The following is a 107,178-nucleotide window of genomic DNA, read 5'->3' as shown; positions in this document are numbered from 1 at the left end:
AGATGCAGCAGAAGATACATGGTCATTAGAAAGTGGAGCAGACACTGCCACTAATTCAGTAAAAGCCAGAACAAATGTTTTGACCAGCTTTTCTGCTACAATCGAAGACAACATAGATGGTAAAATGATATTGTTACAATATTCTGCACACAAGGATCAAAACTCGAGCCAGAATTGAACATCACCCCTACATTCTTCAATGTAACAAGTAAAGGTTTATTCCATGCTGAAAAGAAAAGAGACACAACGTTTCGGCTGTGGAGCCTTCTTCAGTTGTGTTGACACCTTTTCTTTTCAGCTTGGAATAAACCTTCACTTGTTCCTTTGCAGCCTACACAGGCTGACACAGCTTCCTACTTGAAAAGCTTCAATGTAGATTAAAATTCAAGCACAGTGCCCTCCACAGCTAGGGTGACTGAACTGGCCTTATCTACTGTAGGTGCCGAGTAACATGACCTCAGTCTGCTGCTCAGTTGTGTAGCTTTTTCTGTGTTCCCAAGAAGACAATGTAGGGAAGCAATTAAAAAGAAACAGAATGCTGGGATTACAGCAAGAAGAGGCGTGGTGCTAAAGTTCAGTCACCTAACTGCTAAAAACGAATTTGGGGCTTAAAAAGAGTCCAGAGATGAACAACACGTCTAGATAAAAGATATTTGAGAAATTTGAGTCAAGCATACAGGATTGGGCAAGTAGGGAATAGGGAAGGTGTCTTTGCACAAAGGGATGTGGGTGTCTGGCGCAGGTTGCGCAGATGGTTGGCCAGACTGGCCTTTTTCGGGAAATAGCCTTTTTGGATGACATTTTACAAACACTACCAAGCAAAAGGATGTGCTGAACGACCTGTCCTTTGTCACTTTTTTGTATTACGTTCTACAAAAATAACTTTCCAGCTGCTTTGGAACAATGTGCGCACAAGACACTAATAGCGTGACAGAACAGGCTACTCTACAGCAGCAGCTGAAGCAGGAAACGCACGCATCAGTCATGACGCTGTTTTGGCGCCCTCTAGTGGCAACACTATTGTGAGTTTAGAGTGCAGCGCCTTGATCGGGTCAGGTTGGGAGCTACTTCTGTTTTGCTATGGGATACACACCCATGCTATAGGGCGTCATAGTAGGAAAAGCATAGCAGTCGTATCGCAACAGGAACACTAGTCTTCTTATAAAAACCTAATGACACTTGTGTCTCATTATACGAGGGATGTATGATCTCCTAAACAAACGGCTGGATGAGATTCAGGGATCGATATTTATGATTACGAGACCTAATGAAAAGGAAGAGCCTTTCAGACGATCTGTTGCGGCTCAGGGGAATCAGCCTCGTGGACAGCCAGAAGCTCGTTATGGAGGAAGTACAATAGAACAGGTGGGAGTGGGAAACGGGGACAGTATTTGTTCAGGCGCTGCGATCCCGTTGTTGGCGCAGCGATAGACCCACAGCCGTGCTGCCCTGTCCCATTGCGGGCTGGCCTCTGACGAGGGCTGGGGGCCCACAGGGGGACAAACTCACAGGGGAGTGGGAATTAACCCACCCCCTTGAGAGGGAGCTGTGTTGAGTGTTTGACAGAGCATTGGTCTACAAATACCAAGAACTGCGCCCTGATTGTATCCTCATCATCACCATTCTCACCATCATGAATCATCACGTCAACTACTTGAAGTGGAAATGTTGTCCATCCCTCAGGTTTTGGGGAGAAGTGTTTTGACACTAGTCCAGGCTGGTTCAGACACCTGAACAAATCTGTGAGCTTTCCCCCCATACCCATGCTGCAGCTGTGGTTTTCTGTGGACCACCTGTGTCGTTCTCAGTAAAGATGTGGGAATGGGAAAGAGTGCACAATGTGAATGAACAATTAGATGAGGAGAGGAAGTCGAGATTCTGCTCTGAATAGCCTGGTTAGTCCTGGCTGTCCCACTGAAATCCTTATTCCTGTACACCCTCCTCTGAAAGCTGCTTGCTTGGTCACTGAGAGGACTCTGAACGCGTCACCTCACGACACCTCTAGTGAAAACGAAAAGACACCCAGTTTCCTGAACCCATCTGTATGTGAGGGGGCTTTCTGTCACCTTACCTGCTACTCCGAGCGGCTCATCGTGTCCTCATCGACCGCGATTGCGCTGGGCGTGTCTGAAACCGAAACAGTTGTGTGTCTTTTACCGCCTCAGACAATCAGAATTTTACAACATGACAGCGATCAATCAGTCAGACAACACTGTCCCAACAATTTGCTCGTCAACAGCTAAGCATGACACTGAGGAACCCTTTAAAATTAATACAGAGAGACCAAATTATTGGATTAACCCAATGTCCATAAATAAATTAGACAAAAAGTATATGAGTGAAGTAGATCTGTTCAAATTACAGATATGACTTTTATGATCATCTCAGTTTTTGAATCCATAAAGAATATTTTAAATGAACCAAAATAAATAGAGAGTACTCTCTCTACTGCTATATCTACTAATGATGATGATGATACTGACCTGATTTCTTCAGTGCTGTCCTCTGTGGCTCTCTCTTCGCAGTGGACTGACACCAGCCACGCAGAGCAAATTGAAACCAGAGTTTAGGGTTTCCTGGCTGTGACGCCAGGAACATATTCAAATAGCGCAGTTATTTGGACAGGGCTGTCACGATAACGGGAAGCAGGATGGCCAGGAAAACCGGAGGTTCTATGCCCTACGGAATGCCGGCCTAAAAGAGAGGGAGCAAGTTGGCCAGCGATCTGACCGAGGCTGGAAGGGGTTTGCTTCCAGTGACAGAAGATGCCGCACGAACCAGAGACTCAGTCCAGAGCAGGGCAGGTGGGGCAGGACTCTGGGGCCTGCAGGCCCTCTGAGGTCAGTCTGAGGTGTGCTCATGCTGGTGTACGACATTCGCATCAGCGTTTCTCTTCGCCAGTATTGGAATGGAAGTGCTGTGCAGAATGATGGCCAGATGCCTTTACATTTATTTTGCATTTCAAGAATCCATTTCTCTGATGGACAAAATGGATTTAATGCAATAACTGGAGAAAATAAATGAGAAACTACATACACCCACCCCTCGCTATATGAGAGCTCAATATTTATTAATTTTCATTACAACGCAGAGTGTATCTTAACACCTGCATTTCACTATACAAAGCTGTTGTCACCACAATGAAGGCTCTTTCCTTGGGATCTTGCCTACTTGGTGATTTCCATTATGGACCAGTACTCAGGTGTTTATTCAAGTGATGACAATGAGATAGTATTTCCCCCGCTGTAGAACATGTGACAAGTGACAGATGGCAGTGAAAAGGGTCTTCGACTTCTGAATTACTTTTAACTGTGCTGTGTGTGTTCAAGTTCACAGACCTTGTGAATGAGTTGTAGCTTTTACATGTGAAGTAGTGGGAACTTAATTTTCTTTATGCAAACTTTCTCCTAACAGTTTTTGATATTTACTTTCGCAAACCACGGATGTAAATGTGTTTCAATGTGCAAAGTTCAGGGTTGATTTGTGAGTCACAAGGGCTCCAGGATTAGTGATCTGACTGGTCTAACACAGCGCTCTGTGATGATAAGTTAGAAGCAGCTCAGATTTTGTTTAATATCTAGCAGTTTTTAAAGGGATATCAGGATCACATTGAGGTCAGCTCCTCTGAGCGGCCTGGAAACTGGATCAGTCAGTTTTTATGCTGTTAGGAATCTGTCAATCAGAGGTATAACCTAAGTATAAATTAATTAAGCACAAACTCAATTTGTGAATCATAAGCATTGATTGAAGAATTGATTAACCACAATCTCTGATTCAGAAGCTTTCGTTTAAGCATGAGTTCATTTAGCACGAACTGAATCCGTCACAAAATACCACACGCGTTCATTTTTGCAGCTACATCGACGGTAACGAGGTTCTGAATCGTTAAGAAAAAGTAGTTGAAAAACCAACAGAAAGCACAACTTCTATAACTACTGTCCTAGTTACATAACGATTGTAAGTATAAGGATAAACTACTGCAAGGAATCGGTCCACCTGAGCAAAAAAGATCGTAATAATGTTGACACCCAATTATGTAGACACTAAATGTGTCGTTCCTGGACGGATAGCCCTCCAGCACATCAAACAGTTCGATGGAGGAACTGTGAATTTGACTATTGACAAAGTACAGCTATTTTTTTAGGGCGCACCGCTGACGGAGCTAGGCGCTGTGGCCACTCATTTGCTTGAGAAACGCGCTCTGGATGCAAAACAGCCGCAGTTGCACAGGTTCTGGCTTCCTTCGGATTGAAGCTGCCGCCGAACCCGGGGTCCCTCGCAGGTTCGCGGACCCGCTGTGGTCCCGACAGCAGCCGTCAGCGACCTGTCCCCCGCGGTGGTCTGTCCTCACCCGCCATCCCCTGGCGGCCGGTGAATCTGTACGGCGACCACCGCCGTATTTAACCTCTGCCAACGTGGGAGCGGCAAAAGAAACTGAAAGGGATCTACAGTAGATCAAATTCACGAGTGGGCAAACGACGAATACTGAAGACAAGTGCAGAGAGATAGAGGCGGTTCGCCAAACTGAAAGGGGGATGAGATGGGAAGCGCTGAGCTCGGAGAGGCTGAGGGCGAGGAGTCGGGAAGGCGCGACTCAGCGAGTGTATGACCTCCGTCAAGGAACGGCTGGACGAGACGCTCAGATTAATACCGAAAACCTGAGCAACTAAGACGGGCCAAGCGGTCTCCTTTCGCCTTTGACTTTTCTTATGCTCTTAGCGAGCTTTCCCTGTTGTCTACCCGGCGAGTTCACCGTGTTCGCAGTAAAGTGTCCCCCTCCCCGGCGTGTTCCTGGCACGTCACGGGGACACCAGCTGACTTTTTTTTGGAAGTCAGAGGGTTTCAGTACATTACAGTCACCATGTACGGTACTAAATAGCACTGTATTGTGAGCAAAACCGTGACCATCTCTGCTCCCTTACTGATTCCAATGGCATTCCAAAACACACACACATATTTAAACTTGTTTCTGGGAATTACAGATAATTCTGAATGTTAAATACGCGATATTGAACGTATTTTAAGATGCAGAATGTAATTGCTGTATGGCTAACAGAATTAAGGCGTAAGATGAATCTGCGTGATAATTCTCCGTGACAGAGCGTCTTAAACGGTGCGAGAAATGTTTTGAACCTTACACGGACGAACATTGAGGTAATCGTGACTCATGACCATAGAAATGTTCTTCATAACAAAGATTATCTGATGAAAATAGTACAGTGACCTGATAAGTCCTATATCCTATCTCTCATCAAACCGCCCGCAGCTGCTGACGAAGAGGAACAAAGCGAGTCTCAGAGAACAAATGTGATATCAGCGTTCGTGACAAACTCAGCCTCGCGTCTCCTCTGCTCAGAGACAGAAACATTGCCCTCAGTGAACGAATTTCGGCTCGAGTTTGTGCGCCTTACAGTAGGCAAACCCGGCGCCACGGGGGGTAAAGGGAGGCGTCGCCCCCTCAACTGAACTGTCCCGCCCCCTCAGTTTTGGGCAAAGGATTTTTGAACACTTAATTAACTTAATCTCTTTCTCTGACTTCACCCGGCGTCGAAGTCTCAGCAATCGTGTTTTCAACCTCCTGAAACTCTGTATTTATATATTTTCTGCTAGTTTTAGAGGTTTAAATTAGACAAAGTAGCTACGAAATATTAAGAGATGCTAGTTAAAGCCTCTTTGGGAGAACATGCAGTTGCTCGCTAATGTTCGCCTTTTAAGGCTACATCGGCAACTCTTCTGATTAGGGTATAGCATTGGTGACAATTTTAATTTTCCTGTTCACACAAACGCACAGAAGATACTGGTATAAAAAGCAAAATCAACCGCCGCCCCGCACCCGGCCAAACAGAGGAACACAGTTGCAGAACTGTTACTCTCGCACCGGTAACAGACGCTTGAACCCGGCAGACGGGGTCACTGGAGGTCAAAGTCACCGTGCATGGTCACGTGATCACCCGAAAACCAAGGCGCTATATTTCGGGAACGAAAGCAGCTGGGAAGTTACTTTCAACGGCAAAAACCGGCACAAACGCAGCACGTGCGAATGAGGTGGGTTTCATCGTTTGTGCTGTCCGACTTCATGGACGTTCAAGCGCTTGTCGGTGAGTCTGTGGGCTGGTGCAGAGGCAGCGAATTAGAAGAGCTCAAGATTGTTCAACGCAACAGGGCTCTCAGACTCAGTTCCCAGAACGCCTGGTGTCCTCTGACCTTTTCCACCTCAGATCTTAATTACAGAATTGGTCTAATGATTTAATTGGCTCCGTAATTCTAACCTGGGTCCGAGATGTTTTCTGGATATCCGTTACTGTAATAAAGCAAATGTTTCAGTGAAACGCGATGCGAAAAAGACATTAAGGGGATTCCTACTTATTGTCTCATTTAGAAAGGTATTAGGTTAATTGTTTAATTGCCTACTGGGGTTGGAGAAAAAAACCCTGGACTACAGGTCACAGGAACGGAGTCAGAGACTGCTGGTTTTTCGGGACAAGAGCTGCCCTGATACTTGGATCAGTTAAAAACAACATGTTAAAGAAAGACGGAAATGTCAGTACTTTTCCGACGATATATATATTTACAAGACACTGTTTTGACTTTGAAGCGAAGGTTTTTTCCACCCGAAGAACTCCACAGCCGAAACGTCGTTTCTTTTCAGCTTGGAATGAACCTTTCCCTGTTCCTTTGCAGCCTACGCACGCTGACGCAGCTACCTGCTCGAACATGTTCTGGTAGACTGACTGTATTCTGGAATACTCTCGTGACTCCCCGCGTTCCTGTTCTTTTGATATGCTGTGTTTTAGCTGCGCCCATTTATATTTGTACCGAACTCCAGTGGTCCAGCACACTCCGGCTGTTGGGCACAGTGACGTGCTCCACTGAGCGTAGCTGGGCTGGGGGAGGTCTCCTTTAGCTCATGCGGCTGGTTCCCTGATGCATTACGCCGGAGACCTGGGTTCACGCCCCAGGTGTTACAGGACGAACAAGCAGGGTGGAGCCGCGAGGGCATGATCCTGTGCAGAACTGCGACAGTCACTATGACTGTATTAGTGTGTAAGTATAGTACTGTTGGCATATTAATGCATTTAGCTGTTGAGGCATTCCTGTGTTAATGCACTAGGGTTTGGTGTTTTCCTATGTTACTAATGTCTTGATACATGAATGTGTTAGCCTACGGGTGCATATACAGTATGTACCGGTGTATTGGTGTTTTGTACCTGGTTGCATTAGTTTCCAGGGCCTGTTGGTGGAATTTGGCCCTGCAACAGGCTGTGATATTCAGTGAAGTTCAGTAAAATGGGAATGCACCAAGTGACCTGGGGATCAGGAAAGGACTAGAGCCTTTACCCACCCCTGCCTTCACCACAGGCTCAGCCTCAAGCCTTACAGGGGGAAGAAATACCCTTGGGAAAGATTCCGAGCGTGTGAGGAAAACAGAAGGATCACAGGAAAAGAAGGGACCCCACTTACTTGCGTATTTGCTCACGGAGTCTAGGCCTGCAGGAAAAACAGGAGACAGGGATCAGAATACTTCCGCTATAGTAACACTGCCTCAGTTTACTTCCTGGGTCAAGGGTCTGGTACAATGCTCTCTACACACACACGCGAGCTGAGAGGCCCAGGAGGGTTCGAGTTGGCCTTTTCCGGCCAAGCAAGAGAGACACTAAAAACAAATCGCCCACCACCACAAGCACCAGTAAATCCTCTACTGTATATACCAGCTTAACCGCACCCATGTGAGAATGTGACATTCTAAACCTTTCATCAATTAACCAACCATGACATGAGACACAGCTAGTGTGGCTATTGGCAAGTGACTCAAGCTTGTATAGTGGCCTATACTGGCAGGTTGGCTGTAACTGCAGCCCTCTCTTTAGTTGGTCTGCCACAGTCTCCTGTTCCCATGACATCATTACCCAGTCTTCTCCGACCTGGCAGCCATCCTGAGATACAGAGATATGATACTTTGTCAAGTCCTACTAGCTTGTGAGCTGTGCTGGAATTCGGTGAAAAAACCTGAAGAACCTGCTCTGCTACATGTGAAATTTCATAGAACGTTTAAATAAGAACATGAAACTGCAACTGACCTTGTTGTCTTATATTGTCTAACCACATACTCAGGGCTTTGAAAGGACAGGGGACTGGGGCCAGTTTAGAAGAAAAAGCACAGCACGTTCCCTGTTTGTCTGAAAGAGTGCTGATCTCTGTCTGCAAACCCACAAAGCATCTGCTAATGTGAGAGTCTGAGATAAAGCAGATGTATCGACAGCTACTCATATCATGTTTAGGACTTGGTGGTCTTGAGATCAGGAGGTTCCCAGCACTACCTCTTGGTGCACCTCCCCGATCAGGACACTGCAGCTGAGGTCTGAGTGTGATCAGGTCCTATAAGACACTGAACATCCTTTCCTGTCCTGCAGAGCCCTACAGCTGAGGTCTGAGTGTGATCAGGTCCTACAAGACACTGAACATCCTGTCCTGTCCTGCAGTTGAGGTGAGAGTGTGATCAGGTCCTGTGGCCTGTGGCCATGGATGACAGAGTGAATGAAGAACTCATTGCCATTGAGAGGATGCACAGGGGAAACATGCTGTGGGAATATGAAGTATGACCAATGATAATCCCCCTGGTGCAGCAGTTTCTCTCTGCTGCCCTGATCTGTGTGCAGTGGGGCTGCTGTGTGTCACTTCACTGGGTGAAGTCCAGTACCCCAGATCGCCCACAACACCCCTAGTGAATGAATTCATTGGAATTGAATTTGAATTATTTTTTATTGCCCTTAAGGGAATTTGGATTGCACAACAAGAGCTCATAAACAAATATTATATCTAGGAGTCATGCAATATAACAACAGTACATTACTCAATCAGAACTCTTCCAGTAGCATAAGATTTAAAAAGGAGAGAACTATCTTATATTGAGGAGCAGCAGCTGCCCAACATTCTTTAGTCCTGGGGAGAAGACAAGTCCCCGGTCAGCAGCAGACTCCTTCCCTGAGCCTCGTCTCCACTCCCCGGTCAGCAGCAGACTCCTCCCCTGAGCCTCGTCTCCACTCCCCGGTCAGCAGCAGACTCTGCCCCTGAGTCTCGTCTCCACTCCCCGGTCAGCAGCAGACTCTGCCCCTGAGCCTTGTCTCCACTCCCCGGTCAGCAGCAGACTCTGCCCCTGAGTCTCGTCTCCACTCCCCGGTCAGCAGCAGACTCTGCCCCTGAGCCTTGTCTCCACTCCCCGGTCAGCAGCAGACTCTGCCCCTGAGTCTCGTCTCCACTCCCCGGTCAGCAGCAGACTCTGCCCCTGAGCCTCGTCTCCACTCCCTGGTCAGCAGAGGAGCAGCTGCCCATCATTCTTCAGTCCTGGGGAGAAGACGGGGTACAGCTCTTCGGAGAAGCTGTCTGTCAGCGTGCAGACGGGTGTCGCCCCTTGTTCAGCATCATAGAAGGAGAGGATGCCCCCATCCCAGTCCAAGAACACACCCACGGTCCGGGGCACGTGGGTGGAGAGGAGAGGGGCATCTCTCTTGCCTTTCACACTAAGGATGCCTCTGTCTCCCTCCAAGAGCCAGAATGCCTCGTCTGGAATCACCCCATTTCGGGGCGCGGAGCTGCGAAAGAGCCCCACCCTCCAGAGCTTCTTGGAGCCCACCTCCACCTCCCAGTAGTGGCGTCCCGAGGAGAAGGCCGTGCACCCCAGGACGAAGTACACCCGGTTGAAGCGCTGGGGGCCCTGGGGCAGGGGCTGGCGCCGGGTGCAGGCTTGCACCCCTCTCCGGTCTTTGGACACGATCAGGCAGGGGTGGGCGGTGTCGGGGTTCAGCTGGATACTGGCTGTAGGGAATTCAATTCAACTGCTTAGTCCTGAGAGTGGGGAGAGTACAGGAGAGGAACCCCAGACACAGGGAGGCCCCCCCAGACTCATGCAGCCTTAGTGCGGTAGCATATCAGCAGATCACTGCTGCATTAAAACAGCACGTTCACAATGACAATGTGTCCTGTAGTACATTAGTGCTTTAATCCACGGGGCATTACTGCATTACTGTATTACTGTGTAAGTATAGTAGTGGCATATTAATGCATTTGGCTGTTGATGCATTCCTGTGTTAATACACTAAGGTTTGGTGTTTTCCTATGTTACTAATGTCTTGATACATGAATGTGTTAGCCTATGGGTGCATATCTCACATCATGAAGACACTGGAGAGGCTGGTCTTATCCCACCTGAGAGCCCTGGTCAGCTCATCACTGGACACCCTACAGTTTGCCTACCAGCCCAGTGTTGGTGTGGAGGATGCGATCATCTACATGCTGCAAAGGGCCTACTCACACCTGGACAGGGCTGGCAACACTGTAAGGATCATGTTTTTCGACTTCTCCAGTGCCTTCAATACCATCCAGCCCTTACTTCTAAGGAGGAAGCTGGAGGAGATGCAAGTCGATGCCTCCACGACCTCGTGGATCACTGACTACCTGACAGGCAGACCACAGTCTGTGAGACTTCAGAACTGTGTGTCTGAACAGGTAGTGAGTAACACAGGGGCACCTCAAGGGACAGTTCTTTCTCCATTCCTCTTCACCCTCTATACTTCGGACTTTAAGTACAACTCAAAGTCATGCCACCTGCAGAAGTTCTCAGATGACTCTGCAATTGTGGGATGTATCAAGGGTGAACAGGAGGAGGAGTACAGAGGACTGGTCAGCAGCTTTGTGGAGTGGTGTGGGGTGAACCACTTGGAACTGAATGTTACAAAGACAAAGGAACTGGTGGTAGATTTCAGGAGGAAAAAGGTCAAACCTACTCCTGTCTACATCCATGGGAGTGGCGTGGAGATGGTGGACTCGTACAAGTACCTGGGAGTGCACATCGACGATAGACTGGAATGGTCTAAGAACATCGAGGCCATCTATAAGAAGGGACAGAGCCGACTCTACTTCTTGAGGAGGCTCAGGTCCTTCAATGTGTGTAGTAAGATGCTACACATGTTCTATCAGTCGGTGGTAGCGAGTGCCATTTTCTACGCAGTGGTGTGCTGGGGCTCGGGGATTAGAGCAGTAGATTCCAAAAGGCTGAACAAGCTCATCAGGAGAGCAAGCTCTGTCATTGGGTTTGACCTGGACTCCTTGGAGGTAGTGGCTGAGAGGAGAATGATGTCCAAACTAGAGGCCATCATGGACAACTTCTCCCATCCCCTCTATGACAGGCTTGCAGGAATGAAGAGCACGTTCAGCAATAGACTGATTCATCCACGGTGCGACAGGGAGCGCTACAGAAGGTCATTCTTGCCGTCTGCCATAAGACTGTACAACGCATCCACCTTGCGTCTTGGCAGAGGCAACATCGACAGTGACCTGTTTCTGGACTAAACACATCTACACATCTACTGCTACATCTGTTCTCTTTCTTTTTCCCGTTTACAACCACTTTTTGTGCAATATATGCCAGGGACCTGTGCAATACATTTATATTTATATCTATAGTTACATCTATATTTATATTCATATGTGTGATATGAGTGTGATACGATTTTCTGTGTACTGTTCTGTTCTAGTTTGTTCTTGTGCGTCCGGACTGTGAGTAACTCTTGTATTGTATTGTATGTATTGTACCATTATTATATAATTCGCTACACTGTGGCTGTGTTGTGTGTGTTAAGCTGCTGTTGCACTGCAATTTCCCTCACGGGATCAATAAAGTATCTATCTATCTATCTATCTATCTATCTATCTATCTATCTATCTATCTATCTATCTATCTATCTATCTATAGTATGTACCGGTGTATTGGTGTTTTGTACCTGGTTGCATTAGTTTCCAGGGCCTGTTGGTGGAATTTGGCCCTGCAACAGGCTGTGATATTCAGTGAAGTTCAGTAAAATGGGAATGCACCAAGTGACCTGGGGATCAGGAAAGGACTAGAGCCTTTACCCACCCCTGCCTTCACCACAGGCTCAGCCTCAAGCCTTACAGGGGGAAGAAATACCCTAGGGAAAGATTCCGAGCGTGTGAGGAAAACAGAAGGATCACAGGAAAAGAAGGGACCCCACTTACTTGCGTATTTGCTCACGGAGTCTAGGCCTGCAGGAAAAACAGGAGACAAGGATCAGAATACTTCCGCTATAGTAACACTGCCTCAGTTTACTTCCTGGGTCAAGGGTCAAGAACAATGCTCTCTACACACACGCGAGCTGAGAGGCCCAGGAGGGTTCGAGTTGGCCTTTTCCGGCCAAGCAAGAGAACACTAAAAACAAATCGCCCACCACCACAAGCACCAGTAAATCCTCTATATACCAGTTTAACTGCACCCATGTGAGAACCCAACCCAACCATGACATGAGACACACCTAGTGTGGCTATTGGCAAGTGACTCAAGCTTGTATAGTGGCTTATACTGGCAGGTTGGCTGTAACTGCAGCCCTCTCTTTAGTTGGTCTGCCACAGTCTCCTGTTCCCTTGACATCATTACCCAGTCTTCTCCGACCTGGCAGCCATCCTGAGATACAGAGATACGATACTTTGTCAAGTCCTACTAGCATGTGAACTGTGCTGGAATTCGGTGAAAAAACCTGAAGAACCTGCTCTGCTACATGTGAAAGTTCATAGAACGTTTATATAAGAACATGAAACTGCAACTGACCTTATTGACTTATATTGTCTAACCACATACTCAGGGCTTTGAAAGGACAGAGGACTGGGGCCAGTTTAGCAGAACAAGCACAGGATGTTCCCTGTTTGTCTGAAAGAGTGCTGATCTCTGTCTGCAAACCCACAAAGTATCTGCGAATGTGAGAGTCTGAGATAAAGCAGATGTATCGGCAGCTACTCATATCATGTTTAGGACTTGGTGGTCATGAGATCAGGAGGTTCCCAGCACTACCTCTTGGTGCACCTCCCCGATCAGGACACTGCAGCTGAGGTCTGAGTGTGATCAGGTCCTATAAGACACTGAACATTCTTTCCTGTCCTGCAGAGCCCTACAGCTGAGGTCTGAGTGTGATCAGGTCCTACAAGACACTGAACTTCTGGTCCTGCAGAGCCCTACAGCTGAGGTCTGTGTGATCAGGTCCTACAAGACACTGAACTTCTGGTCCTGCAGAGCCCTACAGCTGAGGTCTGAGTGGGATCAGGTCCTACAAGACACTGAACTTCCGGTCCTGCAGAACCCTACAGCTGAGGTCTGAGTGTGATCAGGTCCTACAGTATAAGACACCGAACATCCTGTCCTGTCCTGCAGTTGAGGTGTGAGTGTGATCAGGTCCTGTGGCCTGTGGCCATGGATGACAGAGTGAATGAAGAACTCATTGCCATTGAGAGGATGCACAGGGGAAACATGCTGTGGGAATATGAAGTATGACCAATGATAATCCCCCTGGTGCAGCAGTTTCTCTCTGCTGCCCTGATCTGTGTGCAGTGGGGCTGCTGTGTGTCACTTCACTGGGTGAAGTCCAGTACCCCAGATCGCCCACAACACCCCTAGTGAATGAATTCATTGGAATTGAATTTGAATTATTTTTTATTGCCCTTAAGGGAATTTGGATTGCACAACAAGAGCTCATAAACAAATATTATATCTAGGAGTCATGCAATATAACAACAGTACATTACTCAATCAGAACTCTTCCAGTAGCATAAGATTTAAAAAGGAGAGAACTATCTTATATTGAGGAGCAGCAGCTGCCCAACATTCTTTAGTCCTGGGGAGAAGACAAGTCCCCGGTCAGCAACAGACTCCTTCCCTGAGCCTCGTCTCCACTCCCCGGTCAGCAGCAGACTCTGCCCCTGAGTCTCGTCTCCACTCCCCGGTCAGCAGCAGACTCTGCCCCTGAGCCTCGTCTCCACTCCCCGGTCAGCAGCAGACTCTGCCCCTGAGCCTTGTCTCCACTCCCCGGTCAGCAGCAGACTCTGCCCCTGAGTCTCGTCTCCACTCCCCGGTCAGCAGCAGACTCTGCCCCTGAGCCTCGTCTCCACTCCCTGGTCAGCAGAGGAGCAGCTGCCCATCATTCTTCAGTCCTGGGGAGAAGACGGGGTACAGCTCTTCGGAGAAGCTGTCTGTCAGCGTGCAGACGGGTGTCGCCCCTTGTTCAGCATCATAGAAGGAGAGGATGCCCCCATCCCAGTCCAAGAACACACCCACGGTCCGGGGCACGTGGGTGGAGAGGAGAGGGGCATCTCTCTTGCCTTTCACACTAAGGATGCCTCTGTCTCCCTCCAAGAGCCAGAATGCCTCGTCTGGAATCACCCCATTTCGGGGCGCGGAGCTGCGGAAGAGCCCCACCCTCCAGAGCTTCTTGGAGCCCACCTCCACCTCCCAGTAGTGGCGTCCCGAGGAGAAGGCCGTGCACCCCAGGACGAAGTACACCCGGTTGAAGCGCTGGGGGCCCTGGGGCAGGGGCTGGCGCCGGGTGCAGGCTTGCACCCCTCTCCGGTCTTTGGACACGATCAGGCAGGGGTGGGCGGTGTCGGGGTCCAGCTGGATACTGGCTGTAGGGAATTCAATTCAACTGCTTAGTCCTGAGAGTGGGGAGAGTACAGGAGAGGAACCCCAGACACAGGGAGGCCCCCCCAGACTCATGCAGCCTGAGTGCGGTAGCATATCAGCAGATCACTGCTGCATTAAAACAGCACGTTCACAATGACAATGTGTCCTGTAGTACATTAGTGCTTTAATCCACGGGGCATTACTGCATTACTGTATTACTGTGTAAGTATAGTAGTGTTGGCATATTAATGCATTTGGCTGTTGATGCATTCCTGTGTTAATGCACTAAGGTTTGGTGTTTTCCTATGTTACTAATGTCTTGATACATGAATGTGTTAGCCTACGGGTGCATATACAGTATGTACCGGTGTATTGGTGTTTTGTACCTGGTTGCATTAGTTTCCAGGGCCTGTTGGTGGAATTTGGCCCTGCAACAGGCTGTGATATTCAGTGAAGTTCAGTAAAATGGGAATGCACCAAGTGACCTGGGGATCAGGAAAGGACTAGAGCCTTTACCCACCCCTGCCTTCACCACAGGCTCAGCCTCAAGCCTTACAGGGGGAAGAAATACCCTTGGGAAAGATTCCGAGCGTGTGAGGAAAACAGAAGGATCACAGGAAAAGAAGGGACCCCACTTACTTGCGTATTTGCTCACGGAGTCTAGGCCTGCAGGAAAAACAGGAGACAGGGATCAGAATATTTCCGCTATAGTAACACTGCCTCAGTTTACTTCCTGGGTCAAGGGTCTGGTACAATGCTCTCTACACACACGCGCGAGCTGAGAGGCCCAGGAGGGTTCGAGTTGGCCTTTTCCGGCCAAGCAAGAGAGACACTAAAAACAAATCGCCCACCACCACCAGCACCATGTAAATCCTCTATATACCAGTTTAACCGCACCCATGTGAGAATGTGACATTCTAAACCTTTCATCAATTAACCAACCATGACATGAGACACAGCTAGTGTGGCTATTGGCAAGTGACTCAAGCTTGTATAGTGGCTTATACTGGCAGGTTGGCTGTAACTGCAGCCCTCTCTTTAGTTGGTCTGCCACAGTCTCCTGTTCCCATGACATCATTACCCAGTCTTCTCCGACCTGGCAGCCATCCTGAGATACAGAGATATGATACTTTGTCAAGTCCTACTAGCTTGTGAGCTGTGCTGGAATTCGGTGAAAAAACCTGAAGAACCTGCTCTGCTACATGTGAAAGTTCATAGAACGTTTAAATAAGAACATGAAACTGCAACTGACCTTATTGACTTATATTGTCTAACCACATACTCAGGGCTTTGAAAGGACAGGGGACTGGGGCCAGTTTAGCAGAACAAGCACAGCACGTTCCCTGTTTGTCTGAAAGAGTGCTGATCTCTGTCTGCAAACCCACAAAGCATCTGCTAATATGAGAGTCTGAGATAAAGCAGATGTATCGACAGCTACTCATATCATGTTTAGGACTTAGCGGTCTTGAGATCAGGAGGTTCCCAGCACTACCTCTTGGTGCACCTCCCCGATCAAGACACTGCAGCTGAGGTCTGAGTGTGATCAGGTCCTACAAGACACTGAACATCCTGTCCTGTCCTACAGCTGAGGTCTGAGTGTGATCAGGTCCTACAAGACACTGAACATCCTGTCCTGTCCTGCAGCTGAGGTCTGAGTGTTATCAGGTCCTGTGGCCTGTGGCCATGGATGACAGAGAGAATGAAGAACTCATTGCCATTGAAAGGATGCACAGGGGAAACATGCTGTGGGAATATGAAGTAGAGATGACACACCCACCTTGGTGTTTGGTCTTCATTGGATTGAAGGTAAATACAGTCACTGAAAGAAACAGAAAGAAAGAAATGCCACGTGTATTAAGGGCTCAGCTGAGCAGAATGTCACATGTTGGGGGAGCAGTAATTCCCATAGGTCAGTTCCAGGTCTGTTGTGGGTCACTCAGGGGTCGCTCACAGGCAAAGGGCTGGAGTCCGTGACATAATCAGGCAGGTGCTGTGGAGCTTCCTCACAGACACAGCTGTCCGTGATCTTACCTGAGGGTGAGTGTGCAGGAGCAGGAGCGGCTAGTCTTTCAGCAAAGTTGCTTCTCCTGGGTCACTTACAAAATGAATTCACTAGCACTGCCAACAGGCAAGAATCAGGCGTATTGAGAGGTTACTTGGGTATCTTAATTTACAATAATTTGGCTCAACCCTCTTGGCTGAGGGCTGACCTCCTGACCACAGGATGAAGAGGACGAGGGGCTGGGACCCCCTGCAGATTGAGGAGTGTCCCAGGGGCAGCTGCAGAGGTGGAGCCGGGGGGCAGGAGGGATATACAAGAGGAATGTGAGGGAGACAAGGGGATCACGTTCAGTATAAATGATGTATAAGGAAGGAAATGACATCATGACTGATTGCAGATTGCAGGCAGCTGAGGCTGATTGAACTTGGCTGCTGTCATCCCTCCCGAACGTTAATGGTAAAACTACCCTGTGCAAAGAGCTCCAGTTCCCGCTGCTATGGGCTCAGTGCTGCTCAGCCCCCAGGAGAGTGATGGGCCACCTGCTCTCCACTCAGACCCACCTGGTCTCCAGGCCCTCTGCAGCTCCTGCGTGCACACCTCCTCCAGGCGTCTGTGTAGCGCGGTCAGCGCGGCCCTCAGGTCTCCGAACGACAGCGTGGTGAGATCGTACTGGCCGGGCTCGCTGGGCAGGGGCGCAGCGGGGGTCTGGGCCTCCTGGGGGGAAAGGAAGAAGCCCGAGAGGTGAGGACCGGCGCACAGGTGAGGCGAGAGACGCTCCTCCCCCATTCGTTTTGCTGGAATGGTGAAACACATTCACATGCACATCTGGGAAACAAAGCACAACCCTTTGTTTGTTTCAAATCAGGGAACCAGATTCTGGGGTAGTGCAGTCTGAGACATGTGGCAGAAAATATAAGATACAATCTGTTCAGAAAAGGGCAGCCAGAAGCACTCCTGGGCTCAGAGGAATGTCCCAAGACTGACAAGCTAATGAACCTGTTCAGCTCTGAACAGAGAGGCCTGCAAGGGCTCCTTATTTAAAGGGAAAAGACCAGGTAGTTACAGTAAGTGCCAGGAGTTTGAGAGACAAAACAGAACAAAGTTAAGAGCAAAATGTGAGAAACAAATGCTGCAGCTCTAGCAGGTGATCACATGTGAATAAAGGGATATGGCGTCTCATTGCAAGATTCCATGGGCTAGATATCAGAAGCCGAGACAGGCTTGGGAGACATTGTCAAGGACAAAAACGTCTTGCCTGGGAACCGGGAAGGAAGAGAGGGAGAGATCCAGAGAAAAAGACTGGGATGGCAATTTGGAACTTTGCCTGTGTTTGAAGCAGCCAGAGGACTGAAGGAGTTAAGTCGAAAGAGCTGACAGAGCTGAGCTGTGGTTCACTGTGTGCTGCTGTTTTCCTGTGCTGGAGATAAGAGCCCCTTGTGCCATGAGGCTCTGCTACACCGTGACAGATTAACTCAAATTACAGGCACTTCCCTCCTGCATTCAAATCAGGGAACCAGATTCTGGGGTAGTCAGTGAACCAGTCAGGCTTGCAGGCGATAGCAAAATAGGAGGATTAGCAAACACTGTAGGAGCTGCACATGAAACGTAAGAAGACCAAGATAAAATTCAAAGCTAGGCAAACACCTGGCAGATGGCATTTACTGTAGACTATTTTGGTCAGCACATTATAAAACAAGTATTGCAGCTTCTATACTGAACTGATTCAAGATGTGAATCTTTTTAGTCTTATATAGAGGAGATTATGAGGGGACCTGATTCAAGAGCCCACTCCCACTCACCAGCGCCTCTTCCCCAGTGCTCTCTCTCAGTGCCAGCTGGCTCCAGGTGCTCTCCCTCTCCCTCAGCTCGGACAGCTCTCTCTCCAGGTGCTGGCGGATCTCCGCCGAGCGGCTCATGCTCTCCTCTTCCGCCCTGCGGAAGAGCTCGGCTGCCTGCCCGCTCAGCTGCGCCAGGCTCTCGGCAAGCTGCGCCAGGGTCTGCTCACACTCCCTCCGCTCCTGGGCCAGAGATGCCTGTCGGGGAGCAAAACGGTGAGGGATGGAGTGTGATTTTCACGCCTCAAACCCCGTAACCGCACACGGGGAAGAACAAGGACAGTTCACACAGGCTCGTCTGCCCCACCCACCTCCCAGCCACTCGTCCTTTGACACATCACAGGCGGAGATCAGCACAGAGCAGTGTCCCTCTCTGACAGCTCCACACGCCTGCAAGTACCCAGGAGGCCACAGGGGGCGCTGTATTTCTGTAGCTAGTAAACCAGCTAAAGCCTGGCCAACTAATCCCAACTTCCCCTCAGCTGCACCTAGCCAACTGTGCACTGCCACATGGGGAGATCTCAGTCACAGATAGTGACATGACCCAGGCTCGAACCCGCGGTCACAGATCTGTCTTGATCATGGGCGAGCGCCTCCAAAAGGTGTGCTACTCAGAAACCAGCAGAACAGAATTTTGGGTTTATTTTTCGTTAAAATGTGAGAGTTTTAAATATCCATTGCAGGAGTAAATATGAATTAGCTGTGACTATACTTTTACTCTTAAAGTTGTTCCTTGTAAAATGTGTCTGTTTCACTGGTCACAACCAGCTATGCCCTGCTGATCAACCCTAACAGCGGGAAACAGCTGTCTCTGCCTGCTAACGTTGACTCTGTTTATGTGAAACAGAAATAAGGTCATTAAAAGTAGACGCTTGCAGCATTATGAAAAAGTGAGATATGTTTACTATTCATAGTAATTCTCCTTGAAAACCCCACGTTCCTTATCTATTTCTGCTGCTACTTGTCCGACAATCCGACAGTCCGTGTTTAAAGATTCCCAGTCTTTCGCTCTACTCACCCTCAGGCTCTCGGTGGCAGCGTCCAGGCGTTCGATCCCACTCTGCCTCTCCAGAATTCCCTCCTTTGTGGCCTTCAGTGCCTCCTGCAGCTGCTCCAGGGACAGAGAGTGCATGTGATGAACAGGATGACAGCTGGGCAAACATATCTCCCTACCTCCGAAGAGGAAAACCCCCTTTGGACACAGCTGGTCTCTGGGAGGACTGTTCTACCAAAGACATTGACAGTTCCAACTCAGAGAACTGCAGAATCAACAGGGAAACACCACCCAGTGGACAGAGGTGGAAACTAAAGGGAAGTGCATTTAACACTTTCAACTTCTTTACGCAAAGGGAGGTGGGAGTGTGGAACAATCAATCCTGTCACGTTGTTGAAGCCGATACTCTGGCTTCTGTCAAGGAACAGTTGAATGAAAATGCTCATGTAAACCGAAAAACAGGAAATAAGGCTTCACTTCAAGGGCAGTGGGAGCATGGGACAAGCTAGCCTGCCAAGCTGTAGAAGCCGATACCCTGGCTTCCTTCTAGAAACATGTGAATAAGATTCCTGGATCGAATAGAATATAAGAGCATGAGGCCACAAACGAGGCAAGGACACTCAGTCCGTCTAGCTTATCTAGTAGGTAGTAGGTAATTGATCACAGGATCCAGCCTTTTTGCGTTTTAAGGTCATAGTGAAACGCACTGCATTTCAAAAAATGTTCAAGGATGTTCAATATGTTGCTATACCGGTTATGCTTTGCACATAGCCAAAGGACAAATGATGTGCATTTAATACATTACATGCTAATGACTAAACCCACAATTTGTCTGAAGCCAAGAGAAAGCTGTAGCACTGGAGTCACCTTCTCTGAAAAGAAATGAGACCAGGAAATAAGATGATTTATGTATTGTGTAATGTAAATATAATAACTGATGTGTGAGGCTTGTTGTAAATTAAACAGAGTCCCTCCCTCCTTTCTTGAATTTCTCTGTTAGTCTGGCAATTCTGCATGTTGAGTCATGTGGAATGTCCTGGTGTTATTGCAGCAGGAGAGACTGGGCTGGGAAACAGTAATTCCAGCACAATCCCAGCTGAATCCTCTCTCCCAGTGCGGTTATCCCACACAAACACAAGTAACGGAGCACACAGCCTGACTGGTGAAGGAGCTGGGAGGAGATCTCAGTGATGTTGGCGTCTGTGTGCAGGAGGACACAGCCTGACTGGTGAAGGAGCTGGGAGGAGATCTCAGTGATGCTGGCGTCTGTGTGCAGGAGGACACAGCCTGACTGGTGAAGGAGCTGGGAGGAGATCTCAGTGATGCTGGCGTCTGTGTGCAGGAGGACACAGCCTGACTGGTGAAGGAGCTGGGAGGAGATCTCAGTGATGTTGGAGTCTGTGTGCAGGAGGACACAGCCTGACTGGTGAAGGAGCTGGGAGGAGATCTCAGTGATGCTGGCGTCTGTGTGCAGGAGGACACAGCCTGACTGGTGAAGGAGCTGGGAGGAGATCTCAGTGATGCTGGCGTCTGTGTGCAGGAGGACACAGCCTGACTGGTGAAGGAGCTGGGAGGAGATCTCAGTGATGCTACTGTCTCAGTGGTAACTGATGTGTTCAGTACCTGATTGGGGCTTCGGTTCTGGTCCGGCTTGGCCTTTCTTGTCTGGGGTGACCCCTGGCTGGGGTTGGTGGTCGGCAACAGGCGGTGGCCTCGGAAGGCGGGGTTGTCGAGGTGGCGGCGGGCGTGGTCCTCGCAGAGTGCCAACAGGCAGAGGGTGCAGGAGAGGGCAGCCGGGGGCCTGGCAGGCGTGGCGGGGCAGGCGTCACAGAGCGGGACACTTGCCCTGGCCCTGGCCCGCAGCTGCTCCGCCACCTCGGCCAGGCTCAGGTTGCGGCGCAGCGCCAGGGGGTCCGAGATGGGCTGGCGGCACTGCGGGCAGCGGTGGTCTCCCGAGGACTTCCAGTGGCGCTGGATGCAGGCCTGGCAGAAGCTGTGCCCGCAGGGCAGGGAGACGGGCTCCTGGAAGAGGTCCAGGCACACAGCACACACGAGCGCGTCCTCCAGTGCCGACGCCATGGAACTGGATGACTGAGACACTGGCCACAGGACACAGAGGGACAACTCTGTGACACTAGACACTGGAGACAGAGGGACAACTCTGTGACACTGGACACTGGAGACAGAGGGACAACTCTGTGACACTGGACACTGGAGACAGAGGGATGGCTCTGTGACACTGGACACTAGAGACAGAGGGACAACTCTGTGACACTGGACACTGGAGACAGAGGGACAACTCTGTGACACTGGACACTGGAGACAGAGGGATGGCTCTGTGACACTGGACACTAGAGACAGAGGGACAACTCTGTGACACTGGACACTGGAGACAGAGGGACAACTCTGTGACACTAGACACTAGAGACAGAGGGACAACTCTGTGACACTGGACACTGGAGACACACGGCACACACAAGCACATCCTTCAACATGGACACCATGACACTGGATCGAAATCACTGCGACCCAGACACAGAGGTGCAGTCTGACCCAAAACAACTAACTCCGAACACAAGACAGGTCACATTATTTCTGCTGCTAATAAATCAGCAGAATTATAAAAGGGTTGAGATCAAATTTAAAAGTGGGCAAATACCTGGCAGATGGCACTTAATGTAGAGAAGGGAAGAACTTTACAAGCAGGTAGCAAGCACATAAACTTAATACAAACTGGGAAACTCTCTTCTAGAACAGGAGTTTTTGTTGAAAATTGTTTACATCTTCTAGACCAGTGGTTCTCAACCGGGGGGCCTCAGTTAACTTCCAAGGGGGCCGCAAGATGACTCAAAATAGTTGAAAAATATCAACAAGATGCTTAAATCCCTAAAAATCACAGCAACTAATGGACGAAGCAAAAAAAAATCATGTATAAGTTCATATCTGCAAGTATAATAAAACTTTTTTAGACAACATGTAGCCTCACATCATATTTCTCACTCTGATGAGAAATTAGGAACATCACGTGCCTCGCGGAGCTCTCACTCGGACCAAATTGTTCACTGCGGCGCGTAACCTTGGCAACCTTTCTGTCAGACGAAACGGACACATTTTTAATTCGGCCGCTAAAACAACTTTCAGCCGAGCAACCAAAAACTCTCCCTGGCACTTCCATCACTGATGGAAACACTCCAGGGCCGGATCCAGAGTTTGACGAAACACCCACAGCTCGCTACAAAAGGCAGAAGTGCTCGGCTAATGCAGGACCGACAACACGTAGAAAACCTGACGCTAGTTACCTTAACTGTGGCTTTGTTTTGTTTTCCAAAAGCCAAGGTTTGCCTCTGCCACAATGTGTAGTCTGTTCCCGAGTACTATCCAACGAGTGAACGAGACCTTCCGAGTTGATCAGACATTTACAGACAAAACATGACGAGGACAAAGACAAGCCCAGGTCATTTTGTGACCGAAAGGCAAAAGAACTGACATGACGCAGAAGCTGAAATGAAGGTAACTACTGGGGTGGATAGGAAACGCCTGAACATATCATACACCGTATTTTAAGAATTTCTTTTGATTTTTTTTCTTCAGAAATACTCATTCTTTGTTTCCTTGAAAAAGTAATAGTTAAGCCGAGTTAGTCAGTAGCTTTTGTTGTGAAGTTATGAAAAATGTCTGCAGTGACAAATTCTGTATTTTGGAAATTACTTATTATTATTATTTATGCCTCAGAAATGCCTACGCATCTTATGTTATGATTAAGTATTTTAGGCACTAGCAAAAAACTTGTATTTAATAAACATACCGGCTCTTTTCGAAATGCCTATTAATTTTGTGTCATGTTGGAAACAACACATAGGCAGTGTAATAGCACCAGCGACAAATACGTTTTGGTTAATTAACATGATGCTGAAAACGAGTGCTTTTGTCATCATTGCAGCAAAAGTACAAGAGGGAAAATGTCACGGCCTGTGTAGGGGGCCGCTCGAATATTCTCTCGGACACTTGGGGGACCTTGGAGGAATAAAGGTCGAGAACCACTGCTCTGGACAACGAAGGGAAGCAAATAAAAAGGAAAAAATCAGATACTGAAGTATTTATAAAATCCTGAAAGGCACCGACAAAGTTAGCCCAGATGACCTCTTCAGAACAAACAGGGAAGCTAGTGTAAACTACAGGAATGGCTTTTAAAACCGAGAACAGGAGTCACTCCTTTGCACAAAGGGTGGTGGGAGTGTGGCACAGGCTACGCAGTCGTGCTGTTGAAGGCAATACGCTGGTGTCTTTCAAGACACAGCTAGGTGAGATTTTGGACCAATTAGCGATTAACGACCAAATGGGACCCTTTTGTTTATAACCTGCCTTGTGTTGTTACAATGCAAAAGAAAGCGAATGCAGTAACATAACATAACATGACTTTATTAGCCCTATACAATTTCTTGCATTAGGAATTCACCTTTCGCATACCCCAGCTTGCTCTCCATGAGACAGACAGGGAGAGAAGCTTGGGGTCAGAGCACAGGGTCAGCTATTGTACAGTGCCCCTGGAGCAGTTGGGGTTAAGAGCCTTGCTCGGGGGCCCAACGGAGTAGGATTCATCTGCCAGCTGCGGGATTTGAACCCACAAGGTATGAAGCAGCTGCTCATGCTCAGTTCCAAACCTGCTATGGTAAGTGTTTGCAGACCGAAAAGCGATGCAAACTCAGTTGCAGCTGCTGCCTGCAAGTCGAAAGAGACTCTTCTAGAAATTTGGAAGACTTTCAATATATTCAACGAAAGTCTTCCCAAGAGTGAGGCAGTGAAGGAGCGACAGACTCACCACAGCGTGAAGGCAGCTCGTCGTGATGGGAGCAGCTCTCGTCCAGATCTCTGCCTGTCTCGCGCTCGCAGCAAAGACAGAGACGTGCTGCCTAGCCTGACCAGGTCTTCAACCCACCCACGCCCTTTTCCTGACTGTGGGCGGCACTGCTGGGATTGTGCCCAGGTTCGTTCCTGTCGGCACATGTCAGGAGACAAAGAACAACACCACCTATTCAGGGAAAGAGGAACCTGAATCTGCATGAGACAAAAGCAAAGCTTTTGAACTGGTTGCACAGACGGAGCCGGATGCACATCCTGGTGTGCTGTATGTGATGGCAGCTGCAAGGAACATCCCTAAGGTCATCACGATTTAGACAGATGTTCGAAAAGATATCAAGATCTCTTATTAAAGGATTTCTCAAGACTGAACTTTACCCAGCAACCGAAAGCTCCACTATGCAGAGAAACGCAGCTTAGAGACAAGTCTGGGTTTGACAGCAGCTCAGTCCCAGGTTAAAAACTGATCGATTTCCATGAGTATATACTGTACTGTAAACTCTAATCCCTGCCTCTGGCTCTCCTTAGTTTCCAGGAAAATACTCCATTTCAGCCCAGGCAGAGTCAGTAACCTACACAAGACAGTGAACAACAAACCAATAGGACAAAAGACAAGACAATAAGAGGCTACCTCATTAGCAGGCACTGAAGATATTGCAATATCATAGCAATCGCAGAGACCTGGCTGTCCGACAGTGACAGAAAAGAGTGTGACACTGGCAGATACACTCGGATACAGATGGCAGATACAGAGAGACAGGAAAGCCAGAAGAGGAACAAGTTTAGATCTGTATATCAAAAAAAGTGTGCAGGTTCAGGAGCCTGAGACTGGAGATAAGATCCAAGTAAGGGTACAATGACTTGCAAGCACAGGGTATAAAGGATATTAGAGAGGTCTCGAGAGAGAGAAATATTGCATTGGAGGCAAAAATAAATAGGTTTTATCAATATGACAATGGCAAAAGAAACATTAAGGAAGCAGTAAAGTGTGTCTGAGACAATAATGTGAAACCTGTAGGTTGTTAAAGAGAAATGACTGAAGACAATTACTTCACTCAGGTCTTCAGTGAGGAAGAAGTCAACAACAGGCAGGCCCCAGGCAGAGGAAGGACAAGAGTCTGTAGCAGAGAGCATCACCATAGAAGAGGAAGAAGAGTTTTGGGTACTAGAATCTCGCAAGGTTAATAAATGCCCGGGGCTGATGGTATCTGACAAATTGTACTGAATGAAACAAGAGCCATAATTGGAATCCAATGACATAAGTCTTTCGGCAATCTCTCAGGTCAGGACTCGTACCCAGGACCTGGAGAACTGCTAATGTAAGAAACAGTGACAAAACTGACCCAGGTACATATAGGCTAGGACAACTGACATCTATTACACACTCTATAAGGTAAGCAAAAAGCAGAAGAAGCCTGCTGGGTTGAGTTTGTCAGTGCTTTTGAGGATTTTTAATACTTATATTACTTGTATCAGGGCACCACTTAGTCTTCTTTGGGGAAGACTTAAAAGACTCAGTTTGTTCAGTCTGTCAGTGTGGGACACTGCCTTCAGACTAAAGAGACTCAGTTCATTCAGTCTGTCAGTGTGGGACACTCCCTTCAGACTAATGAGACAATCCCTTCAGCTTGTCAGTGTGGGACATCGTTTTGCACACAATAGCTCAGATTCCTAATGCATACCGTATGTGCATGTCTGCTGTTCTGGAGCCCTATTCCAGGATGATTTTGTATGACAGAGACTGAAAGAAGAAAATTCCTGATGCACTCAAAGGTTTTAACTGTCACATCAGCAAAACAACAAACACAGCCAGTGCCCAGAAGGAATCTTGCTGTTGTTTTTTCAGCCCTTACAACAATAACAACATGCCAATCATGGAAAAGAACACCCCCCGCCCCCGTCTTCCAGCCCTGTACGTTGGTGTCCAGTGACAGAACTGGTTTGTCCTCACGCTGTGATGGGGTTGGAGTTGTCAGTTGCACACCCAGCAGAAGGAATGGAGCAGAAATGGAAGCAGAGTGGAAACAGTGGCGGCAGGCAGGGGGCGGCCCAGAGACCCGGAGCTGGGAGACACACAGCTGGGGCGAAGGAGGCCCTGTCTGGGCCTTAGGGCAGGGCAGCTGGTCTGTCCAGGAGTGACCGCCTCCTCCACACTCGGGGAATCTCCCAGTCCCCCCTCCTTCAGCTGGTCCAGGGCCATCATGTATATTAGAAAAATCCCACTTTAAAAAATTCATCTGTCCCGGCAACTCTGAGCTCCCTCCATGCGGAGGCTTGGAGCAGACTCCGATACACACCTGTGGCTAATTCTGCATGGGGTCCCTTCTCTTAATCACACTCTTACATTAAAGACACCACAGTGCTGCCTGAGCGTTAGCGCTGTCCCCCCCTTGTGGTTCCATCTGGAACTTTTTTCAGCTATTTTACAGGCACAGGGTAGGATTACTGCAGACGGTATTGAGGAATTATATGCCTCGTTCATCTTACTTTCTCCAGTTTAAAAATACTTACGTAACCTATAACAGATTTAAACACGACAGAACCTAATAATTTCTACAATTACAATTAAACCATGTTTAACCGACAGCAAACGGACACTATTAACCTGACGTCTTAACATAACTAACGGAGCTCCGCGCTCGTATCTGAGCCCCACAAACTCTCGTTTACACTTTTTATACCTTTAAAACAAATACGAACACTTAAACCCGAAGGTCTAAGAACACCCGAAAAAAGTCTCCACAGCCGCACGGTTGCGTTTCCTTTCTTCTCTTTTCAGCATGGAATAAACCTTTACTTGTTCCTTTGCAGCCTACGAATTCTGACGCAGCTACCTACTTGAACCACCTCAACCTTATATGACGAAACAGCAACATCCCTAAACATAAAACTACAGACACTGAAAAGCCCCATTACCTCATCTTAACTGGTCTTAGCTCAATCATGAGAAAATACACCGGTTTCCCCCGTGTACAGGTGTGTTTTTTGTAGTACAGTGCGCGAATGACAAAGTCCAGTATTTCTGGTGATTTGTGGAAGCTCACTATGAGTGGCGTAGCACAGATTGCAGCTTTGCAGTGCCTTAACCAGCCACTAGATGGCAAGATAGTATCGAGTAAAGGAGTTTATTGACGTACACTGACATTGGGATTTCTTATTCGCGCCATTCTCTGAACATGTGCACAGTACAACAGTGGATTTCAAAATGGTACATAATAAATAGTGATAGTATGTACAGTAGAACAATAAATACATGGTAGATCAAGTCAGAAGTGTATAGTGCACAGGCACATTGAGGTCTGAGGCATTGCACAGTTAGCTGTTAATGTGCGCTGCTGTAGGGTAGAAGCTGAGTCTAGGGGTCTGTGCTTCAGTGATGCGGTACCGCTTGCCAGAGTGCAGGGGGGAGGGGAGAACAGTTTGTGTCCGGGATGGCTGGGATCCTGGATGATGGATCGGGCTTCATTGCGACAGCGGATGGTGTGGATCTCACCGACTGATGGCGAGTCGCTTCCTGTAATCGTCTGTACCACTGCCACAGCCCTTCGTAGAGAGTCTTAACCTTGTTTGGTAGTATTTCTGTACCACACAGTGAGGATACTCTCTCTGTGGTGCCGTGGTAGAGGGTCTTGAGGAAATGTGTTTCTTTAGGCACCTCAGAAAGTGGAGACACTGCCGTGCTTTTTCAGACCGGCTGAGTGTCTTGAGCTCAGGCCAAGCAGGTGGAGATCTGCAGGGCGAGGAACCTGAAGCCGCTGACAGTTTCCACTGCTGTGCCCTGATGCGGGCGTGACTCCCTCTGGGGCTCCTGAATTAATTACTCATAAAAATGTGGTCTGATCTTCCACTAAGTCACAATAACAGACAAACACAATCTGCTTCAACTCATAACATACAACTGTACTTCTTGTCACTATTGAACACATCATTTAAACATTCAGAGTCCAGGCTAGAAAAAGTATGTGAACACTTGCATTTAGTAACTGGTAGAACCTCCTTAAGCAGCAATAACCTCCTCCAAACGTTTCTTGTAACTGCTGATGAGACTTGCACAACGGTTAGGAGGAATTTTAGACCATTCCTCCTTACAAAACTGTTTCAGTTCATTGATATTTCTGGGATTCCTTGCCTGCACAGCTCTCTTCAGGTCACGCTACAGCATCTCAATTGGGTTGAGATCCAGACTCTGGCTTGGCCATTCCAGAACACTGATTTTTTTCTGTTTCAGCCATTCTGTTGTCGATTTACTCCTGTGTTTCAGGTCATTTTCTTGATGCATCACCCAACTTCTGTTAAGCTTCAGGTGACGGACCGCTACCGTGACATTCTCCTGTAAAATGTCTTGATACAATTGTGAATTCATTGTTCCCTCTATGATAGCGAGCTGTCCAGGCCCTGAGGCAGCAAAGCAGCCCCAGACCATGATGCTCCCTCCACATGCTTCACGGCTGGGATGAGCTTTTGGTGTTGGTGTGCAGTGCTTTTTTACCTCCAAACATAGCGTTGCGCATTTCTGACAATTCAGATTGTCTCATTTGTCCACAGAACATTGTCGAACATCCAGGTGGTCTTTTGCAAACTTGAGACATGCACCAATGTTTTTGTTTGGAGAGCAGTGGTTTCCTCCGTGGTGTCCTTCCATTAACACCATCCTTGTTCAGTGTTTTTCTTACAGTGGGCACATGAACAGAGGTTTGGGCAAGTTCAGGAGATTTCTGCAGGTCCTTTGCCGTTACCCTAGGGTTCTCCTCACCTCCTTCAGCATTGTACACTGCGCTTTTGCTACAATCTTTGTAGGACGCCCACTTCTAGGGAGAGTAGCAGCAGTACTGAATTTCCTCCATGTGTAGACAATTTGTCTAACTGTGGATTGTTGAACACCCAGGCCTTTAGAAATGCTTTTGTAGCCTTTTCCAGCTTTATGCATCTCTACAATTCTTCTAAGGTCCTCTGATATTTCTCTTGATCAGGGCATGGTTCACATGAACAGCTCTTCCTTGAGAAGAGCCAACTCTGTCAGTAACCACCCTTTGTGTGCCTTTTTTATAGGGCAGGGCACCTCCAGCCCACACCTCCAGTCTCATCTCATTGATTGGAACACCTGACTCCAATTAGCTGCTGGAGAGGTCATCAGCCTAGAGGTTCACATACTTTTTCCAGCCTGGACTGTGAATGTTTAAATGATGTGTTCAGTACTGACAAGAAGAAGTACAATTGTTTGTGTGTTATTAGTTTAAGCAGATTTGTGTTTGTCTATTATTGTGATTTAGTTGAAGATCAGACCACATTTTTATGAGCTACTAATGCAGAAATCCAGGTAATTCCAAAGGGTTCACAAACGTTTTCTTGCAACTGTATGGCTGTACAGTCATAGGTGACCAAGGAGTACAGTCTAGGACTGAGACAGCAGGGGCTGGAGAGCTCCAGTGTAAAAGATCACTGCAGATGTATTACAGCATATCAATGGTGTGACTGCTCAATTGGTGAAGAAACCGGTCAGTTAGATACAAGAACAATATCAGCAAATATTAGTTCAGGTCCTACTACACTCCCTCTCTACTGACCCTCATCTCTTTTCTGACAGACACACTGTCTCATTACTGCCCCCTCCTGCCCCACCTGCTCCCTCTCCTCTGACAGACACACTGCCTCGCTACTGCCCCCTGCTGTCCTTCCCTGGACAGATGTTCAGAGAATATCCAGGGATGAGAGGAGAAAGAGGAGGACTGCTCTCTGCTCTGGGTGAAACGTGCTTGAGGTTGTCAGGAGCAGACAGGAGAGACGAGGTTCCTGGACTGAGCTGACCTTGTACTGATTTCAGGCTGGTGCAGCGATCAGTAACTGGAGACATGTGGAAATGTGTTATACAAAGAACTGGAAATAAATCCTGTTTGTACAAAAGAATTATCAGCCTAGGGAATACCATTCTCATTTTTAGATGTAAAGGTTATTAAATTGTTGAAAAACTGAGCTTTACATCATGGGGTGATGCTGCAAAGAGTATAAGACAGCTCACAAGCCAGAGATCATTCAGCCTGGCTGGCCTGTTCAGTAGTTAGTAGTCGCTATGAGGATTTCATCCAGCTGTTTCTTAAAGGAAACCAGGCTCCGAAAACATAGCTCAGGAACTAGTTCCACACTCTCATCAACCTTTATTTAAAGAAGTGCTTCCTGTTCTCAGTTTAAATTGACTTCCCTGTAGGTTCCACTTTTGTCCTCTGATTTGTGTTTCACTGTTCATTCTGAAAAGGACTGACATTGAGCACTTGGATCAGGTCCCCTCAATCTTCGTGACTCAGCCTGTCAGTGTAGGACAATCCCTTCAGACTAAAGAGACTCAGTTGCCTTCAGCCTGACATTGTTTTGAGCACAGTAGTGCAGATTACAAATACATACAGTATGTGCTTGTCTGCTGTTCTGGAGCCCTATTCCAGGATGTTTTTGTATGACGGAGCCTGAAAGAAGAAAATTCCTGATGCACTCAAAGGTTTTAACTATCACGTCAGTTAAATGTCAAACACAGCCCGTGCCCAAAAGTAATCTTGCTGTTGTTTTTTCAGCCCTTACAACAATAATAACATGCCAATCATGGAAAAGAACAACCCCCGTCTTGTATTTTGGTGTCTGGGTACAGAACTGGTTTATTATCACGCTGTGTCCCAGTGCTCTGTCATGTGACTTTGTTGAGCAGGGGAGGGGCCTTGTGAGAGGAAGGAGGCGTAGAAAAGCCAATGAGGTGTGGCCTAGTGTGCTCCTAGCCAATGAGGAGACAGGACTTGCCCAGTTCCTCTAAACCCCTCCCCCACAATCAGAGAAAGGTTCCAATTCACTTGTCATTCTTCTTATTAATTTATGGGAAAGTGTTTAGAAAGGGTCAGTCTGTATAATGACCCAGATTAAAAACTGCTGGAATACTCAACAAGGCTGAACATACCATAAGAGAGTATGGTACATTAAGTTAATCTTTATTACACAAGGCTATGATACTCCATGGTACACTGTATTAAGCTATGACTGGCTATAGTGCATTAAAATACTATGTATTGTTAAGATAATTTTACAGACTTCCATAGAGAATCCTGTTGGGATGCCACGTTAATTTAGTGAATGTCTTGTTTTCCTCAAATTCTAATGACAAAATGGTCATTAAAGGTAGGATTGACTCAGAAGATCCTTAGAAAAGTAAATATAAGTACGTTTTGGAGTTACAAAGTTGCTATTTAGAATATTTAGAAAAGGTAGGTCTTAGCTGCCTAACATATTGGAATTCTTTGAACAACCAACAATAGTAATACACAGAGAACATGGGCATTTACTGTAGATTGACAGGCCTCAGATAAATTTCTTCATAGAAATATCCTGCAATTACAGAAGGTACAGTAGTCATTCAGAAAAATGAATGTGACTAAATTGAGAATCAGTTCCAAAAACAGAAAACAGAGGGTGATGTTAATAAGATTGGGGCAACATACTTAGTGTTGTACCACAGGGGTCTGTACTAGGACCCCTGTTCTTCTTAATTACAGCATATCAATGATGTAATTAGTGGAGTTGCACAGGGTCTGTACGGGGACCACTGCTCTTGTTAATTATATTAATAATGCTATCTGAACTTTTGATAAAATAGTATACCGGTCATGATTGTACATGATACAAAATTACTTACTTTAGAAAACAGAAATTCAAAATAGATGGATAAAAACTAGGCAAAGACCTGCTAGATTACACAGTTAGAAGAGGTGACTGAGGTGTTCATGTTGACACATTGTTTACGTTTTCTTGGCAATGTGGGGAAGCTATTAAAAAGGCAAGCAAAATGCTACAATTTATAGTAAAAAGCACATAATTTAAATCAAAGGATGTTGTGATAAAATGTTGTATAAGAACTTTATGTTGTGTACAGTCTGGGTCTCTGTGTTATAGAAAAGATATTGCTGCTCTGGAATCAGTCCTGAGTAGAACAGCTACTGTACATACATTCTGGAACTGAAGAGAATTAATTACATGACATGAAGGAACTGGGTCTCTTTAGTCTGAAGGGACTTATGAGGGGACCTGATTCAAGTATTCAAAATCCTCAAAGACACTGATAATTTCAGCCCAGCGGATGTCTTCAGAATGAACAGGGGAAACTTTCTTGACATCTGGGAGGCGGTTACTGGTACGAGGAAGTGTCTAAAAATACTTTCTTTGCACTCTCTGAGACAAGAGAAGCTATAATTCAGCTTCCCTGAGAACACCTGAAGTAACACACGTACTGTGTGTGTGTGACCTGTGTGTGAGTGTGCATGCGTCACCAAAGGTGTCTTCTTGACAACTTTGAAGATTATGAAAACTTCAGAAGTATCTTAAGAAACGCAACATGTGCTGTTTTAATGTGTATTCACCTGTATTTCCTGTATGGTTGTTTTATTGCATAGCGCCACGAGACAACTTACCATGAAAGGCGCTATATACAGTCATGTTTATTATTGAGGTTCATCCTGGGTGGATTGAGGATTCACGTCCCGTGTCTTGTGTTTGTTCTGCTCTGTGACGTGGTTGGAGGAAGCTGGCATGTTTGCCCTCGCCTCTCCTGGGTGGGGCTGTTAGGTGTGGGTCTAAATTTATCCCCCTGCGTCTGTGAAAACTGAGATAAGACAAGGTGCCGAACCGGAATTTCAATCTCTGCCTTCAGACAGGAAGGACAAAGAGCCAATTTGTCAGTCATGGCTGATTCTGAAGAGCAGGCCTCACCCAGAGGGAGAACCAGCCTCTCTGTCCACATCCACCACAGACCCTGCCCCTGTGTTCACTTTCTCTTATTTCTGATGAGTGTCAGGACATTATGTACGTACTGTTAGCTACGAACTGCTGAGGACCTGGGTTCAATTCCCAGATTGCTGTCTGTGCGGAGTTTGTATGCTCTCCTTACGTTCCCTTGGGATTCTTCTGGGTGCTCCGATTTCCTCCCACACCAAAGACATGCTGGCGGGTTAATAGGCTACAGGACAAATTAAGCCCGATGTGAGTGTGTGTGTGTTTGTGTGTCGGTGTGTGCCCTGCGATGGACTGGCATCCCGTCCAGGGCGTACCCTGCCTTGTGCCCATTGCTTGCCAGGATAATCTCCAGCTCCCCTGTGGCTCTGTACTGGGTAACGCAGCTGGAAGACAGATGGATGTCTGTCATGTACATTACCTGAACAGCTACACCTTCCCCCCTTTAGTCAGGTTCTGTTGGTGGACCAGTAGGGGGCGCTCTGCCATCTAGTCCAGAACTGGGGGTGTGGTGTGCAGGAGGTGTCATCCTGCTGATGAGACACTGAACTGAGGTCCTGACTGCTTTGTCATTAATGATCTTATTTGTGAGAGTAGGAGATGTAATCTGGGTTTGTACAATCTTTCCTTCCTAAATTTCACCCACAATCCCCCTGGTGCAGCAGTTCCTCTCTGCTGCTGTGGTGCTCAGGTGGGGCTACGTCTCATTGAAGTGGGTCTCACACACGTGCGGAGAACAAGAAGCAGAGGTCCAGAGGAAAAAAACTGCCTTTCATTTTGCAGCCCTTAGACACAGTCCTCACAACATCAGGAACATCTGCAAAGAAGTAAACAACGGGGTTTAACCTGGAAGAGCTTGGAATGAAGAGACATTTACTTAAATTAAGCCTTTCAAGCTTTTAATACCCGCACACACTGTTATCAATATATTACTTTACTGTCTTTCTGATTCTCTCATTGTGTGTCTGTATTAACCCCTCTCTCTCAGTGCAGTGTTAATGTACTGGAGTGTCCAGTCAGTGTGTCTGTACTGTATTAACCCCTCTCTCTCAGTGCAGTGTTAATGTCCTGGAGTGTCCAGTCAGTGTGTCTGGACTGTATTAACCCCTCTCTCTCAGTGCAGTGTTAATGTCCTGGAGTGTCCAGTCAGTGTGTCTGTACTGTATTAACCCCTCTCTCTCAGTGCAGTGTTAATGTCCTGGAGTGTCCAGTCAGTGTGTCTGGACTGTATTAACCCCTCTCTCTCAGTGCAGTGTTTGTGTTTGCATTTCCATGGAAAGTCCCAGTAGGCTCAACAGTGCCTGGTTTGTCCTCTTTCTTTACTGGAAACTATGTCATGTGAGGCGCATGCCAGGCATTCTCTCAGCTTCTCTTCTGCATTCTCACAGTGGAATGAGTGCAGGCAGTGACGTGTGTCCAGGGAATATCACAATACAGGAAGACATTTCATCAGCTCCACTCACCTGGGGAATCAGTAAGACAGGATGTGAGAGAGAGCGAGAGACATGAATGTTACTGTTTATTGCTCACAAAGATTTGACATCTAACCTTTAAGAACATATGAACCTCCTTGAATGTTAGGGGCTTAATGATCAGAAAGATCAATAACACCACACTAACAGATTGACAGTCTGTTCCAGACACCTCCAACTCTCTGCATAAAGGAACACCTTATTTTCCATTTCAAATAGCTGCAATAATCTGTCAGGGTGTGGTGTGGGAGCTGGAGGGAGGGTCTGGGACAGCTTTGTCCTGCACCTTGGAGAGCAGTTTAGTCTGGAATCACCTTCCTTCACAAATCCCCCTATTGAAGACCACAGAGAGGGGGTTTCCTGTCAGCGTGCTGCAACTCCAGAGTCATGGTCAGACCTTGAACTTGTTCCAGGGTGGGAATACGCTTTCTGTAAAAGGATCAGCCAAACTGGTTACATTATTCTAAAACATTGCTCATGTGAGCTTACCATTGTTCCTTCCAATAACTGTCTTCTCTGTGTAACCCAGCAGTCGTCTAATTTGGGCAGAGGAGGAATTTGATTCCCAGGGTGCTGTCTTTGTAAGAAATGGCCCTGGTGTGAGTGTGTATGTGTTTGAATCTGTGTGTGCCCTGTGATGGACTGGCGTCCTGCCCAAGGTGTACCCTGCCTTGTGCCCGTTGCTTGCTGGGATAGGCTTCGGCTCCCCTGTGATCCTGGTTAGAAATTAGATGGATAAGACATTAGAGAGCTACAGATGAAGACATTTTCTGGATCACTGATTGGGGCAACATGAATTTGGCTTCCAAATATGCAAAAAATGAAAGGACCCACAATTTCTTCACAAGGTATATTAAACCCTTGCACACTGTTCCATGTGAGACATGTGTAGCTCCTTGTGGTGTGCCCATGGGGCACTATAGCACCTCTCCCTGATGATTGGGAGTGTCCAGATTTGGTAACTTTGGAAACTGGATCTCTGGATCTGGCCCAGCAGTGATATTATTCCATGACTCAGATTACAGATCTCCTCCCCTCCTCTCCCTCCTGTCTCTCCTTTTTCTCCACCCCTCCTCTCTCTCTCTCCCCTCTCTCCTCTCCTCCTCTCCCTCCTGTCTCTCCTTTTTCTCCACTCCTCCTCTCTCTCCTCTCTCCTCCCCTCCTCTCCCTCCTGTCTCTCCTTTTTCTCCACCCCTCCTCTCTCTCTTCTCCCCTCTTTTCTCTCTGCTTTCTCTCCACCCCTTCTCTCTCTCCTCTCTCTCCTCCCCTATTATTATTAGCATAATTGGTGATTACAGTGCTTCCATCTAATTTAATTTAGACATTTACAGAAAGAACAGAAGATTGCACTGTATTATTGAGAGACAGGCTCAATGTCTGTTCCTCTGGCTGGGACAGGAGATCACACACTGTATTATTATTATTATTGAGAGACAGGCTCACTGTTCCTCAGGCTGGGACAGGAGATCACACACTGTATTATTATTATTATTGAGAGACAGGCTCACTCTGTTCCTCAGGCTGTGACAGGAGATCACACACTGTATTATTATTATTATTGAGAGACAGGCTCACTGTTCCTCAGGCTGGGACAGGAGATCACACACTGTATTATTATTATTATTGAGAGACAGGCTCACTCTGTTCCTCAGGCTGTGACAGGAGATCACACACTGTATTATTATTATTATTGTAGTACTTGGCACCATCATGGTCAAACCAGTCTAACACCACAATTAACTAGTGTCCCAGCAATAGCATTTCTAGTATAGAAAATCTATAGGAGTGCTTTGTTTTCCTCTGATCTCACTGTGTTTATGCAACACGTTTTCACAGCTCTGTACTTTACTATATTTGTAACCTGATCTTACTGGGTCAATTGCAACAAACTGCAAGCAAATCTAATACAGCAAGTTTGCCAAAGCGGTTTACCTGGCTGTCTCGTAGAGCTTGGGCCCTGGGTTCAATTCCTGGGATGCTTTCTGTGTGGAGTTTGCATGTTCTCCCTGTTTTTTGGGGTTTGCCCCAGGAAACCCCAACTGATTGGCTGCTGGGATCACAGACTAAGTCCCCAAATTCTTTTCAATTCACTGTAAGATTTAATCTTGCATTTGTCTTTTCACATACCCCAGCTTGCTCTCCATGAGACACACAGACAGGGAGAGAAGCTAGGGGTCAGAGCACAGGGTCAGCTATTGTATAGTGCCCCTGGAGCAGTTGGGGTTAAGGGCCTTGCTCAGGGGCCCAACGGAGTAGGATTCCTCTGCTGGCCACGGGATACGAACCGGCAACCTTCCAGCCACAGGCGCAGATCCTTAGCCACAGAGCCACCGCTCTCCCCTACAGTGATATACTGTACTTGCTGTAGTGTAATTGCAATAGTCATAACAAGAAGCAGCGAAGCTTTAAACAGTTTATGTACGGTATTTAGGTTTTATATTTTTTGAAAGATTTCTTTCGTGCAACACGAGGACTTTAAAAAAAGAAGTGTGATTCAACTGATGACCACCAGAGGGAACCAGAGGAGAGACTACAGGAAGAGGCGCTCTAAGTATCCTTTTGCTCCTCCATCTTAGTGCTGCTTCTGATACAGTAAATCAGTCAGTGTCTCTCAGTCTTTAACTGGCTCAGCTCTTATCTGACTGGAAGCCAGCATTTTGTTTCCCTTGGTCCTCATAAATCTACCGTGGCCCCAGGGTTCAGTCTAGGGCCCATTGCTTTGTATTATTTATTTGCTACCTCTCATTCAAACCTAAACTTAAAACTGACCTGTTTACCAAAGTCTATGCCTGATTGCATACAGACAATTTGTAAAAAGCTGTATGCCCTTCTTTCTTTATTTACTTTTATTTTATTTTTCTTTATTCGTGATATGCAGTGTTCCTGGGCGTGGAAAGGCGCTTTATAAAGGTTATTTTTAAGTTATTTTATGATTACAAGCTCGTGGAGACTCTTAGGTTCAGACCTGACTCGTCGTTTATAGCTGGTTAACCAACACGAAATAACATCTCTTTTAAGTATCGAAGTGATGCGAGTTAGTATCCCAAGTTGATTTGCATAAGATGATTTATATCCGTTTTTATGTCATTTAGAAGACGAACGAAAATGGCTTGGGCCTTGGCCTTGGGTGATAGTGCGTGCCAAGCGAACAACGCAAAACAAAATACACAAAACACCATAAAGGAATACACACGAACAACAGGCATCAGTTTTTCCTCAGTTAATATTCTTTTCTGAAGAATATATCATCTAAACGTATCAAAGCGTTGTTATAATCTGTTGAGCTCGAAACGTCAGCTTGTCTTCCTCGGCTCAGGTTCTCCAAACGGCCATTCAGTGTGAGTTTGGAGGCATATCAGAAGGGGGCGCTATTGTACTACGAGAAGGGATTCCCAACCAGACGACCGGAAAGCAGCGTGAAATCGCGGTCGAGCCGCTCAAGAGGCCGAGACAGACTGAGGCACATGGTGAACCTTCAGGAAAGACGCTCTCTGTGGGTCTGTTGAAGGTGTTCCCTGCAGAGCCCGGGGGGGGGGGTAAACCAAAACTTTTTTCTCTTTAACCTCTCTCTCATACAAATAAAAGAAAACACACAAACTTCCACAACATGACAATTTTCTCTTTTTTGCGAACTGAACAGTTCTGTAGCCATCGGTAGGGGAAAAAAGTTATATCGAGGGAACGATTTACAATTCGTGCGCACGAAATAACTAAATCGTCCCCTCGTTTTCTTTAATTCGTGCGCACGAAATAACTATTTTCTAACTCTTTCCTTTGCAAGGACTGCTGTGGCACTAGCAGTGAAAGAGAGGTGCAGTCCTAAGTTGTAGTTCAAGAGTACAGTAGCTACTGTACAATGCCCTTATAACTCATCCCCCAAACCAAAATAAAACTTAATCAGTTTATCTAATTTACAGCAGTGTCAGACAGTCAGGCTTTATTGTATTAATATAAAGATACAGTAACGTGTTAACTCGTGTTTAATATCATTGTTGTTTGAAGCCGGGTATAATGCTGGCGTTTTAGGTACTTTATATGTGCGTTTGACTACCGTGACACAAAGAAAACGAAGGAAAGAGAAAACGCCATTTCGTGCGCACGAATTAAAGAAAATGAGGGAACGATTTAGTTATTTCGTGAGCACGAACTGGAAATCGTTCACTCGATATAACTTTTTTTTTCCTACCGATGGCCCCTCCCGGGCTCCGTAGTGTTCTGCCCTGACCAGGTGTGGAATGGATATCGGCCATATTAAGCCATTTGCCTCATTAACAAGATTTAGATTTCAGGTATCTGTGACCCTTATAGGTTAGAAACTAGAGGAGCCATTCGGCCTGTGTAGCTGGTCTGACCATTAGTAGTTAATTCAGCTCATTAAGCTGTATCTGGAAGAAGTCAAGATTTCAGGTTCAAGGTGAGGACACAATATCTACCAACATATAACTTTATAGATTTATTTGATATATGAAATGTGCGTTCCTGTGTCCTGTATGTAACACCTTGCACTTATCTTCACTGAACTCTATTTGCTAGAATACACAATCATGTATTCTAATGTGGTTCCACACTGCAGAATCACAATGTATAATTAAACTATATACAGTGTATACTGCATATCCATCCATTGAGATGGAGGTAGATATTTCTCTTAAAGAGATATCAGATGTCTTAAAGACATTTCCATTCCATCGCTGCAGTCTTAAGCCAAGTCAGGAAGAGTCTGGGGTGGAATTAATAGAATAACTAATCAAACTGATGGTGCTGTTGTATGTCTGCAGTCAGTGTAGTGTTGTGTATTAGGGGTGAGGGCTTTGCTGTGTGCCTGTAGTGTGTGGGATGTTGTGTTTCTGTAGTGTGTGCTGTTGTGATTCTGTAATGAGTGTGTGATGGTGTGTGTCTGTAATGAGTGTGTGGTGTTGTGTGTCTGTAGTGAGTGTGATGTGATTCTGTAGTGAGTGTGGTGTTGTGTGTCTGCAGTGTGTGTGTGTGTTAATGTGTGTCTGTAGTAAGAGTGTGGGCTCTGCTCCAGACCGATCAGTGTTAGATCTCATACTCATTCCTGCCTCCCTCACTCTCGTGAAAGTGTTTCACAGAGCTGCCTTCTCTTTCTCAGTCTGTCACCCTTCATCTTCCTCTCTCCTTCTCCATTTGTCTTTCCTTCCCTCTCTCAGTGCCTCCCGCCTCTCTCCTCTCACCCTCTCTCAACCCCTCTGTCGTTAACTCTCATCTCCATCTCTCCCTTTCCAGGGCAGGACTGAAGGGCTGTTGCTAACAGAGCTGTGATTACAATGTGCGGCTTGTGCTTGCTGGCAGTGATCCTAGCTGAAACTTTAGTAAAACAAGACATGTTGACATATCATGTCTCCCTGTAAAACAGAAACTCCTCTGTGATTAAGTCTCTCAGGAAACATAAGAAACAATCCAAACTAAATGATGTCATTCAGTCTAACTAGCGTTTGTTGGTTTCTAGTAGCTAATTGATCTGAGGATCTCATAGCCGTTCCTTGAATTAAACAGGGTTTCAGCTTCAACATTATGGCAGGGCAGCTTTTCCCACACTCCGACCACACTTTGTGTGTAAAAGTGCCTCCACACAGTTTCCATTTCTGGCCTGTTGTCTCCTTCTTCACTGTTCTTTCTGAAAAACTCCCCTGGCTTGACTCTGTCAGTATCTTTGAGGATTCTGAATACTACAGAATCCAGTAGTAAATAAGATTTCCTATTCTCTATGTACAACTAAAGAGACTCAGTTCCTTCCACCTGTCAGTGTGGGACACTCCCTTCAGACTAAAGAGACTCAGTTCCTTCAGCCTTTCTGTGCAGGAAAGTCCCTTCAGACTAAAGAGACTCCGTTCCTTCAGCCTTTCTGTGCAGGAAAGTCCCTTTAGACTAAAAAGACTCAGTTTCTTCAGCTTGTCAGTGTAATTCATTCCCTTAAGTTCTGAAAAGTAGCTGGTTGCTCTTCTCTGGACTGATACAGAGCAGAAATACCTTTTCTAGAATGTGGCAACCAAAATTGTACACGGTTGTCTAATTGAGGCCTCACTGATGCGTTATACTTACCAGTGTGCTACACAGTTTTAAAACAAGATCCCATGATTTAAATCCTGCACTTCTACCTATACAGCCCACCGTTTTGTCTCCCTGTTCGATTGGCTCCCCACGCTGTGTGGAAGCTGAAATCGACGTGTCCTCACCAGACACCCCAGCAGCATCGGGTCAGGTGCCTCCTATCCCAGCCGCTCCCTGACTCTCGGGCTGACAGGAGCAGGCAGCAGCGTGTCCCAGCGTGGGAGACTGGCCGCTCCGGTCCGGCAGGTTTCCCTGCGGCTCGGCTGGGAAACGGATTAGGGAGCACGAGTAGGAGGAGGAGCATCTGAGGTGAGAGATTCCCACCCACTGCAGCAAAGTACACAACTGGCTATTTTCCAAACCGCGCTTGGCTAATGTATTTCAAAATAGAGCAGCGCAGCACAGACACACCTGAAAAGGTACTCAGTAAAATCAGTGCGTCACATTGAAACAGATCATGAACACTGAGTGAATGTGGCATGCGTGGCAAATAAATCAGTAGGAAATTGTCTCAGTGTTGAATATCCTAGAATACCACACCATACATGGCAGCATGATGGCGCAGTGGTTAGCATTGCTGTCTCACAGCACTGTGGCCATGGGGTGCTCTCTGGGTGGAGTTTGCATGTTCTCCCAGTGTTCATGTTTATTTCATCCCGGTGTTCCAGTTTCTTCCCACAGTCAGCTGGTTGGTTAATTGGCTTCTGGGAAAATTGGTGTTGGTGTTTGTGTGTGTGTCCTGTGATGGGCTGGAGCTCTGTCCAGGGTGTACCTCGCCTTGTGCTCAGTGCTTTCTGGGATAGGCTCTGGCCCCCCACGACCCTGAATTGGTGATGAAAATCAGCCAGGAGACGTCTAGTTGAAGAATTCTTTAGCTCTAAATGTTCATAAAGAACATCTAGTGGAAAAAAAATAGCATTGTCAACTCTTCTTCCAGGGGCCAAACTGGAGAGGATCAAGATCTTACACAGTATGTGACTTGACTATGTTCTTCAAACGTCTGCGTCACTAATGGAGCCAGAGCTGTCGGCCTCAAGGCGTTGAGAGCTTTAAGTCTGTTCTTCTTGGGAGCAGGTAGAGCTGTGGAGTGTGTCCAAACAGCAGGGCCGGTGCCAGTGTCTACAGAGAGCTGGAACAGCTGCTGACACTCTCCCCTCAGCTCTTCGGACAATACTTTAGTGTTCAGCCACGTGTTCCACCTGGACCTGCTGCTGTGTTCACCGGCATCTTTTTACCAGAGTTTGCGACCACACAAGTTGGTATTTGCAGTTCCTGGAGTAAGCAACCGTTGGAGATCATTAAGTTGGGAGGAGAAATAATACTTTTCAAAAAGAGTAAAAAACACATTTAACAGGTCTCTTTGCTAATTCCATCCACCTGGATGGATTTGCAGCCCTCATAGATATTCACTTAGGCCTTTGGTTTAACGTCCTGCCAGACAGTGCGGAGATTGCCTTGCTTTTAAATTTCTCCTCCACTTTATTTTTTAGATATTTTTTGCTGCTCTATTGCATGTGTAACTTCTTTATTTGCAGTACAGTCTTACAGTAGAACAGCCCCTTCTTTTTATTAAGAATACTCTTGAGCTCTTTGGTGAGCCGTGCTGTATTATTTGAATATATAATGATGCTCTTGGGGGGAATTTATGAACACAAAAAGTAATGTATGATGACAGCACCGTACTCTGATCTTAATGAGAACCTATGAGATCATCCCAATTAGTGCAGTCAGGGCAGCCTTTCAAATGCCAGTACCTGACTCTGACCCTACTTCAGCTGTCTTCCCAACTGCCTCTACAGTTACCTAGAGGATCAAGCAGGATGGCATTATGGTCAACAGCACCACAACCAGGCATGACGAAGGACCTATGTGCTCCATGGAGAAGGTCACGGCACCTCTCAAGGCTTTGTTTATAGCGTGTAGCACAGCTGAAATACTGGAGATACTGTACGCTAAATCACTTTCCAGAGAGAAATGATTAAGATCACCTAAAGTAAACATAGGGGCCTCAGCAGAGGTGGAATCCAGTTTGTTAATAACATTAACAATGTATGCAGCCGCCTTGTTTACATTGGAAAGACGATGAATACACACCAACAGAAATAAGTTGTGGAAACTCACGTGGTAAATAGTACAGGCAGAGTGAAACAGACAGAAGTTCTATATCTGATACACAGAGCTGCTCTCGCACTGTTTCCCATTTACACCACCTCCGCTTAATGTAGATATAGACCTCATCCCCCATCTCCTTACTGGTACTGTCTTTTTCTCTATCAAGGCAGACTGGTGCTTCAAAACCATTAATTAAAAAGCCCTGGTTGGTGACCTGGTTCTTTAGCTACTTCTCTGTAAAAGCAAGAACAAATGCATCCCTATACTTGTAATGATAACTGACATTATCTTGCATTTTGTCTAGCTTGTTCCACAATGAGTGCACATCATCTAACACGGTATGATATGGAGAAGGTGCAGAGAACTGTGGAGAGGAATAGAAGAACAGGTGGATATGGAGAAGTGCTGAGAATTGTGGGCAGATCTGTGGAAGAAGAGGTAGATTTGGATGGAGAGTATGGATTATTGCAGGGAGGACTGTGGTGGGGAGAATTGCAATATTGAATGGGAAGTATGTGGGAAAGTGCAGCAAAACACTGGTGACATTTTGTAATGGGACGCTATGACTGTTGTGTTTGCCCAGGTATGCTTTGAAAACGTCATAATATATTTACTTACGTGTGTGGTTGTAGGAGGATTTACAGTAAAGGGAAGGACTGTCAGGACAGCTAAGAACACCAAACAGCAGAGTGCTTTCTCATTCTTTCCCTCCCATACCTGCAACAATGCTGTGGCCTCTCAGGTTCTCTGAGCTTTTGTCCTGTGAGGGCTTTTTTCAGAGTGCAGTAACCAGAGAACATTACTGCACAGATTATACCTGGTTTTACTGCTGACTGGTTGTGTTGCACAAAGCACTCACTAATCTGGGTTAATTACTGCCCCGTTGTTGGCCTGTGAGATATTCTATATTAGAGTGCAAATAACTGTGTGATCAGGGAAATGGAGGATTTCCAACATTAAGAGACAAACAGACATTTAGAGAGATTTTCAGTGATGTAGAGAGGACAATGATAAGACAATACATACTGGCTGTGTATCTGACCAGCGTAAGAGAAAGCAAGAAGAAACAAACAATGATGATGTACAGGCTCAGTGACCACAGCCTGGCCATAGAAACTGGACACAGACACACCTGGCTGTCCAGAGAGGACAGGCTCAGTGACCACAGCCTGGCCATAGAAACTGGACACAGACACACCTGGCTGTCCAGAGAGGACAGGCTCAGTGACCACAGCCTGGCCATAGAAACTGGACACAGACAGACCTGGCTGTCCAGAGAAGACTAGCTCAGTGACACAGCCTGGCCACAGAAACTGGACACAAGCAGACCTGGCTGTCCAGAGAGGACAGGCTCAGTGACACAGCCTGGCCACAGAAACTGGACACTGCCAGCGGGGAGAAACAGAGACAGAGAAGCACTTCCTACTGCACTGTGAATTCTGGAATTAGACAAACATTCTTCCTTAAAAATAACAAACAACTTTAATCCCAGAATAGCCACTCCTGCCAGAATCAGAACAGTATCCAGTCCTACTGGGAGAGGAAACTCAGTGGAGCTGCAGTCCAGTATATGATCCCCTGTCGCAGCCTAAGGACGAGAAAATGAGTCTGAATATTTCTTCTAAATGTCTAATAATATTTTTTGCTGTAAATCTACCCATCTAATTTCTAGCAGCTTTATCCAGTACAGGGTTGCGGAGAGCTGGAGCCTATCCCAGCAAGCAATGGGCACAGGACAGGATATACCCTGGACAGGATGCCAGTGAATTAATATACTGATACCAGTCCACTGCAGGGCACACACACAGACACAATTACACTCACACTCACACCAGTGCCAATTTCCCCAGAAGCCAAGTAACCTACCAGTACAGTATGTCTTTGGACTGGGAGGAAACCCCCAGGAACATGGGGAGATTTTATGAACTCTACGCAGGGCCCCAGTACTGTGAGGCAGCAATGCTGACCACTGCACCACCATACTGCTCCTTTTGCTGTAAATGTGATGACTAATTGTTTTTGGTTTGGCTACGCTAACTCAGTGGTCAAGCCCATAAAGCTCTTTGAATGTGAATTTAAAGACGGAGAGGCTCAGTCATACAGAGTCTCAGTAACAGAGAGACGCAGTAATGCACTGTGTAAAGTCAGCAACGATGTGAAAGTCTCCGGAAGACAGTAAGGCTCTTGGTAATGCAGAGTCTGAGTTAAAGTGTCTCAGTAAGACGGAATGTCTCGGTACAAGGTACAGGGTATCCGTAACGTCTTTCTGCGCTGTTACCGTTGCAGAAACCTCCGTGTCTGAGTTGCTCCCGTTTCTGTGCCAGTGCTGTGGCTCGCCAAACCGGTTCTGGTCCTGGAGATGCTCTGATCTGGATTGTGGATATGTTACCCGGGATCTCCCAGGGAGAGGGGACGGGGGCGGAGATCTTGAGGGAGGGACACCGCAGCGCCTGACGCTCCCGAGTTCAGATTGCAGATTCCTCTTGTGTTGGAAACTTGGAGCGACAATCGCGGCAGCCGGCTGCAGACGCGCTCCCCGTCAGATCAAATATCCTATCTAACAGCCAGGTAAGTACACAGTCAGTTATCTGGGGGTGGAGAAGCGGCGCTCCGCAAAACTCCCGTTCATTTTGATAGTAGAAATAGCGTCCTGTTAGCGCTCGACAGTGACAGCGGTAGTGACTGTGGCATCGAAGAGACCACAGCGATGACCAGCAGGGACTCGACGAGGGAGGGTCGCTCACTTCTTGGGCCTTGAAAAGAATCACAACAAGTGATTTGGAGTCGTGGCTCGATCTTGAAACAGACTGTACGTTTGGCGATTTGTCCTTTTAGCGCCCTTCTTAGAGCAGACTGCAGGCAGGTTCACTCAGGGCGGCGAAGTGTTCGGGACAACGTTCAATTCAGGGGTGTATAATCATCGACAACCGAAATATAAACCCAGTCATTTAGTGAGCCCCTTCGTAATTCTACGAACCGTCTTTATAAACGCCACAAAACGAGTTCTACAGTGCCCAGAAAAAAATAAGAAAGACATTTCACGCCCATTCTCTTAAACAGTTGATTTGCAGACATGTTTTATAAGAGGAATTAACATCACGGCTCAGGGATTAGCTTTGGGTCGCTGCGACTGTTTTCACTAACGTCAATAGCGTGGTATTGGAATAAATGAATTACCACAGAGAAATGTACCTCCCGCAGAGCGATCCCCACCTGCTCCCCGCAGACTGTGGAGTGAGCTGGGCGCGGTGTGTGATGTGTGGGGTGCGAGGGATGGCACAGGTCCGCTGAAGACCGACGCCCTCACCAGCTAGTCGCTACAGATTCCTGGCGAGACCGTCGAGCTGCGGGGAACCCGACCCACCGTTTAATTAACCTGTTAATTAGCCTGTTCTTACCCTGAGTGGCGTGCGCGCTATTCTGCAGTAAAAAAAAACAACAGACACCAGAGGGGGAATCTCTCCGTTATTTAGTGTTGGTTATCACAAAATATCAAAGTTAAGTTTTAGAATTTCCCTCTGTCGCTAAATCTTTTTCTCTGGCTGCAGAGCGAGTCCATCTTAATTCTATGAACTCTCTCTGGATAGGTATAAGGTCAAAAACGAGTTCTACAGGATCGTGATGAGAAGTGCACACTTATATGCTGTAAATTAGCCTTTCGTGTCTGTCTTCCGAAGTTCTCTGAATAGCTGACGTGGAGTGTGCAAATCCTTTTAAAGCTGTTACTGAAAATAATAATGAAATAAACCAGCAGTCACGCCGCCTGTAATTTATACCAATAACTTGTGGGGTTGCGCAGCTATGCTCTATAAACAAGCCGGCAGCTATAGGGCAGCTATGCCCTATAAACAAGTGCGGGCGCAGCTACAGAGACTGGAAACCTGCATCTCCGAGCGAGCTGGTCAACTTTCTAACCCATGAATTAACTCATTGACTCAAGAAAGGGGGCCAGCACGCCTGCCCGCACCTGTAGGGGTTCGGCGGGATTCAGGGCAACTTTCAATTAGATGAAGACCTAGAAAACATAGCAGGGTGACTTCTAATCCACTACAGTGGTTCAATGATGTAATTAAAATCTGTTTGAGACGAAGACAACCTGAAACAAGCGGTACAAGGGGTACTGTGGGGATAGCTGTACCCTACTCTAAGTCTTATATTCCTCTTTCTGAGGAGTCTTACTCCTTAGGCACCTTTTTTGATTTTGCTTTCGTAGGTCACAATGTTTTCAGGGTCAACCCCTCACTACATAATGGACAACCATTCCCATGGTTACCGTACCGGAAGTTCCCGCGTCTCGCCCCAAATAACTGTACCGGTAGCTCCATGGTAACCGTACCCGCGGGTCGGAATCTTCTCTAAAGCCCCCGTTTCCGCCCGCGCGCCCCCTTCGGCCCTCAGATGGGCAGGCTGGAAACGTTCGGAGAAGACATGAATTTACTGAAGGACCTGACAGCTGCATTAAAATAACGCCATAGACGTTAGAATGTGGCTGACGGTTTTAACTGATAAGATGCTTACAACTGTCCAGCGATGGTTTTACTGGAACAAGCGGTGTTGAGTACCCCACCCGTGTAGTGAGCACACACACTTCACTTTAGGCGTCCTCAATCCTAACCTCTTATCCCCCGCACTTTCAGATTGTGATAAAAAATCAACAGGGAGCATCAAATGTACTTGCTACTTTAACATTACACAGTAAAACATATACATTTAATGTAGGGAGTTATAAAAGAACGAAAATATTTTTCTATGCTGGTTTAACATCTGTTAAACGAGTGTGTTTTGTAAAGCTACACTGTGCCTTGTTTTCCACTCGGCAGTCTCGCCCAGCCTCCTCGGCAAGATTAGGTTTCCGATTCTAGGAAGAGTTATCTGGATTTAAAGAGAAACCTGTTAGTCCTGTATCCCGAACCCGTATCAGGAAAAGTTGCAACTTGGATTTGACATCACCTTCGCCCATTTAAACTGGCCTGTGCATGCCCAGAGCTCTCCCTCCCCGCACTGTGTCTGAAGAACACACGTCCATTCTTCAAGGAGATGGAGACATTCACTGCGGACTGAGTGTCACTCCAGGGCATGCAGGTTTGCCGATGAAAACGCAATCTAAAAATGTTATCATCTGGTTAGGAAACGGTTTTAACCCTGCCGATCGTGGCGTTTTCCTCTCCCTCCGGCCAGTCCCGGCAATTTACGACCCCGCCGTTTCAGAGCCGGGTGAAATGGCGCCACGGAGGCTTCCTACGTGCCGTTTTGTTCTGCTCGGACCATGTCGGAGGACAGGACTCCGCGCCCTCGCCCTGTAGCGCACACGGGGCCGCTAGCTCCGCCCCCTCGCGGTGTCCCGTTACCGCACGGCAACCGGCTAAGCCTGCACTGTACAACTGACCGTGGCTAGGGTCATCAGATCGACATCGACAGGGAGGAGGAGGGTAGAGGAAAAACGGGCAATAATAGCAACGCTGGGTGGCACGGTGACGCAGTGGCTAGCAAGGCAGTCTGACTGTCGGCGCGGGGTTCCGCTCCTGGGGTGCTGTCTGTGTGGAGTTCGTATGTTCTCCTCAGGATTGTGTGGGTTTCCTCCCACAGTCTGCAGACATGCTGGTAGGTTTATTTGCTTCTGGGGAAACTGTCTCAGGCAAGAGTGTGGGTGTGAGTGTGAGTCCTGTGACGGACTGGTGTCCTGTCCAGGGTGTATCCCACCTTGCGCCCCTGAATTGATTCATTGATTAATAATAATCATCATCATCATCATCATCATCGTCATCATCACCCAGGGCCTCGATCAAGGTCGTCGTAATCCACATTCCAAAATGTGAGAAGCTGTGGGGGTTTGGCTCTGGGCTGGACTGAAGCCGGTTCAGATCCCGAGAGGGACGGTGTTCCTGTTGCTTGGGTTCGGATCTCTTCCGCAGTAAACAGTCTGCCCCTCCTGGCCGGAACCGATACGTGACTTGAAGGGGAGAGGTTGAAGGGGAGAGGACTCGGCGTTCGGCTGCAGGGGAGGGGTGGGGGGATTTGTCTTGAGGAAGAGGCGCAGTTGAATCACACAGCAACCCGGGGCATGGGAGGAGCTGAGCGGGGTCACGAACTCGAGCGCTAGAAGGAATTCTTTACGCAAAGGGTGGTGGGAGTGTGGAACAAGCTGCCCAGCTGTATTGTTGGAGCCGACACCCCGGTATCTTTCAAGACTCAGCTGGAGGAGATAGATAGATACTTTATTGATCCCGTGAGGGAAATTGCAGTGCAACAGCAGCTTAACACAGACAACACAGCCACAGTGTGATGAATGATACAATAATAATAATAATACAATACATACAATACAATCAGTACAGTGAGGGGTGCACTAAAAGAGTTACTCACAGTCCGGACACACAAAGAACAAACTAGAACAGAACAGTACGCAGAAAAATCGTATTGCACATATGAATATAAATATAGATGTAAATATAGATATAAATATAAATGTATTGCACGGGTCCCTGGCATATATTGCACAAAAAACGGTTGTAAATGGGAAAAGAAAAAGAACAGATGTGTCAGTTTACTGTTCAGTCCAGAAACAGGTCACTGTCAATGCTGCCTCTGCCCAGACGCAAGGTGGATGCGTTGTACAGTCTTATGGCAGACGGCAAGAATGACCTCCTGTAGCGCTCCCTGTCGCACCGTGGATGAATCAGTCTATTGCTGAACGTGCTCTTCATTTCTAATTTTCTTCATTTCTGATGCTGGCATCAATTAAGTCCTGAGATAAAACGAACTAACGGGCTGCGTTGGCTGAATTACTTCCTACCAGTTCTGCAAACTGTCTTCTGTGAAACTACAGCCAGACTTGCTGTTTTGAGCACAAACAGGCAAACGCTGGAACTTGTCTTGACGAGGGTGTGTAATGTAAACAGAAGGCAGTGGCTGTGCTTTTGTTCCAGCCTGACTGTTTCTGTCCAAAGGCGTGTGTCTGGTCGGGGGTCTGGGCTGATTACCAAGAGGTTGCACGTTCAAATACTGGGCGGAGCATAGCTCTCACACCCCTGAGCAAGGCTCTTTGCTCGGAGGAGTTGTCACACACCCAGCTGAGTAAATGATAAACGGGGACAAACGCAAGTCACGTTGGATGAAAAGCTTCGATCAAATTAAGACTTATTACAGCTCCATGCTTTTGTAAATCACTTTCCATCTTACAGCAGTTCCTAACCTGGGTCCTGGTGGCCCACACAACTGATGGTGTTCATTCCAGCCCACCCTCATTAGATCATTGAAGTCCTGCCTGATCTAAGAAGTTGCTTCAGTTGAATTTGTTTCTAGTCGTAGGTCTGGGATTTTATTTCACCTACACAATACAATAATAATGGTTAAAGCTCCAACATGTTTAAGAGCTGGGAACAAACAGTTCCGATTAACCGTCTTATTAAGTCCATGAAAGTTTGATTGTCTAACTGAAGGCTTAGCTGGAACAAAACCCAACAGGTGTGTGGGTCACCTGGGTCAGGACTGGGCCCCACTCTTTTACAGATTTTTAGAAATACGAATGTATTTTGGGTACAAAATTTGGTTGGATTTTGTCATTTTAAGATTGAATTTGAAATAATAAGTTAATAATTGTTGTTTACAAACAAGGATGGTGCGTGCGAGATGGTGAAATATCAAACAGAAAGCGCCACGGCGGTTCTGGGACTTTCATGCACTACAGCCAAACACAGACTGATATTATCGGGGGAGGTAACGATCGTCCTGAAGCCAGGAGACGCTCCAGGTCTGAATCCCAGTCCGGGACCCAGTTCGAGTTCCAGTCACCAGCCGGGCCGACACGGGAATGACGACGGGAACTGTCCTCCTTCCTCGAGAGGCTCCAGCAGCAGGCGCCTCCCAGCACGAGCAGGAACAGGCGCAGGCGCAGGCCCATGGGGGGGGGGAGGGGCGGGGCTCCCGGCCGCCCGCCCAGAACCGCGAGAACCGCGAGAGCCGCTAGGCGGCCCGGAGCGCAGACGCTTCAGGCTAATGTCGCGGCTCAGGTAGCGAATAGCGACTCTCAGTAGTAAGGTCGTCATTATATACGCGCCCTTCCCTTTCAACCCTCAAATATTCGCTGCAAATAACATGTGGCGTATCGATTTTCTTCAGTGTTTAACGGGGATCTTTTTCGTTTAACTGGGATGCTCACTTCAGTGTTCAGTGTTCAATATAAGATCGTGAGAAGTACAGTAGTAGAGGTTGATTCCACGCTGAAAGGTAGAAGGGAAGAGTGCTGTTGCTTTCAGTGTGGAGACTCTTCAGGAGATGGGAGATTAACTTCTGTTTCTTACTTTCAGCACTCAAAACCGAACTCTACAGCTCACCGGTGAGAGCAGGCTGTTCCCATCTGGCCTGTTTGGTAGTTAGCAGTTTATTGATCCCAGGACCACGTCCAGCCGTTTCTTGAAAGAAACCAGGGTACTGGCTTCAACAACATGGCTGGGCAGCTTGTTCCACACCCCCACCACCCTCTGTGCACAAAACTACCCCTTGTTGTCAGGTTTAAATGTTGTTTTGTCCTCTGATTCATGTTTCAGTGTTTCAGTGTTCATTCTGAAGACATCCTAAGTGCTTACATTGAGAACTTGGGTCAAATCCCCTCAATCTTCTTTGTTCATGACTAACGAGACTCAGCCTGTCAGTGTGGGACACTCCCTTCAGACTAAAGAGCCTCAGTTATATATTATATTAATGTGTTATCTCAATAAACTGAACTATTACTATTACAGACACTAATAATAAAAAGACTGGTGAGGATGACTGGATTTACTTTACTGTAATGCGGTTACTTCATGGCGCTGTTATTCGATATACTGCTCTTTCGCCAGCCCTCCCTACCACACCAAGAAATACACGAACAGATTTATTTCAGATATCAGTGACACCTCACTTGTGTCCTTACCTGTTCTTCCTGTTGGTATTTACAGGCTCCAGCCCTGCAGGACCAGGATGTGGGTTCGGAGCTCTCTGTGCCTTCTGTTTGGTGAGTCACGCTGTTGGTTTTAGGATTGGGAGCAGGAACGCCCTGTGGCTCATCAGGAGGTTTGGGTAGAAAGCTTTTGAGCAAACAGAGCTGTTACTGGATCTTGTTCAGCGGAGCGTTCTGTCATTTTAAGACCTGAAATACCTTACTACTGATATGGCAGAGCTCTCCTGTGTTGAGCATATGAATGTCTTACACGTTGCTGATCCTATTAGGTATCTGTGTTTCATTAACCTGTGTAATACAGTAGATGCTGTCCCACACTGAGGGCACAACTGTGGCGTCAGTTTGTCATCTATTCAGGAACCCCACAGTACCGAGCCCTCTGATTCCTGCCGCCATCCTTTCACCAGAAATCCAGCTTCCCACGGCAGTCAGAGGGCCTGGGACCGGAGGAGTCCGAGATGGAATTAGGAGCCAGCGATGAAATGTTCTGCAGCAGCTCCTGCAGAGGCTGGACGCACCTCATTTCACACCGAATTCCCCCAAAGTTCAAACATCTCCCAGGAAATATAGTCCCTTCCAGGAAATCTCTCTGAAAGAGTACAATCTGAAAACATAATTCCCACAATGCCTTGGGACTGCTCCCGTAGAGAGCCTTCGTGCTGGGCGTGATCCCTCACCAGGGCTGTCCAGGGCTAAACTAGCAGGCAGCCTGTCACGGATGTCGGAAGGGCATGCCGTGGAATGGCCAGGAGAGCAATAAAGACCGTAAGCGTAGTGGTAAAAGGGGGCAACATGGAGGTTAGCCCAGGCTCAGGGGGTCAGACGAGGTCGGTATAGAAACCTATGCCCTCAGGCCATGGACGTGGGGCAACATGGTGCTAGGCGTGTCTCAGGACATCCGTACCCTCAATGCTGAGCGAGGAGCAGAGCAGACACAGGAAGTAAATAGGCTACACAACAAGACACACCGGAAAGACATGAATGATCGCAGGGAACTAGGAACAGGACAGAAGTAGAGCGCCCTCTAGGTGCACAGGGTGCGGCAGAGTCTAATCCTCCAGCAGACACACTCTGTCATCGTTTCAGCCAGGGAACCAGAGCGAGCAGGGTTTCGGAAGCTCCTCTGTCAGCGTGTGCCTGTCTTCCAGGCTGCATGTCTCTGGTGGGTTCCTGCAGTAGGAGTACAGTGAAGTGTAATGTGTCATCGGGGTAAAAACATTGGAGGTGTGAAATCTTTGGGGTCAGGGGAAAGCAAACGTGAGCTGTCATGTACAAATGCAGGATTTTGAGCTCCCACAAGGGGGCGTCTCTTTCTCAGACTGATTCCTCCTCATTTTGACACAGCTGCTGCCTGTGTGCTGCCCACATCCGCTCCAGACTCGGGCAGCACGACTTCCGCAGCAACTACTGCCTCCACGTCGGCGGAGAGCAGCACATCGGGAGCTCGAGTCACAGCGCCCCCTACAGGGACACAAGCGAATGTAACCTCTGCAGCTGGGGATCCACATTTAACACAAACCCCGGGAGGAACTTCTGCAGTCTCCACACAGACAACACTGGGCTCAGGGGCCCCAGCACGAACCACAGCCTCAGCCGTGACTACCCACCCCCAGGCCACGCCAGGCGGGACGAGCTCAGACAGCCCCACAGATTCAGGGGGACAGGGGATCCCGTCGACCACAGCTCCCGTTTCAGTGGCGTCTACAGCGGCCTCTGCGGCTTCAGATGTCAGCACAGCAACGCTCCCTGGGGCAGCTCAGACCACACCTTCGGCAGCCACTGCAAACACAACTGGACCTACAGCGCCCCCTGGTGGCACCACTGGGGCCGCCACCGCGACGGGGACTCCTGCTCCCGCCGTCTGCCAGCTGAGCTTCAGCCTGGACCAAACTTTCATCCCTCAGCTCTCCAACAACACCTCCCCGGAGTTTCAGGGCTTAGCCAGGAACATCAGCACTGAGGTAAATCGTCTTTCATCCATCCATCCATCAGTCAACTAACCAATCAATCCATCAGTTAATCAACTAATCAACCAATCAGTAAGTCAACCAATCCACCAATCCACCCATCAATCAGTTAATCAACGAATCAATCAATAAGTCAATCAATCTATCCATTTATCCATCTGTCCATCTATCCGTCCACCCATCAATCCATAATCAACTAATCAGTCCATCCATCCATTCACCCATATGTCCATCAATCCATCCATCCATCAATCAACTAATCAATCAGTCCATCAATCGATACATCCCTCAATTAATGATTAGATACGTGATTGATTGATTGATTGATGGACAGGATTAACAAGCAGAAAAGAACAAAGCAGATATAAAGCCAGATAAAAGTCAAACACGTTTGTAAATTCCTTGCAGTTTAGCAATCCAGCCTGTAAATGCGCACAGTCATTTCTCCTTCTGAAGACCCTCGGGGGGCCAGATCCTGAAGCGGCTTGTTTGTTTGGCTTGTTTGCCTGGCAGGAGATGACAGACTTGATGTGCTTGATTTATCTCCCTGTTTGCTTGCGGATGCCGTTTCGATAACTATGCAATTAAAAGAGTAGGTTGAGGGTTCAAGTCCCTGTTGTGCACCCTGCAGTGAACCTTGAGTGAGGTCCTCCACCCCAGGTGCTCCCGACCTCCCAGCTGGGGACAGCCATGGGTGGGAGGTGATCCCTGTGTCTCATCCTGGGGGGGTGACAGGTCACCCTCTGTCCACTCTTGACACTACCCTAACCGGGATGAGCTCTGGGCTGCTGGCCTGGCCTTTCCCTTTCACCTCGGTGCACAGTGAACACAGTCACAACAGGACAATAGGCAGAGTCTGGTTTCCTCCAGGTGGTTCAGCTTTGTGTAGCTAAGCGGCAGGCAGCTGGAAAAGCAGCAGACCTGGTTCTGGGAAGGGCAAGGTCAGCTCAGAGGGCAGCCAGGATCTGTCAGCTGGAAACCTGCTGACTCTGCTCGCCGTTTGCTGACCTGGCGCTGGCTGGGTTTCCTTGCCGTCGAGAAGCTGCAGACCGCCAGGCCGTGAGAACCCGGGACGAGAGGCGTGAGTCCAAAACAGTCGGATAGCAGCAGCAAGCCGATAGGCTGCATCTCATCAGAGCGAACCCGACGGGCACTGTTCATGCCTAGTCCAGTGGACGACTGACACAGACCTGCTGATTAGTAACTGGTGATTGGACTTTGGTGTGCGGATCATCCAAAAAAAATAAGGAATTTCTTCACACACAGGGTGAAATCATTCAGACAGGAGTTTTTATCACAGATGTTTAGGAAAGATCATCTGTAGAGGCTCCTCAGTCACAATGTTGGGGTTTAGTTCTGTACTGTATTGTGTGGATTTGACCTAGACTAGTTTAATCCATCCGGTTACAGTATGTTCAGTTCAGTCTATTTGTCATATGCACAAGTGCAATGAAATGCTCATGTGCATGTGTGCTCCAATTCAAAGACATTAAGGAAACACCGAAACATAAAGGCAGCACAGTAGCAGGAGCAATAAAAAGTTCAATAACACACAACTTAAAAAAACACATCAGTGTGAGTCAGAGGTAGGGGTAGAGTTCAGTAATCTGACAGCTTGTGGGAAGAAACTCTCTCTGAATCTGGAAGTTTGTGCCTTTATGCTCCTATAACGCTGACCAGAGGGAAGGGGGGAGAAGAGTGAGAACCCAGGATGATTGTTGTCCTTAGCGATACTTCCAGCCTTCATGAGACAACGAGTTGTGAAAATGTCCACAGTAGATGAGAGCTCGACTCCAATGCTGGACTGGGCTGACCTGATCACCCCTGGTATCACCTTCCAGTCAGACAACGAGCTGCTGCCAAACCACACTGCCATCCCACACGTGAGCACACTCTCAGCTGAGCACTTGTAGAACGTAGGAAGGGTAGTTGCAGATAAACCAAAGTATGTCTGAAAGATAGTCCATGCATGATACAGACATGCTCTCCAAAGGCACTGGGATGGCAAAGTCAGCATAGAATGCAGAAAACACCATTAAAAATGTCCTACTCTTCCTGTTTTTGTCAGCTGAACAAGGTCTACTCTGCAAAGTTCAAGGAAACCTTCCTCGGGTCTGTAGTGAGACATCTCAGGTGAGCAGAAAGCCCTCCATTTCAATTTTATTTATTTCCAAAGAGCATGACATTTTAAGGCAAGTTCTCTGCATGTCCATGCTTTAACCCAACTGTTAACTTCCTGCTTGAAGCCTTATCCCTCACTATCTCCAGTGCCATCACAAACCTAAACATAATCACCCAGACCCAGGTTCCAGTCCTAGCTGCTCTTATGTAGAATATAACATTACTTCTGTTCCCAAAGCGCTCCTTGGCTCAAAGCCATAACCCTTTCAAATCCTAACCCTAACCTTAGTTCTAATGCCTCCACTACTTTTGTATCCTAAACCTAGAACTGGATCTAAGACCAACTTTAAACCAGTCTGAGAACCCAATTGCATCTCCAGCCACATCCCTGCTTTTTTCCCCTGAACCGAATCCTGACTCTTATCTGCCTTCCTTCCCCTGACGCAACATCTGCACAACAGCCCTTTCCCTGATTGTGCTGCTCTCGCCTCCAGAGGCTCGGGATTAAAGAGTCCTCTCCTCCCTCAGGAATGGCTCCGTTGTGGCAGACGTCGAGCTGCAGTTCAGAAGTCAGGCGTCGGCCCCAAGTCCGCAGGAAGTCAAGGTCATTCTTCAAGGCACGGTTCAGAACGGCTCTTTCCCTCTGCCTGTGATCACCTCCACCATCCAAGCCCAAGGTACATTCACCACTCTTTTTCCTGAGGGAATGAGCTCATGCTCCTGTCATGGTGCCAAGACAACCATGATCTTTCATCCCCAGGCCAGTCGACTGCACAGAAGAGAGTAATAGTTAGTCTCGCTGTCGCCCTCTAAAGGCCTTTCCAAGGAAGAAGGGGGTGTGGGCGAGGACCAGAACTGGGGTACCTAGTCTTGTGATTATTGCAGACTGTGGTTTGGATCGAAGGGGGTCTAAATCATCCAGGTGGGGCTGCACATTGGTGGTGGTGGAGGGGAGTCCCCATTACCTGTAAAGTGCTTTGAGTGGAGTGTCCAGAAAAGTGCTATATAAGTGCAAGCAATTATTAATTTATTATTATTATTATTATTAAAGCACTGGCTTCCGAGTGGATGACCCAGGAAGGACCAGGTGTGTGTCCTGTGCCCCTTCACTCAGATCCAGCTTCAGGGTCTGAGGATGTACAACTCAAAGTGCAAAATTTAAAACAATGATTTGTTAAAAATGAATAGCATTAGCAAATGACCAAGATGGGCCAAATGGCCTGCTGTTGTTTGGAAGTGTTTTTAGGTGCTTAGCACAGCGCAAAAGCAGGACCACATTTAGAATATTGCAACCAGACAGATTTCAAGGGTTAAATGAATGTTTTGCACTGACAGCCTGAAGGAACCGCATCTCTTTAGTCTGAAGGGAGTGTCCCACACTGACAGGCTGAAGGAACTGAGTCTCTTTAGTCCGAAGGGAGTGTTCCATACTGACAGGCTTTTGAATTTAAGAAGTCAAAATTCTTAAAAGCTCTGAGACACCAGAGTACACAAATGGAAACGATGTGGAAGTGCATTAAAAACTGAGAGCAGGAAGCACTTCTTTACACATAGGATGGTGGGAGTGTGGAGCAAGCTCCCAGTTGTAATGTTGAAGCCAATACCCTGGTATCTTTAAAAAAATGGTTGGATTAGATCCCACAGCTTCATCTTTCTTCTACAGTACAGGGACTGGAGTTGAAGCAACAGACAGGTTGCAAACTGTGTTTAATAAGAAATTAACAGACAATCCCATGTTCAGATAACAACATGGCTTGAAAACAAGGTAATTTGTTTTCAAACAGAGAACAGAAGTTTGTTTGTAATAATAATATATACACCTATACTATATATTTATATTTTAGGTTAAAAAAGTACATGGGTATTTTGACAAAAACATTGTATTTCCCACTCTGAATGCAAATTTAACAGAACTAATAATGAGCCCATTTTCTTACAGCTGATCAGTCTCCACCAGACAGTTCCCAACAGCAGCCTGTTATAAAGGATTTCTCTGTCATTGTGTCTCTTCTCTTTCATACATTGTCTACGGAAGCGTCGACATCTGGCGTGACATCCATCCCTTCTACAACAACTGGAACTCATCACATCACTACGGCAACCCCATCAGCAAATGCCACATCAGGACCAGTGGCTGTGACCACAGCTGAGCTGAGCACTAACATAACTACCATAACTGCAGCACCTAAAGCGACCACATTATATCTTAATATAACAGTACCAAATGCAGATACATTAACATCTTCCCCAAATACAGCTGTTATCAACATGACTACAGTAACATCTTCCCCAAATACAGCTGAAAATAACATGACTACAGTAACATCTTCCCCAAATACAGCTGTTACCAACACAACTACAGTAACAAATCACCCAAATACATCTGTTATTAACATGACTACACTAACAACATTGCCAAATGTGACAGAATTTAACATGACTACAGTAACAACATACCCGAATACAACTAATTCTAACACGACTACAATAACAACATTCCCGAACGTGACAGAATTTAACATGACTACAGTAACAACATTCCCGAATGTGACAGAATTTAACATGACCACAGTAACAACATTCCCAAATACAACTAAATTTAACACTACAGTAACAACGCTCCTAAATGTGACGGTAACAACATTCCCAAATACAACTAATTTTAACACAACTACAGTAACAACATTCTCGAATACAACTAATTTTAACACGACCACAGTAACAACATTCCCGAACGTGACAGAATTTAACATGACTACAGTAACAACATTCCCGAATGTGACAGAATTTAACATGACTACAGTAACAGCATTCCCGAATGTGACAGAATTTAACATGACCACAGTAACAACATTCCCAAATACAACTAAATTTAACACTACAGTAACAACGCTCCTAAATGTGACGGTAACAACATTCCCAAATACAACTAATTTTAACACAACTACAGTAACAACATTCTCGAATACAACTAATTTTAACACGACCACAGTAACAACATTCCCGAACGTGACAGAATTTAACATGACTACAGTAACAACATTCCCGAATGTGACAGAATTAAACATGACCACAGTAACAATATTCCCAAATACAACTAAATTTAACACTACAGTAACAACATTTCCAAATGTGACGGTAACAACATTCCCAAATACAACTAATTTTAACACAACTACAGTAACTACGTTCCCGAATGTGACAGAATTTAACACAACTACAGTAACAACATTCCCGAACGTGACAGAATTTAACAGGACTACAGTAACAACATCCCCGAACACAACTAATTTTAACACGACTACAGTAACAACATTCCCGAATGTGACAGAATTAAACATGACCACAGTAACAATATTCCCAAATACAACTAAATTTAACACGACAGTAACAACATTCCCAAATACAACTAATTTGAACACAACTACAGTAACAACATTCTCAAATACAACTAAGTTTAACACAACTACAGTAACAACATTCCCAAATGTGACAGAATTTAACATGACTACAGTAACAACATTCCCGAATAAATTTAACGTGACTACAGTAACAACATTCCCAAATACTACAATCAATGCCACCCAGACAACAGTGCAAACCATCACTCCAGGTGAGACAGTCTCAGTCTTTTCTCTCATTTTCCTAACAGATGTGAAATTGCATATTCATCTGGTCGCTTGGCCAGTCCTCTTCTTGGCTTGACGTGCTAATTCTCAGCTGCTCTGGCCCACTCCAGCGATCAATGGCACGTCTGTCACCACAACCTCTTCAACAACGAGCCCGGATCCCACCTCTGTTCCATTCGGCCTCAGACTTCTCCAGAATTTCATCCCGGAATATCGGAACACCTCCTCGTCACAGTACAAGGCCCTTGTTGGGGAAATTTGTCGGACAGTAAGCATCCTTAATCAAAGTTTACAAAGTCAAATTCCATTGTTCTCTGCTATGCCGGTGTTTCCCTAATGATTTCATTGTGCTCTGACTTTGACAGAATATAACATTGGGCCATTTGGACCATCTCTTCAGTTTGCTTATGAGGAGAGATTTAACCCAAGAATCTTATCCGCATTTTTCTTGAGAGATTCCAGCGTATCTATTTTGACAATATGGCTTGTATTTAATTCTTTGTGTACCTCATCCTGTTGCTAGTTTTAAATGCACATCCCTGTAATGTGTGGCCTCTAACAGATTCAGTATATTTAGCCTATCACTGTAGGCTTCTTTTAAGACTTTTTAAGAAATTCAGTTCCTTTAGTCTGTCAGTGTGGGGACACTCCCTTCGGACTAAAGAGACTCAGTTCCTTTAGTACTGTTAGTGTGGGACACTCTTCGGACTAAAGAGATCACTCAGTGACTTTGTAAATGAGTGAAACAGAGAGCTCTGGCTCTCATTTCTCCGTCTTGTAGAGAATCGCAGTGCTGAATATGTGTACGTTCCTCTAGGATTATAGTAATGTCTGTGTTCAGCACTGTCAGACTCTGGGACTGAAAGAAAAGAGTCCTGAGTCTTGACTGTTACTTGTTCCTGTTTTCCAGCTGGACTCAACATTAAGGAGACTGTTTCGGGGTTTCCAGAGCTGTGGGAGAATATCCCTCAGGTAATGTAGGGGTGCCCACAATCTTGATTTTCTTCTACGGGTGATACTTGTAAACAGAGCGCTGCCATTCCTGACAGCTTCCCTCTGCTCTGCGGTGTTGGCAGTGGCACCTGATTCTTTGTCTGGTAGCTTCTGTCTTTTCTGCTCTCCTCTCGGTCCAGCGCTCTGACGGTGTCCCCCTGTCCTGTCCTGTCCTGGCAGCTCGGGCTCGGTGCTTGTGGACGGTCAGCTCCAGTTTGACTCGGCAACCTCCACCCCGAGCAGCTCGGACACTGTTCGGGCCCTGAAATCAGCCACCACCTCAGGCAACCTCGGCTCCATCCCTGTGGACACAGAGAGTCTGAGATCTGGCAGTAAGTGACCTTGACACTGATCCTGACCCCCAAACCTAACCTTGACCCTAGCCAAATCCCCGATCCCTAACCTCGACCTTGACTCTGATCTCAGTTAATATGTCCCTCTGTCAGGACTGTAGATCAGTGTTAATCTGACTCACTTGGACAGAAACTGGGTCAGTTCAGTCTGTGTGAACCCCAGTCCTTCAGTCAAGACTGAAGATCAGTGTTAATCTGACTCACTTGGACAGTAACTGGGCCAGTTCAGTCTCTGAGAGCCCCAGTCCTTCAGTCAAGACTGTAGAGCAGTGTTCTACAGTTCAGATGTCAGGTGCCCATTCAAGCCCTTAATTAAGAAGCTATTCAGTCTGTTTAACTGGCCCCTCTCTCGCTCCAGATGTCAACCTCAGCACACTGTCCCCCCTGGAGGTGAAAGTGCAGCTGCTCATCGCAGAGCCCTACATCTCCCAGTCCCTACCATACGCATCTCTCAGCAGCTGGGTGAGAAAACATCATCTAATCTACACCACTGTGCAACACTTTCTGGGCATTCTGCTGGCTCTGCTCAGTGCAACCAATGTCTTAACTCCTTCATGCAGAAACACACTTGTGACACTTATAACAATTTTCTACTGCCATTTTGGCCATAGTGATTTAGTGAGTGAATCCTGGCACATCTGTTCATTGTAGTATAAAATGTAGGGTATGAGCCTCAGATCTGTTTAGACCCTTGATTAAGAGATCATGTTAAGGACAAGGAAGACCTGATCATGGATCAATAGGGTACAACTGACATACAATGAAGGATGTGCTGGCTGCTCCTGTGACCTCTAGGTGCTAGGATCAAGGTTTTGGAGAATCTGATGTGAATGAAAGATGCTGCATCAGTAGCAGTCACAGATAATCCAATGCAAAACACCAGTCGAGGACAGGAGCAAATTGTTCACAACACACGATGTAGCTATCTGCTTTTTTTCACCATGTATTTTACCTTCTGATTTAGAGACGTCTGTGACTTTGGCACACCAGTGATCAGGGTATATAAATAAATTGTATCGTTAGAACACAGAAGAGGGAAGGAGGTCATAGCAGATGCTACTTTACTATGTGGGAGTGCATTTAAAACCAAGAACAGGAGTCACTTCTTTACACAAAGGGTAGTGGGAGTGTGGAACAAGCTGCCAAGAAATCAATAAGATAGACAAAACCCTTGGATTAATTAGCTATTAATGACTAAATAGTTAGATACTATCAAATGACTGAATGGCCTCCTCGTGTTTGTAATTGTTCTAAAGCTCTTATACCCCCACGTTTCTGGCCTGTTTGTGTTGTGTTTTAAATTGGGGAAACGAGGTAGCTGTCTCAGCCCATAGACAGGTAACTGTCATTTGAGGTAATGAGACCTTTTTTCCTGTTGATTTTTCTTTATTTCAATCTAAGGTATTGAATTTAGGATTTTTGTGGTGCGTAGGTATCAGAAAAGGGTTCTAAAGACCCTATAGGTGTTTTGACCCTGTAAGAGTGACGTTTTCATTCAGGTACAACTGTGTTTCTGTCTTTCCTCAGCTGGGAGGAGTGCTCTCCAAGTACTATGGGACTCTGGGTAACAACTATTTTGCAGTCTTCAGGTGAGAATTCACGGTTTTCATCTTGGGTCTTCTGTACCACTGCAGTGTGGGTTATTAGAGGGGTGGGACTGGTGATGGGGGGCGGGGCCTGTCCCCGGGTAACCCATGATTCTCAAGATACAAGCTGTTTAAATCCACAAGAGGTTGATGTTACTGTTACGCGTCTGAACACCAGAGCGATGCCAAGCGACTCCCTCTAGTCTGTTTGCAAGACCAGCAAGAGCTCACTGATCCCATTTACGCCATTCCAGAGGAATCCTGGAGAGTGGGATATACAACCATGGATAGCACGGCAACAACTGTGCTCACTGCCCTGGGAACTTAGCCCAGGATTAAGAATTAGGATCTGTTTCATTTCACAGCAACTCCAGCAACTGGATAGACACCACCATCACCCTCATCTTCAACACCACTCACCTCGAGAGCAGCAGCACTTTGACCCAGGACATCCTGGCCAGCTCCAGCCCTCTCCGCTACCTCAAAAACACCTTGAGGGTCAATGGTACGTGAGCCCTACTGAGCCCTGTGCCTGTTTAATTAGGATGAGGCACAGTGAGAGCCCTCTGTCTCAAAGCACGAAGACACCACACTCTTCAAACACACAGAACATTAATTTCAGACATATATAACACAAACTGTAGAACCACTCAATTGCAATTATTATTATTATTGTGTTTTATTATTGTGCTGGGCTCTAAACATGGATCATCTCATAATTGGCTTCACTGAACCAGGACACCCTGCAGACACACACTGGCCCTGCAGGACCAGGACTGGACACCCTGCGGACACACTGACCCTACAGGAGCAGGACTGGACACCCTGCAGACACACTGACCCTGCTATACCAGGACAGGACACCCTGCAGACACACTGACCCTGCAGGAGCAGGACTGGACGCCCTGCAGACACAGACCCTGCAGGAGCAGGACTGGACACCCTGCAGACACACTGACCCTGCAGGACCAGGACTGGACACCCTGCAGACACACTGACCCTGCTATACCAGGACAGGACACCCTGCAGACACACTGACCCTGCAGGAGCAGGACTGGACGCCCTGCAGACACACTGACCCTGCAGGAGCAGGACTGGACGCCCTGCAGACACACTGACCCTGCAGGAGCAGGACTGGACACCCTGCAGACACACTGACCCTGCAGGAGCAGGACTGGACACCCTGCAGACACACTGACCCTGCAGGACCAGGACTGGACACCCTGCAGTGATAACAGCAGTTAAATTACACTGCCCAGTCAGAGAAAGGGGATGGAAAAGGAGACACTAGTGAAGAAAAGAATGAGATCCATCAATGGACAAACTGCATCATCCTTCCATCAATCATTCAATTAACCAGTTGATTGTTAATGATTGATCATTAATCATTCCTTCCTGTCTGAATCTCTGTCCCTGATCTGCAGGTCAGCCAGCGTCCATCGATACCTTTTCCTACTCCATGAGGATCACAAACCTGGAATTCCAGGAGGCACTGTCTAACCGCAGCTCTGCGGAATTCGCACTGCAGAGCAGACAGATCAGTAACTCGGTGAGGACCTCAGCCACACACGCCCAGCTCACTGATCCCCCCTTTCTTCAAGAGCTCAAGAGCTGCTCATCACACTTCCTTTCACACTAAATGTTGGCATCTAGCAGACCACCTTCAGTGTTAATGTCTATATTTTAAATATATTCTAAATCCACACTGCTGGACAAATGTTGACATTTTGCCATCTTCTGCTCATTTCGCTCAATGTCTTTTCATCGAACACAGAATATTGGAACACTTTTTTTTCTCATCATTTATTGAAAGTGTTTTCAGATCCTGTCTCACGTCTTGGTTTGGCAACGTCAGAACTATAAATTGTGATAGGCTGGAAATAATTAGTGAAGTTAGGCAGCAAAAGTATTGGGGCACATCAGATGACTCTAAATATCGTCTACAACTGGAGGATTGTAAAGATGGCAGAGGAGTGTGTGTCTCACCCTCTCTACTGTGAATTCACACTCCTCCCATCTGGAGACTCCTCTGTGTTTCCCAGGAGTAACGGTATCCTCTCCGCAATCTCACTCACACAATTTAAAATAATTCTCTTATCTCCGGAAGCACTGTTGTACTGAGTTCTTTGTTGGTGATGTTTGTCTGTTGTTGTTGGACTGTAAAGCTGTTAAACACATGTCCCCCAGGGGATATTAAAGCCTGAATTGAATACTTCATGAAGTCCTCTACAGCAAATCTCCAGTTTAGGTGTGAGCAGATTCTGGAGGAGGTTAGACTGCACTCGGCTGTGGCAAAGTGGTAAATACTATTCCTGCCATGGTGATACCCCAGATGGGGCCTGAAGTCCCCTTCGTCCTACTAAGCTCTTGCCTAGATTTCAGTGCGCGCTGTTGTTTTTCCCATGGTGCATTGCAGCGATCGTTTATACGGACTTGATCTCGAATTGTGTTACCTCTCTGCTTCTCCAGATCTCGCAGCTGTATAAAGACAGGAGGGGCTTCGTTGACACCTATGTGATGAATATGAGGTGAGAGCCCTCCTATTCAGATCTCCCTCGGTCTCGGAGGCGGGGTTCGCTTGAAACGAAAATTGACGGTCTGCCCTTCTCCTGCAGTAAGGGCTCTGTGATTGCCAACACTTTGGTGGCCTTCCAGGCCGGACAGATCACCAGCCCGGTCGTCACCTACATCCTTCGCAGCGGCCTGCCCCAGCTGGACCTGGATGGGCTCAAAGTGGACGCCAGCTCCATTAAGGACCAAGGTATGGGGCTGTGCGGCTGTTCTCACTGCAGTTTGAAGAAGGCAGTGTCACACAGACAAGCTCCTTTCTCGAAACAAGGACCTTTTCTCAAGTGTTTCTATGATCTGATGTTTGCAAGAATTAGACGTGCTGGGCAGTAGAAACAGAATAAACAGGAGATGGCCTGATTGTATTTCTTAAAGGGAAGCCAGACACTGATGCTGTAACTCACAGTTGAGGAAACATAAGCAGGAATGAGGCTGATCTCTTCTTCCAGATCTGGCTTGAGCTGCCTGGTTGACTGGGTTGTGTCCCAGATCAAGGCAGGAGATTGAATCTGATGCTTGATGTTTGATCTGATGCCTGCTGTTATTTGCTATTACTCTGCTGAGCACTGCGCTGTCTCCCCAGTGACTCAGCTGCCCCTGACATCCAGACCCTTCCCCGGGTTTGCGGTGGCCATCATCGTCATGTGCGGTCTGGCCATCATCCTCATCCCCGTGGCCATCATCGTGGTGAGTGTACCTCCTTCCCCGCTGCCTCCACGCACATCGGACTGAGAAGGTCCAGGATCAGTCGCCCCTCTCCTGGCCTGATCTGTGACCCCGAGGTGTTTGTGCCCCCAGATGCGGAAGACGGGGCTGTGGAAGAAGGTGGTCAAGGCGTTCTCCCTGGGCGCTCCGCAGGAGTACAATGTGGGGATCCTGCACCATGGCAGCGAGGCGATGGGGGATGACATCGGCCTGAGGAACCTGGTGAGCCACTGTGGCCCCTCATAGCCCCTCACAGCCTCCTCTAGCCTCTCACAGCCTCCTCCAGCCCCTCACAGCCTCCTCACAGCCTCCTCACAGCCTCCTCCAGCCTCTCACAGCCTCCTCCAGCCCCTCACAGCCTCCTCACAGCCTCCTCACAGCCCCTCACAGCCCCTCACAGCCTCCTCCAGCCCCTCACAGCCTCCTCCAGCCCCTCGGAGCCCCGTCACAGCCTCCTCCAGCCCCTCACAGCCTCCTCACAGCCTCCTCACAGCCCCTCACAGCCCCTCACAGCCTCCTCCAGCCCCTCACAGCCTCCTCCAGCCCCTCGGAGCCCCGTCACAGCCTCCTCCAGCCCCTCACAGCCTCCTCCAGCCTCCTCCAGCCCCTCGCAGCCCCTCACAGCCCCTCACAGCCTCCTCCAGCCCCTCACAGCCCCTCACAGCCCCTCACAGCCTCCTCCAGCCCCTCACAGCCCCTCACAGCCTCCTCCAGCCCCTCACAGCCCCTCACAGCCCCTCACAGCCTCCTCCAGCCCCTCACAGCCCCTCACAGCCCCTCACAGCCTCCTCACAGCCCCTCACAGCCCCTCGGAGCCCCGTCACAGCCTCCTCCAGCCCCTCACAGCCCCTCACAGCCTCCTCCAGCCCCTCGCAGCCCCTCACAGCCTCCTCCAGCCCCTCACAGCCTCCTCCAGCCCCTCACAGCCCCTCACAGCCCCTCACAGCCCCTCAACAGCCCCTCAACAGCCTCCTCCAACCCTTAACAGCATTGCTGCTTCAGAGCGCTGGGGCCCTGGGTTCAATTCCGGGGTGCTATCAGTGTGGAGTTGTATATTCTGTGTTTGCATGGCTTTCCTCCTACACTCCAAAAACATCCTGGTGGGTTAATTGGCTTGTGGGAAAAATTGGCCCTGGTGTGAGTGTCTGTGTTTGTGCCCTGTGACGGACTGGCATCCTGTCCAGGGTGTACCCGCCTTGTGCACAGTGCTTTATGGGATAGGCTCCAACACCCCCATGACAAGCGGTTAATGAAAATTAAGGGAAGTGATGTGAGGTGGCGATTATTCAAGGGAACAGTGAGGAGGGTGCAGTGACCCTGAAGTAAAGGGGGTCCATGTGCGAATATCCTCCAAGTCTTGCTATCTGATCTGCTGCAGGCGTTACAGCCCAGGGAAAGGGGTTTGGAAATAGATTGCTTCTTGTGCTCTGCTCACACATGTCTGTGACCTGCCTGCCACCAGTCCTTGTCCAGACACGGCCATGTTAGAACTACAGGAAAGCCTGTCTGTGCGCGGTGACCAATCCCGCGGCCAAGTTAAAACGCTAAAACGCTCCCCAAAACACAAGTTTTCACTGAGCACTGAGCTCAGGAGGGATGATGACAAGCAAGCCAATTCCAAGCAAATGTTCTAAATCATAATCATTACCAGCATTTGCTGTAGATATCTCAAGCAAACACCACTTCTCCCATTTTGTCTCACACGTCCCCCCTTCACCCCATCTTCTCCAGCTTCCATTTTGTTCTCTTCTCTCTCTGAACCTTGTCCTGTGACCAGGGACCTCCCCCTTAACCAAGCCAAAATCTGTTCAACTTAAATACTGAACATTCACTAAGTATTTCTTGTGAATTATGGCCGGCGATGATAAGCTGGCACTGAAAGCAATGTGTATGTTTTCCTAAGTTGGTATCCAGTGAACACGCTACGTGAGAATTGCCTTTGTGGTGTGCTGTCACTGAATAAACACTGACAAATGCAGAACACTCCAAAGGCCCAGGTTCAACTGCTGGTTCAGGGTTCAAGGATCAGGGTTCAGGGATCAAGCATCAAGGCTCAGGGTTCTGAGATTCAAGATTCAGGGATCGAGTTTCAGGGTTCCAAGAGTCAAGATTCAGGCAAGAAGATTCAGGGTTCAAGATTCAGACAGCAAGGTTCAGAAGTCTTAATCTGTTCCCTTTTTTGTTTTGGTTGTCTAACCTGCAGCTTCCCCCTTCACCTCCTCTCCCCACAGGGCTACAACTGACCAAATGCAGCCCCTGTCCAGCACTGGTTTGGATGTGAACATGCCTTACCAATTGCAGCTGTACAGATTTTATATTCTGTATTTATTCATGCTGGGAAGAATGGATGTGTGTGAATGTACACAGCTGCAGAATCAGTCTTCTGTAACTGGAATCAGTTCATCCCCTTGGTCGTGCTAGCTGCCACTTGTGAGGATGAAAGACAGAAGAAGATCATAAGACACATTGAAGAGCCCTCTTTGGCAAACAAGAGCAGATTAACAAGCAACATTTTTACTGTACACAGGGAAAAAAGTTGTCCGAAACAATTCAATCATCATCATTGCGGTCATCATCATCTTCTTCTTCAGCCTCTGTCCGTCCAACCAGGATGTTGTCTATCCCAGCATTCTTCCAAGTAGAGAGAAGATTAAATGAAACCATGGTAAAACACAGGAAAGTAGAGTAAAATTACAGCAGTGACTAGGAGGGTTTAGTGAAACCACGGTAAATAGAGAGAAGTACTGCAGCATCCATCCAACAATGTCCGTCTCACTGTGTCCATCATCTCATTCTTCTCACCGTGTCCATCATCTCATTCTTCTCACTGTGCTCATCATCTGTCATTCTCATTGTGTCCATCATCTCATTCTTCTCATTGTGTCCATCTCATTTTCCTTCTCACTGTGTCTATCCTATTGACCTTCTCACTGTGTCCATCATCTTGTTGACCTTCTTACTGTGTCCATAATCCCATTGACCTTCTCACTGTGGTATCTGGGATATGACGCATTACAGTACATTACTTTTCTTCTCAGCAGTGCAGTAATGCATTTGTGCACTCTTCATTAAGCTGTTTGATGGTTGTGCACCAATTTTGCATTTGAGATTCAGGGCGGTGTGTGCCGGTCTGAGTGTCTAGAGTTTGTCTTTCACTCCTCAGTGTGGGTGGGGTACAGCAATCAGAAGGTCTAGATTTTGTCTTCACAGTTCATTGCAGGTCATGTGTCAGGGGTGATCCTCAATTAAAGTGAAACTTGAGATGTCACAGTTAATTTATGGGTCACAAATAACACATTGTAAATAATAATAAGCTCTTTCCCATAACTGGGAAAGTTTTTCTTGCTCAGGGCAGACTTTCCTCCTTGTTGGCTGAAAGTGACAGGAAAAGCACAAAGACACATTCTGACTACAGAGGAAATAGTTCTGGAGACAGACAGACTGATGTTCTTGTCACTTAGTTCTAGAGTTTTTAATCAGCTCCAGAATATGAAGAGCAGGTTTGTTCTGCAGCAGCATTTGTTGAAAACTGTCTTAATGCAACAAACATCAGAGCAACCATTAGAATACTCATTAATCACAACCCAAATCTATCAAAACAATCAATCAATCAATCAAGCAAAACTCTGACCTGCAGAACAGCCAGGGGAAACTGTGCACTGCACTGGGAATGAAACAGAGGGACTTTTTAACCTCAGGGAAAATACGAGGATACAAACACAAGAAAGGTTACAGATGATGAGGGACCATTTGTTTATTAGTATCGATTCAGTTAAGATCTATTTTTGCCGTTTTTTGAAAGAGGTGATGGGATCAGCTTCAATGACATGGCTTTGCCGCTTGTTCCAGACTCCTCCAACCCTATGTGTAAAAAAGCACTTTGCAGTTCTAAACGCTCTTTCTCTTCATTTCCATTTGTAGCTATCGTCTTTTTTTCCTGAATCAGGCATTTGGAGTAACATAATCTGTACCTCTCTGGTTTTTAACAATTCTGTCAAGACCTCTTGTAATCCATTGTCTTTTAACCTGTATGTGTGCTATAAGCCTCACAAGAAAACAGACCCATAAGTAACAGTTGCAGGTCTCTCTTCCTCTGCCAGGCTTTGAACCCGGGCACCCACAGGCTCTGAACACACACAGCACCACTCCCTAGTCAATGACTCCTTCTGCTACTAGACAACTCTACACAACACCAGTGACAACATAGTTGCATACATCATTGGTGACAACACCAGTGACAACCCAACACAATTCTCCAACATCAGTGACAGCACAAGTCTACTCAACACCACTGACAACACCATATCAGTCTACTCGAAACCAGTGATAAGACAACACAAATTTACAGAACACCAGTGACAACACAACCCCATTCTACTCAAAACCAGTGACAACACAACACAAGTCTACACAACACCAGTTCACTCAAAACCAGTGACAACACCAGTGACAGCCCAGCACAATTCTCCAACATCAGTGACAACACAAGTCTACTCAACACCACTGACAACACCATATCAGTCTACTCGAAACCAGTGATAAGACAACACAAATTTACAGAACACCAGTGACAACACAACCCCATTCTACTCAAAACCAGTGACAACACAACACAAGTCTACACAACACCAGTTCACTCAAAACCAGTGACAACACCAGTGACAGCCCAGCACAATTCTCCAACATCAGTGACAACACAAGTCTACACAACACTAGTGACAACACAATACAAGTCTACACAACACACGGCTAGCCAGCCCAGAGCCACACAGCAGTACTCTACAGCCAGAAAGATCCATTGTGGCATAATACCGGCCCTGTGCTGCAGCAGAGTTTCACTCCGTCCGGGCTTCAGAGGGGAGTGACATCACTCCTGTCACCGGCTTGGCGCGCTGAGCCCTGTTCACTGAGAGCTCAGTAGCCAACAGTCTGCACATGTTCCTGATCATTTCTGTATAAGTGAATGGCCAGCTAAGGGCTTGTGCTCACACATACAGATCTGTCCAGATTAACTGTGATCTTAAACAAAATGGCTAAGGTTTCAGCAGACGTCTGGGACAGAATTGTTTCTGTATAAATAATATGAAAAGGAGACTTTGCACAGCAGCCTGTATGTATATATGCTCTTCTGTTGCCTGTCCTGAGGTGAGAGAGACAAAAGTGCATTTGTTTTTGAATAAAGACCACAATGAGTTCTATATATGTATGATTGTACAAGTGTGAGTATTTCATTGTGTTGAATGATATTACACATGCATCTCTGGTTTTTATGGTTTTATGTAGTTGTTTAAAAGGGAAAAAAACATACACTGACCCAGCTGAAAAGATATTCCTGTTCCAGGTGGAGTTGTATCAGGTGAGAAATTATAGTGAGGTCTACTACCCAAGAACAACAGACTTCAAAGAACTGGGACTTTCACCTGTTTATAGAAACATGGAAGACTTGCTCTTGAGACCTCAGATTATTTGTTAAGAATGGCTGCACAAATCCATATGGTCCATTTAGCCTGTTTGGTAGTATCTGGTCTTTCACTAATTGGTCTGTTGGTTGCAACCGATACAGCAGTTTCTAGAGAGAACCCAGAGTAATGGCTCTTACATCTCTCTTTTTGCCATGAATGTTTTTTGAGGAACATCCTAAGACATCTTTCCTAGACATCGCTCGGCATCAACATGCTGAATATAATTCTCAAAAAGGATTCGCCACAGAATGACAAATTACAATCATGGCAAATGACAAAGTTTCAAAGCAGTCATCATCACAGTGTTCGTTAGAAATGATTCAGGTGGGGAGCTGAGACAGCATGCGCAGGCTGCAGAGGAACAAGTAAGGATCGGATGACAGAAAACTGCAGAAATCAAAGGCTTGCTTGTAGAGCTTAGAGAAGACAGAGGGCAGCAGGCCTAGTGTTTGACTCTGGCAGCAATAAATCAGGCTCATTGAAGGAACTTGTGATGCGCTGGGGAAAGTGGGACATCACAAGATGTGCAAGTAAAGGTTTATTCCATGCTGAAGAGAAAAGAGACACAACGTTTTGGCTGTGTGACACCTTTCTTTTTAGCATGGAATAAACCTTCACTTGTTCCTTTGCAGCCTACGTGTGCTGACGCAGCTACCTACTTGAACTTCTCTTACAAAATGTATTCTGTATTTTAACATATTCCTATAGCGTGTGACCTTTTCCATCCTGGGTTCGAGTATGTGCTTAAACATACTTGTCTTGATGTTTCCGGGAACACAAGAGTTGGCCAAGGTTGTGCTTGGATTCTCACAAGCCCTCTAGAATGACTGTATTTCAGAGCAGATAGACAATGAGATTATTCTGCTCTCCAGCTGGCCGTCTGATTAAACTTCATAAATGTGCTGAACTGCCCTGTGTTCCTACACACTTGACTTCCAGCAGCAGTTGTCCAAATTATGGTGGTGGGAGTAAAGCTGTGGGAATAAAGGACAATTTAGTTCTACTGCACTTGAATCTGGGCAGTCTAAATTCTCTGTGCAAGGAGAGTGCTCTGGTCAGAGTAACATTTTCATGACCTGTAAGGCTCCTGTTGCTCGTATGCAACAATATCTTTCTTCTCAGGCTGTATCACAGAGTCTCAATCATCACCTCCCTCCAGCCTCCCTCCCTCACTGGCCAGGCTGCAGACAGGGGACAGGGCTTACAGGGCTGTAAAGTACTCGGGTTCGAACAAGGGATTGGTGAACTGATCAGACTTTTTCCAAAGTATTATATATATGGCCGGCATTTAAATGAAATTACCTGCACAGCTCCAGCTGACGTTGTGCTTCCTTCTTCCATGGTTCACTAAGGAATGCTGTTGTTATTTTGATTGGACTCTCGTGCCTCTCTGGAGGGCTGCTGTCAGTCCAACAGAGGGTAGATTCTTACCTGGCTCCTCCAGCCAGTCAGGGAATGAGCTAGGGAGCAGCTGTGAGGGTGAAGATGGGGGAGCAGGAAGGGTACAAAAGAGTCCAGGAGGTGAGAGATCTACAGTATTTACATACGTAGGAGAGCAGAAGTAGGCGAGATTAGGATCTAACCCTCCTGTGATTACTGGCGTCCCATCCAGGGTGTACCCTGCCTTGCCTGTTGCTTGCCAGGATAGGCTCCGACTCCCCTGCGACTGTGTACTGATTAAAGCACTGATTAAAGCACTTAGGTAACAGATGGATGGATAGAGAGTGATCTTGTTCAAGATGTTTAGTCTGGGACTGTGATTTGACTTACAGTGTAAAGTTTGTGTCAGACCCTGAAGCACACTGTGGTGCAGACACTTTATCAGATGAAAGGGGCTTAATGAGCTGTTCATTGCTGTGCCAGGTGGTCTGTCGACCCTGAGCTGGAAGAATGGGAAAGAACATTGTGCTGCTCCTTCTCCTCCTGCCAGGTGAGTCCCCACAAGCAGATCATTTCCATGTATCACAGATGTGAAAACAAGCTTACCAAAGTTTGTGTAATCGCAGAAAACAGTGAGAAGCGACAAAGTTAAATGATGAGACACAAAGGTAAACGCAAACTGCAATCATATATCATCTTTATATGGTAGTTTCTAAATTGGAGAAAAAAAACATTTAGCCATGATATGGTGTGTTACTCATTTTGTGCATTATTTTGCCTGGCAGCTCCAGTTTTTACAAATGGACGAACACCTGTAGCACCAGACAAGACTCTGTATTCACTTATCAGCAGAGCACAGAAAATATCACAGGTGTTTGTTCTGAGAGAAGAGAGAACAGACTATTAGAATCAGAAGTGGTCTTTTGGCCCATCTAGCCTGAACAAGATGCTGTATTCTGTTTTTTTTTTATTATGGATCAATGGCAATTGCAGCAATGTTAGTCTGGACTTAAGAATAGCTCTAGTAAACAGAGAAAAACCATTGGTCTCATGACAGAAACAAATGGGTTTAGATCCAGTGTGGTGTCTCCAGGGGAAAGTTTATGTAAATGAAAGTAGTACTCACACTCACACCTGAGTTTCGTGGCGTTTCTTCCTCCAACTATCTTCCAAATACAGTCCGTAATCCGTTCCCTTAATCCTGATCCGATCCGAGTTCCAAAAGTCCGTAATAAAGCCAATCCGCGATGTATCCTTATCCAGTGTCTGTAATCCAAAAACCATAAACCTTTTCTCCTTTCAGTAGCCCGTTATTCTTTAGCCCGATCTTTAACATACACCTCTTTCCTCTCTTTTCCTCCAAACCGCATTCACCTTATCGGCTTCCGCCCTGTTCACTGCCTCCGGGGCACTTATATTTCGGTTCCTGATGCGGCTCAGCTGTGTCTCATTGTTTCTCAGGGTAGACCCTTTCCATTTACCGGTCAGCTGATTCTTTTTGGCAGCCATTTTGCTAAGGTCCATATCTAGTATTTTAAGCAGGTCATTCCGAAAATACCTGTTATGAATGACCCTTCCCCTGGTCATGTTACACCAGTTTAAAAGGGAATCCAAAGCAGCTCTTCATATTGACAGGTGTCACTGGGTTCTTCAGTTAAACAACCATGTCTGGTCAAGAGCTGGATTCTCTCTGATCCTGCCTCAACTCATTTTCATCCTGATCTTGGCAGAGAAAATATGACATAGATTCGAGGATGAAACAAGGCCATTGTGACATGACAGGAGCATGCAGAACTACTCTGCTTGAAAGTTTCTCTTTGAGTCTACACGTGTATATACAGTGTTTTTGGTCTTTAAAGTTTGTTAATTTTGGGACCGTGCTTTAAATTGAACCATGACACAGTCTTATTTCTCTTATCCCAAATACAGGTCAAGCGATCACAGCTCCAAACATAGTTCTTGATGGGAACACCACACCAGCTCATGTCCTTTCCACCTCTCTTAGTGTCACAACAGCACCTGCAGATGTCAGCTCCTCACATACTGATGTCACCTCCACATCTGATAGAGTCACCACCACACCGATTAATGTCACCTCCACATCTGTTAATATCACCCCTACATATGTTAATGTTAAGGGCTCTGCGGAGAGGATTCTGGATATTCCCATTCCTCAGCCATCCGGCTCACCCCCATTCCCGTTCCTCTGTCCACAGCTCCGAAACGGTCACTGTGGACTTGGACCTTGGGGTGATGGCAGGTGCTGAGGTGGCAGTCGTATTTATTGAGCTCAGTCTTTGTTTTTCCTCTCAAACAACCCTCATTCTTCTGAGTTCTGGGCTTAAGAAAGTATGGCAGCATGATCTGATCTAAGGTGTGTCTTCTGAGGCGAGTTCCTCTGCCATTTCTACTGTTAGCACTGACAAGGACACCAGAACTCTCCTCAGCGACCACAGTCACAGTTCCTGCTGCACAGTCAGTCACCAGCCTCATCTTCAGCCTGCACTTAGTCTTCATACCAGAGCTGCGCAACTCGTCCTCAAAGGAGTTTCTGTATTTGGCCAAGAACGTAACAACACAGGTGAGGCTGCTTGACTAGTCATCAGCTCGTATGAAATCAATACTATGGGGATGAGGGGCATCTGGTTCCATGCTCCTCCTCATTGATCAGCGTGTGACAGGGGCTCAGACACTCACCACAGACATGAGCATGTTGTTTTCTTGTCTCCTCACAGTGTGACAGAGTTTACAGGAGGAAGTTTGGCCTCCATTTTCTTCAGACAGCGTTGATGGCATTCAGGTAAGGACAGCTTTCCCAGCCTTGATCTTGAGATCGAGAGATCAGGTGTGTCGCTCTGCCCTCCTGTGTTTACACCTCTGGGATTGTGGGATAGCTTTCTTCTGCTTGAGATTTGCTGATGATCATTGCTGTAATTATCCATTCTCTAACCTCTGTATCCAGTCCAGGTTCCCAGGTAAGCCAGAGTCTATCCCAGCAAGCGATGGGCGCAAGGCAGGGTACACCCTGGATGGGACACCAGTCCATTGCAGGGCAGACACATACAGACACTCACAACGAGACTCATTTTTCCTGAAGCCAATTAACCTACCAGTATGTCTTTGAATTGTTGGAGGAAACTGGAGCACCCAGAGGAAACCTACGTGACCACAAGGAGAACATACAAACTCCACATCTTATAACTCCCAAGGTCTGGGATTGAGCCCAGGGCCACATACAAGAAGGAATACGCTTTGTACTGAACATCCCACTGCACTGACATGTTTGTGGAGAAATTCTGGAAACAACATAGTGTAGAGGACAAAGTTAAGGCTATAACTTGGGTCTAAATCTTGGGTCCTTTATTTGTTAAATAATGTATAGATTCCTGCAGAAAGGTGATACTGTAAATACTGCACATACACCTACACCCCACTTAAAGGACCCACTAAGTCTACAGTATTTAACTATCAAGGATGGAGGATCATACCTGTTTAACATGAGCTATGCCATTGAAGGCCATGTGATACGTACTGGAAGGTAACCTTTGCTGTAATGTGTAAGCAGTGGTAACTAGTGTCACACTAATACATGTGAAAGATGGTTTTTGATCTCTAAACTGTGACTCAGCATCTCCTCTCTTTCCCTTCCCAGCAATGGATCTGTCGTCACTCAGACGGCTCTGAAGCCGCGATGCCCAGCAGTGCCGACATCATCAACACCTTGAAGGACGCAGCAAACGCCAGCCTGTTTAATCTCCCAGTGATCGACGCCTCCATCCGCGTCGTCTGTAAGTAGATCTGCTTCCGACGCCACCCTGCGGACTGAAAAGCCCCCTGAAGAGACTGGGCTGGCTTGGGACACGAGGCTCTGCTAACGGATGGGAGGGAGGGGTGTTGCTGTAAGCACTGGTGCCTCGTAGCTCCAGGATCCTGGGTTCAGCCCTGAAGTTTAAAGATGACAATTCAACATCATGCCTGAACTTGTTTGGAACCCTTTCCCGGTGCTGCTGTTGCACTGCAGTTTGTTGTGATCTGTTCATTATTGAGAGATAATGCTGCTACTGCAGACCACATTCATGCTATGAAACTAGCTTGTTGTCGTGTCTTTATTTGTTCAATAATTTGTGCTTCATAAGAGGCATCAGCTTCATTTATCTGAAATACTGGTGCCGCCTGACAACTGTGAGACTGGTGTCAGAGTTGACGCCAATCAGTGTCAGTCGATGTCAATCACTATCATTCAGAGTCAATCAGTATTAATCTGAGTGAAACTGTCTATTATTTTCAGTGTCAACCAGTGTCAGTCAGAGTATGAATCACTGTCGTTCCCGGTGTCAATAAGTGTCAATCAGTGTTGATCACTGTCAGTCAATGTCAATCATCAAGTTTGAACCAAAGTGTGTCTTTCTGTCTCCTGACCAGTGAGCACCACCACAGTGCCCCCATCAGGCACCACGACCAACGCCACTGAGGGGACACGCCCCTTCACCGCGGCCAGGGTGACCCTTGCCGCAATGCTCCTTGCTCTTCTTCACTTCTGGCACTGGGGCGCAATTGTCCCCACTGTCTCTCAGCCACGCCACCACTCCTCTTCCTCATGGGGGTGCTGGAGTCATCAGACATGGGAACGAGAAGACTGTCCAAACTGCCTGGGTGACCACGAGGCCTGAGGCGGCCGGGATGGGTTCAAATGGACAGTTCCTGTCCCAGATACAATCCCATCTTTCCTCATCTCCGCACTACTCTGTAATAAAATGTCCACTACATTGTCATCACCCCTACATTGGAACAACCCCTTCAGACTAAATAGACTCAGTTTCTTCAGCCTGTCAGTGTAGGACACTCCCTTCAGACTAAAGAGACTCCCTTTCTTCAGAATGTCAGTATGGGACACTCCCTTCAGACTAAAGAGACTCAGTTCCTTCAGCCTGTCAGTGTAGGACACTTCCTTCAGACTAAAGAGACTCCCTTCCTTCAGAGTGTCAGTATGGGACACTCCCTTCAGACTAAAGAGACTCAGTTCCTTCAGCCTGTCAGTGTGGGACACTTCCTTCTGACTAAAGAGACTCAGTTCCTTCAGCCTGTCAGTGTGGGACACTTCCTTCTGACTAAATAGACTCAGTTCCTTTAGCCTGACAGTGTGGAACAACCCCTTCAGACTAAAGAGACTCTGTTCCTCCAGCCTGTCAGTGTGAGACGCTCCCAGTTGCCCCGGTTCAGGGAGTGTTTTTAAAGGACTGTAGGTAGATGGCGCTGTCTGTGTCTGCGATCCTGCGCCCTGGTTGTACCGCTAGAAAGAACAATCCCGACCGACCGGTCTACCTTGTCGGACTCGTATGGCGGTTACAGTGATGGCGAGTATGGCATGCCACTTTTCTATTTTGTCGTTTTCCATTGATTCTCGCGTTTTTGTAGAGCCTCGCCTTGCTGTGTTTATTTTTCTCGTGTTTATTGTGCAACAGCATTTCTTAAAGCCTACCTACAGAGCACACGCTTACAGGAATTATCGTTGACCTTGATGCTGGCGAGGCAGTACATTTTGACTTTTTTCTAGTTTTAAAGTAAGTATTGTTGTTTTATTATGATTCCTGTTGTTCTAATTGTTGAAGATGACATCTCCCTGCGAGTGCGGTCGCGAATATGTTAGACATTAGGGGTGAAAATTGTTCTGAAGTCTCACAACGTGTATAGATAAAAAAAGTGAATATAGTTGCAAATCAGGGCTGCGCATCGTTCATCACTCTCTGCGAGTTACCGGGAAAGAGACCTGCTCGAGACGAGCCCATCGAACAGTTAGCGAGGATTTTACTTGAGCGACAACCAGAGTCAGGTATTCATACATTACTATAGATAAGTACCCTTTATGCGCCGGGTCTGGGCACAGGACGTCTTAAACGTTTTAATGAGGAGGAAAATCGCCTGTTAGGGATGCTTTTGTATACTTGTATTAGTGCACTGTGACGTTTGAAACGAAATATCGGCCAGCAGAAAAGGACAACGTGCTGGAATGAATTCGGCTGTCTCGCACAATTGAAATAATAAATATAAATGTTAATTTAATCATTTATGTAATTATTTTATAGAATTTATTTAATATAATTTATATAATGACTCTTTTAAAAAACTTGTTTCGTACTAAATAAATGAGCAGATAAACGAGTGTTCCACTAACGTCATATTTAAGAAAGGTGAATGCCTGTAGTCACGTGAGTGATCGCCTGTTTTTGTACTTTCAACACAAGAACAGGTACACTGAACAGCTCTAGCAAAACAATGAAAGTTTTCTATAGAGATGATATTTGCTGCAAAGAAGAGTTGTAAAGCAGGGCTGACATACAAATACATGGCTGACACACTGAATAAGACACTGACACACTGAGACAAACGGACAAAAACACCGACACGCTAAGTAATACACTGACTAACTCACTGGCTGAACATCCGACACACTAACCAGCCAACTGGTACACCGACAAAAAGTATTGTCATATGGAATGATGTAAAATGCATTCAAACTGACAAATTCACTGACTGAAGGACTCACAGACTAACTGACACATTGACAAAAACACTGAATTACACAATGACTAACTGACACACTTACTGAAGTACTCACTCACCTGCGCACTGATTGACTGCCGTACTGACTAACCAATGCAGTGATTGATTATCATACTGACTAACAGACACACTGGCTTATTACCATGCTAGCTAACTGATTTCCATTCTGACTAACTGATACGATGATTGCCATACTGAGTAACTGACACTTATTGATTACCATACTTCCTGACATGCTAAATGACTACCGTACTGACTAACTGACAAACTGATTGACCACAATACTGGCTAACGGACACATTGATGGATTACCATACTGACTAACTGACACGATTTTTGATTACCTTACTGACTAACTGACACACTGATTGATTACCATACTGACTGACCTGATAATTGATTACCATACTGATTGAATGACACACTATTTGATTACATTACTGACTAACTGACACGATGATTGATTACAATACTGACTGACACACTGATTGATTACTGACTAACTGACACGATGATTGATTACAATACTGACTGACACACTGATTGATTACTGACTAACTGACACGATGATTGATTACAATACTGACTGACACACTGATTGATTACGACTAACTGACACGATGATTGATTACAATACTGACTGACACACTGATTGATTACTGACTAACTGACACGATGATTGATTACAATACTGACTGACACACTGATTGATTACTGACTAACAGACACGATAATTAATTACAATACTGACTGACACACTGATTGATTACTATACTGACTAAACAACACTGATTGATTACCATACTAAGTGACATGATTGATGACAATACTTCCTAAGTGACATGATTGATAACTATACTGAGTAATTGACGCACTGATTGACTGATGGACATATTTCTCAACACAGGAACAGGATTTTAGAAACCTGGATTTATTCTTGAAATGTTATGCCCAGTTTAGATTTGATTACCTAGTTCTGAACAAAGGCAGTTTGAATCTTAAGAAGAGTAGTCTCAGGCAAGGACAGGAGACCAGTTTCCCTGTATTTTACAAGCTCAATGTATTTTACAAGTGTCATCCCTGAGATTGAGATCTCTATCTAAATATAGAGAATGTAGTACTAAGTATAGATAGTTATACCCATTGTTTTTCAACGGAATTGAGATTTGGTTAATTTGAATTAATTTTGGTGCTGATATTGTTTCATATCCATGTAGTGCATTCATAAATAAAAACGTGCAGTGGGTTTGGCAGACGTTTTCCACATTTGGAATCAGTTACTGTACATCTGGAGCAGATTGTGTGTAGCAGCTTGAAATGTGGTATGAAAATAGAAAACCAAAAATTCTTACTATTCCTATGTGCTCTGTCCATGTGTGTGCAATGGACTGTAATATACAATATGTAATGCAATCAAATATGTAATATATCACAATACACATACAACTATAGCAAAGTGTATACAGTACAATATACAAACCACTATAGCAAATTTCCCTATCATTCAGGATTAAGTGATTTAATTATTATAATTATTGTAGCATGGTGCTTTGGAACAGCTGATAGTACTGATCCCTAACAGTTCTAGGTCTTGGGTTTAATTCCAGACAAGGGTATTTCTGTTTGGAGTTTGCATGTTCTCCACAAGCATGTGTGGGTTTTCTCCCAGTGCTATGAGTTTCTCTCTCTTCCCAAAGACTGGCGAAGTTAATTAGTGTCTAGAAACTGTCCCAGTGTGTGTTGTGTCCTGTCCTGATGACATGGTAATGATGATGTTGGTCATGACGATGGTGACGATGATGATGGTTATGATGACAATGATGATGATGATGATGATGACAGTGATGGTGATTATAATGATGATGTTGAAGAATAATAATTATAATGATGATAACTGTGATGGGAAATACGATGGTAAGAAGATGACAGTGACGGTGATGATGGTGAAGAATAGTAATTGTAATGATGATAACTGTGATGGTGATGACAATGGTAATGATGACGACATGGTAATGATGATGGTGGTCATGACGATGGTGACGATGATGATGGTTATGATGACAATGACGGTGATGATGATGATCGTGGTGATGATGACAGTGATGGTGATTATGATGATGATGGTGAAGAATAATAATTATAATGATGATGACTGTGATGGGAAATATGATGGTAAGAGGATGACAGTGACGGTGATGATGGTGATCACGATGATGTTGGCAGTGAGACCAAAGGTTTAGATCTCTGTCAGGTGGCATCCCCTGCAAGAGCGCAGACTGCCTGCGCAGCTCACCTGCAGGTGCACGTGTCTGAGTCACACTCACTACACTTCTCAGGGCAGCAGGTCTTACAGTATGAGTGTGGGAGGGTGTCACGCCCAGTGATTACAATGCAGAAGCCTTCAGCTGGAATGTAGAGTTGCAAAGTTTATGTTCAAGGAGTGGAGCACTGGTCCAGCTGGATTCATTCCTTATACACTAATGATGAGCTCTTAAAAGACCTCAGACTGTGTTTTACCACTTAGCACATTTGTTTAATTAAGTAGTTTAGAGAATTTTACCCTTGAGAGTTTTGAATGTCCCTCATATAGTTCCTTCAGCCTGTCAGTGTAGTACATTCCTTGAAGTCCCTCTCAGAACTGACTTCAGTACAGCAATATTTTTCTCATGTTGAGGTGATCAGAATGGTACACAGTATCTTAAATGAGGTCTAACTAGTAACTATACAGATATTAAGTTTGCCTCTTTATTGCTTCCCCTCTGTGTCTAGAATATGTCAATAATGCATAAACACCCCAGTCTGTTTCATATGTACTGTAGCCTCTTCTAGATCGGTTTCCCATTTTTGAGAAACCACTTATTTTAAATAGGTTTGTTTATACCACCTGCAAGCAAACCCCCGCACTTTCAATACAGCATGTCACTCTGTGCCAACTGCTTTAAACTTCGTCTGCCAGTTGTCTGCCTAGTCTTGAATTTGATCTTAATCTTATATGGATTTCTAATGCAGCTCCACCAGTTTACTCTTCTGTTTTGGAGTCCACTTCAAGCCTCACTAGATTAATTACCAAACCTGAATTTGGATCAGTGCTAGAAATCAGTTTAGCTCAGGGGATCTTGGTGATGTTCAGGGACTGCCGGCACGCAGAGGGATTCTTTGCATACTGTGGTGCGTTTAGAAAAATATAACAAGGGCGAAAGTCAATGGATTTCTGCATTGGGCTTTGAAGAGAGAACTCTTTTGTCTTTGCTCTTGCCCAGGAGCTAACCACACAAAAGGTTTCCTCAAGCCATACAAATTGTCCTGTAAAGAGCAGCCAGGTGATATGTGACTGAGCCTCTTCTGTATGACAAAGGGCCTAAGTGCGGCTCAGCAGGGACTGGGGTTTAGAGTTTCCTCTCTCCAGGCGGACTCGGGAATGACAGACAGCCCCTCGGCTCCCTCCCGTCGGCCGCAGGTGCGCACAGATGGCAGTGCACGTGCAGGGAGACTCGTGCTGCGCCGCGGCCTCCAATCACCCTCCAGCCCTGAAAGCCCCGGGTATCACCTGATACTGTCAATGCAGATAGAATGGAGACGGTGTGTTCGCATTTTTAAAACTGCATTGCTGAGCGTTAGAAAAGCGATAGGGGAGGGACGGTGGTGCAGTGGTTAGCAATGCTGCCTTGCTGCGCTGGGGCCCTGGGTTCGATTCCTTGGGGTGCTATCTGTGTGGAGTTTGTATGTTCTCTCCGGTGTTCATCTGGGTTTCCCTCAGTCCAAAGACATGCTGGTAGGTTATTTGGCTTCTGGGAATATTGGCCCTGGTATGAGTGTGTGTGTTTGTGTCTGTGTGTGCCCTACGATGAACTGGCGTCCCATCCAGGGTGTACCCTGCCTTGCCTGTTGCTTGCCAGGATAGGCTCTGACTTAGGTAATGGGTGGATGGAGAGTGATCTTGTTCAAGATGTTTAGTCTGGGACTGTGATATGACTTACAGTGTAAAGTTTGTGTCAGACCCTGCAGCACACTGTGGTGCAGACACTTTATCAGATGAAAGGGGCTTAATGAGCTGTTCATTTCTGCGCCAGGTGGTCTGTCGACCCTGAGCTGGAAGAATGGGAAAGAACATTGTGCTGCTCCTTCTCCTCCTGTCAGGTGAGTCCCCACAAGCAGATCACATTAAAAATGTAGAGAAACATTTGTCAGTCCAACAGGGCCGTGGACACAGAACCTTGATCGTGACTCCAGTCCTGACAAGAGGACTGGGCTCTGCTGTGAGTGAGTCCACCTGACTGCGCTGACTGCTCGGTCTCCAGAATCCCATCGGTGTGAAGGCATGAAGGCATTGTTTCTGTTCCCCTAATTACAGGAGGATATTAGTACTGTCTGTGTTCTTATTTCTTACAAGGCTTGAAAATAAACAGGTTAAATACGCTCATCAGCTGTGCCCAGTCAACTCCTGCAACAGAGTCACTCAAGTGGGTCTTGGTCACTCATCAATGATCAATTCACCATAATGATGCCAATACCTTTTATTCTTTAAGTGAATCTGTGTGCTTATACTGTATATTGTCTAAAACAGACATATTTAAATAGAATGCTAAGTTTCTGTTGATGAAATAGTTGTCTCTAGGTGTGATTTTATAGATTTTATAGATGAGTCAATTAATACTCATTTCTGTAATATTATACAGCATTGATTTACCATTATGCTCACTTAGCTAACTCATTTAGCACCGAAGTGCAGAGTTTGGATGTCAACCATCTGTCTAGGAACAGGTCCCTGATAGTTTCTAATTGTGGGCTCAAGTCCTTGTTCCACTGCTGCCTGTGAAATACTCCTCTGAGTTAAACCCGTCTCTACCCCAGAACACTCTGAACTTTTTTGTTCTGGACTGGAGGTTTAGTTCTCTTTATACTTCAGTAAGTGACAGCGCCCTAAGGCCGGGAGTTGTTCATGTTATGGGATATTGTAGGATTGTAAGAAGTTCCAGAGTATCTCAATGGAGGTAAGAGATGAGTTTATTTTGTGAGGGAAAGGGCCATTTTCGAAGAGCACACAGGAACATCTCTCTGTAATTTTCTGAATTCAGTCATTCTCAAAGGGTTTTTACTATCGGAGCCCAGCCCCAGTCAGCCTCTGGTGTTGCCATAACTCTTGTGTTGAGCCTTCTTGGATAAACCCAAGAGATCAAGAAGACCCAAGAAGCTGATTGTGCAAGAAACCACTAAATCTCTGATTCCTGAAGACCCGAACCGCCTTGATTGACATCTGTCAAACAGGCAACCTGATCAAATCATTTAGAGATTGTAGGGAGGTGAGAAGTCCCAGCGCAGACCAGTGACCATGTTTCTGAAAGATCCTCTCAGAGGGATCAGAGAGAGCAGAGACATGCAATTGTGTCTCCCTCTCTAATCTACATGTAGACGTTCACAAGCATGTTATATACATTAAAACATTTCTCTCAATTACCATAAATGTCACTTTTAGAGAAATTTGAAACTATAAGTAACCTTTTGGTCCTATGTACAGATTTCCATATATGACATGGCGGTTTGTCTTGCACAAGTTAACTGTCACATACCTACCGTATCACGTGCAGGAAGAAGCAGATGTTTTGAGCTGAGAACAGACTGCCTGTGATCTTGCCTGTGCAGTTAGATGTTATTTGTGAAATGGTTTTGTTTTCTTTAATGAATGGAAGATCTGTGTTTAAGTCATGATGAATGTGGAATTGAACTTTTTCCACATACAGTTCCACAATGGCCAGCCCAAGCGCCTGCAACTACACCTGTCCTTGTCACCTCCTCTACTGCTGATGTCATCTCCACTACTAGTGATGACATCTCCTCTCCTGTTGATGTCAGCCCCACACCTGTGCTCTTGAAAGCTCTCCACGTTCTTCAGCTTCAATTCATCATCCAGATGAATTTCACTGTGGATCTGGCTGACCACAACACATCTGGATTCAAGGCTCTGGACAGCAATATCACGTCTGAGGTGTGTTCGTTTGGAAACATGTCTGTTTCCAGAAAGAACGTTGAAGACATCCTTCAGTTATTAACCTTTCGGTCAGTCGTACAACCATGTGTTTGATACAGCCCTACGAGAGTTACTGCTGAAGAAAACCAACAGTAACACCGTGAGGATCAGCTACTGTGTTCATTTGGTTCACTGCTAATCTCTGTTCTAACACTCCCCTCTCTCCACAGATCAATAAGGTGTTCCGGTCACGGTTTTCCCATTCTTTTAATCGCTCAGAAGTGAAGCAGTTCAGGTGAGGGCTGGGCTGGTCTGGGCTGGTCCGGGCTGGTATGAGCCGGGTTGGGCTGGTCCGGGCTGGTATGAGCCGGGTTGGGCTGGTCTGGGCTGGTCCAAGCTGGTCTAAACTGGGTTGGGCTGGTCCGAGCTAGTCTGAGCTGGGTTGGGCTGGTCTGGACTGGTATGAGCCGGGTTGGGCTGGTCTGGGCTGGTCTGGGCTGGTCCGAGCTGGTCTGAGCCGGGTTGGGCTGGTCTGGGCTGATCCGGATGGATTTTCTCCTGAACCCAGCCCATCCAGCTGACCTCTCTTCTTTATTCCCAGCCCCAGTTCTGGATACATCAGTGCCCAGCTGGACCTGATGTTTGAGGACAGGGACAGCGTCACTATCGAGGACGTGCTCTGCACTCTCCGCACAGTGGCCAGTGTCCCCTCGCTGCTCCATTTCAAGGTGGATCCTTTGTCCATCCAGAAGCCAAGTAAGTGAACACCAGTGAACCTGGACTGATCTCACCATTCTTCCGCATTAGCTCCACTGAGACGGGCAGATAGCAAATGTCACAGCAACAGCTAGGGAACTGACAGTTGCTGAGTCCATTCAGATGCTCAGAACATGTCGGAGAGAGGGTTGGTCTGTCTGATTCTTGTGTGGATTTGTGTTTCGGCGTCAGCGATCGCACCTACAGCCCCAGCGCCCACCTCCGCTTCAGTCTCCATGACAACAGCAGCCGCGCCCCCGTCTCCCCCAGCGCTGCCCAGCGTGAAGCTGAAAGTTGGCCTGAATGTGAATGTGAAAGCTCGTCAGCAAGGGGGATGTCAGAATGCCACTCTGTCTGGGTCAGAGGAGGTGAGCATGTTTCTGGTCAGTTTAAGGAAACCATTACCAGCAGTGAACATTTGTGTCCAGAGTATGTCCATGTCCAATCCCAGGGCACTGGCTTCATTAGCATGGTTAAGCAGCTCGTTCCACACTTTGCTTGAAGAAGTGCCTGTTTTTCTCAATGTTAAAAGGCCTTTACTGTAGTTTCTTCTTGTGTCCTCTGGTTCATGTTTCATTGTTCATTTAGAAGAATACCCCTCATGTTTGACTTTGTCAGTGTCTTTCAGGATTTTGAATACTTGTATCAGGTCCCCTCGTATTCTTCCCTGTTCAAGACTAAAGAGACTCAGCTCCTTCAGTCTGGCAGTGTGGGACACTCCCTTCAGCCTCAGTATATATCTGGTTGCTGTACTCCGGACCATTTCCAGAGCAGCAATATCTCCTCTATAGGGTGAAGTCCAAAATTGTACACCATATTTTAAATGAGGCCTTACTTGTGTGTTACACAGTTTTATCATCATATCCCTTGAATTCTATGCTTCACTACATTTATTTTCTTATTTGTAATAGGGATCATTAATGAACTTAATTTCCTATGAAATGCGGTGTTTTCTAGGTATAACTGAAATAACATACAGATTTTGTCTTCTCTGCTTTCTGGCCGTTGCGAGCTCCCACTGTCCTGCTTCAGAGCTCGGTTCAGTCCACCAGCCTGTGTCTCGCTCCTCACACAAGCGATGGATTGTTCTTCACTCCTTGTCTTTCCCTGTGTTGAGCTGTGTGCGGTGCTTTCTTCCCCACAGACTGAGAAGGCACACAGGACTAAGTTTGGCTTTGTTTTCGGCTTCGATATGCAGATTGGCTTCAGGTAAGAACAGTTCTCTGTGCTTGGTGTCGAGAGATCAGGGGCGTCTCTCTTGGGGTCCCGGGACCCTGAAACCTCAGACTCCACCTTTCATTTCACTTTAGAGGTTCTTCTTGTTCCTGTCACGGACGTCCAAAGGGACTAACCATGGGGAGCAGGAGAGCGGAAAAAGACCCATATGCGTAGCGGCGAGACGGGAAAAAGGCCCGGGCTCATAGTGCAAAGAGTTCAGGAATGCCGTATAGAAACCTATGCCCTCAGGGAGCGGACGTGGGGCGCCCTGGTGCTAGGCGGGTCTCAGGACATCCGAACGTCAATGCTGAGCCAGGACAGAGTGCAAGACCCGGAAATATATAGCCCAAGGGAAAGAGAGGGACAGGAAGGACAGCAGACCGGAAACTAGGGACAGGACAGAGAAGGAGCGCCCTCTGGCTGCAGAGGGTGTGACAGTTCCTGGGCCTGCACAACTAGAGAGGCTTGACCATCTTTCCTCTAGGGCTCTGTTTCACCTTGAAATTAAATGGCAGCCATCTGAAAATGATGTCAGTAACATCCTGAATGTGTGTGAGGATGGGGGCGGTACCAAAAGTCGCACTCCCAGTGAGTCCGACTAAACCTATATACACACAGTTCTCTGTGTACGTTCCCAGGCTCTAAAGCAGTTAAAAATCTGATCCTTGCAGAAAGCGGGTGACCTGTTCACAGGTGACATTCTGACATTTGGTGCCACTACAGCTCCCAATCAGGTAGTTTGACACAGCACTAGAAAAAGATTCCTGGAACTGGGTGCTACTGATCAGCTCTGAAGTCCACTAGGGACCTCCATTCTGAGTGACAATGGGTCAGAGACCAGAGATTGTCTCATATTGCTGGTTCTTTTCTGGACTGTGTCATATTGTAACCCTACAGTCCAGAGATTGCTGGATTGCTAGTTCCAATCTGGAACCATGTCGTAACCCCGCAGTCCAGAGATTGCTGGCTCCATCCTGGGCTGGGTTATATTGTAACCCTACAGTCCAGAGATTGCTGGTCCCAATCTGGGCTGTGTCATATTGAAACTTCATATAGTCCCAAAACCAGTGACACACCAGTCTGGGCTGTCCCAATTCTCCCAGCAGTCGTGCAGAATGGGTCATATGAGGCCAGGAATGGGCGAGTCTGTCATCCCTCAAGTCATCCTCGGCTTGTCATGCCACATCCTCCTTCTGTAGCTCCCAAGGCCAGTGATCAGTGGGAGCTCAATCTTTCCCCCAGTGTGGTCAAGTCTAGGGTCAGAGCAGGTGTGGGTCATCTCTCCTCCAGTGTGGCTGCAGTTCCCCGACAGATGAACCAGGTTAGTCAAGAACTTAGCAAGTAAGAAACAGGACAGCCTAGTTCAAGAAAAGCAGTCCAGCCATTCAATCTTTAGTGAGAAGATGGCGGTACTTGATGAATCGCGGCTGACACACACCCCTCTGCTCTGTCTGTGCTGAGAAAGACGCCTGCAGCAAGAGGCCTGTGGATGGTGACACACTGTTCCTCTCTGCTCTCCTCAGGCAGGGGTCACTCTTCACAGACACTGAGATGATGTTCAACACCTCGAGCGTGGGCCCTGACACCTGTGAGCTCATGAAGGGTCCTCACTCTTCAAACATGAGTGCCTCAGGTCAGTCCGAGAATATAAGGAGCTGTTGCCTTGCTCTAGATAAATCACTACTGGTGCTCAGAAGGACTGGTGAAGAGCTCCTCTAGCTGAGGGCTGGTATCTACAGCTTGCATGGTCTACATCAAAACATAAGACTGGTCACAGAAGAGATGGACCCATCTAGCCCCTTTGGTCGTTAGCGGTTAATTGATTCCAGAACTCATCCAGCTGTTTCTTGAAAGGCTCCAGGACATCGCTTCAACAACATGGCAGGGTAGCTTGTTCCACTCTCCCACCACTCTTTTTGCAAATCATTTTATAAGATACTTGAAAGAAAAGAAGAAGAAAATCTAGAGAAACGTCTGTTTTGCATTTATGCACCAAAGGGAATTAGGTGACTAAGAAGAGCAGTTCTCAACAGAGAGAGTGAGTTCAACAGTTCTCTCTCCCATCTAGTATTTTTTATACACAAGGATGACTCAGGACATGGCCCATGTTTTGACAGGAAGTCAGACAGATTTTCTGTATATAACTTTATCTTAATGCTTGCCCATAGCAGCCAGTTGCTGTTAATACACACTTCCCCCCAGGGCACATGGAGTAAGGTATTTCATGGAGAGCTGTGCAGAAAATAGGCTGAAAGGCTCAGAGTCTCTGCCTTTGTGAACTACATTACCCATAAACCCACTGGGCAACTTCCTGTAGTGATTTTATGTTGTGAATCCCTAAGCTGCCTGTCAGTTGTGTGTCCTGTTGGTCCTGCACAGGCCTGGTGTTTTCACACCACAGTACAGCTGTGTACTGAGAATCAACCCACAAGGGTTTATATTGATTTAAATGTTTATTTTTCTAAAAAATGAGAAAATACAAGAGGATTTGAGATATTTTTGCAGGATGGTTGAGGACAAAATACAGCAGTTGATCATTGGAAAGTAATTATCAGCTTAGACGAGGAAGGAGCTCCTGATTCCTGTGCAACCATCATATCACCTGGTTACACACAGATACCGCATTTTAACAGAGTCATCACCCTGTGGCCATATCTTAATGCAGTTTTGTCTGACAGACCCTGAGGGCTGTGATTTTCAGTTAGATGTGTTTGTGCCAGAGGGAGGCCTGAAGACGAATTTGTCAGCTGGGACTCTATGGGCCACAGCCTGTGACCTCAGAGAGAAGCCTGGGTTCGAGAACAGGCACCAGGCAGTGTATAGCATGTTTTTAGCAGAGCTATAAAAGAGCTGTCATGCTCTCTGATCCTGGCCCTGCCCCTCACTGAGTCCTGTGCTCTTGTAGTTTGTGCCGATTGTCTGTCTGCGGTTGAAGTTCGCCATCTCCAGTTCCACCTGCTGCACAACATCTCCGCAGATCTGACCAACCTGTCCTCACCGGAGTCCAGAGCACTGAGCAGCGGCATCGTGGTGGAGGTGTGTGGGGTCGATCGGAGGTTGTCATCATTCTCTTTCCCTTTCAAGTCCGGGACAGTAATCATGTTTCAAGCATGGCTGAGTTTCCTTGTGTCTGCTTTCCACCAATTTCACACCATCTCTGCTCACTGTACTGGACTTTACTGTTCTAGACTGTGCTTTTGCAGTAGTGTACCTTATACTTGATTCCAAATGTGTAAGGACTAGACCTACGTCCATGAATACATGTTTGCAAATAGTAGGAGTAGAACACGTTCTAAATGACTCATTCACACCAGAAACAGTCAAGCGATCGGTGGCTCATTAAGTGTTCTGTTCTTGAAACGTGCCACATACTCTATTCTTTTCTGGCTGGCACACTGTTGCTCTGGCACAGTCTTGTCTGGGGGTAACCGACTGACTGTTTCGGCCCATCTGGCCCATTCCATGGTTACTTAATTGATCCCAAGATCTCAGCCAGCTGTTTTTTTAAATACAAACAGGGTATCAGCTTCAACAACATGGCTGCGCAGCTTGTACCACACTTCCAACACCCTTTGTGTAACGAGGTGCCTCCTGTTTTCGGTTTTAAAAACTACTTCAGCATCGTTTCCACTTGTGCCCTCTGGCCAACAGGATGTGCCTCCTAATTCAGGAGAATTTGGGATGAGTCAGGCTCTGAGAGCATCAAGTCATGGTCGCAGGCCTAGAGACTGAGTGAAGCCAGTTAGATATGTAACTGTAGGTTCAGGCTCTGGAGGGTCCTCCTAAAAAAATGTCCAATTCAAGCACAGGAGAAGAAATACAATGGAAAATAGGGTAAGGGGAGCAGGCAGTGGGTAGCAGCCTCATGTTAAACCAGGAAAAAAACAAATTTCTTGATTGCCTCATACAGTCTCAGATATCTCCCCGGTGTTCAATTTAGAAATAAAATTGAAAAGGCAAAAATGGAAAGATATGGTACTTCTTCAGCTCCATCTGCCTGACAGAGTCAGTGAATTCTGGTTAATCTCCGTACTAACAATCCCTTCTCTCCTCAGGTCGATAAAGTTTTCAGCTCGCGGTTTTCTGGTTCTTTCAATCACTCAGAAGTTATGCAGTTCGGGTAAGTTCAGCTCCATCACTTTATTCCAGTCACTAAGTCACAGCCCTGAAATAACCCATTAATTAAACGCTGACTGCAACTGATGCAATGAAGCGAGAGTGGCGAGAATGTCAGTGTGTAACATGGACATACAGTTTTCACTGTCTTCAGCATAACTGCACTACTTGTATATATTGCACACACCGTGGACACATAGCAGCTCTACTCGTATTGCGTTTTATTCCCTTTCAATTACATCCATTGTTATGTAACCTTATTTTCATAACCTCAATTTTGTGATTTTTGTGTTTTTGCGATTTTTGTGATTTCTGTGATCCTTGTGATTTTTGTGAGCTCGCAGAAAAGACATTTCATTGCCAGCAACTACTGCTGCACGCTGTATTGTTGTGCCTTTGATAAATAAACTTTGATTTGATTTGATTTGCTTTAATTTGAGTTGATTTGAAGGAAAAGAGCTGTTTCACTTGTAGGTGTTAGAGGCGACCAAGTCTGCAATCTACCTGAAACCCAGCTGGCCAGCTGAGCTCCTCTTTTTCTCCTTTTCTGTAGTTCCAGTCCTGTGTCAGGATACATTCGTGTCCAGCTAGACCTGATGTTCAGAAACGGGAGTGGAGTCACTGTTGCCGAGGCAGTCTGCACACTCACTACAGCGGCGAGTGTGCTTTCCTGGCCTTTCTATGTGGACCCTTCTTCCGTCCGTCCCTACGGTAAGTGAGGAATTCTCTCTTGATGCCATGCGCACATGTCCTCTTTTGAGCAGCTCATTTCCGGGCCATGGTTTGTGACCCAAATGATCTGATCCAACATGTGATCTCCTCTTTGCAGAAGCTGATTTTCCGTCACCCACTGCTGGTGTCCTGGAAACCACTGTCGCCCCTGTCACAGACCGCATCACCTCCGAGATGACAGGTGTCACTTCGATCACAGATCATATGACCTCCATTACAGACCGTGTGCCCTCTGCTACGGACCATGTCACCTCTGTTCCAGACCACATCACCTCCACGATGTCTGGTGTCACCTCCATGACTACTGATCCAAGCCAAGTCACCCTTCAGCTTCAGTTCCGCTTAATGCAAAACTACACTCCAGACCTGAACAACCCCTCGTCCGCGGCTTTCAGCGCTCTGGCTCACACCATCATCTCTGAGGTATGTGGAAGGCGAGGTCTCTCAGCTGCGCTGCCCTCAAATTTTCTATTACTTCAAATAAATATGACGAATCATTAGACACAGGTGACATAAAATGATCATTTAGCTCTTCCTCGTGGCGAAATAAAGCACGTTTGGAAAACAGCCTATAGATATGAAGAATTTCTGACCATTTGCAAATGGGAGGAGGCTTATTGCCTCTTCGGGCTCATTTGGCTTTTATTAGCCGATTGATCACTTGTTTAGAAACCCTGTGGTTGTTTGTTAATGTCCATTGTGGTGAGTCCTTGCCGTGACACTCCTGTCCCTCTGCAGGTTGGTGTCGTGCTCAGCTCCCAGTATCCCGGATCCTTCTTGCGCTCCGAAGTGAAGCGATTCAGGTGAGGGCTGTGCAGAGAGGATCCTGGGACTTCCTCATCCCGTTCTTCACCCATCTGGCTCACATCCATTTCCGTTCCTCTGTCCGCAGCTCCGGATCGGTAATTGTGGACTTGGACCTTGGGTTCGACGGCAGAAGCTTTGTCCCGAATGTCGGCGCTGTCATCAGCACACTGCAGACAGCTCAGGCCAACAACTCCTTCACTTTCCCTCTGATCCCCGGATCCATCCAGCTCCGAGGTCAGTGCTGCACGGGGGGTTGTTAATTATACTGTGAACAGAAGGGATCTCCCATGTAAGGACAGTGTCATTAAAGAAAGAGTGACAGGAGGGATAATTAATAATAATAATAATAATTGCTTACACTTATTATTATTAATTAACTTTTCTGGACACTCCACTCAAAGCACTTTACAGGTAATGGGGATCCCCTCCACCACCACCAATGTGGAGCCCCACATAATTGATGCAACAGCAGCCATAGTGCACCAGTACTCTCACCACACACCAGCTCTCAGTGCGGAGGAGGTCAGAAATTTGGCCAAGAGGCTGGGGTAACACCTTTACTCTTTTCGGGAAACACTCTGGGATTTTTAATGACCACAGAAAGTCAGGACCTCAGTTTTACATCTCATCCGAAGGATAGTGCTTTTTTATAGTATAGCGTCCTCCTCACTATACTTAGAACCCATACAGACTGCAGGGTGAGTGCCCCCTAGTGGTCCCACTAACACCTCTTCCAGCAGCAACCTTAGTTTTTCCCAGGAGGTCTTCCACCCAGGTACTGACCAGGCTCACACCTGCTGAGCTTCAGTGTGTTGTCAGTTGTGAGTTGGAGGGTGATATGGCTGTTAGCTATATTGGATAGCCATCCAAATATTGAATGATTTGCAGAACTGCTCTTCATACAATGAGCTCATAAATGTTTTTTTGGGCTGTAGTTACTGTGAAAGATCCCTGTCTTGGGGAAGCCTTTGTTCACACTTTGCTTAACAAAACCTCCTCAAAATAAAAGTGGAATCAGCGATCCTCAAAGTACCAACCTAAACTTCTCACTAGTCTCCCTTTCTTCTCTTTATTGTATGCAGATAAAACATATGTAAAATCACATGTCAATTGTTAGTGTTTAATTGAAAGAGGAATATGTATTATAGACAGTAATTCTATGTAAATAAATATTGCTTGAGGCTGTCTCTATAGCGACTTCTAGTGACTGATGCAAGGTCAGTTGTTCTGTGGAATATCCTGCAAACTGCTTAATGTTCTTGAATCAACACTGGCGTGGGGTACAATGGTCATGAAAGTGGGCTAGCAACCTGCAAGAACCAGTGCTGAACCAGTTTAACCAGCACTGTGTTTGCAGGATGTTTCAAGATAAGATACTCAGATTTATACACAATAGAACCTTGTCATTATTCTGTCAAAGTGTTACAGCTCCTGAACATGCTTTTAGTTGATAAAGTATGAAAAGGAGCTTTTAAAACAGCTGTGTTTTAAATATTGTCTCCAAGTCTGAGCACATGTTGAATCTTTTACTTCTGTTCTGCTGTGAACAAGTCTTCTTTTTATTTTCATCCCAAATGCAGGTCAACTGATTACAACTCAGGCTCCCAACACTCCTGTTGACGTCACCACAGCACTGGCTAATGTCACCTCCACACCTTCCAGTGTTCCCTCTACACCTGCTAATATCACCACAGGGCTAGCTAATGTCACTTCCACAGCTGCAAATATCACCTCGACACCTGCTAGTGTCACCTCTACATCTGCTGATATCACCACAGGACTGGCTAATATCACCTCCACGCCTGCTAATGTCACCACAGGACTGTCTAATGTCACCACAGGACTGGCTAATATCACCTCCACACCTGCTAGTGTCACCTCCACACCTGCTAATATCACCACAGGACTGACTAATGTCACCACAGGACTGGCTAATATCACCTCCACACCTGCTAGTGTCACCTCCAAACCTGCTAATATCACCACAGGACTGACTAATGTCACCACAGGACTGGCTAATATCACCTCCACACCTGCTACTGTCACCTCCAAACCTGCTAATATCACCACAGGACTGGCTAATATCACCTCCACACCTGCTAGTGTCACCTCCAAACCTGCTAATATCACCACAGGACTGACTAATGTCACCACAGGACTGGCTAATATCACCTCCACACCTGCTAGTGTCACCTCCAAACCTGCTAATATCACCACAGGACTGTCTAATGTCACCACAGGACTGGCTAATATCACCTCCACACCTGCTAGTGTCACCTCCACACCTGCTAATGTCACCACAGGACTGGCTAATATCACCTCCACACCTGCTAGTGTCACCTCCAAACCTGCTAATATCACCACAGGACTGACTAATGTCACCACAGGACTGGCTAATATCACCTCCACACCTGCTACTGTCACCTCCAAACCTGCTAATATCACCACAGGACTGTCTAATATCACCACAGGGCTGGCTAATATCACCTCCACACCTGCTAGTGTCACCTCCAAACCTGCTAATGTCACCACAGGACTGACTAATGTCACCACAGGACTGGCTAATATCACCTCCACACCTGCTAGTGTCACCTCCAAACCTGCTAATATCACCACAGGACTGACTAATGTCACCACAGGACTGGCTAATATCACCTCCACACCTGCTAGTGTCACCTCCAAACCTGCTAATATCACCACAGGACTGTCTAATGTCACCTCCACAACTATTGGTGTCAGCTCCAAACCCTCTGGTGTCACCTTCACACCTGCTAGTGTCACCACAGAACTGGCTAATATCAGTGCTACACCTGGTAGTGTCATCCCTACACCCTCGAGTATCACCACTACACCTGTTAATGTCACAACAAGACAGGATAATGTCACCTCCACACCTGCTAGTGTCACCTCTACCCCTGATAGTGTCACCTCCAGAGCAGCTAATGTCACATCCGAGACAAGGTTTACCACCACAACTGCACAGTGTAAGTAAACCAAGGCCAAATTTATATATTCACTCATCTCAAAGATGCTGCTTTCTGAACTGATTAAATCATCATTTTAATCTAAAAGTTATAGCTATTTCCTTTGCTTTCGAAGGTTTGCTTGGTCTGGGGATTAGCTGGCAGTTATTTAAATTTTTATCAAGCTCAGGTCCTGTGTGTGTTTGTCTGACTGTTGCACTCTTAGTTTATTTTCTCAAACATTCCTCATCCTTTTGAGTTTCATCTGGGTTTTAGCGAGTATGACAGCATGATCTGATCTAAGTTGTGTCTTGTGAGGCAAGATTCTCTGTCATTCCTACTATTAACACTGACCAGGACACCATAACTCTCCTCAGCGACCACAGTCACAGCTCCTGCTGCACAGTCAGTCATCAGCCTCATCTTCAGCCTGAAGTTAGACTTCATACAAGAGCTGCGCAACTCGTCCTCAAAGGAGTTTCATGATTTGGCCAAGAACGTGACAACACAGGTGAGGCTGCTTGACTGCAGGTCATCGGATCGTATGAAATCAATACTATGGGGATGAGGGGCATCTGGTTTCATGCTCCTCCCCATCAATCAGTGTGTGACAGGGGCTCAGACACTCACCGCAGGCGTGAGCATGTTGTTTTCTTGTCTCCTCACAGTGTGACAGAATTTACAGGAGGAAGTTTGGTCTAAGTTTTCTCCAGACGCTGTTAATGGCATTCAGGTAAGGACAGCTATCTTGAATTGGATGTATCAAGAGATCAGGTGCGTCACTCTACTGCATGTACGCCACATTTTCTGGGATTTGGGAATAGCTTTATCCTGCTTTAGATTTCCTGATGAACCAGGTCAGAATCAGCTTGGATGTGTAAATCTCAAGGTGGTCTTCACAACACTACATCCCTGAAAAGGAATGCATTGCAGTCAGAACCCATGAGGTGATGCCACATCAGTGACCTCTGCCAGGACAAGCGAGATCACCCACCCATCTCCCCAGAAGCAAGGGTAATATAGTACAATTTTCGGCAAGCTTGAACCAGAATAGCGGACCAGCACAGAGTGGCTCAGCAAAGATAATGCATTTACCGGGCTGTCAGGAAGAAATCTGCATAAACCCTTCAGTCAAGCAGAAGACTTACAACACTGCAAAACTGATTGACTGAAGATGGGACTGTAAATCTAGCTCATTGTAGGGTGTGGAGCTCGCATCACCTCATAGCCCAGGGCTTCTAAACTATTCCAACTCTTTGATACACCCAGCTCCTTCACTGCTGTATTCTACATGATTACGAATGAAATCATTAAGGAGCAGATTTAATGTAATTCTATCCCTGCTGAGCTTCTGAGGTCTGACGGATTAATCTACAAGGTAGTAAAGCTGCTGTGAAGCCCAGTGGTAAATAATAATAATAATAATAATTACTTACACTTATATAGCGCTTTTCTGGACACTCCACTCAAAGCGCTTTACAGGTAATGGGGATCCCCTCCACCACCACCAGTGTGCAGCCCCACCTGGATGATGCGACGGCAGCCACAGTGCACCAGAACGCTCACCACACATCAGCTCTCAGTGGGGAGGAGAGCAGAGTGATGAAGCCAATTAATAGATGGGGATTATTAGGAGGCCATGATTATTAAGGGCCAGTGGGAAATGTGGCCAGGACGCCGGGGTTACACCCCTACTCTTTTCGAGAAACACCCTGGGATTTTTAATGACCACAGAGAGTCAGGACCTCGGTTTTACGTCTCATCCGAAGGACGGCGCCTGTTTACAGTATAATGTCCCCATCACTGTACTGGGGCATTAGGACCCACATGGACCGCAGGGTGAGCGCCCCCTGCTGGCCCCACTAACACCTCTTCCAGCAGCAACCTTAGTTTTTCCCAGGCTCATGCCTGCTTAGCTTCAGTGGGTTGCCAGTTTTGAGTTGCAAGCAGATATGGCTGCTGTGTGGTTTCACACTCCAGGCAATCCAGCAGGACAGCCCCTGCCTGGAGAAACCTGGGCCAGGACGCTTGCTTCCAAAGAGACCAATATCAGCATGTCCACCTGGTGCCTTTACATTTACAAAAGGAACGCTTTCATCTGCTGACGTAGGACACAGAAATTGAATCTCTATCCCCATCCCAGAGATTTCTCAATGGTTCTTCCTTCAGCTCCTTTTGTGCTTCCTTATCAAGTTGAAGGGTCAAGTTGGTAATCAGGTTGGGGAACAAGTTGATAATTGGGCTGGGGATCAGACTGAGGTTCATGCTAGGAATCGAATTGGTGATCAGGCTAGGGATCAAGTTTTTGATCAGGCTGGGGATCGTTGGCGATCAGGCTGGAGGTCAGGCTGGCGAGCCCCCTCTTGTTAAAATCAAAATCCGATTCTTGGACGAGAAGGCGAGCCTGACCAGCTGCCAAAGCTCCACACATGAACTCGCAATCTTGATGGCCCTCCTGTGTGTGGAACCGGGTGTGTGTGGAACAGGCTTCTGCTGTAGTGTTGTCTTTTCTACTCTGAAAGCTGAACTGCAGACTGATCCAACGAGAGCACACAGGAGGCGGCCCGTCCAATTCATACCCTAGGAAAATGAGCCTGGCAACCTGGAAGATCGAGAAAGTTCAGAATCACCAGAAATTGCCAAGGCCATTGAGGCCAAGCAAGGTCAAGGGCTGTAAAGGTCAAGTTGAGCTCAGAAGATTCCATTAAAATGTGAAATATAACAACAGAACTGTCAGTTCGTTATTTGTGTGGTGGATAAGTAAACTAAATGCAATGCTCTAAAATGAAACAGGTATGCTCCCCTGTCACATCTCTATGTGACAGGTAATCTTGGTGTATTTCTGAGCCCCTTAGAACTATCAGTGCATCATCTGACATAAGGTAACTCTTTCTGTGTAAAATTTAAGCCGTACCTGCTGACACATGTGAAAAGATGCTTTTTTATCTCAAAAGTATGACTCACTATCTACTGTCTTTCCCTTCCCAGCAATGGATCTGTCGTCACTGAGACGGCTCTGGAGTTCAGCACAGCCGCGATGCCCAGCAGTGCCGACATCATCAACACCTTGAAGGACGCAGCGAGTACCAGCCTGTTCAATCTCCCAGTGATCGATGGCTCCATCCGCGTCGTCTGTAAGTAGATCTGCTTCCGACGCCACCCTGCGGACTGAAAAGCCCCCTGAAGAGACTGGGCTGGCTTGGGACACGAGGCTCTGCTAACGGATGGGAGGGAGGGGTGTTGCTGTAAGCACTGGTGCCTCGTAGCTCCAGGATCCTGGGTTCAGTTCTGGACTGGGGTACCTTCCCAGCAGTGTAACATGACATTGCTGTTAGATGTTAGAGAAGTGACATCACTCCCCTCTGAAATCTAGACACTGTTAACTCATATAAGAGGGTTACAGTCAGTTCTCTGCATCAGTCCTTGAGTTACATTGTGATTTCTCTCCCAGTCTACGATCAGCTGACAGTGCTGCTATTGCACTCCAAACCTATATATTAACAAAGAACAACAACAATCAACAGGAAAAACATTCTTATCTGCCTTATTGAAAAGCTGTAGGCTGTAGGAGAGAAGAAAGGAAGATGTTCTGTTCTCAGTTTTGAAAACATCCCAGTATAGCTTCCTCTGTAGGGAGGATGGCTTGAGGATTCTCAACACTTGTATCAGGCACTGTCTCCTGTATGAGGAGGTCAGGACCTCAGAGGAGTAGAGAGGAGTTGATGAAGTGGAGATGGGGCTGGAGGAACGATGCAGAAAGAGGATTGTGAGGAAGAGAGAGGGGCTCACTGGGGTATTTAGAGTTCTCAGAATGTGACATCATGGAGGATTACAGGTTAGAGTACTAGAAGTGAGGGGGATCTTGCTTACTGTCTTCCCTCCTGAATTTTATAGCCTATAAAAATATGTTTATGTAAAACATGTTATTGTACACTGTCTCTGAATGACCAGGAGTCAAGTGTAGCTGTTCCGTGACCACCTCATTAATTCAACATATTGTTGCTACTTGTTAACTGTAAGATCAACGTCAAAGGATGTCAATTAATGCCAAAAAGTGATAATAACTGTCAATCACATCCAACAGGTGTCAATCAGTGTCAGTCACCCCAGTCTAAAGATGGCTCTGCAGCACAGCAGTCCAGCTCTGGGGCTATGAAGATGCCATCTCTGTGTGTTGTCAATCACTGTTGATCAGTGTCAGTCAATGTCAATCATGAGTTCCAACTATAATGTGTCTTTCTGTTTCCTGACCAGTGAGCACCACCACAGCGCGACCAACTGGCACCACGAAAAGCGCCGCTGAGGGGACACGCCCCTTCACCGTGGCCGGGGTGACCCTCGCCGCAACGCTCCTCGCTCTTCCTCACTTCTGGCACTAGGCCGCAATTGTCCCCACTGTCTCTCAGCCACGCCACCACTCCTCTTCCTCATGGGGGCGCTGGAGTCATCAGACACGAGAAGACTGTCCAAACTGCCTGGGTGACCACATGGCCCGAGGCAGCCGAGATGGGTTCTGATGGACTACTTGCTAGTTCTTGCTGTTGGATTGGACTGCCCAGCTCTGGAATGGCTAAACAAGTCTGCTCCTGTAAACCTAACACACCAGACAGCCTCCAGCTTCCAGATTGTGACATAATTCATCGATGATTGCATCATTTTTGTCAGGCACTTGGATCGCAATGCTCTTCAGCTTATTTACATTGTTAGACTTGAGCTCGTCTCCTGTTAGTGTTTAAGAAATGAAGGATTTTCCAAAATGCTGTAAATGCAGGCAGAAATGCCTTGCAACTTATAGCCTTCTCACACATTTTGATTTTGGCCTGATGATGATCTGTCCCAGTCATCTTCAGGCTTGGCTGAACTTGGGCCACAATTTTTTTTTCAAAAGGAAAGATGGTTTTTGTGCAATTTAGTTTTGCTGCATTAGGCAGCAATGCTGCACAGTGACAAACTAATTTACAGGACTTTCTGTCGTGCTGCTGCCCCTTTTCTTGAAATCACACGTGCCTACTCATACAGCAGCTCTGCTAATTTTATTAAGAAGCAGATTTCCTTCTCTTTATAGGTCTCACAACTCAACAACAGAAGGTCATTAAATGTTAAATGCACTACCCAATTTATGGAAAGCCTTGCTGGATACCTTAATCTTTCCTTGGATTATGGGTGATTTATGAAGTGGAACTAAAATGTTATATGCATCATAGATGGAATCATTGCACATAATGTTAGGGTGTCTTACTGTAAATTAACAAATGCTATGTATACAGAACTGATGTAATTAACATTACAATTTAATTGTAACAGATTCTGGTGTAAGCGAAGAACTCAATGTATTTGTTTTCACAAAGATACTTAATCTAAGGGGTGAGATACCAACCCTTCTTCAATACCTGGGCAATCTTTATGGTTTCCAATTGCTACAGACCACTCTCCTGCTGTGGCTGACTGAGATCAGTTATCAGATTCATCCTGGCTCTAGAAAGGACAGGGTCACAGCAGGATAAGGTCCCATGGAAGACCAGAGATGCCCTGAGGAGAGAGTTTCTGTCTGTGTCCATGGACGAGCCTGGGGGTCAGTGTTCCTGTGGGTTTTAATTCCAATACAGCTCTTATTGAGCAGAACAAACTGGTTATTGAGAGAGAGAAGATGAAAAACTGCAGCTACATTGACCCCTCACAGGACCAGGACTGGACACCCTGCAGACACACTGACCCTCCAGAACCAGGACTGGACACACCTTATAGCCTTTATGCCAAACTTCTGCTAGGAATATGTCAGTAGGGATTGGAACAGCCTGGTTTTTAGGTAAAACTGTTCTAATGAATATTATTTTTTTATTTTTTTGTCTGAGAAATTTGGACATTTTCTTCTCTGATGTTGTAGCCCATTTCTTCATTAAAATAAAACAATCTGAGTAGCACCTTAATATTCCCTTGACTGTTGTTCCTCACCTCAGACTTGAATCAGAAGAGGTAGGTTCCCAGGCTCAATTTGTACAATTTTCAATGGAGGATGATGGTGAAAATGCAGAGCTCTGTGAGTGGAAGACTCCTCCCCCTTCTTCATAGCCTCACACCTGCTTCGTCTGGAATGATGAGTGATATTTTTAGATTGTCCCCTTCTGAAATTGACACCTCCTGTGTTTTCTGTTTCAGTGATATTGAATTTCCTGGTTATTGCCAGGAATATTGCCAGGAATGGTGGGGTGTTGATTCTTGGTCAGGGTTAGTGGGGTGTTGTTGGGACTGGTGGGATGTTGATTTTTGGTCAGGGTTAGTGGGGTGTTGTTAGTTGGGGCTGGTGGGGTGTTGATTCTTGGTCAGGGTTAGTGGGGTGTTGTTGGGACTGGTGGGGTGTTGATTCTTGGTCAGGGTTAGTGGGGTGTTGTTAGTTGGGGCTGGTGGGGTGTTGATTCTCGGTCAGGGTTAGTGGGGTGTTGTTAGTTGGGGCTGGTGGGGTGTTGATTCTTGGTCAGGGTTAGTGGGGTGTTGTTGGGACTGGTGGGGTGTTGATTCTTGGTCAGGGTTAGTGGGGTGTTGTTGGGACTGGTGGGGTGTTGATTCTTGGTCAGGGTTAGTGGGGTGTTGTTAGTTGGGGCTGGTGGGGTGTTGATTCTCGGTCAGGGTTAGTGGGGTGTTGTTAGTTGGGGCTGGTGGGGTGTTGATTCTTGGTCAGGGTTAGTGGGGTGTTGTTGGGACTGGTGGGGTGTTGATTCTTGGTCAGGGTTAGTGGAATGTTGTTAGTTGGGGCTGGTGGGGTGTTGATTCTCGGTCAGGGTTAGTGGGGTGTTGTTAGTTGGGGCTGGTGGGGTGTTGATTCTTGGTCAGGGTTAGTGGGGTGTTGTTAGTTGGGGCTGGTGGGGTGTTGATTCTTGTTCAGGGTTAGTGGGGTGTTGTTAGTTGGGGCTGGTGGGGTGTTGATTCTCGGTCAGGGTTAGTGGAGTGTTGTTAGTTGGGGCTGGTGGGGTGTTGATTCTCGGTCAGGGTTAGTGGAGTGTTGTTAGTTGGGACTGGTGGGGTGTTGATTCTTGTTTAGGGTTAGGGTTGTTTTGAAACTTTATTGCAGTGTATCCTTCTGCTGTTCCCTGGCTACTGAACTTTCTTATAACTGTAAGTCATGCCTGGAAGAGGAGTGTAAAATATCACAAAAAAAAAATGTATTGGCTTGTTCACACAAGTCTCTTCTGTGTGAATCTTTTCCGGTTCCGGTCGAGAGGGAAAGCTGGCGTGTTTGGCTGCTGCTCCTCTCACCAGTTTTTCATTTTTTATCTACTTATTTATGTTTTTTTTCTTCCTTTTTCTTCTTTTCAACACGTATTTCTAATTTATCTATTTTTATCCACTTCACGTTATCCGCTCCACGTTACAAATTCACAAATGCGACTTCCACTTGCATCATGAATTTGCTCAACTGAAGACCTCCACCACTTGCTACCGCCTTACCCTGCATTTCCTTCCCGTCTTGAATCATCGATCATGTCTCTGAGGTACACTGCACTGCAACTTCTTCAACTAAAACAAAACTACGTCCTGGTGAAAGACACATTCGATTATTGCCATTTTACTGGGATTTTACGACCGAGTCGCTACATCCATCGCAGCACAGGACGCCGTTTCTTTCATTCGTCTGCTAGTGGAGTCTCGATCCCTGCCTTTCGGCGCACGACTGTAAGTCCACCCCGTACCTGTCACGCCTGACATCCCTCCCTAGAGGGCGCTCCACTACTCCCGTTATTGTCCTTGTGATTAAGCTCCCCAGGTGTACCCCCTTAGGTGTTTTATTTAAAGACTAGCTCCTCCAACCCCCGGGGCTCAACATTAGGGTAAGGATGTCACGAGGCCCGCCTAGCACCAGGATACCCTACGTCCGTCTCCTGAGGGCATAGGCCTCATCCCAGACACCTCCCGCTTCCCGAGCCCGGGGTCTGGAGGATCTCACCCCGTCACCCTTGGACCTCCATGTTTTGTCTGTCCGTGTGCTCCCCCCTCTCGGGGATTTTAACCTTGTCGCGTCCCAGGATGGATTATTCGTTGATGGACTCTCGGACCGTGCCCTGACCTGCCTTTGGACTCATTTGGATTTTGAAGCCGTTCTTTGTCTTCCCCGTTCACTGTCTCACGGACTGTCACTATTATTTTGTGCACTATTAAACCCCTGTGTGTTCCCTTTTACCACGCCTCCTGTTTTCTCCAGCTCTTACCGCATCACATAGGGTCTTCTATAAGATCTGACACGGATTTCAGTCCGTGTTCGTGACAGTACCGGCGCCGACCTAAAAAATCTCCTCTTACTACCGCACCTGGAGCGCACTCAGCTTCCCACTGAATCCCCGAGACTGGCCAGATCAGCGCTACTCAATACCCGCTCCATAAACAACAAGGCTCTTCTCTTATGTGACATCATCAAAGGAAAAAAACTGGACCTTCTGTGCTTAACCGAAACCTGGCACAGACAAAACGACGGACTCCTGTTCAATAAACTAGTTCCTCCTGGATATTGTTTGTTTGACCTTCCACGTCTTTCAGGCAGAGGCGGGGCATCATTGTTATTTACAACCTTTTTTACAGTCTGTCCTATTACTATACCTCGTCCCTCTTCTTTTGAGTGTCTTGTTTTAAATGTTTCTATCCCCCAATCTACTATCATTGCCACAGTTTAGAGACCACCCAAACCCAGTGAAGCCTTCTTAGGTGAGTTTGCTGATTTTCTCTCATTCTTATGCCTTAAGTTTAAAAGGATCCTTATTCTAGGGGACTTTAATATACACATCGATTCAACCTCTTCCAGTCTGGCTAAAGACTTCCTTTCTCTATTGGGATGCTTTGATCTTACTCAGTTTGTTTGTACCCCTACACATAAGAAAGGACACACCTTAGATCTAATTATTGCAAATGACTCCTGTGTCTCCCGCTGCTCTCCCCTTGATCTAGGCCTCTCTGACCACTTAGCCATTCTTTTCCGTCTGGAATTACCTGTTTCTAACACTTCCCTCCCACACTCTGTAAATTTCCGCAACTGGCGATCAATTGATCACCCAAGGTTTGCAAATTCTGTTCTGTCCTCCTTATCCTGTTTCTCTTCCTCTGACCCTCTAAAAGGACAAAATACAGTTACTGTACTTGACAGTGCTCTTTTATCTACCCTCGACACCTTTGCTCCTTTAAAAACTCGAACCATCTCCTTCTCTCGCCCTGCCCCCTGGTACAATGACCATCTGCGATCCGTGAAGGCAGCCTCTCGCAAACTTGAAACTTGCCTAAATGTACATTATCAGGCTTGGAGAGATTACTTGTCTGAATATAAGGTTACTATAGAGTCTGCTAGGTCCACCTACTTCTCTCACATCATTGAAAATCACCAAAACAGCCCCAGACATCTTTTCTCCACCATCAACAGACTGCTCAGGCCAAACTGCCCTACCACAATACCTGCCTCATCACAACTTTGCAACACATTCTTAGATTCTAAGATTGACAACATCCGGCATCACATTCTCTCCACTAAGCATATCATTTCCATACCTCCTCCCTCCTCATCCAACTTCTCTGGTTCCCTTCTCTCCAGCTTCTCTCTTCTTGACTCAGCATCCCTCAACAAACTAGTTACACGCATGAAACCCACCGCATCTATTTTAGATCCCATTCCCACCACTTTATTCCAGTCCTGTTTCTCTTCTCTCTGTCTCATTGTCCTTAATATTATACATGAATCCATGAGCACTGGTGTTGTACCAATGGTCCTCAAAACTGCTGCCATTGTTAGTGCCAAAAAAGCCTAACATGGCTCTCGACAATCTTAACAACTTTCGCCCCATCTCCAACTTACCCTTTCTTGGGTAACATTTGTGTTCTCTCAAATTGACCACTGTAATGCTCTACTCGCTGGGGTATCTAAATCTACCCTGAACAAACTGCAGTATGTCCAAAATTCAGCAGCCAGAATCCTGATCAGGTCTAGTGCAAGTGTTCACATTACTCCTATCCTGGAGTCCTTGCACTGGCTTCCGGTCAAATTCCGCGTAGACTTTAAAATCCTCCTGCTCACCTATAAGGCTCTGCATGTCTTGGCACCTCAGTACCTGTCTGAACTATTATCACCCTACTCCCCACCTCGCAACCTCCGCTCTTCAAATTCTGCCCTCCTTACTGTCCCCCAAGCCCGTCTACATTGTTTGGGTGACAGGGCCTTCTCCTGTTATGCCCCCAAGCTCTGGAACTCTCTGCCCAAGGATATCAGAGAGTCACCTTCTCTAAACTCCTTCAAATCCAGACTCAAAACCCTCTTCTTCAGAAAAGCCTTTACTGAACTGGTTCAACTCTTCACCCCTCTGCTTTTCTTAGTACCACCATCCACGGTTTCCTCTATATATTGTAATTGTGTTTTATCTTGTGTATTCTTCTTATTTATTGTTGTTGTCATCCTGTAAAGCGCTTTGAGAAGCCACCTTTAAAGGCGCTATATAAAATAAAGTTTATTATTATTATAAGTCATGTGCCTAATGTCCAGTCTTTCCAGTCATCAGAGTTTTACTGTTTTCTGCTTTTATGGTATTTTTTTCTCAGAAGAATATAGGCGAAGTTACAAACAGGAGGAGGCGATTGGGTCATCTAGCTCATTTGGTACTTGGAAGCTAATGGATCCCAGAATCATCCAGTTTTTTCTCATGTGAGATTTCTTTCCTAAAAGCTGTAGTGTTCATCATGTAAACCGTTAGAATGGTATCACTGTCTCTGCTTCCTGAGTAAGATGCATAGGCTGCCCTTAGGACATCTGTAAGGACAACAGTTCCACCACCAGAGGACGCCAAAACATGCCTTGGAAATGTATATGGTAGTAAATGGTAGTAAATTGCATATCCATTGCCCTGGTTGAAAAGTTGGTGAAAAGTTGAGTTGTACTGATATATTACTACTAATACTGGTGAAGTACTCTGATATACTGTATCAGTACATTATTATTCTGGGCTGTAGTAGACTGATACAGTCACGCCAATGTAATAGCAACACTGTTGTAATGGTAAAGTATACTGATATATCAATATTAATGTAACACTAATACAGTAAGATTTAAACATAGATCAGTAGATTTGATTATTCAAAAACAAAGTTTGACAGGATGGAGCTGGTTTGCGATGTGAAAAATAAATTCTGAGGGACTGGACTGCAAGACAAATCTCAAATTTCAATCTTTTTGAAATTAAAACTGGAACAAAGGCAAGACACAATATTGGATAATAAGAAGGGGGAGGGGCTGTGTGACTGTGTCAGAAAAAGAGGGAGGGGCTTTCTGACTGTGACAGAAGAAGGAGGAGGGGCTTTCTGACTGTATTAGAAGAAGGGGGGCTTTCTGACTGTGACAGAAGAAGGAGGAGGGACTTTCTGACTGTGACAGAAGAAGGGGGAGGGGCTTTCTGACTGTGACAAAAGAAGGGGGAGGGTCTTTCTAACTGTATTAGAAGAGGGGGGAGGAGCTATGTCAGAAGAAGGGAGAGGGTCTTTCTGACTGTGTCAGAAGAAGGGGGAGGGGCTTTCTGACTGTCAGAAGAAGAGGAAGGGTCTTTCTGACTGTCAGAAGAAGGGGGAGGGGCTTTCTGACTGACAGAAGAAGGGGGAGTGGCGTTCTGACTGTGTCAGAAGGGGGGGGGGGTTTCTGACTGTGTCAGATTAATGGGGAAGGGCTGCACTTTTTTAGCCCCTAAGCATGCATAATTAGTTATATTATTCACATTTATTGGCATTCTACACAACTACTTGTGTTTCTTTTTTTCACATTCACAGTAGGATGTTTTTAATCTAAAA

General features: G+C 46.5%; 4 protein-coding genes across 9 annotated transcripts; 2 read left to right on the top strand and 2 right to left on the bottom strand.

The window, feature by feature from the left end:
• Positions 1 to 8,741: 8,741 nt before the first annotated feature.
• LOC148832304 (E3 ubiquitin-protein ligase TRIM39-like) lies at positions 8,742 to 12,471 on the bottom strand. The gene is made up of 3 exons (XM_088918118.1): positions 12,446 to 12,471; positions 12,031 to 12,150; positions 8,742 to 9,809 (listed from the first exon to the last, which is right to left on the bottom strand). The coding sequence occupies exons 1-3, from the start codon at positions 12,469 to 12,471 to the stop codon at positions 9,308 to 9,310; spliced, it is 648 nt and encodes a 215-aa protein (XP_088774244.1). The 3' UTR covers positions 8,742 to 9,307.
• Positions 12,472 to 13,474: 1,003 nt separating this feature from the next.
• Positions 13,475 to 27,154, bottom strand: LOC148832303 (butyrophilin subfamily 3 member A1-like). Of its 6 annotated transcripts, none has more exons than XM_088919489.1 (9): positions 27,063 to 27,154; positions 24,109 to 24,281; positions 20,913 to 21,430; positions 19,314 to 19,406; positions 18,260 to 18,493; positions 17,021 to 17,174; positions 16,236 to 16,277; positions 15,098 to 15,124; positions 13,475 to 14,460 (listed from the first exon to the last, which is right to left on the bottom strand). In XM_088919489.1, the coding sequence occupies exons 3-9, from the start codon at positions 21,366 to 21,368 to the stop codon at positions 13,955 to 13,957; spliced, it is 1,512 nt and encodes a 503-aa protein (XP_088775615.1). In that variant the 5' UTR covers positions 21,369 to 21,430; positions 24,109 to 24,281; positions 27,063 to 27,154; the 3' UTR covers positions 13,475 to 13,954. The 6 variants fall into 6 exon arrangements, with proteins under 6 accessions (XP_088775615.1, XP_088775619.1, XP_088775618.1 ...); XM_088919493.1 differs by having other exon boundaries at positions 19,314 to 19,403; XM_088919492.1 differs by having other exon boundaries at positions 20,913 to 21,388.
• A 17,891-nt stretch (positions 27,155 to 45,045) lies between these two features.
• Positions 45,046 to 70,621, top strand: LOC148832302 (uncharacterized). The gene is made up of 18 exons (XM_088919476.1): positions 45,046 to 45,127; positions 51,496 to 51,551; positions 52,842 to 53,458; positions 55,533 to 55,597; positions 56,114 to 56,262; positions 57,621 to 59,198; positions 59,325 to 59,482; positions 60,125 to 60,186; positions 60,388 to 60,539; positions 60,919 to 61,022; positions 62,088 to 62,149; positions 62,512 to 62,651; positions 63,571 to 63,695; positions 64,616 to 64,674; positions 64,762 to 64,907; positions 65,298 to 65,401; positions 65,513 to 65,641; positions 67,651 to 70,621. The coding sequence occupies exons 2-18, from the start codon at positions 51,518 to 51,520 to the stop codon at positions 67,660 to 67,662; spliced, it is 3,696 nt and encodes a 1,231-aa protein (XP_088775602.1). The 5' UTR covers positions 45,046 to 45,127; positions 51,496 to 51,517; the 3' UTR covers positions 67,663 to 70,621.
• A 6,968-nt stretch (positions 70,622 to 77,589) lies between these two features.
• On the top strand, positions 77,590 to 101,302 carry LOC148832301 (uncharacterized). The gene is made up of 19 exons (XM_088919475.1): positions 77,590 to 77,822; positions 82,893 to 82,959; positions 84,561 to 84,805; positions 85,018 to 85,082; positions 85,389 to 85,543; positions 85,736 to 85,911; positions 86,688 to 86,752; positions 88,285 to 88,394; positions 89,667 to 89,797; positions 90,817 to 90,881; positions 91,431 to 91,588; positions 91,707 to 92,032; positions 92,348 to 92,412; positions 92,502 to 92,650; positions 93,997 to 95,400; positions 95,757 to 95,890; positions 96,048 to 96,112; positions 98,368 to 98,513; positions 99,634 to 101,302. The coding sequence occupies exons 2-19, from the start codon at positions 82,920 to 82,922 to the stop codon at positions 99,756 to 99,758; spliced, it is 3,624 nt and encodes a 1,207-aa protein (XP_088775601.1). The 5' UTR covers positions 77,590 to 77,822; positions 82,893 to 82,919; the 3' UTR covers positions 99,759 to 101,302.
• The last annotated feature ends 5,876 nt before the right edge of the window (positions 101,303 to 107,178 follow it).

The sequence above is a fragment of the Atractosteus spatula genome, chromosome 6, assembly GCF_055471065.1.
Source record: "Atractosteus spatula isolate fAtrSpa1 chromosome 6, fAtrSpa1.hap1, whole genome shotgun sequence".
NCBI classification, from domain to species: Eukaryota; Metazoa; Chordata; class Actinopteri; order Semionotiformes; family Lepisosteidae; genus Atractosteus; species Atractosteus spatula.
Note: the sequence above shows the minus strand (reverse complement) of the source record. Positions and strands in the feature narration are given on the sequence as shown.

Excerpts from the sequence above, each read along its gene's own strand:
- LOC148832304 (XM_088918118.1), bottom strand. The coding sequence starts at position 12,471 with ATGGCTGCCAGGTCGGAGAAGACTGG. Across the intron at positions 12,151-12,445 it reads GCCAGGTCGGAGAAGACTGG|AGCATTGTTCTTGACCCTTG; the intron begins GTAATGATGTCA and ends GTGTGTGTAGAG. Across the intron at positions 9,810-12,030 it reads CTCCGTGAGCAAATACGCAA|TATCCAGCTGAACCCCGACA; the intron begins GTAAGTGGGGTC and ends CCCTACAGCCAG.
- LOC148832301 (XM_088919475.1), top strand. The coding sequence starts at position 82,920 with ATGGGAAAGAACATTGTGCTGCTCCTTCTCCTCCTGTCAG. Across the intron at positions 89,798-90,816 it reads GCAGCGGCATCGTGGTGGAG|GTCGATAAAGTTTTCAGCTC; the intron begins GTGTGTGGGGTC and ends TTCTCTCCTCAG. Across the intron at positions 95,401-95,756 it reads TACCACCACAACTGCACAGT|CGACCACAGTCACAGCTCCT; the intron begins GTAAGTAAACCA and ends AACTCTCCTCAG.
- LOC148832302 (XM_088919476.1), top strand. The coding sequence starts at position 51,518 with ATGTGGGTTCGGAGCTCTCTGTGCCTTCTGTTTG. Across the intron at positions 53,459-55,532 it reads CCAGGAACATCAGCACTGAG|CTGAACAAGGTCTACTCTGC; the intron begins GTAAATCGTCTT and ends TGTTTTTGTCAG. Across the intron at positions 61,023-62,087 it reads ACGCATCTCTCAGCAGCTGG|CTGGGAGGAGTGCTCTCCAA; the intron begins GTGAGAAAACAT and ends GTCTTTCCTCAG.
- LOC148832303 (XM_088919489.1), bottom strand. The coding sequence starts at position 21,368 with ATGGCGTCGGCACTGGAGGACGCGCTCGTGTGTGCTGTGTGCCTGGAC. Across the intron at positions 19,407-20,912 it reads AGAACCGAAGCCCCAATCAG|CAGCTGCAGGAGGCACTGAA; the intron begins GTACTGAACACA and ends CTGTCCCTGGAG. Across the intron at positions 14,461-15,097 it reads CTCCGTGAGCAAATACGCAA|CCAGTATCCAGCTGGACCCC; the intron begins GTAAGTGGGGTC and ends AATTCCCTACAG.